General features: G+C 36.8%; 4 protein-coding genes across 11 annotated transcripts; 2 read left to right on the top strand and 2 right to left on the bottom strand.

Moving 5' to 3' along the window:
• The first annotated feature begins 27,545 nt into the window (after positions 1-27,545).
• LOC125238162 lies at positions 27,546-30,862 on the top strand. Its single transcript, XM_048145434.1, has 2 exons — positions 27,546-27,934; positions 29,431-30,862. The coding sequence occupies exons 1-2, from the start codon at positions 27,752-27,754 to the stop codon at positions 29,569-29,571; spliced, it is 324 nt and encodes a 107-aa protein (XP_048001391.1). The 5' UTR covers positions 27,546-27,751; the 3' UTR covers positions 29,572-30,862.
• Positions 30,863-32,171: 1,309 nt separating this feature from the next.
• On the top strand, positions 32,172-34,375 carry LOC125240194 (putative nuclease HARBI1). Its single transcript, XM_048148021.1, has 2 exons — positions 32,172-32,698; positions 33,504-34,375. Exons 1-2 carry the CDS (start codon positions 32,282-32,284, stop codon positions 34,314-34,316), a joined length of 1,230 nt encoding a protein of 409 aa, XP_048003978.1. The 5' UTR covers positions 32,172-32,281; the 3' UTR covers positions 34,317-34,375.
• On the bottom strand, positions 32,715-34,712 carry LOC125240204. Its single transcript, XM_048148029.1, has 2 exons — positions 34,356-34,712; positions 32,715-33,480 (listed from the first exon to the last, which is right to left on the bottom strand). Exons 1-2 carry the CDS (start codon positions 34,710-34,712, stop codon positions 32,806-32,808), a joined length of 1,032 nt encoding a protein of 343 aa, XP_048003986.1. The 3' UTR covers positions 32,715-32,805.
• Positions 34,713-57,631: 22,919 nt separating this feature from the next.
• Positions 57,632-139,454, bottom strand: LOC125234382 (protein held out wings). 8 transcript variants are annotated; one of them, XR_007178000.1, is made up of 8 exons: positions 139,157-139,454; positions 80,938-81,071; positions 67,837-67,965; positions 67,202-67,342; positions 66,425-66,545; positions 65,145-65,480; positions 62,526-64,376; positions 57,632-60,396 (listed from the first exon to the last, which is right to left on the bottom strand). XR_007178000.1 is itself a non-coding variant. In XM_048140599.1 (8 exons), the coding sequence occupies exons 1-7, from the start codon at positions 139,281-139,283 to the stop codon at positions 62,567-62,569; spliced, it is 1,065 nt and encodes a 354-aa protein (XP_047996556.1). In that variant the 5' UTR covers positions 139,284-139,454; the 3' UTR covers positions 57,632-60,396; positions 62,526-62,566. The 8 variants fall into 8 exon arrangements, 7 of the variants coding, with proteins under 7 accessions (XP_047996556.1, XP_047996596.1, XP_047996547.1 ...); XM_048140599.1 differs by having other exon boundaries at positions 62,526-62,643; XM_048140639.1 differs by lacking the exon at positions 57,632-60,396 and having other exon boundaries at positions 61,378-64,376.
• Between the last annotated feature and the right edge of the window lie 4,725 nt (positions 139,455-144,179).

Here is a 144,179-nt window from a genome sequence, read left to right as displayed (position 1 = left end):
CTAATTCAATCAATTGGCCGACCATAAATAAAATGGCGGACATTTCGCGATACGAGACACGAGTCCACACGTAATTGAGAGGCAAGAAACAGACGGCTGCGAGCGACAAATCAATTAGACACGAAACAGATAAAAAGGATGCATTAATAATGTAAAAGAAGTCGAAAAAGAAGCTTCGCTTTCGACGCCAGATAAAAGCACGCACGGTAATGGTCATTACTGAGATATACGCGTTATTTTAAGATTATCACTCCTTTATCTTCTGACGATGTTTCTTACTTTATCTGCCGTAACAAGAGTATAACTCTAGACGCTGGATTATTTTCTTGTGCAAGGCGTGCTGTTTAACAATTATCTGTGTCGCTTTATTTAGCTTGGCTAGTCTACATGTTTAGCTCATTAAGCAACGTTGATACCGACATCTTTAGCTAATTGAGGGTGCGTTATCAGAGTCCTACTGATGGCATTTCATTATAAAAGCACTTCAGTTCATGTCGCTTTTTCTACTTGAGAAAACATAAACAAAGTCCCTCGACAAACAAACAGGAAATAAGACACCGATATCCGAGGGGGCTTAGGCTCTAATCCTTATTTTTGTTAAGGGTGTCTGCCAACAAATGGAAGTGACAGTGCTTACTATCGAAATTAATCGTGAAAAATCTCTTGATGCGAAGAGGCCGGGGCTAAATGGAGTACCCGCTAAACCCCGCCACGTACGCTGTCTGTTACCGGTTGACACTATTGGGATAAAGCCAAAGGGAGATTTAGTTAAGCACGACAAATTTTCATGATAAATAGTTGAGGAAGTGACATGTGTGAACGGCACATTTATCTTTGAAGTTATATTTCCGTAGTAATAAGGAAATTCTTTGAGCAATTACCTACTTGATAACTGAACACAAATTGTGGTTAATTTGCATTTCTAAGCAAATTTCTCGTTATGTGCGTCTTGTCGTATAGTTAGCAACTCTTCTCGTGCTTTTTATTTTCGATCTAATTCACATTCATGTTGCATACCTCCTTATTTTAAAATGAGGTGTGGATTCACGTCAGAGTTATGAGTAGGTAGGTATATAATGTGGAGTAAGGGTCTCTTTATCCTGAAATAACACGGCACTTTCTTATTTTTATGACGCTATGAAACGTATTTTTTGTTTGTTTATTTTGTATTAGCCATTTTGTCTAGGTATGACTGTGTTATTCTAATAAGTTTTCTTATGACGGGGAAATCCCCAAGCCGTAAAAAATCTACTGTTCCATAGGAAACATCGATTGGTTTTGGGAAAATGCTAACAAAGCTGAAAAAGGGATCAAGGCATGCCGTTTTTATTTCTCGTAAATCACATATATTTTAATATGAGGTTTGTATATTAGTATTACTTCGTTTAAATAACAATATTTCAATAGTAAGTTGCTAAGACATTTCTGGTCTCAAGTTTCAAAGTTTTATACACTAACTGCATTCACAGATATACATTTTAGTCGTGTTATTCGTATAAACAGTGTTATCAAAACGCTCCTCGTCTGCAGGTTACCTTACTGGCATGTCATAAATACAGCTCTTATCACGCATGTCGATAAATGTGCCACAAGTCAACAAAGCCAAGTCAATTTCGTCCCCTATCCATCGTGCGCTCACTAAGATTTGGCTGCCCGTTATCGCACGTGGCAGTGTGCACAATGAGTAACAAATTACTGCACAAATCGCGGTGCTTATCTTTACGGGCTTCGGCATCATGCGCAGTGTTCCTTTGTCATGTGAGTGCACTGGATGCTTTCATACATTTTAGGTGTTATATCTAAAATGTTCAAATTTGAAGTAGGTAATAATAAGTACAATACTTACATCTTTTCTTATGCAAACCTGCAAGCAGATACCTAAGTAAAACGTCATTTAGAACTTACACGACATCAAATCATTACACCATCAAATATCATTCAAATATCGTGCATTTCGCTTGCCTGTAGCTGTAGCGTCACATATGACATGGAATCTGAATTTTTAGGGTTCCGTACCTCAAAGAGGAGAAACGGAACCCTTATAGGATCACTCGTGTGTCTGTCTGTCCCTCTGTTACAGCCGATTTCTCCGAAACTACTGGACCGATTTACTTGAAATTTGGTACACATATGTAAACCTGTGGCCCAAAGACGGACATGTAATTTAATTAAATGAAATTTAATCATAGGGGTCACTTTTGGGGGGTAAACTTGAAAATTAAAAATCAAAGTTATTAAAACTATATTATGTTATATATCAAATGAAAGAGCATTTTATGAGCATTTGAAATATATTTTTTTTTAATTTTTAATTTTGGTACTTTAGAAGTAATTTAAGAAAATAGACAAAAAATGACCATTCCCCCCCCTTATCTCCGAAACTACTTAGCGTAAAATTTTCAAAAAAATACACGAGATAGCCCTCTACCTGTAGATTACAGGAAAACCTATTAGAAATCTACAGTCAAGCGTAAGTCGGACTTACGAGAAAAAACTCAAATTAAGATTTTCACTCACTGACGCTGCAAGCAGTTACTAAACGTCTTAAAATTTTGTAAGCGTGATGGACAGGTAGAAAGAAATTCATTTCTGTCTTTTTCTTTTTAGAAATTGTTCAATTTTTTTTTTCATTTGCCAAAATGACTTAAGTTCCTACTAAAAAGGAGGCGCTTAAGACCGTTTGTAAGTGGACTGAGCAAAATTTTGTTCAAATCGGTCCAAAAAAAGGTCTCTGTTGACGAAAACATAGAATTTGTGGCAACGACAGCCCAAATCTGAAGTCCATTTTGCTCTATCTCTTATCGTTTCCGAGATATATACGTAAAGTCTTGAAAGTGCGAAAAGTTAACTTTGCCATCACAGTCGTTCAGGCGCTCATGAGTTCTTTGTATGGAAAAGTCGAAAACCGACTCGCACTTGACCAATGTTCATAGAACGTGTTGTGGTTTTTTACGCGGGTCCGCGACTGACGACGTTCGAATGTTTTGTTCGGAAATGTTTGAGGGTGGTTTCTTTGAAACGTCCCCGGTGGCGGGTGGTTCGACGGGCGAAGGTCACACGCCGCACGCGACGGTCTGTATTCGTTTTGTACAATAGCAACGGACGGCGGGTGGCGTCTTGATATGGAAAATGACTGACTTCACTAAAGATAATGATGAACTCATTGAGGTAATACTAGAGAGGACACTGCGAGCAAAACGTTTGCGCTACAAACATAAGTCCATTGGACTTATGTTTCTGCCTGCACACAAATAAAATGTAAAAATGCCTTCCTGCGCAACAAGATGCTGTTTAAGCCATACGAGAAAATCGAATAAAACTGACGTGTCACATTTCATCGGTTAGTATACACGCTATGTTAATCGATCTTTATTTAAGTAATTATTTCAATGAAGGGACGCGCTCCTCAAACGCGAAGCTATCGCTGCCATTTTGTTGAACGAAATCATAGATTAATCGCATCATAATCGCACAGACTTGACATGTAGGTAATGAAGTATAGTAATTGTGATTATATTCTGTTTGTAATATATAAAAGAGAAATGTTAAATTTATTTCACGTTATACTTATGAATACTACACAGTTCTAACACGAGTTGTAATCGATATTTTCATACAATAATAACCTATGATTTTCTTCAAGGGCAATTAAAGTAGGTATATGAAAAAATCAATAATGTATTTTTGTTTCACTTAGTAGAACTTAAACATAGCACAATGTATGATAGTGCTAAAATTAAACTACTTACCCCCTTATTCATAAACGTTCACTAAAGTTATCAAGCCGATAAAGTTCGTTTGTCCCTTTCTATCACACCAATACGCCGAAAAGGGACAAACGAACTTTATCGGCTTGATAACTTTAGTGTGCGTTTATGAATAAGGGGTTAGTATTTTACAAAAAGTATAAAAAAGGTCTACACTAAGAGTGTCGCGTCTAGGTGGTCATTGGTCAAGTCTTAGGCCGTTTTCACATTATCCGATCCGATATCGGATGTCGGAAGGATTTCAATAGAAAAAATCCAAGATGGCGCCTGTAATGTATGGGATATCAGTCCGACATCCGATATCGGATCGGATAATGTGAAAACGCACTTACTCTATGACACGGTACCTCCCCACGCATGCGCCGCGCGCTGCCGGCCGGAGCACAGACTTTGTTTGGGGTGTAATTTCTAGTATGTTAGTAACTTAGTACATAGTAATTCAATGGATGAATTGTACTTCTGTGAACTGTTTTCGATATACTTAATCGAATATATGATGTAAATTTTTCTTTACTACAATGAAAGTGTTTGAGTACCAAGTTAAAAATTTCACTTTCTTTTTGCCGGTTTCATACAAAAATATCGTTTGACTGTCTCTTTTTTTGGGTAATATCAATATTTATATGGAAACGGATTAAGTCGCGTATAATCTTCTTCCTCTAAGAATTACAATGTAAGTATTTTTGCATTCATTTTGATCAGAGCACAACACAACAGTTCAAAAATCAGTCTACCAGAGCTTCTGAGTTCCGTCGCCGACGACGGGTGACCAAGGGTCAGAAAACCCACGCACCCGCGACCGACAGCGTGTGGCACAGCGGCACATGCGGCTCACATCCAAACATTCCAAACGCCGCCGGGCGCGTGTGACGGGCCAGAGAAACCAGGGCCTTAGGGCTAGGTGATTATCGCCGCGCCGCAGAGGACGCGCTGAGGGGGGGGGGCGGTGCCTACAGCAGTTGTAGTTGTATGCATACCTAGCTCACGCACACAGACGCGCCCGCTGGCGCCGCCAGGGGCGGCTCACTCCGCTATCCTATCGCCGCGCTACAAGTATATCCTGGCGGCCGCGAGCTGTGGCCGCGAGTTCGCGGCCTACTCAGGGGTGGCGCACATTCTCACGGAATGCACGTTCGCACTTTCTATTGTTACTTTACGTCGCGAGGTTTTTTAAGCGATGTCCGCGGGTGGAATGGCTAATAATACTTAATTAAATAGACATATTGAATAAAATAAATACCAAAAGATATTCTTATACAGATCTACTACTGATTAAGTCCCACGGAAAAGTTCAATAAGGCTTGTGATGTTGGAACCTTGAACAAAAATATATAAATACAGCGTATATACCTAGAAAGTACTCAAGACTTGAATATAATAATATAACATTTAATGTGAGTATTAATTCGTTTGGATCCATTGGTAACCCTATCACCGGACGCCGCGCACGTGCGGCTCGTTTCTTTGTAAGAATGTTGTAGGTATTTAAAAAGGCGACATTTCGGAAACATCAAAGCAGTGGGCCTTCTTTACTTGTGCTATTATATATTCTGTGGCGCCGCGCCGGTGTCCACGTGCGCTCTCTGCAGTGTGCGCTGCCGCTGCCACGAAACGTTTACCTACTCCGTGTAATACTGATAAAAGAAAGTATTGACATGAATTCACACGTTTCGGAAATGACTGTAGGTATTTTAAATATTTTAGCACAATATGTTTTTTGCCTCTTATTGCCTATTATACAATATAGGTATACATACCTACTATGGCAACTCTATCACAGCGCAGAATATGCAGAAGCCACATGGTGGTCTGCGACAGAAACTCAATAGACATTTTCAGAGTTTTTAAAATAAGTACCTAAGTAGGTACGTGAAGTAACATGGTAAATTAAAAAAATATCATTAGATACTTATTGCGAAGGTGTAAACAATTTCCTTCGTTTTGCCACATATCAATAATTACCTATCTATATTAAATTCATTAATCCGTATACAACTATACATTACATTTTTACAGTACGGTAATACTCACCCCGTTATTCATAAACGTACACTAAGTTATCAAGCCGATAAAGTTCGGTTGTCCCTTTCCGACGTATTGGTGTGATAGAAAGGGATAAACGAACTTTATCGGCTGGATAACTTTAGTCTACGTTTATGAATAAAGGTGTTAAAATTTATAGCTACGAAATTTTACATAAAACACCTACTTTAAAATAAAATAAAAAATGTTGAATTTGGTTAACATTATAAAAGACCTCACGCAAGCTGTGCTAATTAGTTCGCGAATTCGTCGAGAGATGGCGCTAAACACAATTATGCTCATTAAAGAACCTATACTTCTAGCCTAGCCCAGTCTTTAGACTTATGTGAGTAACGTAAAAGTACCTAATAGTTTTGTAGGTACGGAACCCTCGGTGGGCGAGTCCGACTCGCACTTGGCCGGTTTTTTGGAACATTTGGAATATTTACTTATTTCATATTATCATTATCATATTTAATTGATGACTATATTTAATTACCTACATATAACTAGTCCTGTAAATATTTCCAGTATTTAATATTGATAGGGCAGAAAATCAAATGCAACATAGACTGATTCACACGCTCGAAATCCTGTACATTAATGAAAATTTATTACGCGTCCAATAAATTCAAATACAACAATCAGTTACAGGTCGATTTGAACTACCGATATTCTAAATATTAAATGTTGCTATTAATTATATGTAAATTGTGCTAAATGATTTACATTAATTGTATGGTTTTGGAATTGCAAATTTTTACGTCTGCACTTCGTCATAGGTGATGATTGCTCATTAAACATATTATGTAATTGTTTGAGTAAGCTGGCATTCCGCTCGTATATTTTTGTACTGAAAATTCACCATGTAAACAAATTCAATTACACAGTTCAAATCTGTGTAATCCCAGTTCAGTCATAGTCAATAACAATTCCTCGTGTTCTTGCAATACAACTTACCTGTAAACGATGCATGAACTGATTCGAAATTGCATACCGTTTAGAATTCATAGTGAAAAGGTTATCAACGTGACACCTACATTTAATACAATATAATCAGAAATCATATTAAAATAAAGAAGTATGCATTATTTTTCAGCTAAAATATCAACTGTTTTAAAGTATCCGAATATTCAGTAAAACCTAAAACTTTCTTTCGAATAAATAAAAGGATCCCTATTTATCCCTTGATTAAAAATGTATTGGCAGTACTACTCTACCCTTTTAGTGAACTTATTTTATACAACAGAATTTTTAAGTTTTATCTTGCTTCAAAAGAACAGAGGATACTCTCATGCTATATAACATGTATTATTTAGTATATAGTCTTAACGACACTACTCAATGATCAATGATCTAGATAAATCTTAGCATTTAGGTACGCCCGACGTAGGTAACCATTTTGACCACTATGCTGAGAAAAGTACGTTCTTTGAAACATTAAAATAATATTCCTTACATTATTATTCATTTTATTATTTTCAATTAATAATGTAATTTTCGACGATCATGATGAGAAGATAAACATAACTTTGGCATGTAACAAATTTATAGTGTAATTTTTATCATGAAATAAAGAAATCTAAATCTAAATCTAATCCTATACCTATCAACGATTTTCTTTCAATCATTCGTGCTCATTCACTTCCTTCTCTTCTTTAGATTCATAGAAAACTACCTTAGCTCATAAATCAATATTCAGTACGGCAGTCATATAAATCCAAAAGCACCTAAACCACTTTACCCAGCACATGTTACTTAAATCTACACTCGCACGTCTTTCTAATATTTCATAGAAAGGGCAAATTGTATCACCTCGGTGACACTGGCACTGGAATTGAAGGTGACAATACGCTTTTAGCACGCTCGTAACTCGTCGGCTGCTGCAATGGGATCACAAAATGGAGGCTTGGTCCGAGAGTCGTAGGTTTTGTATTTTTAACTTATTGTAGATTCTTGCCTTCTTACAATTGAGACTTGACGGGATATGAATTAAGATGATCTTAAGTAAGTTTCAAAAGTGAACGTTCGTGTTTTTGTGTGGGTAAATATCTATCTGTAAGTGACAAATAGAATATTTTGCCTATGACGATTCTGTAGTTTTGTAGTGTGTGTGTAGTGATTTCGCGCGAGCTTAATGAAAATGTTCCTCGTTACGGAGCGAATCAAGGAATCGAGCAATCTTCGACAATTTTACGTGAGTTACCCGATTTTATATGTTTAACATGTTTAATGTAAATTATCTATTCGCGTTTATGCTCCACCATGAACAAAAACATTCTTATATCATTATTATAAACATGCCCAACAAATAAAACAAATATACCCGTCATAACATTTTGTAAAAAGCATAATCGCTTAGGGCCACTTTCACCAACGAAAATCGAGAATTAACCCGAGGGTTAACCCACCATTTTATACGGAATTTAACAGTTGACAGCCCACTAACCCTGAGTTAAGTAGTTGATGCAAGTGGGCCTAAAAATAATAATATCTACTCTCTACCTTTCCTAAGAGCCGAGTGGCTCTGACAGGCTCAAAACAAGAGGGGAAAAGTTGTACTGATGCGTTTACTTATAAAACAGGCATAATGTTCTACTGGTACGAATTTTATATGACTGAAAATATAATAAGGAAACCTGAATTCTATAGACGCAAATAAATAATAAACCCTCAAACTGTGGTCATTTGTTTTCAAGAGAAAACTTCATGAACTCGAATTTAGACTAAAAATATAAGGATGTAAGTATGTATGTAGGTATGTATGTGCGTATAAGTGTGTCAATAATTATATCAATGTGTTTAATTAAGTTATAGTGATCTTGCTAATATTTATAAGGACAGATTGCAGATTTTCTACTGAAATAATTTTGATATTAAAATAATGGATTCTATGAATAAATACCCGGTGTGGTCTTCATAATGAAAATCTTGAACAAATTTTTAATCAAAACACACTCTCCAAAGAGTCAGAAGTATAGATAAGTAGCTACGAGTATACCATTTAATATTAGAACCTGCAATAAATTATATCTGAACCGAGTCAGTTTCGGATTAACTGCTGTTTGGCTTGTAAAGCATAGAGGAGCCCAGTAAATCGCTATGCAAATAAGGCCGTACGGGTATATATTATCGCTTTAAGTTTGTAAACAACTTCTCTGCTTGCCTAATAGCTAATAGTGGGCCAAACTCGGCCGATAGGTTACGCAGATTCATTTCGCCTCGCATAATTTTGCGTAGTTGAAGGAAAGAAGGGATTTGGTTTATGTTTTATCATTTATTAGGCGCTTTACTTTGATCAAAGCTTAATTATCTATAGTTTTATTCGTTAAACAAAATTACAGTACAGGGTGGCTAGCCGAATGGCACAATCGCTCACGAAACGCTCACGAAACGAAGCGCTAGTAGATATCTATCTCTATCGCGCTTGCGTATTGGCGCGACAGAGCCAGCGGCGTATCGCTTTCGTTTGGCGTCGGAGAAATGCCATTCGGCTACGGGGCCAGATAAACTCACACATTTGATTAAATTAATTTTTTTATTTTTTCTACTCCCGAACTGTTATTCGTCATTTACAGGGTCGAGCATAGATCGTTAAAACCCTACATAAAAGATGCCCGCCCCCGCCCGGCGTCCCGCGCACCCGCGCATACGATATAGCTCTTAAAGTATTGTTAGGTAGCCTTTAAGGGATATAATAGCGGGGAAACCCATGGGTGCGCGGGGCGCTTCTACGAGCGGTGTGCGGCGGCGCGAAAGGTTAAGGGTGCGAGCGACAGCAGGGTGAGTCAGCAGTCGGTGAGCAGGATCATTACAGAGGACAAGTCAAAATACAGGGAACAGTGCGAATTTCACGAAAGTTATTCTAGAAAACTATTAAAAAGTAAGAGCATGGTCGTAGAAAAAGTATTCTATGCAACGGTGTTTAACTGAGTCAAAAAATACTCGTGGCGTCTTAATAACAATTTTCGGCTTCGCCTCAAATTGTTACCCACGCCACTCGTCTTTTTTGACCTCCTTTAAACGCCTGTTGCATAAAATACTATTTCACATGTGCCTTGTATGGTGTATTGTATTAGATGATTATATCAATTGTCAATATCTATTATTGTAAAATAATTGGTTTTGGTAACCTACATATAAATGAAATTGAAACGAATACTGGCTGTTTCATTGGTTTATTATTTATTTTAGTTTTGCTCGTTATGTTTCTTATGACGCGTCATGGATAGATCTTAAGTAATAATAATTATTAATTGATGGCGTAGGGATGTGACGACCCCATCGCCCATTGGTTTTACCAGTGCAATCAGTCAACGCAGGGCAGCTTGTGGCGAGCTGTTGGGGAACAGCGACCCCACGTACCCGAGTGCTCCTGGGGAGTTCTGTTACCCGTAAGGCGGGTGGGTGGGACAGTACTCTCTACCTCTGGCTTGCCTTGGCTGGCCGTCCAGAGTGGAGTCGTTAGGGCTACATGCCCCAGGGGTGGAAGTGAAAATTTGCATAAGACGCGAGTTGGTACAGTGGCTTAACAGCCACTGGGCAGAAAGCGGTGTACACCTCTCGACACCCTTGAGTTCTCACACCGGTGTTGCCCTTGACCCATCTTGGATGTCGCTTTTTGTGGGGGCCCATCTTGTGGAGACGAGTCACCGTCTGCCAGAAATAAAATTGGATACCGTTTTATTAGGCAGGCGTCCGGTTTTTTATCCATAGTCCAGTATTTAGTCCATCACTTTCATCAAAATAGACCAGTTCATTTTAGATTCCATTAACTCTCAAATAGTCCTTACACCCTGGCGGGTGTTGCCGCTGCGTGTGTCCCATGATACGGGCAAGGGCAACATCCGCTCGGTGTACCCCTTACATTTCATTAAAGTGTCGAAAGGGCCTCTACGTGTTGGCTTCGGCCCCGCGCACGCCTCCCAAAGGTCCGGAATACCATTGTTCCGTGATGGGAAAGACATACAAATTATTAATTGTATTTTTTGATGTGTTTTTTTAGTTTTAAATATTATCTGTGTAGGTAGGTAATTGCTGTAAATTTTTCAAACAAAGTACTAACCATAAATTGAGATTAGAAGCGGCCACTATTAACCATGACGAAAGTCCCATGCCAATTTTTTCGATTTTTTATTTGGAACTTTATTTTATTTCTATGAGTTCAAAACTCGAATTTAATTTTTACTTGTACAAGTACGTGGGGACTTAGGAGGTTAAATTGAACAGTATCAAACAGAGCATTTAAGATACTCGTACTTAGAATATACTCGCACCTATAAAGTTTGTAGAAACGCGAACAAAGTGTGGGTTGAACATGAACAAGCCACAATTTGTAAGAGCAGGTGGAAGTAAAGTGGTTTTGAGTCGATGGATTTACGTAAATAATAAATTAAACAGTGTCACTATCCCAATAGCCAACTTTAATCTTAATCCCATGCAAAATAAGTAACAAACGGGTTGCTTGTTTTTGAAATTAGTCCACCTTGCGAAAGCCAAAATACGCACGCGGTAGTTCAACGGCATTACAAGTGATACAGTGAAAAGTATATAGATGACGCTAAGCTTTATTTAAAATTTAGATTTTAATGAGGCCATTTCTAGATATCATGTTGACAATCTCCTGACCGTCTCGCTCACACTAATCCTATCCTATATTTAAACGAGTGCGACCGAAACAGTTGAGTATTATTGAAGATTTTTGAATGTCTGAAATCTTATTGGTAGTTGTCGAAAACCCGCTTTTTCCATAAAGTGTTGGCGCGACGTCAAGTGGGTGATAGGCGTACGAGCAAGTACGCGTTGGATGGTCGACTACTATGCACGGCGGTTTTTAAGCGTACTTAGACCGTTTTCACATTATCCGATCCGATATCGGATGTCGGAAGGATTTCAATAGAAACAATTCAAGATGGCGCCTGTAATGTATGGATTATCGGTCCGATATCCAATATCGGATCGGATAATGTGAAAACGCACTTACGGTGACACACAATCGAAAAAGGTCGTCGAGCCATAAGTACGCATACTTGCTCGTATCGTACGTCTATCGCCCACTTCAGACTGCGTTTCGTTTCGATCGGCGTTTAGCGTCAATGATTATAAGCTCGGCTTCATGGCTTTACGAACCTTAGCTCGGACCATCGAATATAAAACTTATAAATTTCTTTATACGCATGCAAGGGTATAAAAAAGTTTATAACCAGGTGCTCCATGACACCATTGCACCAATCTGTCGCCAGCACCGCTACACTTCAACGGCCAAGTCACACAACATCCATACTAATATTATAAATGGGAAAGTGTGTGTGTCTGTTTGTTTGTCCATCTTTCACGGCAAAACGGAGCGACGTATTGACGTGATTTTTTAAGTGGAGATAGTTGAAGGGATGGAAAGTGACATAGGCTACTTTTTGTCTCTTTTTATATCCCCCCACTTCCTTAGAATGGAGGATGGAAGTTTGTGGAGAGATTTTCGAATTTAACGCGAGCGAAGCCGCGGGCAAAGGCTAGTTAACTATAATAATAAAGAAATCGCAGTAAGGAACTTTATGTAGCTTCATTACTTTTTAGAGATAAACAAGCAGCTCCATCGAGACGGCTATTTTTTACAGAATGTTTTTGGCGGGATATACATAGGCATAGGTATATAACACTGACAAGGTATCTATTGTCTTAGTCCGTTTTCACATTATCCGATCCGATATCGGATGTCGGAAGGATTTAAATGGAAAAAATCCAAGATAGCGTCTGTAATGTATGGGGTATCAGTTCTACATCCGATATCGAATCGGATAATGTGAAAACGCATTTAGTCTCATTAATTATTACTTATGTCAGAGTTTCACTAATTATTTCTTTTTATTCATTTATTATCTCAGTTTAGGTTTATACGAGTACCAAACGAGTAGTATACGAGTAGAAAATATATTACCAGAACAATACAAACTATCATTAATTTATTATCTAGTCGGCCAGTGCATGGCCTACGCTGCCGATGGTTAAGGGTGCTCGGAGTGACATACAAGAAACGCTGAACTATCCGCGTTGTGTCCAAGACGAAGCCTGACCGATGAAGCTAGCAAGTCTCTCTACTTGTTAGCTGAAATACTGTCAAACCGTTCACTGTGATTACTCAGATTATTATAAGCAAAATGATCTTCGAATGAACTTTCTGGACAATTGAGATGCATGGGCGCAGTCGAAACCAGCTCGCCCCTTCAGCCGTGTCCCGTTGAAAATCGGAAAGATTATTTTCCTTAGCACATTTAATGTTTACAAATTGGATTCGCCTTCTGTCACCTAAACTGGTAAATTTATGTATGAGGTTATTGGTCATACAATTATTAATTTATACCGTTATTAATTCTGTATCTCTACTCGCATTGCTGCTGCGATTCTAAAATATTTAATATCCATATTATGAATATTCAATAAATCATACAATGACATTTGTGATGTGACATGGATGTCACATCTGTTGGCACAATGATTGCGTTTTGTTGAACGTATTTGAGTTCAACATATAGGTTTATTATCACTAAGTATATTATATTCCACCAACGTCATCTAGTCATTTTATTTGGCAATAATTAGACAACTTGCGAACAAACTTAGCCAGCGAAGCGATCACAACTACGTCGAGGACGACCAAAAAATATAATTTGTAAAAATTGTGTTTTGAACCAATATTTTGATATTAAAATAAAGTTTTTTGATAGTTATTCATAATATAATATAAAAACAAGTAAAAATATGGGTGAAAATATGTTTTTTTCCACTCCCGGGTTACGAAACAACGCCATCTAGTTTTAAAGCAAAAATTAAGCTTTTTTCAGGGGTACGCTTTTTTGTATGGGCTATATCAGTCTAGTATTAAATGGTCCTTGGCTTTACTAACGAATCTCCAGTACCTACTTATCAAATTATCCGTTCCCCTACTGTATCTCAAACTAAATTCTATTGAGTTTCATATTTGCAGCTTCAATTCAGTTGTATGCATTACCATAGTGTAGGTATTAATGTAGTGCGACAACACTACGCACGCATTATTGCCGCAAATCAAAACCTATGTTTTGTTAAATAAATCGCATCTTGTAAAATAAAATATTTACCGAACAAACTCCATTGTTTATTACCGGAAATCAAAATCGATGTTTTTGCACTATATTTATACTAACGTAACCTTTTGTTCCAGCCCATCTTGGAAAATAAAATATTTAGTCTATCCAACAAGCCCCATTGTTATTGTCAAAACCGTCTGCATCACAAAAAAAACATTCGCCAAATTCATCCGGACTAATTCAGTCGTACATTCACATCCACGGCGAGCCGGGCAATTAGCCGCTACCCGGATATCCGTCTATCGATTTGCACGCAGCAATTATCCCTGCGTTACCCGGCCGGTCGTGGAGCAAGGATCAATTACCACCACCGCCCTATATTATGCGGAAATGAATGAACAGAGAGATGCATTGTGACGTTACTGGATGTAAATTAGGCAATTGTGCCGAAATAATGATTGTATTAGCGCGATTGTACGGATATTTTGAATTTTGCATTGCACAAATGTACACAAGACATATATTTGGGGTAGACTGTATTTACCTAATATACACTTTATGTATATTGTATATATCCCGGTTAGTAGGAAAAATAAGTACCTATAAGGACCACGAATTTTAACAAACCAAAGTAACCTAAAATAATAGGCAGCTGAGAGCTCATGAGTTTTTGACATCTAGAATACATTACTTAATAGCGTTTAAATAACGGCAAATGACACTTATTTTAAGTTCACATTCGTGAATAGCGCCACCAAAAGGTTACTAGAACATACATTTTTAGTGGCGTAAGCCTCAATAATCGACTCAAGTATTCTAAAACATCAAAACTGCATGCAAATCACCTTTCAACACGTCAGCTCCCATGAAAAATGTTTTTGTTTACTCATATCAACTGGCATGAAAGAAATAATTGTTTTCCCGTCTTCTGAACAACACGCGTACATTTATTTGCCAAAAACGCTACATAAAGCACGTTAACGCAATCTATGACCCATAGTTTTGATAGTAATGGCCCTGTTTATACGGGCTCCCAGCGCCTCTCCACTCGGTATCGTATCTCTAAGAGATATACTTATTTTCGCCTCTGTCATATCCTCGGCTCCATCGGAATTTCCCTCAGTAGCGAACGGGCGTAATCCCATTTCGTTGAGATTAAAAAGGGTCTCTTCTGACAAACTGATTCAATTATGTGATGTAACTTTTTGAAAAGTCGCTTGCTTTCTATTCATTTTTATCCGACTTCGTATGGTTTAAACGGAATTGCGTTTTATGTTCACTTACGAGCTTTCAATGATATTATTTACTGAGTTTCAGTAATTATATGGACTTTTTTTTCACAACATAGTACGTATGCCATTTTGTACTTATACCGCCATGTTGAAATAAAATGAATCATTTATGTCAAGTGACTACTTCATCTTGAAACAAATAAAATAACTCATGAATCACAGCGACAATGACAGCGACTCTTTTCGCTTTTTCAGTAAATCGAGTTTATTTTGTCTCAAATTCTATGAAAGATTGATAGAGCTAACACGAAAGATATTTGCGTTCAGTCACTGGTAATACAATTTAAAGTTTTGGAGCCCACATGAGCCTCCGTCTCGTTGCCATGGCAACGCCCTCGCTCGGATTTCTCGCTAAATTTCGGCAAACGCACGACGTGTATGGATAAAGGAAACGGTTTTCCGAGGAGGTGAATATCATTAGCTGATCGAATGATAACGTTTGCTTACCATTTGTCGGTGCCATTAGCGAAGACGGAGATCCATGAGAATATATGAGTACCTATGCGACTATGCGGAAAATGGGCATTTGGTAGATTCACTTGCAGATGGTACCTAGCAATCGCTTGCTGAACTAAACATCAATGCTATGTGTTATATTATGTATGTGTCACCGTAAAATTGTAAAAACCGTTAGTTTATAATTTCACTAGCGAGATTATGAACTAACGAAATATTGTGAACCGTAACGTACAGTTCACAATTTGACGGATTATTTTTACGTTAGATTATAATCTAACGAAGCGAAACCGTCAAATTGTAAACTGTCATGGCGTCGGAACGAAGCTAGCGCTCTGATTGGTCGGTTTTATAGTAGATCGTTCTGTGGCCATAGAGTGACTGACACCAATAGACACTGCTATCACAGATGTCAATCAAAAACCTCATTAAACTTTTATCATCAAAATTCGATATATTGTTTATAGGAAATGGTTGAACTCGCCAAATAAACAAAGTTGTCAGTTACTTTGCTTGATATGTGGCGGCCTAATTGGTATATTTCTTGTGACTTAATATTTAGTTTTTGAAAAAAAAACCGTTAGTTTATAATCTTACTAGTGAGATTATAAACTGACGAGTTATGGTGAACCGTAACGTTCACAATTTAACGGATTATTTTTCGTTAGATTATAATCTAACGGAGAGACCGTCAAATTGTAAACTGTCATAATATGCGTCAGGAACTAGTGCCCTGAATGGTCTGTTTTTTGTTAAATCGTTCTGGGCCCATAGAGTACCTAACATAAATGGACACTACAATCACAGATGTCAATTATTAGTACATTACTCTTCTTTCAGTCGTGTTTTAGTTTATCGACACTCGTTTCAAACTACCTCTTTTTTGGACTTGTATCGTTCGATGTTTTTCAGTCCATACATATGGCCCTTTAAAGTTTCGATATGGGCACATAATTAACCACATTTCGCACTAGTGCCATAAAACTGCACCATGTGTACTGAAATATACTTTTTAATACAGTAGCTCAAAAAGTGCCCGATTTTTGTCTGTTTAGCTTGCGAGAAGTTGTATTTTACGCACTCATGCATAAAAAGTATGCGTTCCATTTTACGACTACATACCGAGCTGTTTTAATATTAGTCTATTTTACTAAGTCGGCAAAAAAACTATAAACTTACTATTAAGTGATTAATGTTTAAAACATTGATATTTCATAAATGTAATTGTTTACTTTTAGTCATACTAAACATAAGTTATAAAATGGATTATACTTTGAAAAAACCGGCCAAGTGCGAGTCGGACTCGCGCACCGAGGGTTCCGTACAAACGTATGAATTTCAACTTGATAGCTCTACGCGTTCATGAGGAAAAAAGTAATAAGTTTATATTTATTAAAAACCCTAAAAATATATATTTTGTAATGTAACTAAAAATTTAAGGTTTTCGGAATTTTTCCTTTATGTGTGCTATAAAACGTTGCTTCATGCCAAATTTCAAGATTCTAGGTCGACTGGAAGTACCCTTTAGGTTTTGATTCCCTTGCGAGTACTTGCGAGTTTCAAAATATGCAGCTTAAATTGCTGTTTCTTTTGATTGCGTTGACATAGAAGTTTGATTTTGTTACAGCTTAAAGGTATTATAGACCTGAGTATTTGGTATGAATTTCAATTTAATACCTCTACGCGTTTATGAGGAAATGGGTAGTAAGGTTAAAATTATTAAAAAAAAATATATTATGTGATGTAACTAAAAATTTATGGTTTTCGTAATTTTTCCTTTATCTATGCTATAAGACGTTGCTTCGTACCAAATTTCAAGATTCTGAGTTCACGGGAAGCACCCTGTAGGTTTTGATTCCCTTGCAAGTGTCGAAAATTTGCGGCATAAACGGCTGTATCTTTTGATTGCGTTGGCTTAGAAGTTTGATTTTTTCACAGCTTCAAGGGACAGTAGACCTGAGTAATTGATATAAATTTCAGCTTCATACCTCCACGCGTTCCTGAGAAAAAGGGTCTTGACAGACGGACGGACGGACAGACGGACAACAAAGTGATCCTATAAGGGTTCCGTTTTTTCCTTTTGAGGTACGGAACCCTAAAAGTGGCTCATAATGAGTCGTGTAAACAGAACGTGAAATGGAACGAAACGCGTCGTCTGTCATTTAAAGTAGTGGCGTCTTAGGGTGCGCGCACACGGGCGACAAAGTTGCTCGGCGACTTTCGTATTTGTATGAAAAGTTGCGTCGCCTCGTGTGCGCACTTTCACACTAGGCCATGGCCGCGACAAAAAAGTCGCCGGCAACAGTTGCCCGTGTGCGCGGGGCCTTACCAACTTAACGCAATAAGCACGTTCAAAAACCTTAATATGTTACGTGATTTGACATAATCATTTTATGTTATTTGCAATACTTCGAGGCATAAATGAGTCCATTGAATTAAAATGTAGGTATGTATTAAACAATCGTCCCAAATCGTAAATGTTTATGTTTTTATGGCACACAATGAAATAAATAAATTGTGTTGGATGGATAGCAAAATCGAAAATATGAACGCAAGTTTAAAAGCTTCAAAGATAGGTACGCCTGAATTAAAAAAAAATGCGTCAATGTCAAAGCGAAAATTGGGAGTTCGGATTGTTTATCGTTTTATTTCGTTGTAGTAGTGTTTTTTCGCAACTGTATTAAAAACGTCGTTCGTCGCACGTGCGGTATGTCATTCTTCACTCGTCTCGAGTTTGGCCAGAAATTGTCTCGGGACTCGTGAGGTAATGACATACTTCTCGCACTTATAACGAAATATACATTTCATTATAAGTGCATCATACATACAATTTCAGTACAGATGGTGCTTTTTTTACGCACTAGTGCGAGAAGTGGTTCATTATATGTCAGGACGACACTTCAGAGGGCCATCTGTACTTAAAAACGTCGTACGATACATGTGCGAAAAGGAAATTCGTAACTCGTATCGTGGTGTGTCGATTTAAAACATTAATTTATCGCCACTCGTTTCTAACTTCCTATTTTACGCACTTGTGTCGTAATGGACTATTTTAATACATTAATCGACATATGTGATTGTAGTGTCTGTTTATGTTAGGTACTCTATGAGCCCAGAACGATCTAACAAAAAACTAGTTTTGTGTTGTTTACATCTCCGGTGACACTTTGCTGGGACGTCAGTCTTCCGCGACCACGGCCAGTGCAACCTGGCCGAAACGTTGGGAAAAACCAGCCAAGAGCGTGTCGGGCCACGCTCAGTGTAGGGTTCCGTAGTTTTCCGTATTTTTCTCAAAAACTACTGAACTTATCAAGTTCAAAACAATTTTCCTAGAAAGTCTTTATAAAGTTCTACTTTTTTCATATTTTTTAAACATACGGTTCAAAAGTTAGAGGGGGGGACGCACTTTTTTTTCCTTTAGGAGCGATTATTTCCGAAAATACTAATATTATCAAAAAACCATCTTAGTAAACCCTTATTCATTTTTAAATACCTATCCAACAATATATCACACGTTGGGGTTGGAATGAAAAAAAATATCAGCCCCCACTTTACATGTAGGGGGGGTACCCTAATAAAACATTTTTTTCCAGTTTTTATTTTTGCACTTTGTTGGCGTGATTGAAATACATATTTGTACCAAATTTCAGCTTTCTAGTGCTAACGGTTACTGAGATTATCCGCGGACGGACGGACGGACGGACAGACAGACATGGCGAAACTATAAGGGTTCCTAGTTGACTACGGAACCCTGAAAAGGTAAAAATAATGTTAATTAATCGCGTTCGACCTGTGTGTGACTTTAAAAAACTGAGCATTCAGAGCGCTAGCTCCTGACGCATATGACAGTTTACAATTTGACGGTTTCTTTCCGTTAGATTATAATCTAACGAAAAATAATCTGTTAAATTGTGAACGTTACGGTTTACCATAACTCGTCAGTTTATAATCTCACTAGTAAGATTACAAACTAACGGTTTTATTTTTTCGAAAATTGAATATTAAATCACAAGAAATATACCAATTAAGCCGCCACATAACAAGCAAAGTAACTGAAAATTTTGTTTATTTGGAGAGTTCGACCATTTCCTTAAACAATATATCGAATTTTGATGATAAAAGTTTAACGAGGTTTTTGATTGACATCTGTGATTGCAGTGTCTATTTGTGTCAGTCACTCTATTGCCACAGAACGATCTACTATAAAACCGACCAATCAGAGCGCTAGTTTCGTTCCGACGCCATGACAGTTTACAATATGACGGTTTCGCTTCGTTAGATTATAATCTAACGTAAAAATAATCCGTCAAATTGTGAACTGTACGTTACGGTTCACAATATTTCGTTAGTTCATAATCTCGCTAGTGAAATTATAAACTAACGGTTTTTACAATTTTACGGTGACATATGCAAGTACCTATTTAACTACGAGTGTTTGAAGAAAATAATATGAGAAACAGAAAGTATTAGGAACCTAACTATGGCTTGATGTATCCTTGCCTTATTTAGATCCAAATATTCTTACACGTTATTTACTGAATATACTCTCCACACAGTATATTTAGTAAATAACAGATACAGTAGATAATTAAACTGTACACTGTACAGACAGTGTACAGTTTAATTACTTCCTGAGAACAATATACACAAAAGTCATAAAAGTGGGATCTGGGTAATACGCGTAGCGACTCTATAAAACTTTTTATAGTGTGTAAAAAGAGACAATAAAGAATGCACCCGGATTACAAAGGACGTCCAAGTATATTGTATTAACCAAAAAAAATTTTTTTTTTGTTCTTAGCCCCTACGAATCTAGGTTCTATTTCAATTATTTCTTTATTTTTTTTTTTTTTATACCACGTCGGTGGCAAACAGGTATACGGCCCGCCTGATGGAAAGCGGTCACCATAACCTATGGACGCCCGCAACTCAAGGGGTGTCACGTGCGCGTTGCCGACCCATTAGAAACTTGTACACTCCTTTTTTGAAGAACCCCATACTGTAGTTCATCGGGAATACCTCGACAGGGACAGGGTTTATAAGGTACAAACAATCATTTGCAAGCTTTTGCACTTATCCTAAGTATGTAAATTTAACAGTAGTAAATGTCGATATCACGGCTAAGAAAATAATTGGTCCGGGCGTCTGCGTCTGGTTCCTACAGTAGGGTCAGCCTGTCTCGTAGGTAGTCCTCACTCCAATGAATTGATATCTTGATATTTTTGGATTTTACAAGAAATAAATGCGAGGCATCCTATAATTATTACTTAATTAAATTAGAAACAAGACAAGTAACACAAAAATAAATAAATTAAATTATATAATTACATAATAGATGGTATGTACGACTGTACGTGTCTATTTCAACCAATTATTTAATTACCAAAAAGAAGTACTTAAGATTTTTAAACTAAACAAACTTGGCATCAAAATCAATTCATGTAGTTACGTAATATGCATGAAACTTTGTTTATCCTACAATAAACATGTTTAAAATATTCCCGTCCAAGTTATTTTATTTTTGTAAATTTTAGTGGATGTAACTTTATTTAAAAAATCAGTGCCTCAATCAAGTCGCACGCCTACTCAATTTAAAAAAGCAATAGTTGGAGCGGAGAATATATCACTCGACGTGGCAATGAAAAAGGAATCCGTCCCAGGCAAACGTCGCTGCGTTTATTCACCCCCTTTATTTACAGAGGGGATTTTCTGATTTTACTTCGGATTTTCCAACAGTAGTTGGATTGAGGGCGTCTTGCTACACTATCTTTTCTTATACGACAAAATAGTTTGGTTATACTCGTTTTTGAGTAACTTATTCTTCTTTCATGGTATTACTGTTTTGTTTTCTAATTTTGTCCCTGTATGAAGGTTTTTAATATTAATAACAATGTATAAAAATAAATTTCTAAAACCAGGGTTACACTAAAACCTAAATCTACGTCCATCCAGATCAGATGCAAAGGATATCATTACGCACGCCGAACAACATTTGCATAAGGAACAACCCGGAGCGAGTAGATCGTACTTCCTTTACAATTACATATATAAACGTCTTGTTCTCCACATTCAACAGTGGTTTTTAAGGTAGGCAAAAATATACTTCTTAAGTAGGTAATTCATCAGCACTGCATGCTTATCTCGTTTTCGAACCATCGCTAGCCAAGAAAACGTTGCGACGGTGCAGCGAAGCAAAAAAAGTTATGACGCACGTACCGTCCCAGGACAGACATTTGCCCCTATCCCATGGGATAAAGGTTAACCCGTTGAGCCTCTTTCCATCCAACTGACCCCGGTGCGGTTGCTCCGGGCTCCAGCACACAAGAAACATTCGTTGAAATCAACGAACTTCGTACCCGTAGGTAAGCAACTAAATTAAAACGTCACATACATAATTACGCCATATTGAAGATAATTTGGTCCATTTTCTATTTATCAATTAAATAAGTAGCATTTTTTTAGTTCATTTGCGTCAAATATAGGACAAAGTCCAGATCATACCAAATTACCAATAACATTAGTCGGGCAATAAAGTTAGCGATAATTTTACGACATTGACAACTACTTATTTTTACTTACCAAACAAACCTAATTTTCATCGGGTTTAAGAGCCCTTATTCCTTTGAGCGCTCATCAAATTCGTGAAATAGCCATCGATAGATGGCGTTGACGCTCGGTACGCGAGCACCGGCAACGCAATGCATGTTTCAACACAGGCAAGAATAATCTTGATAGTTTTGAATTTAATGGCTAGTAACAATTCTATTGGTTTTACATGGGGACTTTTTTAAAGTTTACAAGAGATAAGAATAGATTATGAAAACTTCCACCCATAAGGGCGTAAAAATGGGGTGCAAGTTTGTAGGGGGATGATTTTTTTTGTTATAAACTTGAAATTAGAGAATAAGAGAAAAGTGATTTCAGCAGCGTTTTTGGATACTCTTCTCCTAAGGGGGTAAAGATGGAAAAATCACCAACTATCATCATGATGGAGAAGGGGGAGGGGTGGGGTTGAAACATATTACTTTTTTTGTTTCTCTGTGCTACAGTCACCGTCACAAAGGAGTGATGAGATTTCTATACCTAGTCGCTATAGATCGTTTGACAATTTCGTATGACATTTCAAAGAGTATATGACAAGGTACAGAACAGAAATCATCACTTATTTATGCCGGTGACTGTACGCTGTATGGATAGTAGTGGTAAACGGTAGTAAACAAAAATCATATTTCGGCGCTATATTTTAGGGTTCCGTGCCTCAAAAAGGAAAAAGGAATTATTGGATCACTCGTGCCTCTGTCTCTCCGTCTGTCACAGCCAATTTTCTCTAAAACTACTGAACCGATTTACTGTAATTTTGCATACATATGTTGTTCCTTTGACCCAAAGACGAATATCATCATCTTCCTTGCGTTATCCTGGTATTTGCCACGGCTTATGGGATCCTGGGGTCCGCTTTGTCAACTAATCCCAAGGTTTGTACTAAATAGAGTAGAGATATTGTATTAAATAATTTTTAGTCAAGTAAGATAAGACTTTTAAGCCAGTAAGATTTCATTATTATTGTCAGCCAGTTTAAAATAGGCCAAAAATGTAATATGACGTGATTAATGAACGCCTCTTAACTATAGGGTAACCAGAATCACACTTCAGGACTTGAATTATCTCCTGACAGTCCTGACCTTGGACCTCATCTAGATCGATGCTGCTCGTTAGCCCAAATCTAATGTGCCCAAACATGTGGAGTTACGATGAGTAGAATAGCAGTTCTGTTGACCATCTCCTGACACCATCACGACACGTTGGAACTCATTTAGATCGATGCTGATCGTCAGACCAAATCTAATGAGCCCAAATATGGTGGAGTTATGATGAGTAGAATAGCAGTTCTGTTGACCATCTCCTGACTCCATCATGAGACCTGGAACCTCATCTAGATCGATTCTGCTCGTCAGCCCAAATCTAATGAGCCCAAACATGGTGGAGATATGATGATTAGAATAGCAGTTCTGTTGACCATCTCCTGACTCCATCATGAGACCTTGGACCTCATCTAGATCGATTCTGCTCGTCAGCCTAAATCTAATGAGCCCAAACATGGTGGAGTTATGATGAGTAGAATAGCAGTTCCGTTGACCATCTCCTGACTCCATCATGAGACCTTGGACCTCATCTAGGTCAATTCTGCTCGTCAGCCCAAATCTAATGAGCCCAAACATGGTGGAGATATGATGATTAGAATAGCAGTTCTGTTGACCATCTCCTGACTCCATCATGAGACCTTGGACCTCATCTAGATCGATTCTGCTCGTCAGCCCAAATCCAATGAGCCCAAACATGGTGGAGTTCCGATGAGTAGAATAGCAGTTCCGTTGACCATCTCCTGACTCCATCATGAGACCTTGGACCTCATCTAGATCAATTCTGCTCGTCAGCCCAAATCTAATGAGCCCAAACATGGTGGAGTTAGGATGAGTAGAATAGCAGTTCTGTTGACCATCTCCTGACTCCATCATGAGACCTTGGACCTCATCTAGATCGATTCTGCTCGTCAGCCCAAATCCAATGAGCCCAAACATGGTGGAGTTCCGATGAGTAGAATAGGAGTTCTGTTGACCATCTCCTGACTCCATCATGAGACCTTGGACCTCATCTAGATCGATTCTGCTCGTCAGCCCGAATCTAATGAGCCCAAACATGGTGGAGTTAGGATGAGTAGAATAGCAGTTCTGTTGACCATCTCCTGACTCCATCATGAGACCTTGGACCTCATCTAGATCGATTCTGCTCGTCAGCCCAAATCCAATGAGCCCAAACATGGTGGAGTTCCGATGAGTAGAATAGGAGTTCTGTTGACCATCTCCTGACTCCATCATGAGACCTTGGACCTCATCTAGATCGATTCTGCTCGTCAGCCCAAATCCAATGAGCCCAAACATGGTGGAGTTCCGATGAGTAGAATAGGAGTTCTGTTGACCATCTCCTGACTCCATCATGAGACCTTGGACCTCATCTAGATCGATTCTGCTCGTCAGCCCGAATCTAATGAGCCCAAACATGGTGGAGTTAGGATGAGTAGAATAGGAGTTCTGTTGACCATCTCCTGACTCCATCATGAGACCTTGGACCTCATCTAGATCGATTCTGCTCGTCAGCCCAAATCCAATGAGCTCAAACATGGTGGAGTTCCGATGAGTAGAATAGGAGTTCTGTTGACCATCTCCTGACTCCATCATGAGACCTTGGACCTTATCTAGATCGATTCTGCTCGTCAGCCCGAATCTAATGAGCCCAAACATGGTGGAGTTAGGATGAGTAGAATAGCAGTTCTGTTGACCATCTCCTGACTCCATCATGAGACCTTGGACCTCATCTAGATCGATTCTGCTCGTCAGCCCAAATCCAATGAGCCCAAACACGGCGGAGTTATGATGAGTAGAGTAGCAGTTCTGTTGACCATCTCCTGACTCCATCATGAGAACCAGAACCTCGTCCTGGTCCCGAAATATAGTAAAAATTCAAACTCTCATCAGATTTCAAGTAAAAATTGAAATCCATATCCATCAGAAATGCAAATCGATTTCTAAAATTGCATGTATAAAAATCAGGCGGACCGTATGCTTGTTTGCCAAATTGCCACCGACAGGATCAAGATTTGTTTAGTCGCAGTATACAGCATTTCTCGGGACTATCTAGCTGCTTACGAAAGCAAGGAGCGCCGGACGATCGAACGCAGGTCCGTTGTCTACGAGCGCTCGGCGCAGACTGAGCGGGCCCGTGTCAGCACAGTGTATTTTATTAGAATTTTAGGTGCTTTAAAAAAATGTCTATCGACAGAAAGGTATGTCCTATATGTATGATTTTTTTTTATTATGTCAACAAGAAGTTCTAGTTAAGGATATTTTTGTTTAAGAGTTACAATATATGCAGGAACTGCAGGAAAAATACATAATGTAAAGCTCTTTTTATCGAAAAAATGGGGAAGACACGGAAGGTTATTTATCCTCCATTTCAAATAAATCTTAAAATGTCAAACGTTGATTACCTCGTATAGGATATAATAAATAGGATTGTGATCATTTATTACCCCAAATGACATTTTTAACAGCACAATCACGATTCGAAACGAGTTATCCCACTATGAAATTTGAAAACGTCTTCCGAAAAAACTGAATTTTTTGAAGTATAAAAAGACATATTTTTAAATATTATCCAATTATTACCTAGCTTAAGTTATGTTCTTTTAGGAACATTATCAGTTTTTTAATAATCATTTATAGTTTCTTTATAATTTTGAATGAAAAAGGTTACATTTTGCCAAAAACGCTCGTCTTTAGGAATAAGGCCTCTTTTGGTATAAGAGTATTACGAGTATAATTATTAGGACCGCAGAAAACCGCGCGGAATGGAGTGCTTTGGCGCACGAACTATAACTATTACTATGTCATGAGGAACCGAGGAAGAAGAAGATATTTTAATTTTGAATTTAAGTACATCAAAAGAAACTGATGAAAGTAGGTACGCACTTTTAGCAGTTTTATGTACATTACGAGTATATACATAAATAATCACCATTACAATAAGAATAACGAAAATAATACCATGCCAATACATATTTTATGTTAAAAGTTTAAAGTAGTGTTCGCTCAGATTATCTAGGCACTGTTTTATTCAACATGTTCCTCATGTTAGAGTCAGTCAATAGCGCAGTATATATTGGCGAGCCATCCCATAAGATTCAGTTGTCGAGGAGCTCGCCGGATAAATCCCTGCTTAGGAGATGTTCTTCCGACAGACAGATAGCTTTAGATATTCTTTGTCGTTTGCCCCTTACATTCACTCTACTGATTCTTGTTTTGAACAATATACAGGCAGATTGTATCTTTTAGCTTACCTTAAATATGCTGTCACTGACCGCAGTGAAACACTGAATTCGTGTTACTTAGGCTACAAAGTATAGTTAACACATAACTAGTTCTATTTTAATAGGGATGCACTTCATAATCTCCAGGAAGTTAGCCATTTAGATAAGTAGTAAAAGAGTAAATGGGACCTGCCAATGCTTAATCATTATTTTTTATAGCCCTGCAAGTGATGTCATTGAGACTATTTAGAGTAGGAATAGTATTTTAAATGCGGAACCTATTTAAGTATTTCATTAAACTCAGATTATTAGCATATGCATGTATGTTACGAGTATAGTCCACAGTTTAAACTAAAGATATAAATAACCAGTAAGTCCAAACCTCAAATTCTTACCCTTAATATTTAAAGTTTTACAATGTCTGTACTACAACAGTGTCTGTCCTTTATCTACACCGTTGCAATAAGTGAAATAAAAAACCTTAATTTTCGTGCTACTGCTATACCAAGCACCTATAATTAAGTACCACAATACACTTTAAACAACTTTGCCACTTAGGCTTTGGAGTTTTAAAATTTCTCCAAAGTCGGATTGTTTTGTGGAGTTTCGGAAATTTTCCTGTCAGTGCCTGAGTGAAAGGAGATTAATCATTCTGTCAAACGAAAAAGAAACGATAAAAACTTTTGGAGGTATCCTTGTGCAGCTTTCATCGAGGACTTACTACTAATAGGTAAAGTTTTAAATTAGATTTCCAGTAAGAGAACTAATAGATCAATATCAATTACTCTCCAATAGACCTGAAAAATCTAAAAGTTGATATACCTAATTAAGTAATATAATGAAAAATAATCTACGAATTTATAGATATTTATTATGTTAACAATCAACAATACGATCGGTCTATATGTATTGCATAATATTATTTTTGTATATGATTAAGTAATTTAATGAAATAAGATCATATTAGCTAATTTAAAATACATTTATCTTAATGTAAAAGACGATGTACATTTAGACTATGAATATTCTGTCGTTTGGCGTCTTTCATTTTGCAATTAGCCAGAATCCGAACCAGTCGCTATTATCCTCAGAACAGACAGACTGATCACGTAAAATAAACATTACGCAAAAGTAGGTACCAGTGTTTATTTCTGTTTCCGCCGTTCGAACGGCAGCATTATCACAAGGAAAGGTTATCGGTTATTCATTAGTCATTCGTCGTCGGTTGATGGAGCGAGCAGCGCATCACCAGACTGTTTTTGTGCGAGTATGTGAAATGAGCTCGAAATGCGTTTATTGTTTGTGATATTGCTTGGACTGTTTGGTGTGTGCGTGACATACGACATGATCGTTGGGGACACTGTGCACCGCAAGATGGTGTTTCACCAGAGGGTGAAGGAGTTTGCGATACCGTTTAAGAAGAGGATTCGGACTTTATCCTATACGGATCCAGAGAAACGGATAATCAAAGTACGTATAATAAGTATGCTTAAAATATTATAGGACATTCTTACACAGATTCAACCCACATACCTGTTTAAGTTATTAAATTAATCAAATATTTTATTAGGTACAATTAAATACAGATTTCAACAAAAATAATACTAAAAAAATTTGTTGTTGACTAATATTTATTGACAATAATAATTTTGACCATGTGGTCAAATCATGAAGACTACCTAATGGATATCCATTAGTTGGCAAACAGCTTCACATTAATGTTGACTGACAACTTATGATAATTGATGGCATTTGATGGCAATGTTTTAATGTCACTAGTATAAACAAAATTCAGTTGGTACAGATACAGACCATGTTTGTAATAAAAGTTACGACATTCTGAACAAAAAAATAATAGCAAGCAAGCATAGGTAAACTTTTGTTTGCATTCGACGACGTACAAAACAACTGGCAATTTACATGATCAGCAAAATTTTTTAACTAAAAATTAAGGTACATTATTAACTAAATATGATTTCATTTAAAATACTCAGATAATAAATAGTAAAGACAGTACCTACAATTAATTTACTACGCTCTCAAGTTGTTTACTCCAAACGGAGGTTTTGCTAAAAAAGCAGTCCTAAGTAAATAAACGCGGGTTTTACCATTAGAGTCCCGTGATTGAGGACGGATAATAGCCTGTTAATAGCAAATTAACATTTCTCGACCTTTTATGGGAATCTGATAACATTAAAAGTTAGCTTGCAGTTGTACACGAGCGAGTATAGCAGAAGCTATTGAAATAACTTTGCAGAAATATAGTTAGCTGCAGTAAAATACTCATCTGCATAGAAATTTTTATGCGAAGCTGCTAAGCGAATTCCTATTGGTATCTCGCTGTACAGATAGATATACATACAAGATGTCAGTGAGCGTCCAAAAAACTACTCGTCGAAGTTTCGAATTCTGACACCCTGAAATATTTTATCGAAAAAGGGGTAAATAGTTTTACAATTCGCAATCAAAAGTCAGATACTTTCTGTCTTCTATACTCATTTTTCAAGTTATTGAAGAATATGTTCTCTTGGAGCATAATACATACATATTTAGATGTTCCACTTATGATTTTGACTGTAAACAAGTACATAAGTGGTAGGAAATAGCTGCAAGAAAGAACCGCTTGTCCACAACTTGTATTATAGGAAAATTTTACTACTTAAGAACTTAGGTTAGGAATTCGTAATCATATTTATCATGTTTTCTTTTGACGACCGGTCTGGCTCAGTCGGTAGTGACCCTGCCTGCTAAGCCGCGGTCCTGGGTTCGAATCCCGGTAAGGGCATTTATTTCTGTGATGAGCACGGATATTTGTTCCTGAGTCATGGATGTTTTCTATGTATATAAGTATGTATTTATCTATTTAAGTATGTATATCGTCGCTTAGCACCTATAGTACAAGCTTTGCTTAGTTTGATCTGTGTATGGTGTCCCCAATATATATATATTATTTTTTTTTATTACAGGGTATCGCAGCTGTAGACAATGACTTCTCACATGCCAGCGCCAATATTACGGAAGGAGGAGTAGGCAAGAACTTCGTCACAGTGAGAATGAAGAGTCAGAGACACCATCCACTGAACTTTGAAGTTGAAATATATGTGTAGTATATGAAGATATAACCTCTTCATTCAATTAATTAAACAAACACAATTGTGGATGCAGGTGCATTTTACTCTGGAAGAAACGGGTCTGGGCAATCGACACTTCAAGTTTTGTGTTTTATGAGTCTAGGCGGCTGTGATCGCAGATTATCAGGTGATCCGTCAGCTCGTTTGCATTCTATCTAATAAAAAACCAGTATCAGTCTTCATATGAAATGACATGTCGTGTACCTCGTCCAGGACCCAGGCAAGACGTGAATTATCCTTAAAATAAATGAATTCTGTATGTAAAGAAGATGAAAAATATATGTCGAAGATGGAGATGTGGGGAGATGTCAGACGAGAAAAAATATTATTAGAAGAATGTTTCAGTTAAAAAAGTATGAAGACCTATCATTCTAGTCTCTATATTACAACCTTTGATAGGGTACCAAAAAGGGCACAATAGTTAGTAAGCTGCCAAGGTATTGCGTTGACTTGACAATGAATTGTTATAAAAACTTTGACGCACTAACTCACGGTCGTGTGCGCTGAGGCCATCGAATAATAATTGCATAATATTACCTACTATTTAATTGTTTTTTGGTTCGTGTAGATAATTTTTAATACTTATTCTATGTTTATTTGTTTAAAATAAAGTCCCATTTATACATAATCAAAAATTCCATGATTATTTAATTAACCATATTTATTCTTAATGTGTATTTTAATAAAAACACCTAATGGCATGTACCTAACATAAAATACACAATAGTATTGATGTCACGAAGTTATCATCGTCATAAAAATAGTAGATACCTGCGGAATCCTATAACTCTTTGTCCTAAAGAATATGAAACATAAATAACTAAAATATCAAACATAAACTTATATAGGTATATCTAAAAATTATAAGCAATATTTATGTTAATAATTAAACTAATTTACGTAGGTATTTAGATTAACATCGGCCAACCATTTGGCCAATTTTTCTTATGTAGGTACTATATTATTCATAGGGATCATAATACAACTTATACACGATAGGAACAGAACCAAGAATTAAATTATAATTATTTAGTTTCAGAATCAGGTCCCAATTAACAAATACTAAAACTAATATGTTAATTGGAAATGTAAACAAATAAGGTTAATCTACATATGTATGGTATTCAGCATACAGTACTGATCTAATATTATATAATATTAAGGAGAAGAATCTCTTATTGTTAAGTTTATGTAAGGTTGTTCATGTTCAATATTACAATAAGGCATTGTACTGGGAAGTGAATAAACATATCTCTGATACATTCACTTTACATTTTTTTATAATTACGTGTTTAGACCTAAAATATTCCATGCTGATTGTTTAATAATAGCATGAAGGAACATGTGTCATTTTCAACATTGACAACCGATAATGTGGTACCTTTGCATTGAAATGTGACGTATTCACGTTGTAATGATACCTACGGGCACTTACATATACAGAAACTGTGTGATCTTATTGTGTCCAATGGTTACTTAATTTCAAGTTCACACTATAAGTATACACTTTCTATACAAAAAATATAGTATACGTTAGCGAACAAGCATACGACCAGGCGTATCGCGCAACCATGCTTGCCTGTCAGATCTATTTTATATATTTATTGCAGTTGCAAAGGTACGCTCCTTGCATTCGAAGAACTTTCGGGGTCAATAATCATTCGATATTTTATTTTCAATTCTCTATCTAGAATAGGTAAAAAGTTCCCAAACTGATTTTTAATTTGTGGGTAATTCGGTATGTATATGTATTAATTATTTACTTAAGTCAAGCAGATCCACTAGAATATAATAGAAATTGATTGTATAACTGTGTACATGCATAGGTGTTTTTTTTATACAAGAAGTATCAACAGTTGCCTGCTAGGGCGTACAATTATGGTATGGTATCACTCTAGATACTCCACTAGTTAAAGTTTATATAATACCTACAGGAATATCCATTTTCATGTCAGTGTTCCTGAGAGTCTATTTCACGGTCGTCAATCCCATACAGCGGCGTAGGCTGGAAAACGTGGAGGCATAGACTTATAAATAGAACGAGGTAAGCAACTAACTACTGACATATCTTTCAATGTCTTCGACTTTTGTTGAGTCCGATCAAGTATTTACTGATATATGGGTGACATTGTTCAGTTATTCATCTCCTTATGCCCGTAGGTATAAATATTTACCTAAGTAAGGAGAAATTACGAGCAAATAACGATAGCTAAATGACATCATGTAAATTTCATTCTGATGTCAGTGGCAAGGAAGTTGATTTTATATTCATAGTCAATTAGTCATTTCATATAATATTCTAAATGTTAAAAATATCATCGATTTTTGGAGAATAGGAAGATGAGTTTTGAATTCGAATTTAAACAATGTATGATGTGGTTGACATGCTTAACTTAACCCTTAAATGCATCAATTTTTCTTGTAACGAGATATTAATATATTAATTAACATAATATATGTGATAGACAATGGTTTTCTGACTCTGGGAAAAATAATAAAAAAAATATTTAAGATCGATTTTATACTAAATCAGTGTTAAGCGGGCCACAGACCATCAGTTTTATCTGCACAGTTTTAACTGTACAGTCGAACTGTTCAGTTAAAACTGATATCCCTTGTGACTACACACTGAAAGTTTTTTTATTATTTATCCTTTTCGCTTGAAGTAAAGACGTTCGACGGAATCATGGATGACGCTGTGGCAATTATTGGATTATTGTGTATTTTACAAAAAAAAAGACAAAGAAGGAAAAGAATGTGGTGTAAACATTGGTTATTACAGAGAAAGCAATATACGCATAACAATTTACTAAAGGAGATCAGAATTACTCCAAAAGATTATCGTAACTATTTAAGAATGGATGAAGAAACTTATTTGCTTTTGCTCGATTTAGTTACACCAAGAATAATGAAACAAGATACAGTGATGAGAAGTGCTATTTCACCACATGAAAGATTAACAGCAACGCTTCGATTTTTAGCAACAGGTAGAAGCTACGAAGACCTTAAATTTTCAACAATAATATCCCCCCAGTCACTTTCCAGTATTATACCAGAAACGTGTGAAGCGATATATAGTGTTTTACGCAAGGATTACTTAAAGGTACGTAAGAAATAAAATGCATTTTATTTTTAGAGTATTTTAATAATTATATGTAACTTATAAGTATTTAAAAAAATCAGACTGAACATAACTAGAAATAAAAGAAGTTAATAAGCATCATAGTTAGATAAAAAGTCGGCAACTGTTGAAGTAGAACTTGGTTGCGACTGAATCATTTGTTGTTGAGTTGCATGCTGTTGAGTTGGTGCAACATTATTATTACCCGATGATCCCGGACTCTCAGGTATAGACAAATAAACAACTTGAGGTTGAGCCTGTGTTTGTTCATAAATTGAGCGCTGACTTTGAGGACTTGGTTGATTTGAGTAAGGTGAAGTACTGTGATTGAATTGGCTGGATGAAGATCTTTGATGAAAGGGAGAATTAGGAAAAGGGGCCATTACTGTATGTGATGTTGTTAACTGACCCAATTCAGCTTCTGTGAGAGTCTCATTAATAATTTTTTCTGCGAGGATTCGTTGAGTTTTATTTAGATCTCTTAGTTTAAATGCAACAGATTTGCCAAAAATATCATAACGGTCGTCGGGTTGCTTCGGTGGTGGTGGAGATGGAGCCGGAAGTTTGAAATGATCTCTGACAGATATCAAAACGTCTTTTGTGAGGTCCGCTTCAGATTTTCGTTTCCTTGAGGTTGAGGAGGAGGACGTTGTAGACTCTGTTGTAGGTGTTTGCTGAACACCTACAACACTTGAGTCTTCAAAGTCTTGTGCTTCCTTTACTGATTCTTCAACTGACAATGGAGCTGACTCTGGTGAATTAACCTGTAATATTGTATTTGTTTCAGTTTCCTCGATCACAAGAAGAATGGAAAAGAATAGCTGCACTATTTGAACAAAGATGGAATTTTCCGCATCTGCTTGGGGCGATGGACGGGAAGCATGTAACAATAAATCCACCACGAGGAAGTGGGTCGACATATTTCAATTATAAGAAAAAACACAGTATGGTCTTAATGGCTATAGTTGACGCTCAATATCAGTTCATTTTATGTGATTTTGGAACCAACGGACGAATATCAGACGGTGGAGTTTTACAAAATACAACATTCTTTCAAAAACTTCAAGAGAATGACTTGAATATTCCGGCCGAAGAAATCGTGACGAATAGCTCAAAATCGTTACCGTATGTCTTTGTTGCTGATGACGCTTTTCCACTAAGGACTGATATGATGAAACCTTTTAGACAGGCTGAGTTGGATACAAGAGAAAAAAAAATTTATAACTACCGTGTTTCGCGAGCAAGACGAATTGTTGAAAATTGTTTTGGTATTTTAGCTACACGATTTCGAATATTTCATACAGATATTAATGTACATCCAAGTAGAATTGAATCAATTGTAATGGCATGTTGTGCCTTACACAATTTTTTAATTAAAATGTTACCAAATTCTTATATCAGTCCAGAGTGTTTTGATCGCGAACAGACTGATATTGGACATGTCACACCAGGTTACGATACAAATCATTCTACCATGGAACCTTTACAACAAAGGAATATAGGAAACACGGCCCGAACACCCAAAATGATTAGACAAGAATTTATGAATTATTTTAATAATGAAGGTCAAGTTCCCTGGCAAAATAATTTTATTAAGTAAATAAAATAATGTTTATATAAGTAATATTAGTTTTATTACCTCATCATCCAAATTCGAGCGTGAAGGTCGTGGTACATGTTGATCATCCAAGAATTTCAAAAGAGGGTAATACCATAGTTTTGGCTCATATATTTCTTCTGTGCCTACACCTGATTTATTTGAAGCATTCACCTTTTTGTGTTCTTTATTATAAGTACAACGTAAATTATTGATTTTTTTAACTACCGCTGCTTTGTCACTAGTAGGTTCAACCTCTCGAAGTTTAACCAATAACCTCCTGTAGGCTGCCTCTTTTTTGTCACGGTCGTGGTACTCTTTAGCTTTAACTTTCCACAAGGAAGGTTCAGAACGATATATTTCTATAAATTCTTCTAACCATTCACGTTGATTAGGCATGTTGATGTTGCAAAGACTTAAGACCGTAGAAAACGTGCTCACTGCAATGATGATCCGTCAAAACTGACAACAAAACAGTTTTTTGCCACAGACCATCAGTTTTAACTGAACAGTTTTAACTGTACAGTTTTATCTAATGAAATTTCGGTTAGATCGTCAGTTCAACTGCACAGTTCAAAGATTTGCCTACACACGTACGTTTTAACTGAACAGTTCGACTGTACAGTTAAAACTGTGCAGATAAAACTGATGGTCTGTGGCCCGCTTAAGTGTCGTGTCGTTCCGGAGGTCGCGGGTTCGAACCCCGGCTCGCACCAATGAGTTTTTCGAAATTTATGTGCGAAATGTCATTTGATATTTGCCAGTAGCTTTCCGGTGAAGGAAAACATCGTGAGGAAACCGGACTAATTCCAATAAGGTCTAGTTTACCCTTCGGGTTGGAAGGTCAGATGGCAGTCGCTTTCGTAAAAACTAGTGCCTACGCCAAATCTTGGGATTAGTTGTCAAAGCGGACCCCAGGCTCCCATGAGCCGTGGCAAAAGCCGGGATAACGCAAGGAGGATGATGATGATAGTAATGGGTAAGTTTTATTAAAAAAAAATGACTACTATTAAAAAGGTACACTATTTGTGAAACCTCTATGATAAAATGTTGAAACATAAACTAATTACTAACTCCGAAAAATTCAGCCTAGATCACATACTAAAAATCGCCATCGTCCTGTTTTTTCACACTTTTCCGCCATTTCATCTTAATCTTTAAATAATAAATAGTAAATCATTATTTTATTTTATTTATTTAATTGTTTATTAAATAATAATGAATAGTAATTAAGCGATAAATGTGATTTTGGATAGCTACATATCGAGCCACGGCAATGCACGGACGAGAAGTTTCCAAAGTTGCAGAACTTTCCTCGTGAGAATTTTCGGTAACTTCTGAGAATTTTCTCGAGAACGAGAATTTATCAGAATACTTATTAGTAACTTCGTAGTTTATACCATGATTTCGTCCGACTCAGCAAGTCAAGACCTAGTCCCGTGGTAGTGCGCTGGCTTCGTATGCCGATGTTCTCAGGTTCGATCCTTACAGCGATCTTTTTTTTATATTTTGATATGACCAAATCAAGATCAATCAATCAATCAAGAAATAATAGTTCGGTACCAAATTTAAAAAAGTCAGGACGAAAACTAAGTCTGAAAGTCGAAATGTTCCCTGAAGTATAGTGAGAATTTAAGCAACTTATTGGTAACTTATCAACAAAATGGCTAACTGTAATAGACAATATTATATGTATAATAACATATAGTTTTATATTATGCCCATTTAAATTTTATTACAAGTATATTCTCTCGTTTAAACAATAAATTTCATGTTGCAGGAATGTTCTGCGAACATTCTCAAGAATGTTTCCGCTTTTTGGGAATGTTCTGCAATTTCTATATTACTAGCCACGGGCCATCAAATATATGATGCATATATACATCACCATGCATTTAAGGGTTAAGAGGAATAGATAATCAAAACCTTAAGAACCGAATTCATTTGAGTGTAAAATTCAACGACCAATTTGACCCCACAAATCAAAGGAGTTGACGGTACTTTTTTATTTTATCTGTTTTCTTGTAACATTATACATACCCACACTTCAAAACAAACACAAGTTTCCAATAAAACAAAAACTTTAATCCCAACCCGTGGCAAGGATCGCGTGTTCCATAAATCAATACAACAAAAAACCTTTGTTAGATTAAAGAAGAGCAGAAAATGTTTGGACATGGGGCACGGAAACAGCTTACGGGCTGGTTTTTGTGGACAGGCCAGCAATAAATCAGGGAAAGCGAGACCCTGTACACTTACCGTACTAAGCACAAGAGATTCTTCGATAACGAGAAACCAGTGTAAAATTATCTTTTAATATGTAACAACTATGTGTAATTCCAGGAGAAAATGTATTTATTCACATCACATGTGCTCTTGCCGCTGTGGAAATACAACTGTCCAGGGGTCGATGATATGTACGGGGATGCGCTAACCCTTTTTACTTTGACAGGCATTGCTAAAGTAATTCGGATTTCCGCTTTGAACAAATTACTTACCCTACAGATGATTGTATCCCAACTTTTCAAAATTTGCCTTAGAAACGTCAATAAGCTAACGTTAAAAGTTTCCAACACAATTCAAGCACGTTTTAGAAATGAACATTCGTATGTTTCCTAAAACGGAATATATAACAATATTTGGATAGGTATAAAACGTTCCATTGTGAAGGAACGGCAAACTGCACTCGTGTCAGCTGCACGCATTGTTCTAATTCACTGACTCGAAGCACGCTTCTGATTTCTCTAAACATTCTACAAAATAAATAAAAGCTACATGGCCTGCTTTTCCTCCATCAATAAAAAACAGCAAAGCGTAACACTTTCACACAGCCAGCTACATTTATAACCATAGCGAAGCACATTCTCTATTCATAAATTTCCTGGAAAAGTACATCTACGCTTCCATCATAGAGGCGGAAGTTGCAGGCCCGAGGGATAAACAAAAAGGGTAGGGTTTTTGCGGGCCCTCCGTTATTAATGTAATAACTGACACTTTGTTTTATGAGAGTTCCTACTTTGCTAGTTGGTTCGTGCTGGGCAGCGATAACGTGAACCCGAAAATATGTTATTTGGAATTTGAATCAAGAATCGAGGAGTGCATCAAGGAAATACAGCCAGAATACTTGATACAGTCTCAAGAGCCTGTTTTGCATTTTAGTTAACTATTCAGTTAAATCCCCCCCTTAAAAGCAGTGTATTCAGTTAAAGCCTTTTCTGTCTTAGTTTCAATATGTTTTATTATACATACCTACCTAAATACCAGTGGCGGCTGGTGAAAATTTCTGCTGGGCAACACTCAGCAAAAAGAAACCTACCTTAACATTAGGTACTTTACTAGTAATCAATTTTAGGCAAGCCGGTGGGAATCGGCTTGTATGGACCAGCCGCTGCTGCTACCTACTTACTTAAAAAATCCGTTAAATAATGTATTTTAATTAAGTATATTCATACATTTTTGGTATCTATTGCAAAAACATTAAAAGTTATACTATAGGGCAGGTAAGATATTCGTAAACCTGATAATTTATATGTATAGCTGTCAGTGAATAAAACAATCAAATACATAATATATATAAATACGTCACAAATTAAAATCGTAAAAGAAAAGATTGTGAGTCCTAACTCACAAGAAGTTTACTATACTTCTGTCGTTCTTTCTAAATGATATACTTTAGACGCGAAGAAATTCCTTACCTAGCCAATGGAAACTCTTGCACGTCCGAGGCAGGACTTTGCTCCAATCGCAGCTCAAACTATCGTTGGACTCCGTAGCTCCGTGCTCAGTCCGTTCGATATCCGTACGTTTCTGACGTTCAGGAATTTCCAATAATGCACTAACGCCGACTTAGCTAAAAAGACAAAACGAAGTATTCTCTTACTGTATTCCAAAGGCAACGAGTTCCAAATTGGAACGATATTTTCTTTTCCATTCCGCAAAGTTAACATTGTATAGACACTTTTACGCTACTTAAAGGTAAATTTGAAAGAGTTTTCAGCTTCCGAGAAACGGGCAGCTATCAGATAACATCTCGATGTTTAGTTTAAACCAAACATTTATGTAATAGAAACGAGAATCGTCTAAAACTTTTACACTTCAGAATGAAATGTTACTCTAGTTCAGTAGAATATGTTGCGGTCCAAAGCCTTTTATAACATTTTTCAAAAACAACTGAGTTAAGGCCACTTGTGCTTGGGGTTAACCCTCCATTTTCGTTGGTGCAAGTGGCCTTTAGTGTGATACTTACCTACAAAGCTCAAATACGAGAAATTTCGTAACCTTCGAATGTCCTACATTTCCTAAATGTCACATTTTCCGCTGTCTGAAAAAGGGTTGCACGTATAACTAGAAAATTTTAACGAGTTGATATTTGAATACAAACAACTACATAGGCAGTATCAAATCGCAAACTTTTGAATAAAGATACTTTAGCAGAGCTGTTGATTGTGTTGAAATGACTCCCATTAATCCATTTCACTATCCTTTTTAGCCGACTCATAGCTTTGTCAGCTTGCTATCGGGAGTCAATGAACTTTGATGTGGGTAGGCATGCACAAAAGAATGCCGTAACGGGAACAACAAAGGCTTTGATGTTAATTGAACGACATATATGCGATTTGGCACATATAGGCGGTAAAGGGTAGCCTACTGCTATGTAGAGAAACATTAAAACGTTAGATTAGATAGTAATCAGTAATCAGTAATTTATTGCAAATTCATAGGTACATAAATAGATAGTCAATTTCTTTATTTATAATACTGACTATAAATAAAGTAATTGACATTATAATTTATATTATAGTCAGTAGACTATAAATAAAGAATTATCCCGGCATTTGCCACGGCCCATAGGAAGAACAGACTACAGAATGTTAAATGTTTGAGTACCTATGACATATAGCAGAGGTCGTCATTCGTCAATTAGTTTCTTCACGGGTCCCGATTGTAAGAATAAGACGACCATATCCGTCCATTCCGGAAGGCAGTACAACGAAACGGTCTCCCACTATCTACGGCCAATCCCCAAATAAACCCATGCAACGAATTCTACCTATCACCGTTTTCCCACTAATAGGAAAAAGTATCCAGCCAGACCTTTCACAAAGCCCGTTCCCAAATGAAGATTCGATTTTCCTATACATTTTAATTTAGCGGGCGTCGTATATCTAAGGGATTTCGTTGAGAAGCTAATTGCGTAAGTCTTGGTACCGCTGCGGGTTTGGCCCATCCATCAATCAGGATCTGTCGGGGAGCGCAGAGGCTAATTTGCCCGTTTGTTTCGCTATTAAGGCTTGCCACGTTGACGGGTATCATACATTGTATGGCTCTTTGTGTTGCTTTGGAATAGCTTAGAGGTGATTTGTAGCTCTAAGTCTTTGCTTTAGAAGGTATTTTGCAAATAGCGCACGTTGACGGCATTTTATCTTTTTCAAAGATGTGAGAGTGGATGAGCAATGACAGTTTTATTTGGATAAAGTTAGTCAGATCGCTTACGGAGTTTTGTCAATCAAAAAAACAATATATTACTAGACCATCCCACCACAACAGATAATCATATTTTTTTCCATTGAGCTTCCAACAAAACCCATCGCCGATCAGCTCATTTATTAAGTTTTGGGATCTTCCTCGCTTCGACCTGAACTTATCACTTAAATACTTAGAGACTTAAGGAAATCGAAAGGCACTTTTATTTATCCAACATCAAACTAAGTAAAATTTTGTACAAACATTAAAATAAACAATGAGCCCGGGACCACAAACTTTAATAAGTAAAAGGTCTCAAAGAGCTGAACACGGGATTTGAGGTCGTAAAGTAGTTCCACCGGGATCAGGGCATGGGAATATAAAACGCAGGATCACTCCCTTTGGCACAACGTAAAGAAATCCAGAAGGTCTGCTACAATCCTACAAGAAATTAAAGTGATACACAGATGAAAGAGACAATTCTGACTTCGAAATAGCAACTTAAGCAACTATTTAAATTTATTTCACGTTAAAAGTACATATTAAACTAATACAGATAAAACTACACTATGAACTAATAAATTAAACTATAACTAAACTAAATCTACCTATAAAATAAAACCCTATAAATAAAAAATAGAACCTAAGTCAGAGCCGGCCGGTAGAGTGCCCAGAAGGCTGGCGGCATTGCCGCGCTGAACAGCAATGCCGATGCGCTGGGCAAGATATGCTCCAGCCTTCTGGTCACCCGACGCGTCTATTAGGCGTTTGGCCAGCTCTGTGAAAATGCCGTGCGCTCCCTGACCCCACGGCCCAAGCGTCTCTACCCCAAACGGCTCAAACATGCAGCCGGTGTCGATAGCTGCATATTTGCGCCGCTTGAGTTGCTCGGCCGCCTCGGCAGCAGCGCCAGCCCTTGCTGAGGTCCCTGGAAGATGGGACGGCGCGAGAGTGTCCACGCACGTGGCATCCCAGACGAGGGGCCGACCTAGCTTCCAGGGAACCAGTGTCATTCCGTCCGGTCTTTTCCCATCATCACGCGCTAGACCCGTAGGTTCTAGAACGGACGGCGTTCCGGCAGAGACGAGGGCTCGGCGCAGTATGTCATTTAGACTTGCGTGGCGCGCCGAGCGACCGGCACTCTTGGTGCAAGAGAGGCCATGGGTACCAAACTTCGTCACTTGAGCGCCGCAGTGACAACGGTGTGGGGTCACGCATGCCGCCCCCAAGCGCAGCGATACCGCGAGCCTAAAAGTACTGCTGGTGAGCAGGGTACCAAGATTGCTCGAAGGGAGTGCCTGCAGCCATGCGCCGGATTCCCATTTCGCACCAGCAAGGAGACGAGCTCGCTCTGCAGGGCTAGTGGCCGTTTCATATAGATTATCACGTACTAGCAAGCAGAGCGGCTCGTCCCATTGATGCTGCGAATGGCGCAATTCGGGCGGGTCTTTGTTTGGACAGGCAACCTTCCAGCAATCCACGGCTTCTGTCAAAAAAGGTAGAGCGAAATGGTCAGGGCTAGTTTTTAGAATTTGACAACATAAATTTTGAATACTGAAACCGGAAGAAAGGAAGGCGGGTAGTGAAATACTGGAAATTTTTCGGATCCCAATACCACCGTGTCTGATGGGCAAGGTAGCTTGGGTCCATTGGCGGCTGTCAAAATGAATATTTATAACCGAAGAAACAGTATTTTGTATGAGTTCATCCAGCTTTGCCAAAAGGTGGGGGTATTTCCAAAATTGACAACATCGCAGCGCATACAAAAATTTAGGGACAAATAAACAAAATTTAATAATAGTATAAGCCATGTGGGGGTTAATTTGAAGTAAACGGTCCGAAAAAAAACTAAAATTTTGATGTTTATCGTTGATGTACCCTGGGATGGCGTCGTCGAGAATGGGTGAGCCTAACAAGAAAAGAGAACTTGAATCTAAAATTTTAATTTCAGGAGCGAAATTTTGGAATTTTCGAATCGCTGTGTCTTTTTGGGAATTGTCTAAACAGAAAAGCTCACATTTTGAAAAATTTAGCGTTAAACCTATCTGTGCGAATTCCGTTATAAGAGTTTCGAGGTCTTTTACAACCTCGTCGACTTTGCCACCCAGGGTACCATCGTCGAGATACCAAACATTAAGTTTTGAATTTAAACGCTTAATGATTGGTTGGATGACCAAACCAAAAAGCGCTGGACCGAGGGGGTCGCCTTGCTGACATCCTACAGAAGAGAATATTAGGTTATTTTTGAATAGTAGCTTGGAGGGGTATCGGTAACATTGCCAGATAAAGTTATATAATTCAGGAATTTCTTCTTTAACCTGTGTCAGCAAGGCGCCTCGATCGACTGAGTTGAAGGCATTTCGAACATCTACCTTCAGTACGACCTCGCCTTCCCCACTTAAGGTAAAAGCACGTAGGGAATGTACCGCTGCTTCACACCCGCCTTTTGAGCCGAACCCTAACTGAAGAGGTTGGAAGTAAGTCCTTAGTGTATCTGTTACAGCCCTGCAGCAAGTTTTGGCCGCCAGGCGGCGGTAGGTGGTACCTACCGCAATGGGCCTAATACCACCGTCTTTTTTTGTGAGTGCACACAGATTCGCTCCATATAAAATGTTAATGATATCTGAGTTAACTTTTCCCTGTAACATGAGATTGATCAACGCTGTAAGTTCTTTTAAAAGGGTCTCACCGGCTTCGCCACAACAGTGACTAAGTAGGTCCTTAAGGTGTTGGGGTGACAGACCGTCAAGACCACCTGAGCCATTGGGGAATGAACAAACTGCTACCTGGATCTCCTCGGGCGTTACTTGGAGGCAAGGATCGGAGGGGCCGGGAGGAACAGGTAGGTCCGCATTGATATCGGGGGTCGGGTGTTTACTAAGTAGGGCTGCGAAAGTGTCTGGTGTGTCGGGGGCGATGGCGTCATTAGAAAATAGGAGGCGTGCAGCACCTTTTATGTTACCTTCTCCAATTTTCGTTTCAACGTGATGACGGAATGACTGAGTTTGTTTGAAAGCGGGTCGAGATAAATCTGAAACATCATGGGGAAGGGTACAATTTTGTTTTAGTTTCGATGTCAATGAGATCCCCCTTTGCACATCCGCCTTTACATATAAGCAACTACTCCACTTATTTAATAGTAAATGTAAGTATTTTTCATAGGGTAAGTACTTACCTACAAATGCGCTGCAGACAGGTATTCAAGCGGTTGAGTTGACCTGCTGTAAAGCCTGTTACTCACTGAAGCACTACACGGTGACGGAGACATCGTAAAAGGAAGCTAAGGATTGATTAGAATTTCAGATACCAGCAACTTACATTAAATTTGAGGAAATGAAAAGTTATCTTCAATGTTGTTACTGGAAATATTCTTACAGATGCCTCTTGAATTTATTTACATTCGTTTAGAATAATAGGTTCTGTATAAAACCGAAATGAATCGGAATTTATATGTGATATAAACATTCTTGAGAATGTTCGCAGAACATTCCCGCAACATGCAATTTATTATTTAAACAAGAGAATATACTTGAAATAATGTTTAAATGGGCATAATATGAAACTATATGTTATTATAGGTATAATATTGTCTAATACAGTTAGCAATTTTGTTGATAAGTGATAAGTTACCTAAATTCTCACTATAAGTTGCTTAAATTCTCACTATACTTCAGGGAACATTTCGACTTTCAGACTTCACAGTTTTAGTCCTGACTTTTTTAAATTAGGTACCGAACTATTATTTCTTGATGCCTGTTTTTGGTCATGCCAATATATGTATATACAAAAAAAAAAGATCGCTGTCAGGATCGAACCTGAGAACATCAGCATACGAAGCCAGCGCACTACCACGGGACTACGTCTTGACTTGCTGTGTTCGACGAAATTATGGTATAAACTACGAAGTTACTAAGTATTCTGATAAATTCTCGTTCTCGAGAACATTCTCAGAAGTTACCGAAAATTCTCATGAGGAATGTTCTGCAACTTTGGAAACTTCTCGACCGTGCATTGCTAGTTCCCACTAGTAGTAAAATTATATTAAATAAATAAATCAAATGTACAGCTAACAGTGTTGTCGATGGTACACCTTGTACGAAATAAATTTTATGTCACTTTCACGACCTTAAGTTTCTGATTTTCAATAATAGATCGACTCTTCGCATATAGGTTTCGCTTAAGTCAAACTATAGTATTGTGTTGTGTGCAAAAAAAACTTAGCAAAAGGTACTAGCAATATCGGAAATGTTAAATGTTCTTTTTATTAACCAAAACAGGCCGGCTTAAAACTTGAAATTGATTAATTTTATCATAATCCCACAGCTGATCCAGATCAACACTTCCTCGAATTATTCAGCTCCTTCCTCATCTTGTAAAACAATCACGAAACAATCTTCAGAACTGCCGAGGGCTGGCTAGGGGAAAGTTTCCTAGCAACGCAATATGTCCGCCACATACAAACGACTGCAAATGATACCGAGAATTATTTCGCCGCTGAACTGAAAAGTATCCCCGAGGCGAGAACGTTTTAGGATGTAATGTAGTCCCGGGTAAAATACGAATGAGAAAAAAGTGTCAGAAAAAAACGTACAGTCAGCATTAGTATTATCGGATGATACCACGCACCTAAAGTATTTCACACCATGAATAACTTTTTTAAGTACAGTTCGCGGTGAAACGGAGACAAATCGGAGTTTCATGGAATCAGGCGTTACTTTGCGGAAATACATGTTAATCAAAATTTAAAAGATTCGCGTATTAGCAAAGTAATGTTTTAAATTGCTTGTTTAATTGTCACACATCTTGAATGATTGAATGAATGATTTGAATGATGAATGAATGAATGATTTATTGCGTATATGTTAATTCAGGTTACAATAGCAGGTGCATATTATAAAACAGTTCCACTGAACAATTTACAGGTGTATACGCTAACATAACTTACACTAATAAAAATAAAAGAATACAAGAATTACAAAATGTCAAAATATATGGTAATGTAAATAATAACGTATTAAAATAATTAAAATTAAATTATAAATAATTATGTGTTTTCTTTTTTTAGAGGTTACATAATGGTACTTATTCGATCCGCTAATTTTGATGCTGACTGTACGTCTGTCACAAGAGAGTTGCATGCAGATAAAATGTTTTGTTTTTGTGGGAAGTGGTTGTCGCTTGTGGCATCACAAAATATAAGCCGCTACTACTTACACTGCTTGTTTCACTTAGGGAAATTATCTTGTCTGGTTAATTACTATATTATGCAGTCAGCAAGCCATATCGTAAAATATGCCAACTTTGCTCTCCACTAATCTTATTGATGCTACCACACTGGGTTGTTATAAATGTTATGTCCTGCACCGGAAGCATGGTCGCGCGATAGACGATAAAATAGCAGGCCGTCCCTATCGCACTATTTGTAAGTGCGATAGGGACGGCCTGATATTTTATCGTCTATCGCGCGACCATGCTTCCCGTGCTGCTTACAAACCGAACGGTAGTTACCTGGATGGTAATGGGCAATTACTTGAGTATTCATCACAATGATTTATAGGTATAACCTATCGCGTGAAAAAATTATGGGTCAGTAATGGAAAGTCACAAAGGCTCTAAGTTAAATTTCGGAACAAATATTGGCGCATTGCAATCTGTATTGCAACGTATCTGATTTCTGGAAAAACCCAACTCGTAGAACATGTTTGTGATTGTTGTTACTGATGTGTTATTTAGTTTGCCTGCCTGGTAAAAAAATAACCTTATCCAACGACAACCTATACTGTTCCTTTTTATTTTCACAAACGTACATCATCGTAACGAGCAAAGACTTTCAGGAAGCTTTTTCGCATTCTTTCCTCTCGCTGCCTACAGATGTGTCACACATTAAGAATGAGTTAGGTTTATGAACATCATTTTGTCGACAACCATTAGACAGGGCTCGTAAGGGCTCTTCAAAGGAATATTCTTAATATTCTATTTATAAAATCAAAAAAACTACTTAGCTGTCTGTCGCCGACCGCAAACTACAACAATTTTAATTATATTTGACATTTCGTAATTACATGGAGGAAAGGAATACTATTCTGAGAGCCATTCGAGGTGAGAACATTAGAAGCTATTAAATATATTTTAATGTTTGTAGACGTCGGCCGTAATCCAGGAAAAATAATAAAGGCGAACGTGAGCTCGGAGCCAAGGGCCACAAATGTCAGAATGTTTTAATTTACGTTTACGATTCGGAATAGGTGTGCGCGATGTCTTTGTTGAATTTTGATTAGACTCAAATAAAGATAAATTTAAAGTCATAATGTTCTGTATGTTGTATTATTCGTAAGTAATAATTAAACGGTGGTGGCCGACTGGCTAAAGGGACATGAAAGAGTTTAGAGTTGGGCCTGTCTAGTGACGATGTTCATCAGCGAAATTCATGGCGCCTCAAGATTGGGAAAGCCGACCCCGCGTAACGGGAAAAGGCGAGGACAAAGAAGAAGAAGAAGGTGGTCGACTGGCTAAAAATCACGCCAGACTTTCAATTGTGGAAAGAAATTCAAAGATTCTACTTAGTCTCCAACTAGCATTAAGGTAGCCTGGAGTAGTGATGTAAATAGTCATCACAAGCATTCAGGCGCAAAGAGGAGGCATGCAGCAGTAGGCCTAGCACATGATTGCCGCGAGAATATGTCGCCGCGAGATAGATGACACGTCTTTTTCTAACTGTATTAATGACATAAGGACGGGTAGTCTATCTCGCAGCGACATACACTCGCAGCAATCATGTGCTAACCCTGCTGTGTAATGTAAACATGATTTTTTCTTCTTGTAAACTACAATAAAATTATAAGATTTCGTTTGATCTACATCATTAAATAATTTATTTCTTTTATTTTAAAATGCCGAATCCTATAACTTCAGGTTAGTGTTCTTTTCCTACTCGCACTGATCGAAAGCGTCAGCGAGATGGCTGCATATATTATTATTTATAATATACGCACATTAGACAACTTTTCAAAAACTCCGCTCTGTGAAACTACTGCATCTGCACCAGCTTCTACTTCATTAACATACATAATTCTAGGTAATAATGATGATATAAGCGATAAATCAAACTATAATTATCTTGCTTGAAGAGTACTAGTTATCATATAAAAGCCGAAAAGGTTATTCGATAGATAATGCTTATTTAATAGAAAGTGTTTTCATCATAGGAAAGCAATTTTTCTGAACGGGACTTAATTGCATATAAAATATATTTCAATTTACAATTTTACACCAAAGTGTGCCGCAACGCCGATCAGTGTCGTAACACTCGTCACGTCTGTTGATTGTCGTCGGCAGGTAAGTACTTACATAATTTATTTCGTGAGGTTATTTTTATTTATTATTACCATAATTAGGCAAAAATTTTACTTTTGTTCGACAATGTTTGAAACAGTTGCAGTGCAGTCTATGATAGAGCATGGTTACCTAAAAGTAGTAGGTATTATTGATTTAAGAAGATACAAAGATCACATTTAAATAAAATAAATTATAATGGACTGGGAAGAGATTTTGAGCTAGTGAGTTCTACTCCTTAGCTGTTTGAATGAATAAATTGACCTATCTCTCTGTTGTGTTAGAACAGCATTAAAATGAAATTGCGGAATATAGTAAAATTATGTCTTCATATTTAATACTTACAATGTAAAGACTTATGAATTTGTGGGTTGATATTTAATTGGTAATAAATCAAGTAAAATAGATAATTAAAGGACTTTCCAGTTACTTTATTCTTTATTATACTTATAAAATGAATATAAACTGCAAATTTGCTTCAAAAAGCGTAAAAATAATTAAACTTTGCTTGTACTAAATCACAACTACGGTCTCCAGGGAAATTTTTCATTTAAATTGGAGCGAAAAACTCGACTAGGTGTATTAATCAAGCAGACAAGGCAAAAAGTATAATGAGAGGAGTTTCTTACTCTTGTTTCGTTTCGGAGACGAACATTTTCGTAATAAGCCTGCGTCGGTAGGGGTAAGTAAGTTAAGTAGATGGCAAGCAGGCAACATTAAAAGCAATCTGTAACATGATAAAAATAATTATAAGTCATCATTGGCGTCCTCTAGCTGCTCGTCAAAAATAAATAATTATTTACTAAGCTATTTACATTATTTATACAAATGAAATGGCAGTTACATTTTAACGTAAACTATAGGTACCTGCATAAAATCATATCAAAATTATAAAGTTTAAAAATGCTACATTTGGTACATCGTCCTTCAAACACTTTATCGATAATAAAAATAATAAAAATATTATATAGATTAAAACTTTGCATAGATAGGCAGTAACACAATTACATACAGCATTTAGAAAATACAGAAATATCTCTTTCAGTTTTGGTATATAACATAACTGAAAAATGTTCCTGTATTTTCTGTATTTCTCAAATTTCTACATTTTTTCCTCAACTAAACAAAAATAAAAGTTTCTTCCAATCTACAGGTACAGTATCACCTATCGATTGTATTCCTTTATTCAGTGGCAATGGCAAAACTGTAAACGCGTAAGAGAGCGGGTAGGTGTCGCGCTCCTCGCGAAGGGGAAGTAGTTTTATGACCCCGCCCTGGGCCCCTGACTGTTAGTCTGGACTGATTCCTTGATGACACAGTATTACTAGGAAATACCACAAGCGGTGTATTAACCTTTTTAACAAGAATACGTCAGTTGCGTACTCAAATGAAAATAAAAATTGTGACAGTTTTGTTAATGGCGCTGTCATATATCAAAGTGTAGCAAGCAAAGTGTAGTTCATTTAATTAAGTATATTAAATTAATTATGATACATTGTGGTAGTTTTGTTTCTAAAAATCACATTCAATTGACGAGCTAAATTGTTTCTGAATAGGTAAAAGTGAAAGAAAGTTGAGTTTCTTGGTTATTTCTACATTGCAGGAAAACAGATTGGCATATCCGTGGTGAGTGGACTTCCTTTGTATAGTTCTGCAAGATCAGTATTTTTAGATACCTACGAGTTTTTGTATCGTCATCTTCATAACTCTTCAAACATACATACGGCCTCATAGGCGAAAGTAAGTCGATGATGTACGAGGCTGCTAGATGCTGCTGGTCACTCCGCTCAAGGTCAGCCTGGACTAAGCTTTTAATACGAAAGTAATCAGTACCTAGATGTAATAATTACATCTAGGTACTGATTACTTTCGTATTAAAAGCACTTATAATTATTATAAGTAACGTCGTGTGAGCGTACTTAAAAATGATTCATGAATGAATGAATGAATGAATGAATGAGACTTTATTCGAAACACATTTACAACAACATCAAAGTAGGCTTAAATCTAGGAAAATGAATGAAGTTACAGTGCTGAGGGTGGTTTCGGAAAAGGATAACACTCAGCATTTGTCGCGGCACATTGATAGTGTTACGACGCTGATTTTCAGTGTACCCAGTGACACTTAGAACAAACACATAACAACACAAAACGTAAAAAGCAGAGCAAAACAGAAACAGTATACATTATAATGAACAGCTGATAGTTGTATGAAAACTGATATATATACATTTATATATATTATTACTAATAAATACATATATAGTTAAATAATATAATATATACATACACTCTAAAACTAAGGAGTTACAAAAACTGGTGGCGAAGATATATTATGTAGATTACAGGTCGGTCGGCTAGGCCGAGTCAGCTTGTTCCTTGAGTAAGTGCAGTTTTAGCTTACATTTGAAAACGTATAAGGAACTGGCATTTCTGATTGGTGGAGGGAGATTGTTCCAGCAGCGCGTGGCTGCGTAACGGAAGCTGCCACGGAAACTAGCCAACCAGCATTCATAACAGTAATCCATTACTTACTTGGTAGATATTCCGCGAATTCGCACGAAGCGCTTTGCTTCTTCTTTTCTTTGCGCACTGCCAAGGAGTGGAATTCCTTGCCGGCGGCTATATTTCCGAGCTCATATAACCCGGCAACCTTCAAATCAAGAGTGAACAGGCATCTTCTGGGCGAGCTCACTCCATCGTAGGCCACGTCTTTGCCTTTGGCTAGTCTGTGGCCGAGAGTAAGCCCATTTATAATTTAAAAAAAAAGATTACTTCGCTATTTTAGTAACTGAGAGTTCAAGTGTGACTTTTATTATCATCCAAAAGTTAGCACTTCAATTTCATATCTAATATTTCTTGCTCGTATCGTAATTATTTAGTCGAGCAGCATCTGTAAGCTGAGGGTTGTCTACACGCATAAGAATGCACGGCCGTCTTGAGACGTCTCCCCCAAGGTTGGCTGCAATTTTACGAGCGGCCGCCCTAGCCTGCCCCTGCTTGCCGTGCAGCCCGGGCATGAACAATGCTACAAATACATGAAAATTGCATTTCGTGTAAATCTCTTACTTTTGGCTTGTAAGTCTGTACGCGTATAACAAAAACATTAAGGCGAATGTGTTACTTAAAATAGTTTATGTAAGTAGTGAAACTTTTTCCAGAGGCCTAAAATAAGTGAGTAAATGTGTGAGAATTGGTTTGAAAATGGTTTTGACTTATTCTCTATTCGATGTTGGCTACGCCAAAATAATAGTTAGAAAATGAAAAATAATCAGAGAAGTCAAGCATTTAAAAGCATATTGAATACCATAACATCACAGAAGACACGCGCCAACGTGTTAAAGGACATTTGTGGCAGGCTTCACATACTGTGTCAGGCCCCGTAGCCAAATGGCATTTTTGCGACGCGAAACCACCGAACGCCGCAGAAATGTCTGGCTCTCTCGCGCTAATACGCAAGACCGATAGAGATAGATAGCTACGAAAGAGATACTATCGTGAGCGTTTGTGCATTCGGCTACGCACTGGGCTGTTCATAAAAAAATGCACAACAACATCGTGGCCAACGTGCCAATCACTTACGGTCCGAAGCAAACGATCAACGCAAATATCCTATGATTATAGAGGTAATATGGAAAAATTATATAATTACACAAAGCGCTTTGTCATCGTATCGCAATGAAAGCAATTGTCATCTTGAGTGTTGCAAGTTAGAATAAGCCCTATTATGTTTAAGAATAGGATAATAGTTATTTTCCCCTCACTAGCTCGGAAACACGTGTTTTGTCCTTTAATACCAGCGGGTAAAAACGCATTTTATCCACTAGTGGGTAAAGTAATTTGACCTTGAATAAAGTCAAATTAACTGCTTTAAAATTGATAAAAGTAGGTGAATCTAGTAATAAAGATGATTTACCACCTGTGGAACTACTGGAAGCAGTGATAAATGCATTTTTTGCGTTGTAGTTTCCTCGCTATAGTGAGAGGAAAAGTTTTGTGTTACACTCGGGTGCAAATGTATTTTACTTCTCGTGTGTTAAAAAAACTCGCAAGTTCAGGATTCTATTGTTTTACAAGGGGGCAAAGTTGTTGTTTAACCGCACGTGCCAATATTGAAGCCCGAGCAAGCGAAAGATTCCAGTACTGAACCGCAAGCGTAGCGAGTGGTTCAAAAAGTGGAATCTTGAGCGTTGCGAGGGTTTCAAGGCACGAAGGTTAAACAAAGTTTGCCGCCGAGTGAAACACAAAATTTTTCCCCACACCAACACGAACAAAATACTGACTATAAAACATCAAACTAAATCAAATCTATCAATTTCTTCAATATTTATAATTCAAAATCATCATTTACCTATAGGTAATTTCTACCAGCCAGCTCAAGATATCAACTTAAAATTTGTATGAAATTACTTTGCACTCTAGTGGATAAAATGCAATTTTGCTATCTGTTTTCGAATAGCAAAGTAAGCCTTTATCAGTTGGTGTGGTGAAAATGCCTTTCCAATACACACTATATACGCGCCATACCCCTAATCCTAAATTCATAATTGTCTACGAAATAATCTCTATACACGTTCCCATTTATCATGGAGGAACGGTTTTATCGCTCACGTGACGATGATTTATTGCCGCCAACTTAAACGGTAAAACAAAAAGGGGCCCAATTATGCATCATTTATAAGAGCCCATGCATATAAATCAATATAATAATGCATGTCCTAATAACAGGCCGCGGCACCGACGCCTATAACTGGCGTCTGCATATACTGCCTAGACTTGTTCGGAGTGGTTGAGTGAGGATGACATTCAATTATGCCTACGTACTGTAGTGGAATCTCTAACTTAATAGACGCGAGTGGTTGCAACAATCGACAGAAATGCTGCTATATTTACTTGATAGAAGTATACCTCAGGTTGTTTGGCACATGAACCGACATTTTTTTTGGGGTGTTTGTGGTGTCATTTCCTTCTATTTCGTCCTCGGAACATTGGTCCTAGGAGCCACGGTTCTAGAGATACGATTTTTTTTATTTTTCTTCCAAAATCTGCCAAAATATAATAGTCGAAGCCCCATAACTTTTTTTGTTGTCATAGATTGTTTGATAATCTTACAAATTACAGCATAAAAGTAAAACGAGCACTTGGGCTATTTATTACAAATAAGCTGAATTTAAATTTCGCCTAATTTTATTTGAGACATTTTGTATGAATAGGGAAAAAAATCGTATCTCCAGAACCGTCGCTCTCAGGACCAAGGTTCCGAAGACGAAATGGAAGGAAATGACATCACAGACCCCTCAAAAAGAATTTTTCGGTTCATGTGCCAAATATCCTGTATAGTTAGAACCTACCGTTACCATCTCAAACATTTACTTCCAATTTCCAGTTTTTTTTTTATTGTAGGTACCTACTTAATAAATAATTGTCCTATTGGACAACTCACAATATTTGATCACGTTGATTGAAATACATCAGAGGCCGGGAAAATGAGGATTTCCGGCCAAGTGGGTATATACCGGATAGGGATACGAGGCCGGGAATCCGTTTTCACGCCGAGGCATGTATAGTGCTTTTCTCAAACATACAATGAAATAAATAAAAAATGCTCTAAAGGACAATATTTTATTTATTAAGTGACAAAATACAAATACACTCAAACGTCAAGTGTGACAAGTATCCAGGTCACACAAAAATTAAAAAAAAAGTGACATGACAGTACTGACAGCTTACTTAAAAAGTTACTTTGCAGGCCTAGGCCTAAAAAATAATATGAAATCCCTTTACAGTCCTCTCGAGTTGTTGCGCCCAAAGAGCGATAGGTACAGTCAGCAGCAGATATACCTGAGCGGGCAGGGTGTCCAAGAAAACCTATACTCTTCAATCGTCACAAAAATAGTGACTTCTAAGTTGTCATTTTCACGTAGGCTTTCAGTTCGTCACATATATCTTAACACCTGAGTTTTTCTTTAATACATACACTCTTATTTAATCACAATGACAACAACGGTTAGAATGTCAGTGGTAACTAAGCAGTCGAATACAAGCCGCTGTCATTAATACCTACACGCCCTGTCAATCACGCACGTCAGCAGCCAGGGTGCCACCAGTTGCTAAGCAGTTGTTATTTCAGTGGTAACTAAGCATCAACATTTCATGTGATTAACCAAAAAAATACTGCAGCCGTTTATTAGTTGCTGCGGTTTGCTAACGAGTTGATGTAATAATTTTAATTGAGCGTAGTGCGTTTATATTGCGTATAATTATTTATTTATTTTCGAGCTCGTGGACGATAGCCTAGTTGCTTATGCTCCAACTTAACTAAAAAAAAAATCCCAAAAATGTCAAAATTGACAAATATGATAAATATTCATACGTATTATTTTATCATTTTCATCAATCGCCGTATTCTTTAATAAAAACGGTTCACGATAGTTATTGTGCTGTAAAAAGCAATATTTCAAATATTTATTTATTTATTGCTTTCCAGAAGTTAGTTGACAATTGCAGGAAATAAAGAAATAGATAGTTGCAGTCAAAAGAAAGTAAGAACAAAGCCTTATTTAAATAATGTATTTTATAGTAATCTAAATCAAAATGCAATTTGAATTATCTCTTTTCGTTTCTGTTTCAGTATTGATAGCGCGCCAAGGCACCGAAAACTAAATGCAGTGATAATTTTATTGGTGACAAGAAGTGAAAGGAATAGTTCTCGTCATAGTTATCAACAAACAATATTTCCTATAATCTTCACAAAACATTAAACTATTTTGCTATAACGCATACTTTGCAATTGGCAGGAGGTACCAACGCTTAGCATGATAATCAAGAAACTTTTCAAAGAATTTGATGAATAAAATTGGCTTATAAATTTATTGTTTTATTCCCCGTTAAGAATATACGATATTTTAAAAAATCCAAGCTGAGTGTGAGGTTAAGTAATGCTCGATAAATTAGCCGTAAATCGTTTGACAACTTTTGTCTCATTCTGATTATAGTGCCGTCTGAATCTGTCGTGCTGATATATATGTAAGGTGCAGCGGGGCAAATTTCGACTGGGGGGCAATTGTAACTAATCCATTTTTTTATTATTACACTATGATGTTGAGCTCTACATGTATCCACTTGTTAAGAATCTCACAACTTCACAAATTATTGATATGATTATTCTAAGGCAGTGTTAAATATCTCGTAATTTTACCCAAAGATTGATATATTTTTGTAATTTGGCTACCCGAACGGCGAGCTGTCAGTTAGTTCTTTCGCGTGAAGAAGTGAACTTTATTTCTGTGACGCTTCGTAAAATTATAATAAATAGCACGAAGAACCCGCTTTGGAGTCTTAATTACTATGTCGGTAAAACACTGAACACGCCTACCATAATATAACCGATGGACACTTTAATTTAATAATGCAAACATTGTCAAACATGGACCAGTTACAAGTCAAGATTTGTCCCGCTGTACCTTAGCTGTTTGTGGTAAAACATTTTTTAAACTAATAAAAATAAAATAATATGAAAGTAATACTTCCGTCTTAGTGCGTTTTCACATTATCCGATCCGATATCCGATGTAGGACCGATACCGATATATTTCAGCCGTATATTTAAGCCATACATCTGATATCGGTAATATTTTACGCAGCATATTTTGCCTATTCTGGTTCTGGAATGTACGTTCAAGATAATTAAAACTTATGCAAAACTTATGCAAAAAAAACTCAAAACAAATAAAAAAACAAGATAAAAATAAAACCCAAAAAAACTATCATCTTTACGCGTGTCTCCGCCGAGACTTGAACCAGTAACCTCAGGTTTGAAAAGCAAACGAACTTTAAATGAGACCATAACGTGCCTTGACAACTGTCCCGAAATTCGGCATCATTTAGTTTTCGCTATGTGTCAGGCGTTTCGATGTTCATGCTGAAAAGTAAATTAAATACTTACGTTAGTAAATTGCACCTGTCAAATTATTGAAGAGAAAAACGTGAGATGGATGTATGGGATGACAAGACTGTACTGCTTCCGATGGCTGTCAAAACGCTTGCCCGGAACTATTATTCATTCAATATTTGAACATATTTGTATGCGCTAAACGTCTATTTTGCCAAATTGTTCAGGTATATTTGACGCGTTAACCGCTTAGATACCAATGGTTTTTTGACAGCTCAGGTAAGAATGACTTGTTGTAAGTATAGCAATTAATGAATAGCGACTGTTAAGATATTTGTGCCATGCTGAGCGCTCACAAATAAATGCTACCATGACAGTCAACAACTTTTTGACAATTTAAACGCTAACCGCTCTTTGAGCACCCTGGGTGTATAGCAACTTCTGCTGCTGACTGTACTTCCCAGCCCATTTTAAGGAACGTAAAGACAATATTTCATTGCATGTTTGAGAAAAGTATATATTTTATAGGTACAAAGTATGTTGATTGCTTGAACTAAATTTTGTCACAATACTCAATTTTCCAATTTGAAATAGCTTGACATGATTTAAGGAAGCAGTCAATAAAATATCTTACGGTGACTATTCTTGTTGACAGCATCGCCAAGCCCGTGAGTAATGCAAAATGGTCTAGTGGGCTGGAAATATTTGTCACAAAGCAATGCAACACACAAATGTGGCTGTTTATTCCCACGCGACTCGCAGGCTACGATTGCGAATTTAAAATTCCATTTTGGAGCATTGCGAAAAGTTCAAATTGCTGGACAGTTGGTACGTAGCTATATCTAAGTAAAGTCGTGCTTGAGAGCGTTGAAATACGAGTATACAAAGTTTATTGTGTGCAACTAAATTTGGACGAATGTTTTGTCGAGTTGATGTTGGGAATTTGCAGACGTGTGTAAGATTTAGAGGTACCTACTTTCTATGGGAACTAAGTACCTACCTATTGGTGAGAAGTGAATATAATTACAAAACCAAAAAAAAATACTCTTTTCGTGGCTTGTCACGGTTCTCAACCGATTTCTAAATCTGTTTTTCGATAACTGCTTTCCGTTTCAAAATAATTTACCTACTATACCTACTTGGCTACTTTCCCAATAATATTTAATACCGTACCATGCCCTGTTGTATATTATGACTCCGGTTTCAGTACAATTCATATAGGTACTTACACTATATTTACCTGTATCCCCACCTATCAGCCAGGGACCTCCACTAGGCCTCTGCCATGTGCCGCCACCGGGATTCCTAGTACACTGCAGCCACCGGCGTTTAAATTTGACAGCTGTTGTAAATGGCGCATTCTGTACATTATGCGTTAGCTTGGTTTATCAAGCATAGATATTTTGATATTTATATCTATGCATTTGACCTTCCATTCGATCCATGGATTAAAAATAGAAAAGAAACAAGGTTCCTGAATGATCGAGCTTGAATACAACGCCATCTAACGAAAGTTATGGATACAATCTGAGGAGGCGTTGACGTTGCCTCCCTCTCAGACGTTAGTGTTACGTTTTCAACCAGAAAACCAGTGTGTCTGGCGCTTTAATTCGTTTACGGTGGTTTCGTGAGATGGCGTTATATTTATTATTTGGAAAAGAAAATATTATAATAAACAGATAGTTATTCTCACTAATTTATCATCATAGTCATCAATCATCATTCGATGAGAGCAACAAAACTAGCCAGTTTTACTATATAAGTAGGTAGGTAGGTTATGTCGGTAGGTAGTAGGTATAGCTACCTACCGACATAACTGATTACTGATTGTATATCTCTATCAACTGTTAATTGGTTGTCAAAAAGTGCTACCTGCATTGCAGGGTATTTACCACAGATGTCATATATACCATAGATCAAGCAAACGTATCTACTTAGCGTGTCAAATGAACTCGGTGAAATCCACTGAGTTCTCCGTCTCTTTACTCGCAGCTTGCAGCTTTCGGGCGTTAATTTTTGTAAGTTGAAGTCAACCAAAACATAAAAAATGCCTCGTTACGTGATATTCAATTGCAACAACACAAAAATTATGAACAATCAAGAGCCTGAGACATATTTTAAATTACAGGCAAGAATCAACTTCAGTACAAAATTTGACACGCTCGGCCCCTATACAAATATATGAATTTGTTTCTTCTATCTAAATTAAGTTCTGTGGTATTTACAATTAATTGGTATCTGGTCACATACGTAAAGTTATTAAATCATCATGGCGTTTTCGTACTTGTAGGTATATTCTTCTCCTATTACTGAATTTCTATGAAAACCACACAAACGCTATTAACTATCTTGGAACAGCATTATTAGACGTTTCCGTTGTCGTTTTTTTCGTCAGCTTCAATACAATTTGGTACAGGACTTAAGTCTAGGTATTTAAAGGCGAATTTTTCCCGCGTTTGAAACTTGATAAAGTAAAGGTTAATCTTTTGCGACTGCCCTCCAGTATGACTACCATGAGTTGACACTTGTACGTCTCGCTCATGATAACTGTAAAGGTAGTCATTTGTAAAGGTAACAAGTAGGTATCTACAACGTATGTCGTCAGGGAAAGGAACCACAGAAAACTCAAAGAGCATTATCCAAATATTTACTAATGCCAAATCAATATTACACACATCAAAACAGACATATGCACAATCTCACTTAACTAAAAGTAATAAAAGTATTCTTTATTTTGTTTTTGGAAAACAATTACATAAGTGTATAAGTATATAAGATATTTATTATTTTTCGTTATAATACTTTATTGAAAAATAATTATTATATAAATATGTACAAAGTTCATTTAAGGCACTTGATTTGTGAATTGCCGTTAATGTAGGTAAAATAAGTACAAATTTAAACAAAAAATAATAACATGTAGAAGCCCTTCGCCGACGTCTGATGATGGCACTAGACATGTTTCAAGAAACAAATTATATTGTTATCGCAATGAAACACAATAAATAACCTATAACTAACTATAAGCAGAACGATTATTTATACTTTGTACGATATTACCTACTTTACTTGATCAACAATCTTACTTGATGTAGCTACGTTTCCTATTCCATTCCATGTTTCACCGGTATATGGCATTGGTTTTTATAATTCCACGGTAAATGCGTCATTTGTATAAGCTGTGCTATTTTGTACACATTATAAGGCACTCACATACAATAAATTCTATGTAAAAGGTTACGAACAAGAACATGTAGAATGTTTAATTACATTGTTTCAATGGTACACTTTAATGGTATACTTTTATATTTTTAGAGACTGTTTTTTTTTTACTTTTGATCCTAATAACATCTTGAATAATATTACCGTGTTTGATATTTTTCTAATTAATTTCAGGAGTTTATGAAAGGAAAATACCTATTCTATAAAATACGTATGACTATTATTAAGAATAAGTGTTAACACAATTGTATGATCTCGATGCCCAAACGGATCCGTTCTTAACTATTCACGAGACCAACGAATTAAGTACTTAAAATAATGTATCCATGGACGGAGTGTTAACAACTTCAAAAGGTAGGTATATTAATTGAGGTTATGTCTATTTTTATAGCATATTTTAGCAGTTATAATTCATTGAAGCCAATTTGCTGTTTGAAGTAAATCATCAAGTTTTTCTTTTTAGCGACGAATCCATTATTCGTAGTAATCTCATTATCAGATCTCTATGAAATATTTTTATAATTATATCTACTCAACATTTTCATATTTGAGATTTTAATAATAAAATATTAAGAAGAAATAACATTTCTATTGCACTACCTATTTTTGAAAAATATTGCTACAGCAACTGATAAGTTTTCTATATATGTAAGAATAAACGTATTAACTTTATGAGTAAGCTACACATATAAAAAGATAAAATGGAGATTAATCCTTCAACGGGTAAATAAGAGATTCTTACCGGAGATAATTAGGAGGCACTTACTATAAGGTCGATAAGTTATATGCTTCCAACACTAGAGTATGACGCTCGACTATATTTATATAAAATCTAGATCCAAAACTGCAGATTAACGATAAACATAGCAAAGTTAACAATAATTTAATCTCCTCTAACTTAACTAAGTTATATAATAACATTTTATATATAACCCCAAAGAACATTATACATTTAACTAAGGCACTTGGGATGCGCAGATATAACGGGTTATCTTTAAATATTTAAGCACTACTATTATATAAAATACAATCCTATGCATATCTCTAAAGATAAATGTCAAACCATCGATTCATATACTTATTGACCAATATATTCAAATGTAACAAGGAAGACTTTTTATATAGCTTTCTCAATTAGAAAATATTTATCAAAATCAATACCAGTATAATATTAGTCTTTGGTTTTAAAGATAGATATAGTTTGATTGCCAAAAATGTTAGGTCAATAAGTATGTGAAAATCACCTATATTATTAGACTATAAATTGAATATCAGTCCAACATTTTAAATAATTATAATATTTATAATGCAAAGCAATAAAACGTATTAAAAGAAACGCTAGCAAGAGCATCATTTACCTTTAGAGTTTTGACGTAAATCTGTCTTCGTTCCGCCATGAAGTCACACCAATAGTTATAATATAATTATTTTGATTCACTTTAAGCGGATATACCTACTTATAGCTTTTGCGTTAGCCAATTAGAAACATCTGAGTATCTGTTCTGATTGGCGCACGCCAACCGGACTGCAGAAAAAGGCAATCTCAATTTACTTATTTATTTCACTCCGTTAGTGGCTATCCATTTTTATTCCCAAGTAGAATAATAATGGCATTGTACCTAAGTAATTAGGTTCATTCTGAATACTTAATTTCAAGATACAAGTACCTTGTGATTCTGAGTCATATTTTTACTTCAATAGTGAAAAATAAACGGTGCTAAATTAGTTTCAAAATACAAAATACGCGACAGTCTTCAAAAAGTAAGTGTATAGTAAAATGCATAGAAATAAGTCAATTAGTGACACAATACCTGAGGCGTCTCCGGTTTGCCAGTCAACAAATTTAGCACCGCAAGTACTGGGCAGCCTAAAACACATCGTGCTTAAACAACAATACATTCAAGCGACAACAAAAATACAATTAAGTTACAGAAATAGTAAATATAGTCGACGGCGTGTGCCATTTTAAAAATGTTAATAAAGTTCATCATGTTATAAACATAACAGGCAGATAAATGTTAATAGTTAGACTATTATAATACATAGTATATGTTAACGTGAAAGGCCCAACAGCTATAGCTACATGGTGGACGATGTTCCGATGATAATGTTACGCGGCGAGGGCGGCAGCACCGGCCGCGGCTCCGGTTAGTCCCTCTGCGCCGTTAGCACTCTCCTAGCCGGGTTAACGAGAAGAGAGAAAAACAGAATGTTAGTATCGATCGAAATGTCATGGTCCGACTACAAGAGTAGTCCCAATGCCGAGACGAACGGACGCTGGCGTTGCACTGCGCAAACCGAATGGGGCGATGTTAGGTGAACTCGATTCATTATCTGTATATTTTCATGGTATTACAAGCTTGAAGGGATCGCCTCGACATGCAGATATGCAACAAAAGCGGTAAACCGTTAACTCGGATTGATAATGACTTGTGTAGGTACGGATATTTTTTTAAATAAACAAAGGTAATCTGATAAAAATGTCAAGGGGGTCTATCAGGCATTCGCGCCGCGACATTCAATTCCGATTATTGCCCAGTTAATAAAATTATATTACATCGGATAGGTACTATTAGTTTACGCAGTTAATGGTTGAAATGTTAAATTAATTTAGTATGATAATGATACGAGTAAATTCTACAATATAGGATTAAAATGCCCAATAGTTCCCAACAGAGCAGTGTTTGAAGCAGGAGTATGAAATTAATCCAATCGCTGCATCGAACATTACTCCAACAAACAAGCATAATAAATTTGACCACTTAGGTATTATATAACCATAGCACCCAACTGCAAGTATGTAGTTATTTAAAACATCACTGTAACATCTCAATATATCGTATATAGCATTCTCATAATGTTAATAATTTGCGATAACATATCAATCTCGTTACATATTTGCATGTTAGTTACTGATATAATATAAATACATAGTTACAAATAATCTGCAAGTAGTGGCAGTAGCAGTTATGAAAGTGCACTTTATTATTATTTCACAAAAGGGAACTTGGCCTTGTGGAGTTGCATGTTAGTCGTGTGAGGCTACAACTGACCAAAATGATTGCACGTCATCAACTTTATTAACTTATCATCAAAAAACAATTTAAAATTAATTTTATCGCGGGCCTATTATATTCTAATATAAAGAAAACGCTTATTTAAAATTTCAGACAATTTATTGCATGTATTTGTTCTGAAAATGCATTTATTTACAATCAACAACTGGAACAAATATTTTACAAAGAAACATTACATTTCAATACAGAATAATATGCTGATCCCATAATGAAGCTTGAAAATACGTATTAACGGCATTTGTATGCCTCATAGATCCACAAGGACACAAGTGCAATAATAACCACTTTCAAATAAGAAAGTAAATAAAATATATCCTAAAATACCTAGGCAAAATAGAAACAACTAGCTTAAAAATTTCATATAAAAATCTTAAATTGACTAAGAAAGTTGTGATGATAAAGAATCTGTCAAGTCAAAGGAGGAGTATTTTGTTAATACTGGACTGATGGCACGATTCTGAAAATACTCTCCTTTGACTAATACTGGGCGAGATTCAGGAAAGAAGGATTTCACAACCAGGAGTAGCACCTCGTCAATTACGTTTAGCAATCTACCCAGATTATAAAAAGGCTACTGAACTATTCATTAGAATGAGTGAACAAATAATCCTCCTCTCCTTTATTTATCTATGAAATGTATAGACACATGACTGTTTAGAAGCACATGTTGTGGTGGTCTGTTGCAACAACAGCATTCATAAACAACAACAAGAGTATAATAAATTTGGTAATACTGCTGTTTACAACATACATTAAAATAAAAGAAAATACATTAATATAATGCCATGTGCATAATCATAATAATGTCGTACAACACAACATGTAACAGATCTAAAAATCTATAAAAAGAAATATAAAAATCACAGTTTCCAAATTATGCAGGGACTCTTCAATCCGGTGTGAAGCCGGTATGACGGATAAGACCTAAACGAACTAATAATAAGAACGTACCTAGTAAGTACACAACAAATATAAGAGACACAGAGAGACAACAAAGCAAAATACACTCACGCATTCATTACTGAGAATATGATTGCTTGTTAAAGTTCACTTATCACTGACAAAAATTGAAAAAAATCGCCCAATGTAGAGCTCATGCCTAGTTGTAATAAAAATATACTATAGCAATGTAGGTAAGACCAACAGTGAAGCTATAGTCTATTTTGAAGACATTTTGTAACAAGCAATCATACTCGTCGTACACGGCATGCGTGGGTGCGCTTCTCACCTTGTGAACAAAATGGCGGCGTGAGAGCGTTTTGGCGGGAATTAAGGCGCCGGTAAGGCAGTGCGTTGGTAAGGGTGCTCCCTCACTTGCGCGAGCCGACCCGCCCGCCGCACGACACCTAGCGGCATATGCATATAAATCATCTGTGTCACCATTATTACATCAGAGCTTGAAATATGATTTTTATTATTACGAAACATATATAAGGTTTTACTTGTATCAGGAAGGCATATATAGGATTTCCAAGACTAATATTTTTATAACACACATTATTAAAGACATTTAAGGTCATTAGCGATGATTTAATAATTGTCGAATTAAATCAGTGGTTCAAGCTCTGCGTATTTTAAATGCTGAAAAGAAAATCTCATTATTCTATATTCAAATAAACCTATGCTAAACTTTTCCGATAGCTATCTATCACTGCCAAATACTCGTCATTGTCAACTAGATACATAATACTATTTTTATCGAAGCTTTTGTTTGGCAGTAATCCTATTTTATTTATATCATAATATTATGCCTACGCCTACAGATTACCTATTATTTTAGTGCTTTGGAAATAAAATAATAAAATCACGGGTAAAAGTATCCCGGTCAAGGTACAGGTAATGGCTGGCTTCGTAATTTCATTTTAAATAAAATAAATTGACTCTACAATCAACTGTATTACATATAAACCTACACAAAATACGGATATAATATTTTCATAAAGCTCACTCTTTTTATCCTATCTAAATCTTTAAAAGATAATAATACTTAACCTATGGTATGTTTATAAATATAAGTATGGCTAATAAATTAATAAATTACGACATCATTTTATAACATTTAGAACCGCCTAGAATGTTGTTCATTTTTGATCGAAATGTAAAATGTTCGTATTATTAAATTGTAAGTGTGTTATAAAGTTAAAATTAAGATATTGTTCTGTAAATAAAATCAAATAACATATTTTGGTCCCTTTTGCTTGTAATTAGCGGATGCTTATTTGTAACTTATTCTGAGTTTCAGAAATAAGTAGTGAGTATGGGTCGAGCAGAGTATAGACACGACAAAAACAGCATGCATGACCGTGGCACTAGAGTGAGACTAAAGTCGTGGCAGAAAAACATGTATTAGTAGTAGTCTAAAACTCAAAGAAATTGGATACGTATCAACATTACAGTAGGTATGTTAATATAATTAGTGGTGTTACAAGCAAGGGTTATCACAAGATGATAAAATGACCGGCTTTATTATGACTATCATATTTAAAAAAAAAACAACATAAAAAACAAATAAATATAAAAACTCTACTTCTTTGTTAAGATACATCGGTAACTAAAAGATTTTTGTTGGCAGTTCAACTTATTCGTAAAATTAAGTATTGTCTATTTTTAAAACAGTTACTTCAACTGCCATACATCTATCCTAACAAGTCGAGTATGTAAAAACGTAAATATTAAATAATAAATAATTGAAATATATTAATCTGTAAATAGGTATTTCAAAAAATCTTCATAATGTATATAAATAAATAAATCTCTGTTTTTTTCAAATACGTAAAATACCTTTTGTAAAACTGGTACAAACAGCCGTGAAAGAAACGAAGCTTTCTTAACTTGACATAGTTATAACATCATCATAGGTACAAAATGATTGTGTTGTAGTGTTTTGCTTAACAGATAGCTTAACCTAGATTGATCATGGCTTTAAATGACTGTAAAGTGCGTCCTGGGACAAGTGGTGTTTACAAAGGACGTCAATAATGATGCGGAGGTCGATACGTCGCGTGGCGGTCGTATCTTATGGCGGACTGATGATGCGTTTGCGGCCAATGTCAAAAGCCAGCAAGTAGGTATCTCGACGCTGTAAACCCCATTAAAATATATCACACACAGTTCACTGTAAGCTCAATACTGTGTTATAGTTCATATTAGTCGATTAGTGTTATGTATTCACGAGCCCTCAATTTGTTAACTAACGTTGCCAGTTCGCTGCCTTGAGTAGGTATTACCTGGTTGTCGATATTTTAGCCGCGGTGGTTCATACCTAAGTCATTAGTTTGTTTAAGGAGGTTAGAATTCGATAAAGTAAGGTACCTAATAAAGTAGATTTAGATATTACGAAAATCATGCGCGTTTCACTCGAAAAACAAGTCTGATTTTCGTAGGGTGCCAACGTGTTACCATGTATAAAGTACCAATTTATTAGAAATATTCTGAAACGTGTCCGTATATATGCACATTGATTTGGCTCTGGCACTGATTGTAATGAGATTGATCAACCTAGGTACCTACATACTAACACGACAGCACCACTACGAGTGGAAGGCATGCGGTTATTTTAAACACGATGATAAAATGCATTATAATCGACATACTTTAACGTCTCTTTGCATTATTTCTTCTAAATTGTTCTAAATTCTAGCTTCTTACGTTATGACAGTAATATGAGTACTAATACGACTGTTATCTGTATCGAATTCACTGGATGATACGAACCCAGTACCGTGTGTTCCGCGTCTAGTTAGTATATACCAGTGTCATTCCATGATATTTAAATCGGCTAACCTATTTAAATGTCATGAAACGAGACTAGATATCGAGTAAAGAGATCAACGGGCGAATAACCCACCCGTATGGTCAGTAGTGGCGTACTCCGCAGTGAGTAGCGGGTTGGCGGCGGCGGCGGTGAGGGCCGCGTAGTTAGCGTAGTCGGCGTAGGGGGACGCGTAGATCAGCTGGTGCGCCGGTTCGCCCGGGGACAGCAGGCCGGCCGCGGCGCCCGCGCCGGTGCCGTTCAGGAGCCCAGCCTGGGCGCCGGGGCCTGCCGACATCCTCGGGGACAGAATCAGAGGCGCCCCGAGCGGGGCCTGCGTGCGCAGAGCGACGCCGCCCACCCCACCTCCTGGCGCCAGCAGTCGCTGCGTCTCGGCCGCGGCGGCGGCGACGCGACGCCATTCCTCGTCCGCTGTGGAGTCACCTTCATTGTATCAATGCAAAGATACATCGAATCCCGTGTGTTAGTAACTTTACACCGGTTAGTCAAATTGGCCAAATGTGAGGTAACAATTCCAGTGACTTTCCCTGTTACATTCGATTAACCCCACGGCGTGTAGAAAAAGAAAACAGATTCAGATAATTAGAACTGTAAAGCAGACAAATTATGTGCATACCTACAAGACGTAAGGTATATTCATGAAAAACTTCGAATTATCTTGACATTGACCTTAGAATTGAAACAGCCCAGTTAATGGAACAATCAAAACATGCTACAAATCACTTAACTTCAAGTCGTCTTGGCGAGATAGTTAACGATTCATAAATTAAGACAATTTATGGTCATTTGTTAAACCAATAATAAACACGAAGCCATTGAAGGGTGATAAAAATCGTGAAATAATATTACAGTCATGACAAACAGATAATCCCCAAGCACATATATAACAGTGAATTCAATGATCATCGTAAAAAGAATGCAGTTATATCCCTTTGTCAATCACACTAAATCAAACTTGGGAAATCAGTGGGCCTAGTTAAAAATCAGAATACTAAAAAGTCGGTATGGATCGTATCATTCACGATTAAGCCCGGGTTTGACAATACTAAGACAATGAAATCAAAATCATTTATTCAGCAAATAGGCCATAGGGGCATTTTTAAACGTCACATATCATAATCAAATACGAACCAGAGCACGCGTCTTCATGAACAAAACGATCTTAACCTAAAATATTGTTTGAAACCCGAGATTTTGTTAGTAGGTTTTTTTTTATGAGGGATCCTGTTATTAAGAAGATGCATTAAAAGAAAATCGACAGTCAATATTTCTGATTCAACTAAGGAAACATTTCCATACCGCTTAGTAACAGAATCCTTGTTTAGTTTAGTGACAAAACATGAATGCGACCATACTTATGAGGCACTGACCGTTGACAGGCACGACGGCTTTCGCGCTAGAGTCGCGGTAGGTGCCGTTGATGATGGCCAATTCCATTAATTGGCGTTTCTTCAATTCATCTTCGCCGTCCGCTTGCTGTAAACGAAGATGTTCAATTTTAGTTCGAATCTTCTGCTTTTTACAGATGATTTAGGCACCATCTGTGTTTCCCGTTCCTGGTTATACTATAGTCAAGTTCTTTAACGGCATAATCGCCCACATCTTTGACAAGAAAAATTAGAGCCCGCACCAAGATGACCCTCATTGTGCATGTACCTTATTGACGTTACGTTAGGTACTTATAAAGTAGTGCTTCTGCAAATCTGGTATAGTTTACGTCTTAATTAAACTTTAGCTCACCCGCAATAAGTATTTGTAGGTACCGTTAAGAATTAGAGATCCAAATAAATGCGAATTCAAGAGGTACCAAAAGCAACCCAGAAAGTATATGTTTTCACATTATCCGATCCGATATCGGATGTAGGACCGATATCCCATACATTACAGACGCCATTTTGGACTTTTTCCATTGAAATCCTTCCGACATCCGATATCGGATCGGATAATGTTAAAAGAAATGATAGAAAGTGATTTCTGATTATTGTTTTCTGTAACGATGCCTGCACGTATCAAATGTTTCTTTTTGACCCAGTGGTTGACTGGTAGAGAATGCCTTAAGGTATTATGTCCACCATTTGTAGTTATTTTTACAAAATACAGCACAAAAATAGTTGAATAAATAAGGTACTCACGGGAATAAGTAGGCGCTTGACCTCCTCTACGGCCCTGGCGAGCTTCAGCTTGGCCCTGTTCTCGGTGTCTTCCACCGTCAGCAGCACGTGCAGGTCGTCCGCCAGGTGCTCCCAGTTGGGCTTGCCCCTGTTCGCGTCTTCCTGGAATTGTCAACAAGTGCAATGAAGAACTGAACCGAAAACTCGAAACTACAAAACCACCACTCCAAGCCAAAGAAACCATGAAAATTTGAAATCAGAATTGAATTTTGAGGCTATGTTATGAATAATCGAAGTCGAAAGTAATCAAGAAGATAAAAACTGAACTATAATGACGTTAAAGATATATTATAGTTATTAGGTCCGATTTAGCTAAGGTTTTAGTTATCAGTGGAGGGGGAAATACCATTTTCAGGGCATGTTTTCAGGGCATGTATTTAGGCAACTACCTAACTACCTACTTCGTTACATCGTTTGCACTGAAAGTATTACAACAATTTACATTTTAGCTAGCTGTATTTCTCTCAAATAATTAAGGAATTTAAGTCAGTCGTAACCTGATCCTCCATTAGGGCTGCATGAAAAACAAAAGTTATCTATATAGATGAATACGTACATATAAGTAGAAAAGAATGAATGCTGAATGATTAGCTTACAGTAATGCTCACCTTCTTCTTGTCTCTCATGGACCCCTTGCCTCTGACCATGATTTTGCAGCCCGTCTCCTGCTCTAGCTGCTTAGCTGTCATACCTCTGGGCCCCAGAATCCTTCCCACGAAGTTGAACTGTAACAAAATAAAATTATTCATGAATACTTTATTGAAGTCATAGGATGTGACTATGACTAGTCTGATAGCAAAGTGTACCCTAGGTAAAAATCATGATTGAAAGGCTGCTACCAAATAAAATATTCTTAAACAGAATTTCAACACACTTCAGTTTGATCAATTAAATATAGATAATTTTACATCTTAGCTCTGAGACGCCCCAGTACAAGTACTGCTATTAGCCGTAGGACTAATTACGCGCTTCGCTACGCACACATCGTTTCCTGCGTGCCTACACACGTTCACATGTACACTAATTTAACCTCAATTCCTTAGCTTCAAAGCGTCGGCCAGTAAGGTATATGAACTGTGAACCAGTATCACTCTGCCGTACGTTTGCACTAAGAAAATGGACCAAACCGCTTGGCAGCTCGCCAGAACGCATGGATATTTCACAATTTTTCTTAAAGATTCAACTACGTTAATTACTGAATGCAAAATTAAATGTGAAGCGTAAAATTTAATACTTGTCAAACTAACCAATTGCCGGTGACAGCACGAAAATATTAACGATGTTTTGAAGTGACATGTATTTTGAATCATTGTATCCCGAAAAGGGTCGGCAGCCTTTTGTGATCAAAGATCTCATTACTTTTGAAGTAAATCTTGACGGTATTAGGTTGATTAGCTATTGTGTCAATGCAACTGATGAAATATGAGACACGGAAACAGTCTTGGGACATTCGGTATCCGTCGCGGTCGGGCGACCGTGACGATAGATGGCGGCCCTCTGATCGTAAATCAATGGGAAAACAAACCAATCGAAGTTTGGCATATTGATTTGCATCTAATGAATCTGATCAGACCTTAGTTTATCATAAATTAGCATCTACATGCGATAGATCATGGCTGTGACAGATTAGAAATCACGTCACATACAAACTGTAACTAACTTGCTTAGGTATGTATTTTAACGACATGCCGCCAGCATTGCCATTCTTTAACGTCTTGTTTCCTCATTAGATAGAGTCATTAACAGGTAGACCATGAGGTAAAAATCAACACACAAATTACAAGTAATATAGTCAAATACTCGCACACATAAATAGCAATCTATTTTGTAAAACTCCAGTTTATATTATCGCGGTTTCCAGCGCATAAAATCCTAGCTGTAATCGTAATAGTTATGTTAAAGCGGAGGGCTTGACTGCTTAGCGGTACACCGCAAAACGGCCTGCGGGAGAAGACTTCCTCTTTGCATGTCAACTATTATTATACGCCTTGTAAATAATGATGAGCACTAAAAGCTGCATTTAATAGCACAATAACAGAACCCACGCCACAGTGTATCTTTAGGTATGAGTATTCAGATCAAAGTTTTATTTACCCTTAAGTATCTCAATTTTTTTTTTTGGATTTCGGCGAAAACGTCTAGGTAATTTCTAGTTTCTCTCCATGTCATTAAGTTTAATAGGTACCCATTAGCGTACAATGCGTTTCACAATCCTGTGCGAACCGTCGCCACTCGCCGGACATGTCACGCCGTTTTGAAACGCGCGCGCCAGTTGGCTTTGCGCCCGAGCTTGCATATCCCGTCATTTCAGGAAAAGCATCTTACTAGCGTCGCGGATACGCGGGATTTTTTCAACGATTTTGAAGAATTTTATTGAATTAGTTTTAGTTAATTCTACACAGATATCGATGTGACAAAATGAAGCGCCATAAGGCAATCATTTCATAGGAATGTTAGTGTTAGTGGTGGCTCTGCCACACTTATCAGTATCAACTGAAAATTCTGTGCAGTAACAGTAATGTTAACTTTGAGCGACTCTAAATTCTCACTTAATATCTATATGGAAGTCGGTCTAGGAGACTTGTAGGTACCTAAAGAACCTAAATAGATAGGCTCTAAAATACGCGTGGTATACCTACATATTAGTAATTTCTATTCAACGAACTAAATGTTTCCTAAAGGCATTTAAGTCAGACTATATTTGCGTCACGATTGATATTCCAGTAAAACTTTGAGACGTTTAAGAATGTCCCACATTTGATCGAAGCCCGCTCGTCTGGGGCAATATTTTATCTGGAATTAGAAGGAAACTGTGGTCGCGACGGAATTAGGAAGCCCGAAAACGAGCGAGCGACGACAGCTCTACGGCGTCGATTAGTCGCAGTCGCGCAAGAAAAATAACGGACCCATCTGCTTTCTTCTAAAACGAATACAATGCTGTTGATTTTAGACTAGATAATATTCGAAAAACTTCACATTTTAAGATTATAATTGGTTCTTCAACTAAGAAAGTGAGGATGTTTAGTTTTCCCTTTAGTTCTTAGGTTTATGTGTAAATTATTAGCATTGGTAAACACCTAATTTTATGTTGAAAATAGCCATGTATTTAAACAGTCCCGAATTTGTTTGCCTTGTGTATTTGTCGTATTGACGTGTACCTGTATGTTACCAATAAACTTTATCTTATCTTTTGTGGAAGGGTCCTTACCACATGGCAATTATTTTAAGATGAAAAGGGGGTCCGGCAAATTTAAGAAGGCCTCTGGAATTCTATATGCCATACAAGTGCCTATTAGTTAAATAGGGGCCATAGGTTTGCAAATCCGGTTCTGGGCAATAATAAGTCCAAAACAGAGTCTGTATCATTACCTATCAAAAATAATATTTTCATGCCTAACTACCATTTGCAGTTTAAAATTATAAATCTGTACTTGCATCTTTGAACATATGAATCTTAATATAGAAAAAGTAATTATGGAATGCATGCTTCTATCTCGAGCCCTAAGGCATCTGGTATAATTTATCGCATTAAACAACGTCCACTACATAGGCATTACTAAATATAATTTCAGTTGATTGGTTTTAGTAGAATTAATTAATATTTCAGCATGAAAATATTACTAGGTAGGAAGAAGTCATAACCTGTTTTACTCATCAGTTACGACATGTTTTCCGATGAAATTCGAGCGAAGCTCAAAGTAAATCAGACGATGATTCAGTACGATTTTCTTTCTTAATATTTTTATTCCGTTAGTAAAATGTTTACTTCAAATCTCTGGAAACAAATTAGTAGAACGGATAACAATATAACAAGCTATTTTTATCCGACAAAATGTATTATTGCATCAATTTGATACTGTCACTACATCTGGGTTAACGATACAATACAGTAACGAGTTACGATGATTGTCATTGGCGTGAATAGAAATTGCATTGCGCCGCGAAGTGCAGTCGCCTATCAAGAATACTAGAAACCTGTATATCGTAGATCTAATTTATAAATACTAGTATCAAATATTTTTTATTTATTTTTTATTCATTTAAACTTTAAAGTTTGCACATAAATCAAAAAAATGTACAAATGACGGACTTAATGTTGAAAGCACTCTGTTTTAATGTCCATATGTTGTGAGTTTCATTCACTTATTGAAATCCGTAACCTTTATTTAGAAACATGCAGCGAATAAAATTAATATATTGGCAAAGATTTTTGCTCTAATTAATATGTTTAAAGCCAAATCATCGACTTATATCATAAACAAAATAACCATATGACTTTTAACATCTATTATCTGAAGTGTGACACCATATACTATACATATAACAAAGCACTGATCATTACTGAACAATACAAACGCTGCAAATTTTATCGTCACTGTCAGCCACGGCGCGTGGCGAGAACCCATCTAGTGTTGTGCCCATTATCATTACGACCACCCACTACCAATCAAGGTCCAAACTGCACAATCCCCAACCGTATAGGTCGAACCCATTCGGTGGATGTTCTGTTATACACGAATACCGCATCCTACCTTTACGTATTAAAGCACAGAATTGTGTTTACATTAGCGGATAACCCCAGTGTGTGTAGCTAAAAGTAAGTACTATTGTTGACGCTCCGTGGCTAACGACACACAACTGGCTCTGTCGCACCAATATGGAAAAGCGATAGAGATAACTACAATACGCTACGGAACATCATGACTGTACTTTTGGCTACAGGCTCTACACAGCCTATAGGCAGTCTAGTATTACACTAATGTGACTATTTTAACTGTTGCATTGTATGATGAAATAAAAATTATATATCACAGGCCCCACACTTGTTATACCCATATCGACAAACACGTTGATTAGTAGGTACAGTGTACATCCAATTTTGCACGCTTGCTGACGCTTCATATTAAGGGTGCATGAATGACATAATAAAGAAACTGGGCAGCTTGTTATTTTGATTTGATTGATAATTATAGGTCGCCGTTTATTGCTTTATTATTAATAACTATTAACTTAATCTAGTATGAAATTATTATGAATCATTCTGCGTGAGCCTATCAATAATGCAAGCTTGAGTTATTTCATTAGCGTTTCCAACATCTAGATTAAATTCGCACCTCATATGTAGGTTCTATACGCGATCTTGCAGTTTACAATGATTTTCAACAAATCTGTAGGCAGGTAAATAGATCTCAATACCATCGCCTTACACGTCTTGGCCATTACTTAATAAATACAATGAACAGGTGAACTATTGACCGAGGCTGGCAATCACAAGTCATTAATACCAGATAGTTGCCAATCCCACTTTGTGACTGATGGGTTAATACCTATATAATTGTCGTACCGCGATTGGTCACGACGAGATATCGTTGCTGCCTCCGGCGGTATGACGGTTTCTGAATGCACGAAGCTTCCTTGATCAAGGGTTTCGATTGCCGGTTAGGTTAATACTCGTTATACACTGTGAGTAATATAAGTAATTACCGGTTGGCTTTAAAATATCATTTTAAGATCTTGATGACACGATTTTCATGAAGAATTTTGGTGGAGGATATTGCAGATGATGTAACAAATATGTTTATTTTGGATACTTAGAACTTTTCGTTGAATGACTGCCAATGTCAAAAGAACACAAAACAAAATCTTATTTTTTTTAAGAAACTGTCTTTATATGATTAATGTTCGTGACATACCCCATGTAATTCCTGATGCATATATAAAATGGCGGCTCGTTTTAAACAGTTTTCTCCCGCCAGCAAAACGATAACGGCGGAGAGACAAAAGACAATTTATAGCAAAAACAAGCAAGCAATAAGATCCAATCGGGCACCATAATAGGCGCCAAGTTAACAATGTAAACGGTAACTTACGGTTTATTATGCATTATTTTGTAGCAGTAAATCATTTTTACTAATGACTTAACAAGCTGCGCCTGCGAATTAGTCACGACCGATCTTATGTTATTTTGAGCTATTAATAAATATGATGTTGGTACGGGAGAAATGTTTTGTACCACGCAAAGTTCTCGAGGCCATTGAAATCGGACGCCGCCCTAATTTCAATCGGGACGGAGGCTGGATGTTGCCACCAGCATGGAAACCGGTAATACCTAATGTGAAGCGGAAAATGTGTTTTGACAATCGTGTGGACACAGTGAGTGCAGTGTGCTTACCTCCATCGGTCGACACAGCCGCGCTACCAGAACTCTACACAACAACTACAGCAGCAGACTGCTCTGCGCCCCCCTCCCCCGTCCTATCAGCGCGCGCGCAGCGGGCGGAGCGGCGAGCGGCGCGTTCAGTTTGCGGAGTCTAGCCGTCGCGTGAACTCCTATACGCCTGAAGAGGGGCCTCCGAATTGGCCCGAAACATGTCGCAGCAATAGCGATATAATAACGTGAGTACAACCGTATTTCAATTAATTATTTAAATAAATATGATATTTATAATAATTTTCATTCCCTTGTTTGTAAATGTCATACATCAAAGAGTAGGTACCTAAGTAAAGTATGTTCCTATACACAAATAAAAAAAACGGAGAGTTTGCAGTGAATCAGTGATGCACCTTTTTCAAACAACTTTTTCGCACTGTACACAGAATTGGCCAAAATCGTGATTGCGACTATGCAGCCCACCATATTATTTCAACATATATGTATTCAATAAATTTCCAAGAGATCAACGCAATGGTAATTAATAATTTAACTGTTAATTGGTTATAAGTCATTATAGGTGTGTCATCAGTCATCACAAAGCCTTTAAAATATGCAGTTAATTAGTAATAACTAATAAGAAATACACTCAACGTTAAATGCGGACGTAACAGGTAGTTTTAACTTTGAAATGAAAGCAGTAGAGGTATGTGCCAACCTATAATATCAAAACAATCCAGAAAGGGTATATCATAAACTAATTAAATATTAAGAATATGTGTTTTACGCTCAGAAATTTTGTGTCTTAAACTATCTACACTTAATTTTTAGGGTTAAAACTCATGGGGTCTTTTAGTCACTCGCCCAAAGTTTTGGAAAGCCTATACTATTTTTCAAGCACTAACAGTGTTGAGTAGTATTCACGACGAGCGAAATGTACGTTTCTAAAACATGGAGCGCGAGTCAATAAAAACAAGCGAGATTTAACCATAAAAATGAGCTTATTGAAAATATGTCTCACCATTGTTTAAGTTCTACTATTGTCTTGTCAACAAGTAGGTACCTATCCAAAAGGCCGCACCCAAGAAGCGAGTAAAAGACGCAAGATACAATTGTGGAAACAGGGAGCCAACGAGAGCAGCGGTGCCCGTGACCCGTGACCACGCTGCGGAGCATGACCAATTCGATCGACCTCATTGCCGCCGGGCCAATTGCACTTATCACCGTTAATGTAGGTGATACTTCTATATCCCTGTGTCTAGACCAGCGGGCCTAGCACACTAGAATGATATAGCTTATCGCGTCCTTTTGTAACTTTCTGTAAGTGCGAAAAGGACGCACTGACGCAAAAGGTCATATCACGCGAACGTGCTTGCCCGTCAGGTTCTGTTTTTGTTTAGTGGGCACGAAGCTGGTAAGGTTTGGTAAGTGTAAATGGAAAAGTAAAAGATAAATATTGTACCTATTGTTATTACTTAACATTTCATTTTGTGTAGGTTTAAATAATTTCGAAACTGACAGTTTTAAGATGTGGTCAGTGTAGTCAATGTCAAAGACATCAACGGTAGTACACCTTTATAATATAATATAATTCCTTTATTTACAAATCAACTCTAAAACTGCATCAATCAAATTACTTTCAACTATTGATCTCATTTTGGACCCTCAGACAGTTATCCTATTATTGGTCAACAGTAGCTACTTGGTTGAGTTACTGGTGGATTGATACGATAGTACTCTTATCTCATTACCATACCTCATTGTCCTTAAATGCACTAAATGAGGTCGTCATTCAATGTGTCGTTTTGTTAAATCAAAATTAAGACTGTCTCGGAAAGTTATATTTAATTTGATTGTGAGGTCATATTTTGTTATAAGATTATTGGGTTTCGTCACGGTCTAAAACAAATTAAAAGTTAAAAATTCTTGAACATATTTGAACTACAAAACAAAAACATTATAGTTTTATTTAGTTATTGTCGGTAGCTAAATCTACATTGCAGATTTTTTCCGTTTTTCAACACCTAATGCTGAATCACTAAAATTTACGTTTCGTCAATCTTTCAACCGATTTGTGTCGTAACTTAGTTACTAACATTGTATCAAACTTGCAAGAGAAATATAATATAATACAAATAAGAAATAAGCTGAAGAATAAAATCGATGCGTGCCAGAAAACAACAATCATGTCTATACTGCAACAGTGTATTAAATGGGACATGCTAACAACCTACGCAAGCATTTCCTGCGCAGCGCTTAATACAAAAGAAATGGGCCATAAAAAACGTTAAATACACACAATATTACTAAAATAACAAAATAAACATCAGTCGCCCACACTCGAAAAAGTTCGAAACTACTGCAACATTTTGTATTCGCGAAAAATAACAGAACTTGAGTATTGTTTTCATTCATGGTATTTTTCCAATTGTAGGAAAGTCAAAGTAGACGTGTCTTGTGTCTACTATTTACTATAATAAAATCCCAATGACAACACAGACGAGTTTGGATAAGTAATCATTATAATCATAATCAACAAACACTTAAACTAAAAACTAAACGAAACGCTTTATGTGGCAGTCGTAAACGTAACTGTGAGATTCCTTAATGCACTGTGCAATGAATCTACTAGTACCGAGTACTAGACAGTACTATGTGTTAGCTAGGTAGCTGAAAGTGTTTAATGTTTGAAACACATTCGCGAGCTTTTACCGATGTTTGCACTCGCGAATGATAAACCGCATACCGTCTGCTGATATGTTTTATGAAAACAAGAATATCGTATAAACATTCTAGGTATTTGATCGAAAATCATTACAGGCATTACATTAAGGCACTGGTCCCACCGCGAGCTAGTAAACTATGAGCTATCGGTTATAAAAACGAACAAAAGATAAGCACTCCCGTGCAAATAAAAGAGACATGGCGATATTGATAGTTCAATAAATAAATCAGCGGTCTGAGCGAGTGCCTTATTTATTTATTTTTATTTATTTAAAAATAAATGTAGAAACGACACCAGTTAATTACACATTACAGATCTCAAAAAAAATTTACGCTGCAATATAAACATACAGGTACTTACAACATGCCAAACAAAATACTGACAATGAATATCATCTTTTTCTCATCAAAACATTTAAGTCAACATTCATTTAAACAAAATAATGGGACATAATTAGACGAAGCTGTTATTTGTTCATTGCTTGCGATTGACGAACAATTTTTATTATTCTTCGGCATTACAAGGAATCGGCTAGCGCCGTAGGTGCGCATGCTGGCAGGTTTCTCATGATGGCCAGCAAAAAGTCGATGTAACGGGCCCACCGATATGGTCGGATTTAATAACGCGCCTTTCCCTATAAGGGTGAACGCAGTTTCCGCGGGGACACGCGCTACATCGATATCGACAATCATATTAAATGTGTTGTTAATGTGCGTATTGTAGGCGGCGTATATGATGACGTGAACATACGGCAATAAATTCGAGATTTAATGAGAAGGTTGCTTAATAGCTGATGATAATTAAATGGTATTTAAAATGCCAATTTCACGGACCAAAGTCTGAAACTATTACGATGGTACTATCTGTAGGCTGAAGCCTCAATAAATGTTTGTTGAAATAAAGTTTGTGTAAATATGTTGTATGTCTTCTAGCCCTTCCAGATCATGGTGAATAATCGTCATTTACGAACGAAACTTAGTGAATTTCAAAGGATATTAATATTTTCCATATTAGCTCAAAAAACTGTATTTCGTCAAGATAGAAATGAATAAAGAACATAAAGAAATTAACATTAATTTTACGGTAGTCTTTCTAAGCATAGCTGAAGGCAATATTCCAGACCGTACTCCAAACAAAAATTGAGTGATTAAAAGCGATTTAAATTGAACATCGCATCGATATTATTCCAGTATATCTCGTCTTGACTAGTCACCAGTGAAGCCAGTCCTGGAAACCAGGTCCCATCAAGGAGATACAACTATGATTGAGCGTGCTACGTTCCGTCGTGTGTGCCCTGCATAACTAGTGCGTCGGCAGTACGAAATGTAAGTTCCGCATTAAACCTTTTTAAGAACTAAACAGGCAATGGCATTAAGCATTGAGATAAGAGCTTTTGATGTTTTAGAATATGTTAGGTACTCAATAGCGTAAAACACATACAAAATGTATGTATTTTTAGGCATAGATAATTAATTGTATGGTGCTGTTCACTTTTTTCATTCAATGAATGTAATTTTCCATGATAACGTTTGCACTATCGAGTAACACACGCATTTATAGAATAACTTTAAAAACTCACGTAGAGCCTCTGATGTTTTTAGTCATACGAGTACTCTTCAAATGTTACCTAGTGCACAAACTCATGAACATTAAACTGATGTTGCGGTTTGGAATTTGTTTCCGAAAACTGAACAGTAACGTGTGCGCGGCCGAGTATAAAAGCGTTAACTACCTATAAAGAGGAACGTTAAAGTCACAAAACTAAAAACATTTTCGAGATATTACTCATTGGCAGCAACGTTTCGAAACTATTGTTTCTACAATATGTTCGACATACGAAACAAATTTTCTTCGGTCTATTTCCAGTTCTGTAAATGTTTACAGTTCAGTTTTTGCGACTAGGAAAAGCTGAGACGTTTTGAGGCCATTTTAGCATGATTATACAATTAAAATTAAAAAAAAAAACCCCGACCGCGACATAGTGGTCCGATTTTCATGAAACATGGCTAAGAACACACCCGACTAACTCAGCTTTCAAACAAAAAAAAATCTAAATCCCTTCATCCGTTCGGGAGCTACAATGCCACAGACAGACACATACACACGATTACATACAGACAGATAGAACAAACTTATAACACCCGGCGGGGTGGTTTTTGCGTCAGGGGTTAAAAATGTCTATTAGTTTATTTAGAAAATAACTTATATATTACTTAAGCTATTTATAAGACGTAGAATGTTGAAGGTATGTCATTGCTTATTTTGTAAGGCATTGAGAAGCCTGCCGACTCGCAACATCCACATCGTTAGGACCGATTCCATCATGATTTCAGTACGTGACCGATGTCTCGTACGGCCCTTTTGATCGACAATCAATATCATTCAACGATCAATTTATCTTAAGATTTACGTTCACATTGTTGAATTCCTGACAATTATCTAGATGATCTACGAGAATATGGAATCTATATTGACAGGTATAAATACACATAGCGCATTTGGTATGATTTTATAAAGAACCGCGCGGTGCTAATGGCTTACTCGGCCATACCATCGTTTGATTCATTGTTTAGAATATAATTACATTACAGGTCTGAGAACAGTCCTGAAGGTCTGAGAACACTAGCATATTTACTGTAATATGATTACCTAATTAAATATGCTTTTAGGTAATTCAAGTCAACGAGAATCATAAGTATCTATGTTCTATGTTATTTGTAGTTCAGTATCTAAATGCATGCACAAAGCCAAAATTATGAAGATAGAAAAAAGTTTCTAAAAATGCGCAAAGCTTATTATAAAGGAAAGTAACTATTTTTACACTTTGTAACTATTTTTAAAACATACAAAACAATATAATGACATCTCCGGTTCTAGTCAAGCATCTCACGCTTAGTTATGACAAAGAGGATCGAGTATTATAGAGTTTCTCTCGAAGTAAAATGTTTAATCACAGTGTATAGACTGCCATCTCTTGACACAGGCTTAAAACTTTTGAACCTCAGTTTTGACAATTTGGCCCATATTCTTAGCTTGATATGTGTTAAAATGTCAAATATTAATATTAGCGCCATCTAGCTGAGCGTCCCCCAAAGGTGTAACGCCATATAGGCCACCGTACCTTTTACTGTATGGTACTGAGGTATGTTTTTTCTTAGACTTTATCTGTCTAGATGGAGTTATATATGTCTTTGGTTATGATATCTGCTTAGGTATATGTATTTATTAAACGCACTCAAGACCAAGTATTTCAAAATTATTACAGACCATTGGTATTTAGGTGTAATGTGTGTCTACATATACTGTCTATTTAATTTCTATAAATCATCGCCATTGCTGGCAATACCAAGAACCGCCGAAGGATGTAATTGTCCCTGGTTCTCACCGCCATTAGACGTTCTCAGCCATGGTAGCAAGAAACTATTACTTCGATCACGATTACCTCATGTGTGTATGTCTAGAAAATACTAGTGCTATTTGAAATTTTGTGAAATCTTTACTGACTCTGCAAAGTGCTATTATTGTTTTCACTTCATTTGCTTATTTGATTTTTGACATAGGTAGATAATATCTTTATTATGAATATGAAAGCCTCGGGCTCCACAAAATCATCGATATAATCCTAGAACAACAAGTTATTCAATTAAATAGTAACATGTGTCATCCGGTTCAACGAACTCCGAACACCGAATAAAGGATCGTAGAAACGTGCTTTGCAAATGAGCCAGGAACGGTATGATGCGAATGAATGGACAACACACAATCATGGATGTCGGCCGAGTGGTCTGTGTGGCAGGGGACAACATATTCACTCTAAATAAAGAGAGTTGACCTGCTTGACCAAACTACCGTTTAACGGAAAATATCAAGCTTTCAATATGATTTATTTATTTAAACTTTATTGCACAAATTATCAATAAAAAGTACAAATGGCGGACTTAACGCATTCTCTACCAGTCAACCATTGGGCAAAACAGAAATAGTTAGTTTGGTGCACAAGATTATAAAGCCAGTATGAGACAGTATTTAGACACAGGACATAGGAGTCTATAACACTATTCTCCCTAGTGTGTCGAAGCAACAGCAGGGTAGCCCTGACATAAGTACCAAATGTAGTAAGCTGACTACCTTGTGTCGACATGCAGGTAAGTCTATCGCACTTAATTCTAATAAGTAATCCGACGAAAAAGTATTTTCGAAATACAAAACTAAAAATGTTGAGACAGAGTTTAACGATAACATTTTAGTGTTATTTATAATATATGATTAATATGACACTCGAAGCTACTCTTGTTAAAGACAGAATGAATAACAATCTCTCATTTAATCTGTCCAAGACAGATTTATAGTTCGAGAGGAATTTGTTAGCAACAATATTAAGACCGAACCGTATCCAGTTCTGGTTGATTTACGTCTAACTAACTAGTACTAAAGTTATTAATTTGTTCCGACTAAAACATGGCTTCATCATACACAGGCATTTGCTATAATCGCAGCTACAAGCCTAGTGCTTACTTTGATAATTTATATAACTTCTGGTGTTTCTAATTTTCTAAAATGGAACTAAGATCTTCAAGTTACATCATTAGGTATCACTAAAGTGTTGATCCGTGTAAAAGTAGATGCTAAGCAAACGCTATATATGGTAAACTAGCGGCACGTTTAACCTACCCGCACCTCCATTAACTTTCCAGATACAGTTTTAATTGGACTTTCTCGGAAGATCAAGTGATATTATTTATTGTTATTGATATTTAGCACGTCAAGTCTTATAGTGTTATTTGAAAGAACATTTGGGCAATAAGTAAGTAAGACACTTACATCTGGATGTTCTTTGACTGGCACGTATACTTTTTCTGTGAGTGTTGTGACCATGCCTTCTGCTTCTGGTAGAATAAGTGGTTCCTTCTTAACGCCATTTATTTGAAATAGACTCGCTCGTACTTTTGCTATTTCTGAAACAAACAAAATTACATCTATATTAGTATCGCAAATTCTCCCGCTGTGCCTTCCTAAATTTCGTAAACGAATATCATTTAGGTCTGATAATTATAGAATGCCGCCCTAACGTTTACTAGTCTCGTGATGTTTATGTGGCGCAGAGAATTTAGTTTTACGAGGCCTGATTCCAAATCTAGGAATGCTCATACAAAGTTTCCAACTATCATATTTATAGCAATCTCTACTTAAATAAATCTATTGAAATAATTTAACATATATGGTTATCTATCTCTTCATTTTGGTATTCGATAATTTTAAAGTTAAACTGTTTGAATGCTGAACTGTAGGAATTGGCACAAGAACCTACAGAGGTACATCCTCTTGAATGTCAGAACCAATGGTCTGTTTTTAAATTTGGTCATTTCATAAAAGTTGAAGTACAAAACATAGTAGGTATATTCTCGAGAACGGTACAACTATGCTTATGGTATAGCTAATCGTACCTAAAGTATGAGTAGTATGACGACATTGTTATCATCATAAGGACCGCCTCTTTAACTTGATCAAGCCTTTGATCAGTCATTATGACATCATGTAATCAATGGACCAATGGGTGAATCTCATAATTACATGACACACTGCGATTCGCTGGTACAAACAACCTACGGCAATGTAATTGCTTTAAAGCACATAATATTTAAGTAGGTAGGAACTTCTGCATTTCGGAAAAAAAATACTTTAAATGGTTTACCGGAGCATTCAACACGAGATAGAGTATATCGTCGGATATGTGTGTGATAGAAGTAGTCATTTCAGACCGAACTATTGACAATTAGTTACATCAAATTAGTTAAATATATACAATTATTATGTTATGACATACTAGGACAACAGACCCGGGACCTGAACTGGTGAAAATTGCGTCGAAACGTCGGAGATGAAGGTACCTAACTAATTTGGTGATGGACCCTGCTTAAACAACTTAGCTCTGAATAGTGACCTCAATCAGAATAATCTTATCATTAACAAATCTGTGTAACAAGCTTCCTTACTTTGTAACCTTAAAGTATTCAACGTTATCGCCCTTATGCGATAAGAATCTTGTGAGTCATCAGATGATTTCCGGCGTCCGAATAAGGAACACCATATGCTTATGCGATGTGCATAAAAAGTGTGTCAAATCCTGACACTCGCACAATGAGTGCGAGTAAATTGTATGTTGCTTGTGGTTTTATTTTGGTACGGCAAGATTCTTAACGGTATCATCTGAATGTAGCTAAGCGGTATTGCGAAATATTTAAGAGATTGATGTGCATCTTTCATCATTTATCCAGAATGAACCGAATAGTTTACTTATTTATTAGATCAGTAAACATTAATAGAAGTAATACACTTGTATCCCGATCTCGTAATAACTATCATCATTTCATGTATTTATTTTGTATTCATATGTACAACAAAATGACATATGTTATATTTACATGAACCCGAAGAGGGTGAATTCTTATGTAATATGGGTTGTAAACCTAAGATCAAAGAAATAAAATAATATTTCAAATAATTGCTGAAACATATTTAATATACTATCGGTATTTGTTGGGTCTTTTAGATATATGCAACACAATACTGCGGTTCTAGGAAAAATTATTCTGGAAAAGGAAAAGCATAGAACATATTGCAAAATTTGCAAACCAAACTATCTTCGATCAAAGTTGACTCCAAATAGTAAAATCTAAGCTAGTCTAAACCGTTAAGTGTTGTTAGTAATTTTCTGATTTACATTCTGATATAAGGCAAATTGGTACATAAGCTTCAAGTAACTTTCTTCATACAGTCCATCCAGTCCGACGCAAAAAGATGATTCCCCTGGAAACAAATCTCTATGCAGAAGGGTTACATCGCTCTCCATCTGACTGTACATGCACATAGTAGCGTATATTTCCACTCGAAAACAAAATAGCTTTTGGTAATTACGCAAAACCGGTTAGCATGCCACCTATGTTACTTTGTACATCCGATTCTCGGATAAGAGGCATGTGTCCAGCGCAGCGTGCGACAATGCGCCGCTTTCACACCATATAAGGGTCACGGCGGGTAGACAAGCCTTAACCCGTACGGCGACGTGTGATCACCAATGGATTATGTATTTAATTGCCACCCTTTCACGCATATAAATGTATGCTTTTAGGATCAAGAACTTTTCCTATCTAACTGGTTTTAATGTGAAGCGTGCAATGGCGCGTGGCGTCTATCTTATGGATAATTATAATTTCTCAATACAAAAATGCCTACTCTGGCTAGCCTAAGCCACGCAAATCCCGCAACTAATATTTATATAGTGACGTAAGTAAATTACTGCGCGATACCTTAAAAATTAATCATAAAACTCATCAAGCTGGTTTCGGCACTTATCAAGTTGGATACAATAGATCAAACAATAATCGACAACAAAATCAATTTGGCTGACTGACTCACCTGATGGTCTACATAGCAAGGTCAGAGCATGTCAAAAACTTTTCAAACTTGTCACAGAGTTGACGGGTGTCGAAACACTTGTAATGGACGTTCGAACAATACTGCTTTGTGTGGTAAATGAGGCTTCTAAACAAAAACAAAGGCTGGATAGGTTGCGTTCTGACACAGGTGATATTGGGGGCTGTCCGTCTGTCACTTCTCGTGTACGTTTTTGGTTTGATTAATGTAGTCTTACTTGACGGGACCAGTTCAAGTCGGAAAGGTTGTCACCTCTGAGGCTCGGAGCTTGCGCAAGCGTTTGAAGTGCTGACGCTTGATGGGATAATGATTTATTTACTTTAGCTAACCACGGAGTGCCTTGTTTATTATAAACAACATATAAGGAGTACGAGTGGGGCTGTCCCGTTTGTGTTGAAATTACCACAAATATGTGGTCTTGCTGTAGGTATACCTAGAGATGGGTAGTGAGTAAATACTCAAGAGTAAATATCGAGTAAATACTCAGTATTTACTCAAAATACCCGTATTTACTCGTTTTTACTCAAATTGGTGGGTATAAACTATTTCGCGTGCTGAAATGGAAATACAAATTAGAAATATTGGTGTATTTTGTTATCGACTACTAAGTTAAGTAATCAAATTTATATTAATTTTATTTTAAAGACGTGCTCTTCATACATGTAACTATTTTTCACAAAAATAAAATTCAGAAATTACCAGTGTGTTATACATCATCTGATAGGTCTTTAAAAATTAATTGAATGTTTCTAAAAAAGTGTTTTAATAATATGAACAGTTTTGGAATAAAACGATAATTAAGGCCGAAATAATGTTTATACCTTTATAACTTTCGAATTCGTTGTTGGAAAAATATATAGAAACCGTCAAATTATTGGCCATATAATACAAAACACAAAACTAGTACTTTAAACGTCACCAGCTGAGCCATTTTTGAGTTTTCTTTAGAAAACCCTTAATAAAAGGTCGTAAGTGCCACATTAACAATCACTTCCGAACGTCATGCCGTTATCTAGAACATCAATTTCATTGAAGTCTCATACTTTTACTGTAAATGCCTGCTTTCTTAAAACAAAACTGCTAACTAAACATTATCACTATTTTTTTCTCACAATGATTACCTTTTTTTCGACAAACTAAGACTCCCATAAGCTTCTAATAATATAAATCTCATTTAAACATGTCCACACAGTTAAAATAAACACGACTAAGTACTTAAATCTCATTTTTTAAATTATTTTTAGGTAACAGTTTATACTCACCCAAATGAGTAAATACGAGTATTTACTCGGTGCTTTGAGTAAATTACGGGTAAATACTCAGTATTTACTCACCCCTACCCATCTCTAGGTATACCTAAGATCCAACGAGTCTCGGAACATATAATATCTTCGTAGATATTAGAAATAACATACCTAATTAATTATGATAAATGACATCTATATTTAATTAAATGTTTAAATTGGACATACATAACATCGTTGGTAATAAAATACATTGTCCCAATATAAGGACTGGTTCATAATTATTATAGCTTAATATTCGTAGACACACACATAGGTAATAATGTTGTTACTGCCTCAGATTACTATAACCGCAGCCTCATTTACCTACCTATTGGTAATTTGAATCTATTAAAATACAATTATAAATCAGTACCTGCTTTGCTTGTTACTGCAGAATTAATCTTGAAAATAGTGTTTCCTAGATAGATATTTATAAACGAGAGCGGAGCGTGGTATATTTTATCATATCATCTAAATTTAAATCACATTAACAACGTACAATTCCTCCCCAGAGTGCACGCATGCTTTCTGGTTACAGATAATGCAATCTCCATTGTCACCATCCACAATGGCAGCCAGCGAGTCGCGTCTTTGCATCCGTAATCCCGACTCCCTTCTTCTATTCTGTACGGTCGAGTTCACAAATATCTTCACAAACCAACATGCCAAATATATATATACACATCTCTATGACATTGTCATTAAGGTCGTGAATACAAACCTTTGGAATCTTGGTTTGTATATGTAGTTGTGGACTCGACTGTACGCTAATAAATGTAACCGCTTTTAAGGCATATAGATACCATCGGCACGCGGAATTGAAACCTTTGACTTACGTGATTGGATTTTTACGTCCAACTTAACGCCTACGTTTGCTTCATGGACCCCATTAAAATACTTTTATGGCTCCCCGGCAAGTGAAGTGAAACAACAGACTTATCCTTCCCCCTTCAACAACCCAACGCTGATCTTTGATATTTTAACCCGCTTGTTAACTCGAAGTGCGTTTTCACATTATCCGATCCGATATGATGTAGGCCCTCACATATATTTAAGCCTCCATCTTTGATATTTTCCTTTGAAATCCTTCCTACACCCGATATCGGATCGTATAACGTGAAAACGCACTAAGGGAGCCTAGCCTACCTTTCCACTAGAGATGTGCTAAGTGGATATGTTTGATATGCACCATTCATATATAATATGCATAGCACTGGTGCTTCGGGTTCAACTAAGCTGATTAGTGGATAACAATCACATCCACGATTCCACGTAGCATATCTCCGGTCAAAACGCATCCCAAAAGGGATAGAGAGAATCATTGTTACAATTTTTATTGCTTCTGCAAATCAACAAATAAAATGGCTCACTCCGAATGGTTATGGCTACATAAACAGATGATTAGATTTCTTACTAATGAACCTGCAAATGACGTTGATTGTTTTACTGCATTTTTAGTTCCAATGGCTACACCTGCACATTGTTGATTGCATGTACATAGACTCGGTGTCAAAATCACTTTCGTTCTTAGTTCTACTCTATGGAAACTGCTATTTTTCTACGACCATAACTGATGTTTGCGGATGTAAGTGCTCGGTGCATCGTAATAACAAAGTGAAGTTGTTTGCGGTTAGTGTCTAGACGGAGAAATTACAGTGGGACGTTTTAATTAGCGTCGACGGCAATCGTGCTGTTCGTGTGTCACACTGCTGAATAAAGTCCTCCCCTTTCCCTTTCCAATTCATCATATGCTAAGCAAGATAGCGCCAATTTATAAAATAAAAATATTATGTAGGTACGTATGATTGACGACTACTTTTCTTGCGCCTACACCGACTACTCGGCCATTCATCATTATCATCAGAAGAGCTTAATATTAAGTGTTTGTCATCAAACTTACATACCATTATGAATTTTAACGAAGACATAATATGTGATACAGAAATAGAAGGAAGGAAGAATGTTTCATTCGATAAATACAAAACATAGAAATACAGACTACGCAATTTCGCATTTATGCAATAGTTCAAAGTTTCAAGTTAAAATGTGATAATAGCAAAATTAGGATAGTTGATGTACCTAGTTTTCTCACGCGAAGCAGCCATGCGCGTACGCCGCTACGGTTAGTTTGCGCCTCCTCGGCCGCCCGGCGAAACACAGATCGCGCACGCTATCACGGTCGTTAATTACTAATTTTACGTCAGTTACATTAGTTATACATTCAATTGAATGTGTAGTAGGTACCTACTTCATTAAAATACTACAAAACTATTACAGTACACAAATTCGGGAACAAACCAGACTAGTTATTCGATTACGGCCTTCTCCGCACTGGGATAAGAATTTCACGACTGTTTCAACCCCTAATTGCAACAAGCAATAAGTGACACGATAACACATACATAATTATGTATTTATGTGTGTGTCCTCTATGTATTCTAGTCCACTCCTTACAGTAGGTAGCCATCTAGCTAGCAGTTCATCTCGGCTTCCCAAAACGAATACGTATAATAAATGAACAATTGAACATTATAGCAGCCCACATAACGTAAAGCATCTACAACCTAATAAACACACAAACAAATACAACACACAAGTAGCAAACAAAAGGTAAGTACCTAAGAATAATTGAATTATAGAACAAAAAAGTTAACAAATTACCAAATCACTTAGGGCATAAATCAAAACACATTGTTAGATTGATGTCGGATGAATAACAATAAGGTACAAATTGAATGCATCACACTTGAAATGATGAATGGAAGCGAGATAATCAAGCCGGCGTACATCAAGGTGCCAGAACGGAAGTAAAAGACTAATATGTATGTAATGCCATCGATGTAGTCGCTGTTCTATAAAGCAGCGAATTTTCGCTAAGAGATAATTATTACATTACTTCAACTTTAGACATTCTCAAACAAGATGGATTGCAAGCAATCCCATAAAATGAATATGAACGCATGACTTTCAAGTGGCAGCAGGGAAACGGGTATTTTCAAATCATCAATAGGCATAATTTTCTACTAATGTAGATACTTGTGCAGCTTGTGCTTATATCTCATCCCAAACCCAAAGCAGCCTTATGGACACCACAGTCGAGCACACATGCAAGATCTTGAAGATGGCTGCAATGATTAATTTTAAAAATCTTAGTGCCACTTACATGCAAATTGCAAAATCAAAAGATTAAAGTCCCAGTGTGCCTGTTGAGCATATCAATGATATGTCCACTTATCTTTACCAGATCAATTTCAGTTGTCAGTACCTTGAAAGACGTGACGTTACAGTTTTGACTCATGAATAGGCACAACAGCATAAGGCTACCAGAAGCAGCACATGCAGCAGTGACACGAGATTGATTGAAGTTCTAAGACATTCGCGTGGGCTTATTGTTATTCTCCTGCATTCATAGAATGGTGACGAAATTAGCATTAACGATGACTCAAATATGAATGAATAAGTATATTATTATCCTCGAGTAAGTCTCGACAAAATGCAAATAGACGCAGGCCGACATGTCAAGTTGTATTTGCGGCTGATATGGGTTATGGCTGAAGTTTCTCAAAAGGAAACCAGTTTCAAAATGTCAGCGCAGGTTGGCCTAACCGTTGTGATTGAAATGCTTTTATCGTGATATCTTAATATATGCAAAGTCAAAGGGCGGGCCGATAATGTGTACAAAATGCCGATGATATGTTGATAAGTTTTATAAAATAATTTGACAAAAATACCATTTTTGCTCTAGCAATTCATCAGATGGTGTAATTTTATTATTAAAACTTAAGCGCCATATTCATGGTTAGTGTTTTTGAACGACAGTCTTCTGTCGATGCTAACATGCAGTGTAAAAGAAAACATGGGAGATGTTTATTCATAGTAGTTTGATTAAGAAATTGTCCGGTTTCGTTTCGCAGATGCTACGCACTTAAACAGTTTACCTGTCTGTGTATTGATCTAGGGTAAATAAGTACACGGAAGTAAAAAGAGTCTACGGTATATTAGAATTTTCAATAGTGGTCGTCTCTGAACTTAATGCTGCGTCAGAAATAATTGAATTATGTACAAAAAAAACACAAGTCTTGATTAATTCTACATATTTACTTCCACATAAGTTTTTCTGAAAGGACCTTTTGAACCTTCGATCCCAAACAAGCAATTATTAATTTTTATAGGTACTTAATCTGTTTTCGAAATAAGAACTTTAATCAATCAGCACGATGACGTTATTCCTTTCCTCACAGTCACCACACTGCATTAAGATACACATTTTTTTTGTAAATAACTTTCTTGCGACGATCATAAGATTCATAAAACTTACAATGACTTTATTGTCATTGTAGTTTCAAAAGAGAAAACGCCGCTGAAGTGCTATTTCAAGTTAGCAAGTAGAAGACGGTAGACTAGGTACACGAGCATGAGATGGCGTAATGACTGCAAACTTAGCGCATTTAATATGTATGTTTATAACCACAAAATTAAAATTTTGAAAAAACCCCCGACCGCGACATAGTTGACCGACTTTCATGAAACATGGCTAAGAACACTCCCGACTAACTCAGCTTTCAGACAAAAAAAACTAAATTAAAATCGGTTCATCCGTTCGGGAGCTACGATGCCACAGACAGACACACACACAGACAGACAAACAGACAGACAGACAGACAGACAGACAGACAGACGGACAGACAGACAGACAGACAGACACGTCAAACTTATAACACCCCTTCGTTTTTGCGTCGGGGGTTAAAAATCAAGTTTAAGATCATTCCATTAAATACTTGTAGAAGCAAACTTAACATTTGTGTTCATAGAAATTTTGCCTTCAGATTTACAATCTATTTGCAAGAATTTACGCCTCGCCGCGAGTAAATAGCACGTTGGTCGGGAGCAGCTAAATGTGTCGAATTTAAAGCTGAACCAATGAACGCAGTTCCGCGCCTGCGCTTTAGAATGCAGGCCACGTTGTGTTATTATTTATTCTCCGAACACTGTCTGTAGTTGACGGTTCTTTTATTATAGCTATAAAGCTCGGCGCAAACTAACGATTTTGCGGATATATTGTTCAATATTTATTTTTCACGGTTTACTCCGCTGGCCCAAACGCAAACAGGACGGGTTTACGGTTTGGAAACTAGATTTCTCTTTTAATGTGTTGTTTTAGAGTAAACGCCCGTAACGCAAGAAGCCAGTTACTTCTTATATGGTTCATATAAATACGATCAAGACTTTTACACAATAGATAGTAATAGGTATTATGTTTTTTTTTTCAAATGTCGTGTTCCTTGTGAAATCCAATCCACATGTTGAAATTTGAAATTCAGCGACTCATTCTTAGGTAACAAACTGAGAGTTATACCTAGGTAATGAACTAAGCCCTAAATAATGCCGTTTATAGCATTAGAGTGTATCTTTGCGTAGCTGAATATTGCGTAGCTGAATAATGTATAATTAAAGATAAACAAAACTGAACAAAAGACAACCCCGTGGAAAAAATTGGGGACAGCGGAAGCTATATACTTAACCACGATGTTTTAGTTTGCAAGTTTTATACGTCCAATAGATAATAGAAAGTTTATTACCTCCGGTGAGTTCGACGTTAATAGGATCATGACAGTAGCGACCGTATAAATTAGTCAATAAACAGACCAGATGGTAATAAACAGAATTCACGACAAAGCTTCAAAAAAGATTGTAATGAAAAATTTTGTTCGGCACCAGGAAAAACAAAATTTAGGCCACGGAACAAGTAAAACCGACGAACAATACCTACGTTGTCAATAGGGCGGTACCAATATGCAATGAGGTCTAGTGGGCGTATCTAATATAGCATTCAACAGGTAGTTTCATATCGATGACAAATATTGACAACTTGACTTTAACTAGCAAAAAGCGTCAATCTTGTGTTTGTGGCTGACCCGAAAGTAGCATAAATTATTTTGAAATGCGACAATCAAATTGTTGAAAATTGTAGCTGCGCTCATTTACGATTTTTGGCTCATCTTCACATATAATTAGAGTCATAAGTCAAAAAGAAGTTCACCTTACTTGGCCGTAATATATAATATTTCAATTTCACAAGGCACCTTTCCAGATCTTATGAAATGTAGCAAAGTCATACCGCTTTTTAAATACGCCGTTAGGAGAATCAGGCAACTGACTAATTTGAGAAGCAACGCAATATGACACGTGGGACTTATACGTAGGAAATAACTGAATTTAATTTTAATAAGTAGGTTTTCCTGGGTCTTGAAATATCAGTTTCACGTGAATCATCGATCACACAAGTTACCATCTTGCAAGTCTGTTCATGTTAGATGAAACGGTGTCGTCAACTTGTATGATTAATCGTGACACAATTTATCTATTTTTATCACAGTTCAGTTAGATACAGTTTAAACTAGAATTGCTAATTAAGGTTATACTATATAATAATTTGCACATAGTTCTTAGGAACTAGACAATTCAATGTTTTAAGTTTAGTTTTTATCAATGTCTGCAGATGTTGTTCAACCACATGTCCAAATATTTGACAATAGAGACACGTGCCAGGCACGACAGCATTTGGCACCTTCGGGCAATCCAATTGCTGTCAATCGTCTCATTCATAACATGGTAGGTCTAAGGACCGCCCATTACAACCAGTAGATTTCGCCTTGCATCAAAACAAGTCGTTTTAATTTATATTTATATACCACCCAGACGGTAAATACAGGGATAATTGTGACATTAATGCTTGCATTGTCAGTCGTACTAACGGCTAAGCCAACTAGTTTATCGTTGCGTTTCATAGGAAACACTAAACATTATATTAAAGGCACGACTGTCAACCTTGTAGTAGGACTCGTTTTCGTGTTTATCTAAACGAATTGTCATGTCCACATATCATGTTTAAGAAAATGGGGAGATGGGCCATGCCGGGCGGCGATTTGTATTGAATACGCCTGTCGCAAGGTCTTAAACCGCCTTTACGTAGGTACTTATTAGGTACGCTACTCGTAATGTTTTTACTCTAGTTACAAATCTACTAATTACAGTAAAACCACAATCAAGGTTGCAATACTAATTTGATTCCGGAAATGTGCTTTAATTTCCATCTTTACAAGGAAGCCATTACGATTATATTCCTAAAGTTATTTAAAAAATGTAAAAATTTCAAAAATGTCAATACGTATCACATGAATAAAAATAATATTGACATTTCCTACCTTCTATTGTTGACACAGTGATGATTCTAATGCATCCAATGTCCCTAACTCAACACGATGCGGTATGCCGCCGCAATAATAAACGTGTAACACTTACATGCCATTCCTGACCACGGCGAGGCGTCGCGAAAGATGTACGAGCTCCTTTGTGATGCCGCCTGTACCTAGCCAACAGCGCAATCGCTTGAGCTCATATCTAGTTATCGTACCTAGCTGTAGCTGGCTCTGTCGCGCCAATACGGATGACGATGGACAAGGCTAGCTTCAGCTACGATAACAATATCAGTGTAAGCGATTCTGATGTTGGCTAGATACAGTCAGTCGATCTGCTGAGCCATTTAAAAGGTCGTACATATACACGCAGCCAAAGCAATTTACGTCCATCTAATCTAGTAAATCTTCTAATGCAGATGCAGCCAACCACGAACGATATAAAACTGATAAGCATTATGCGGAGCAGAATGACTTCAAAACAATGAACATTACCGAAAAACGCTAGATGCTGGCGATATGCCTTTGATTTATGCATGCATGTATCGACCCGGAACTTAATTAATATTCTGATTTTTTAAATCGAAAATGAACTGAAATCATCAAACTGTTGGAAAGTACCTAGTTAAATCTGGCAGCATTATTATTGAATACAGTGTGTTAGGAAAGCTAGCTATTATAAAGAAAGTCACACATTTACCAATTAAGGTTCATGTTATGAGAACACGATTTTAAATTGAATCTACTGACATTGCTTCGTAGAATTTCTCACCCATTGTGAAAGGGACGTCTATGAATGTCTGAACGCAGTGAATGGCATACCTGAAATAAGAAAACCAATATTAATAAACAGAACTTACATAACCTACTATTGGATACTGGTTAGAAAAAAATATTATTTTATTTTATCTTCTCAACTTGCAAAATAAATAAATGTAGACTACAACCGTAGGAAATCAGTGATAGTTGGCAGCGGTCACAACGAGTGTCCAATAAATTGAATGATAAATTCCACGTCCCGCTGCGATGGGCACAGGCAGAAGCCCAAGGCGTTAATTAGTACGCGGTGAAGAACATACCTCGCTACACTATACGAGGGGATTTGGTCAAAGTTTAATATCAAATTTACAAGAACTTAATTTTAGTATCGCTCGTAGACGTTTCGGCTACTTTGTGTATGGTTTCCTACAAAAAACCCCACTTGTTGCTTGTCATCCTCTTATCTCCCCTGAGTCTCCCGGCCTATTTTGGCCACTGCGAGCACTCTGGACTCTGAAGTAAGCATTATTCGCTCACGATATTTAAATGCAATTGTTACAGGTTATGCTTGTATTAATATACAAGTAAATCACGTTTTTACAAGCAAGAAAGTAGGACCTATGAATCTGTTCTTCGACATAATCATATACTTTCTGCGCTCACAAACTTATTTGGCAGAATTACTGTTTGATTTATAAAAAGCCATATAGATCGGTGTCACACGAAATAAGAACTTTTAAGGCTACTTACAACAAAGTTATTTACCTGATGTGTTTTGCATAAAATGTATCTTGTCCGTCCACAGTGACTCCCTGTCTCATATGTAACTAGTGGGTAATGTAATGTATTTTGTTTCTTTAGCGCAGTGACGCAATCACACTTTGAGGAAATATTTAGCATTTGTGTGGCTACTGGGCGCACCTCAGATTTCACTGGACCGGTGAATGATTTTGTTACAATGACTATTGAATCAGCCGTTTTTAATATGAAATATAATGCAATAAATTAATTAATCATACATGGGACCATGTGGAGTACGGATCATATTAAATGTTAGTTAACAGTTAAAACTGAAGATGACATAGACATGGATGACTCAGAAGTTCCTGAAATGTAAAATAATATATTGCTGGGATATCAGTCTTCCATTACCAATTTACCACACGTCAAAAAAAGGTAAAATGTGACATTGTCTGGGTAAAGGAACCTTATTTATTGTCGATGGCGCTTGCGGCATTATGACCGATGTTCGTGTACAAATACGTCGCCGCGGGAAGTAAGCGCCCTCGACGGGAAATAAGGTTCCTTTACCCAAATAACGTCACAAATAATGTTATTTCATCGCGTACGACTCTTATTAAGTGACATTGATTACGTATGGACTAGTTAAAAGCCTGATGGTAAACATAAAACAAGTAATTTAGACAACAATGATTCGTTTATATGGCTGAAAATGTGTCCCTATATCTTAGTAGAGCGTGCTAATGCGTCTGAGTCTTTGGCACGGTATCGAACTCACACGCACATACATGAACCGTCGGATAATAAAGCGAAGCTAAAGATACGTTCCGGTTAATCGCTCTGTTTGTGACGAACATTCCGGACGGCGATGAGTTGGACATTTCGACACCTGGAGCTGACGTGACGTGTGAACAGGTTAAACCTATTCATATTTAGAAAGGTATGAAATGTCATAAATTTTATGTTTTCAACAAAGGTTTCCTTTGCTTTATAAAATAGGTTAATTTTCAACTTAGGATATAAATACATATAGTAGGCACCAAGTCTTGGCACTTCGTAATCATCAAGAATCATATTAAATATTTAACATATATTTAGTACATAGTATGTTTATTTATTTATTTCTTTATGTTAAACGCAATGGGTTATTTTTAGGGCTCCGTGCCGTAGATATTTTTTTGGAAAGAATGATGTTTCAATATGTTTTGCCAAATATAACTATAAATAAAAATTCCAGCTGTTTTTGCCGGACTATAGAACAACATCTTTAAATCAAAATAAGTAAAGTAACGTTGACATGTTTACAGTTTTATATTTTGCGATATAATTTAAATAATATTCAATTGCATATTGTACGATCGTGTGAGATTACTTTTATTTTAAAAATTTATATTGTGACTTGTGGCAGATACAAAATATTCTCACAAGTCGCTACTTGGCTAAGTGCCCAATCTTTATCAAAACTCAACTAGACTGCAGTTGGATTAGTTTGCATTGCTCTTATTTCAATAGGCATCTGTCGATTTTAATTTTCGGATGTCAATCTTCATTAGTACCTAATCATAAAAAAATGTCGGCTGTCTTTTGAAAATAAGATAAGTTTTACCAAGTTGTATCTTGAGTTGTGGTTACTGAAAACTTAGGAATATTACAATTATTACATCGAGTTCTCAGTGTTCTTACAGTAAAATTTTACTAAGAATTATATTTGCGTTTTGCTGTCTTAAAACAGGACACAGGCATAACATGATGTTAGTTAAATCTTCCTAAATATATTTCTAAGAAGAATATTTAACATACAGCACTACAATATGCTTTTAACAACAAAGACAAAATTATAGAACTTAATACTCATAACGTGGCAGTTTTATTACAGCATTGTCTGAGACCATCCCAACTCGTTTACTTAATTACAAATGGGCTCCGGTAAATGTCAATAATTTTGCGTTTTGAAATATAACCACTAGTTGCAGCACAACATAAAAGGCTAACAGAAAATTCTTAAGGACGCTAATACCTAAACACACAACTAGCATAGAGAAATCTAAAGCTAGTCACGGTATTAAAATTAGTTCAGAATTTTTATATTAAAGGAAAAAATGGAAAAATTTACGCTTCCGGCGGGACTTGAACCCGCACCATTTTTGCAATCCGTGCAATGCTCTTACCAATTGAGCTACGGAAGCCACGCCGGACCTCGCAAATCTTTCCATGCCTTTCCTTTTTGTACACACGTCTTGGGGTGACGTCTGCGTGATGGTGCGGGTTCAAGTCCCGCCGGAAGCGTAAATTTTTCCATTTTTTCCTTTAATATAAAAATGTTTAGAATCGTTAGCAGACGTTTCTGCTTAATAAAAATTAATTTAGTTCAGAATTAGTTCAGTTCAGCTCTGTTTCAGTTAATTTCTATTTATTTTCCTCATATGGAGGAAAGGGAGGAGGCGATTAAAAGTGACCATGATACCGCTACTGGGCGACAATGTGTTATTGTATTAAGGCATTTCTAGTTTTATTTGTATTTTATTCTAAATGTACACCGCATATTGCGTTATAATTTTATATTAACTCAGACCACCCACAGTGTCTCTACCTCTAATTGATCATGCCTATTGTGAACGAATTTAACAGTTCAGAGGTCTACCGATTGCATGCCAATCAATTCTTTTTGTACCATATATCAAACAAAAATATAGAAAAGTATCAGCCAACCTTTTCATGCATCTTTTAGTTAGATACACAAGATAACATCCTCTCTAAGAGTCAGTTACTAACGTAATTGCATGTTTCCTATTTGTCCCGTTACTTAATGCGTCTAAAATTAAACCACTTATTTAGTGGACTGAACTTACATATTGTCATACTTAAAGTGCTTATTAAGTAAGTTAGTAAGTTACCCCAAATGATTAACCAACTTTTTCGAAGTATACCTACTGCTATTTTTAAAGAAACGTTTAAGACACCAAGCCATAGCTTGCGTTAGCAAAGAAAATACATACTAATAAAAGTAAAGTAAAAACGAACACTGAACACAGATATTTACGGTAGTATTAGCCTACATCACGCAAGGTATGTAATATGTATTTTATTAATGATCTAGCATAGATCAATCTACTGCCGACTTCTGTTACAAGTATATTACGTTACAGTACTTTGCACTTCCGTTATGCAAATAGTTTTTGCATTTTTGGGCATACATATAGTGCAAAGAAAATGATCTCGAGCGAAGCGAGCGCGAATTTTTTTCCATAATTAACTTATGGTCCAGGTCCATTTCATTTTATATTCCTTACTCTTTCTTATTTCCTTTCATAATCGTTAAGCATACTCCAATAGGGCCATTTAAAAAGCTGAATACACATCAAAATACATTGCCATATAAGTATTTTAAGTAGCCACGCGTGAAATATCCAAGCGGCCACTAAAGAAACGATAAATTAAAATAGCTCTGTAGGCTTCGGGTACTTGAATTCGTTCACATGGGTATCCATTACTGGTATCTGCCGCGGTAGCCAGATGAAACAATTCGCCGCAGTTATGAGAAAATTACAGGTTGGGATCGCCGTCAAGTTAATTCCATGTATTTACAAAAGGTTAATGTTAAGCGGTGCAGACAAATGTTTATAAAATTAGGGTTATTGCTTCATTGTAGGTAGCATCGGCTTTATTTATTTTAGGTAATTTAGGACTAATTGAGAGATCCGTGTACAAACGAGTTAGACATTTAAATAATGAGGGGTCTAGTATACTGTATAGTTAATAAAGTCATTCGATGGGTGGTAACTATGTTTGGAATATTTTCATATCCTATTAACCTAATGGAACGTAGGTATATTACAGTGGTAACACTTAACATAAGTTTTAAATATATTCGACATATTCGTAGATTAACAATATATTTAAACGTAATTGCACAATCTAATTTTATTGCACTCATGCATCCCACGTAGCGTACAGACTGTAATTACAAAATCGAAGCATAACATGTTATGACACTTCCTTAACACAAGAATAAGTGGTGGTTACCACCTACGTGAAGATCTTAGTATCGAAGGTGAATTGGCCGCCCACACCAAGAGCAAAAACAGTCATCATCGTCTTCTAACAAAGATAGCTGATTCGTCGGCGGCGTTACTCAGAACGCCCATAATGACGAATATGGACATTAGTTTAGAATACTGTGTAGGAAGAACCAAACTGCCGCGGCCCTTATAAGGTGGTTCTAAAGCTTCATCTTTGATCAACTCGACTTATTTGTTTTTTATTGAGTCACATTCACATACAGTTTCTATAGTTTCGCATTTTGATTTTAATATCAGTCTAAATCATCTAGTAGCGTTATGGTCATAGCATTTTACTTAAACTATAACGGGTTCACTAAAGAAATCGTTGATTGAGCATGATGAGCATTTATTTTAAATTTAACTACGAAGACATGATTGGATTTAGATGTAAATTAATAACATTCCGTTATCTTATACGAAACGATAACGAAATTTGCTTACAAGCATCTGTAGTAAAATATGACAGACCTATTGGGAGTCAAACATCTCAGTTAACCAGAAAATAAATATTCATAAATAATGATGTCATTGTGTTTCAACACATTTTAACGCGCATCTGTAGATGCTAGTGTAGTATGTATACTACACTAGTCTTTTTGTATGCGGTCAGCAAAACCATAAGAGCAGAACGCGACAATGCTCGTGCAAATGGCTACATCAAGAGAGAACAGTATTTCATATCGCACAATGAATTGTAAACCCTATGACAAATTGTTATGGCACTTGTGGCACTAGACTAGACGAACATGAACCGTAAGGCATGAAGCCCTTTCTAAATCATTATTCAGACACTGGACAACCATAAAACAAGTTGTGCCTATTATTCTGTTGTGCCTATTATTGAAGCTATACAATATTGTATCAAATTGCCGAATGCTAAATTAATTTTTAATTGTTTTAATTAAGTACCTACTGTACGTTTGTTTCTTTGTTTCCAGGTTTATGAATACTGATCGATCATCCTGCATTACTGGCATGGCATTATGTAGTTTGTCATTTCAGCTGCGTGGCTAACTTTAAGCCTTTGTAACAAATAAGCTTATGTTCAAAACGAAATAGCTAGCCTATGAAGTCAGAGCTGGTATCATGATGAAGATAAAACGATCAGTTGTGTACTCGAGGCCGAGCATTGTCACCAATGTTGATATTCACGAGTCACGAACGCAGCGACCACAGCTGATGTTTTAATTTGTATAGTGCATTAATTCTTATTTGTAAACATTTGTGTTAACAGGGGCTCCTATGAAATTAAGTCACAATGAAAATAATCTGCACCCAGTCACGCGTATAATCTGTCACGTCACGAAAAAAATTATAGATCTTTATCGTCAGTTCGCGTAAGAGCTTTGCATATTATTTAAAGTTTTACAATTTGACCTCAAGGTCGATTGTACATTTGGAAGAATGCCATTGAAAGTGTAAACACTTTAACATTGGCCAGTAAAAATATGAATCCTGCAGATATTAAATAATATTGTGTCGCTCTGATAAAATCATAGTAAGTAGAATTACATGCAGGTCAAGATCAATAACACAGGAATGACAGCTGTTTACAGTTACAAATTTAAGTAAAGCCCAGTAAATAATAGTCAGTCAAAGTGTGGAAGTGGAACACAAAGGGTGCTTGATCTCTTGACGCTGTAGTAAGCTACACGCAATGCGCTTGCTTGAAACATGATCTCTGTAACTACTCCAACTGACGCGGCCCACACACTGTATAATAAACAATTCGCCTGAAATAGGTTTTATTCCAATTTAATTCAATGTCAGTGAAACAATGGTATTTGTAAGAAACATCGAAAATGTATTCTAAAATGAATGGTACTAAGTTATAAATATATCGTGAGAACTGATACCTTTCGCAGTAGGTGATATTCTTACTCGGTAATGCTTGCGGTTTCGAGATCGCTATTCTATTATTACGGATTTGTGCCCTGATTGTTATATTGCAGTTGACCACAACGTACTTTGTCACGTTAAAAAGAACTTCAAACAACTCTTATTTAGTTGATATTTTCAACGAACATTTGAGAGCAAATTGAGGACTTAGTCGGTAAAAATTTACAAATTTTCATCAGAAGCGAAGTGTTCCACAACAAAAGACAACATTAGTACAGTATGTGGAACGGCAGGAAACAAGGCAAACGTTGTAACAACTGCAGAACAAAAAAGGGAAAAAGCAACTTAACGGTCATCCCTTTGTCTTACGGAGTAGGTACAAGAAACGTCTAGCCATTGTGCAATCTGACAATTGTTTGCAAGAAGCCTACGATAATTTGCTATGACGTGGTAGGTAGGTTACATGGCATACAAAATGTTACTGGTCCGGAACAATGGAAACGTAACAGACTAATAAAACTTTAATCATTAATGTAATTATCAAACAATATATTGAATTACATAAGCAGATTAATAATTGGAATATATTTCAATAACTGTCTACATTAATTATAATTAGCCAAACAATTCTTGGTAAAGTTTCTTGCAGCTGTTGATTTTGCGTCAGTCAATAGATCAGATGTTTTCCAAGAAATTATTTTGCAAGTGATAGACAGACCAACGGACGATTTATTGGCGAACAATAGTACATTACATCAGAGGCCGGGAAAATGAGGATTTCCGGCCAAGTGGGTATATACGGCCGAGCGAGCGTGCGAGCGAGGCCGGATAGGGATACGAGGCCGGGAATCCGTTTTCACGCCGAGGCATGTATAGTGCTTTTCTCAAACATACAATGAAATAAAAAAAAAATGCTCTAAAGGGCAATATTTTATAAAAAAAAGTTACTTTGCAGGCCTAGGCCTAAAAAATAATATGAAATCCCTTTACAGTCCTCTCGAGTTGTTGCGCCCAAAAAGCGATACTTCGCAGCCCATTTTAAGGAACGTAAAGACAATATTTCATTGCGTGTTTGAGAAATAGTTATTTGTTTTACAAGGGGGCAAAGTAGTTGCTTAACCGCACGTGCCAATATTGATACCCGAGCAAGCGAAAGATTCCAATATTAAACCGCGAGCGTAGCGAGTGGTTCAAAAAGTGGAATCTTGAGCGTTGCGAGGGTTTCAAGGCACGAAGGTTAAACAAACTTTGCCACCGAGTGGAACACAAAATTTTTCATCACACCAACACGAACAAAATACTAACTATAAAACATCAAATTAAATCAAATCCATCAATTTTTCAATATTTATGATTCAAAATCATCATTTTATAGGTAAATTCTACCAGCCAGCTTAAGGCACCAAGTTAAAATTTGTATGAAATTACTTTGCACTCTTGTGGATAAAATGCAATTTTGCTATCTGTTTTCGAAACAGTTGGTGTGGTGAAAAAATATTTATAAGTAGGTACATGTGATAAATATTCTTTCTTTACGAGTATTAGAACTATGTCATTATTTTTTATCTTCTGTTATGCTTTTCTCATGCCACTGACAAGTATGTAAGAAATGTACCTCTAGAACTAGAGAATGTTTACCTACAGTATATACATATAAATAATCTCGAGTTTCTATTCAAGAAACTATTGCAATGAGGCTGAAAAAACATTATTATAAACATGCCAGAATGAAATTCTAAATCAGCTAATTGTATTTAAAAGCCATCAATAACATATCAAAATGAGTCACATTTTTGCTAAATACGACGGGTTTCTATTATTCAAAATCAATGAGTAATCTATAAGGACTAGACAAAAAAGGCCTAACACTTTTTTCTACCGTTTTAAGATTACCTCATTCTTATGGCGCTCCCCACATGACGTCACGCAGTTATCCGAGACAGATGATGGGGATCCTTTGGCACACAAATGGGAACCTGCACCGCAGCAGGTAGAAACGGTACAATATTACACCTGTGCTTTATGGTGTAAACGATATGGGGGAAGGTTCTTGTGTACAAAAGTTTGAAATTGTTATGGAATAACAGGTAAAGAAATCGAAATCAGTTTGTGATTAGGTCTGTCAAAAATAAATTAAATAAATCATTTAATATAAATAAATGGGATTTTATCACGTAGGTATCGGTCGTTTCGTCAATTTGATTTAAAAAAATATCTTAAACTTCTTGACTTTCATGACGTTCACAATTTCACATGACGATGTTAAGTTGAAAAAGATCAGAAATTCCAAATTATACCTCAACAAGTTATTTTAGTAAGTACTTAGGTACTAGTGCTAAGAAATTAAAAATACGTCATCTATTATTTAAGAAAAAATATTTTCTACTTAAGTAGGCAGTAGGTATATAAAATCTTGTATTACATACTTTATGTCAATGAGCATTTTTTTGGTAATGTCATGTGTTCATGTCCACTTCAGAATATAATGTCAATTCATTACGCTTTAGCTTCACAGAATAAATAAGACGTGACGCCACTTACAAAACGTATAAAATGTACACAAGAGTGTTTACACTATTACTAATCTTTTTAACGTCTTTAAGTGATGTCATACTACTTAGTTTAGAATTAGATACGATTTCCTAATTCCTGATCGAAGATTTTATATTGTAAATAAAATACACGAAAATCAATATTTTTTACTTAAATGTGGTTTTTAATTTGTAAGTTTTTTTGTGAAATTATGCTCGGAAGGCTAGGAAATGTCTCAGCATATTTTGTTTTCACTAATAAGTAAAGCCGTCCACTTCACGGGGACCACCCACATTGTCAGCTTATCTGATTATTGATAAATCCTAATTTCATAGTTGTTTTACTCGTATATGTAGATGCCTAACAGCTATTGTTCTTTTGGAGCTCAGGGATGACTAAGAATTACTTGAAATAACAACAATTTAAAATCAGAACCGCAAAACAACTTACTCTTCGCCTACTATACTCTGTCAAACAAGTCTGTCAGTAAATAAGAACAAAGAAAACTATATGCATCCTTTTCTTTAGGGTGCTAGAGAAAAGGATACCTATAGTTTTCTTTGTTCTTATTTACTGACAAACTTGTTTGACAGAGTATAGTATCACCGCGTTATAAAGTTTAAATTCAGGGACGACAATTGAATCGAATTGTTACAGTAAACGTTTCCAAACTACAATCATAGTGTTACGTGGCGTTGGACGGCAACAACCTGATTGTACCGTTACAAGAGTCGCGAACTGACCTAGTGCGGGGACGATATCAGGGACGGACGTGTTCCGTCTTTACGACCACGATACATCAGGTTTTTAAGAGAATTCACGAATGCGTAAATAATTACTGTGAAAATTAAGAATCTTCCAAAGCACGCAACCTCGGTATGGAATCACGATGATGTCATACGGCAAAATAGAGAACTTAATGGAACAGGACATCCTAATGATCGTTTTACAAGATCAACATTGCACAGATCTGAAATGCTAGTGTAACTAGGTGGTCAGCCGTGTCACGTTGTGCTCGTTTAATGAACATTAATTTGATGCAAGTGGAACTGATTCAATTGCTATCACCAATCTACAGACGGCATTGACCCGCGCTGCACTTTTTATATCGAGACAAGAAGATTTGATGCATAGATAGATATGATATGTACTAAGAGCAACTATGTAGGTACTTTGTGAAACACATTTTTTCTTAATCTTGTTCCGCAGTGAGGAAATAATTGCATTGCTACAACTGCTACAAGGCCTGGCTCTGTACCTAAGTAAGGAAAGATTATCAAATGGATTACGGCAATTATAAATATCAAATCAAATGCCTATAAAGGATTAATTTGAATTAACATATCGTTAATTGCCGTATCTTGATGATGACATGACGTTAAAGTGCTAAGTAGTAAATACATATTGAACTGTAGCCAGCAACTGCGTTAGTAAGATTGATTACTTTAGCAACGTATATAATTGAATTAACTTAGGCACCTACCTTACCTTAGGTATTTACGAGTAATAAAACTATTTACAATTATTTGGAAATTGAGCCTTCAGCCTCAAGATCTACTTTTCAAATCTATCTGCGATAATGCCGGTCTGTCTTACGGGATCGCAGATATAAATAATTATGAGGACACATTTCTCGGTGGTAACCTCAGGTAAAAAAGGATATCAATTCATAATAAAATGAGCAAGCGCGTGTCTACATTATAAAGCTTACCCGTTATAAATATATTGACTTTCAAAAATACGTAACTAGCCGCAAGGGAGGTTCCGACAATCTCAACGGGTGAATAGCGAACTGTCTTATGAGAACATGAGGCCACATCTCCCGATAATGGCCTAAGTAAGGTCCGACCGAGATCTCGGTCTCGGTCTCGGTCTCGGCATTCTCGGCCGAAGATCGGGCCGAGATCTCGGTCTCGGCTCTCGGCCAAAATGGGCCGAGATTCTCGGTGAAACCGAGACTCAGATTTTGAATTTATTGCGCACTCGCATCCAATCGGTTTTTAGCTACCCTTTGTTTACATCGCCCGTTTGGTATCCCGATTTTAGTGATTTTGGTAGGTTCTTTATCGACATTTCTCTATAAGCTATGGCGCCTGCTTACCATCAGGCGAGCCGTATACTTGTTTATCACTGATGTCTGATGTAGTCTATTTTGCTACGGTAGATAGGTAAGGGGTGCGGTAGGTTTGGGTAGTTACGGAACCAAACACTAAACACGGCCCGACATGCTGCTGGATTCCTGATTAATAGGCGAATTTCGGTTATGAAAACATTTTTTGCAAAAATTGCATGTTTTTCGCTGTTTTATAAATTCTCGGTCTCGGTCTCGGCCGAGAATCAAATTGAATCTAGTTCTCGGTCTCGTTCTCGGCCGAGACAAAAATATCGTTCTCGGTCGGACCTTAGGCCTAAGTACAGAAGACTAAAGGGTAAGATAATTGATAGTAAAATCAGCAAGCACGTGTCTACATTATAAAGCTTTCTCGTTCTATATTTACTTTCAAAAATACGGAGCTAGCCGCAAGGGAGTTTCCGACAATCTCGACGGGTGGATAAGCGACGCGAGTATTTATAGTCGCCGCGGGGTCGACGCGCCTCGTCTCTGACGTCTCCCACGCCGCGTGCACGGGACGCGAGGGGATCTAGAAAACAGTTACACGAATGTTTTATGAATTAAGATACAAACTGCAACTGCTGAGATAATTAGTACTGACCCGCTTTAGGCACGAAACCAGTTATTTAAGTAGCATTTGTATCTGACTTCTACGATATCACGCTATTACATTTTAAAAGTGCATGGAAATTTCTCGGAATCTCTGTCAAGATGCAGTCTTTAGGCTAGTAATACATATAGAGAGACATACTTATCTACCGACGATATCCGCTGGATGTCTTTAGGCTAGTAATACATATAGAGAGACATACTTATCTACCAACGATATCCGCTGGATTAATATCTTTCTAAACCGATGTTCCCTGGCAAGTTTTTAGAACGATTGAATTAAAATGAATTGTGTTTTCATCTGTATTCGTAAATATAATTACACCACATGCAGACAATTTTAGTAATCGCTGACATACTTAGTATGCGCTAGTGTTTACCATGTTAGTGGCGCGAAACTGGCAAACCGTAAGCAAGTAAGTAGGCTTGTTAATGCAACGACAATTCGTGCGTTGCCTATTACGGACACTGGGCGCTTTACGACCCCTACATTCAATGGACAAAAACGTAGATTACATCACACGCTATGAAACCTGGCCCTGTAGCCAAGATTACAATCGTTGACACTTCGTAGATTATCGAAGTTATTTCTCTCTCTCTTTCGGTCCTCCGGGCTGGTGCGTCTGAGCAAGCTGCGTAATGTTTCGTCATGGAGCGTCGATTGTACTCTTGGCACCAGGCGCTGTGTATGTTGTCTTATTAGTTGAGCTAGCGCAGGCGCGGCGAGTAACTTGGTGCTTAAATCAGTGTAATGTGACCTCGAGTACTAATACTTAACTGCGAACTGTTCGTAATCGAAAATTGTCCTTATACTAGTTCATCAGCACTCTTAATTCACCCGTGCTGAGTAATTACTGGACTGACACCCTCTGGTCTATAATTTCTTTCGCGTAGTGACGCCTGCTCGGATTTATCTCTAGCAAACTAGTACAAAGCTTGACCTCAAGTATCCTTACCTGTAATATCTTTAATGGCTTTAGATACACTGTTAAATATGACGATAACGCTGGCCAAATCTCGGAAAACGATTGTAATAAAGGTCCTATGCCGCGTCAAGCTGACTCATGTGAGCAATAACAGATGGTGTATGGCACTGCAAATATGTATGACAGACTTAGCAAAAATGGTAATCAAATGCAAAATTCGCCTTTTTTAAATTACATAGGCTGCATTGTTATCTGCAACATTTGGATTCTTGTAAGTACCTACCTATAAAAGCTGGTCCAAAACCTCTAACACGTTTCAACTTTAAAAAATTTCGTGCAAAATGCTAATCTGATTTATTGAGTTAGATGGCAGATGCAAGTTGTTGTAGTTGCAGGACATGACCAGTGACCAGTCAATATTTCTGAATGAGAACGAAGCTGATTACAAATTATTTCTACGAGTTAACGAGGGCGTGCCGAGTCCGCGGTGTCACCCGTGTCCGCTGACCGCTCATTCATAACAGCATTAGTCTCGGAAATAAAATAAAAATATAGATTGTCTACGACTACGACGATAGTGAAAAATGAAGCAGGTGATGCGGACGAGATGTGGGTGACAAATAGATCGGTCGTTCAACTCCATTAAAAAATACATATTTGCCTTTTAGTGTACTACTCGTATTTAATGTAAGAACATCAGATTTATTACAATCAGGCTAAGGGACTTTTCACACAAATTAATGGAGGCATATTCGTTACTGGCTCGAGTGTTTCCATATGTCAGTCTAGTAGAGTCAGTAGGTCAAATCGCCGGTGATTTTCACGCGAAGTAAACAGAAAACGAAAACAAGTTGAACATACCTACTAATTACTGTTTGGACAGAGTCCCAAGAGATAAACACCTAAACCTCGTCCAAAAATACACAAGATGGCGTCGGTTCATAATAAAACAATTTAATGGGCCAGCGCGCTTTCCGCGGTGACGAAATCTGCGCCGACTCATTACGTAACCTGAAATGCGATCTTTGCAAGAGAAAACCGTTTAAGGTCGAAATAATTACGAATGGTTGCAATCTGAATTACTTAAACAGAGAACCTACAGTTCGCGCCCGCTCTAATAAGTTAGAGTAGACCGTTACTAAAAACCTGTGACTCATTGCGTTTTTCCAAGACGTAGTCTGCGAAGTTTTTTCGGGTACAAGATATTACATACATACATAGATACATACATACATACAATCACGCCTGTATCCCATAAAGGGGTAGGCAGAACACATGAAACTACTAAAGCTTCAGTGCCACTCTTGGCAAATAAGGGGTTGAAAGAAAACGAAACTGTGACATAACCTACGATTTTGTAATACTTTTGGATACATAATTAGTAAGAGGGTTAGAATACACGTGGATATGATAAAGATCGTCAAAAACTGTCGCAGTATTCTAAAATACGGCAGACATTAATAAACTGGATGCTTTCTTTTAGAGGACAGCTCATTTGTTGTGTTGTACAAATTTGCGTGTGGCTGCCAAGTTGCCAACTGCAAACTTCTGTGTGATTTCAAAACTTTTGTTACTTCAAAGCATCTTGAAAGTTTGACACGAATTACTACTTACGAAAAAAAGTCAACCGTGTAATTCACTAATACGCGTTTAGGATATATTTTTAATTACTTACAAGTATTTCATGCAACCATCATCAGACGTACCTACATGCTCCAAAATTGCATGGAAACATAATAAATAAGATTTATTAACTAAATGGCCATTCAATTTTGCAACTGGTTCTAATATAATTGGCATAATCTGATAATCACGTTAGAATCAGAGCTAATAACGCAGGTAAGTCAAACGCCCGAATCAATATCCTCAGAACTAAATCCTGTACAATAGGACATTATTGTCCCTATTGTCTATTCACTGGAACCTTTCCCTTTTCCCCTAGATTGAATCCGTGCGATTGTTTACGCGTAACTGCGCGGGCGCGGCGCCGGAAGCAGGATCCCCGCGCCATTGGCCCGCGACCGCCCGAAACTTGGCCGGGCAGACCCAGGATTCCCATGGCTTCGCCTGACTTTTGGCTCTAAACCATTTTCACTGTGACCTCTAGTTTCATAATATCTAAAAGTAACCAGAGATCACGATAAAATTGATCCTCCCGTGACTGCCAAACGGGAATGCCATCCCTAAGCTCCATTCATGCTTATAGCCATAGACCATTGCATCACTCAGTCATCGTCAACTCTCTCAGATTAAAATAGCCAGATTCGTCATTTAAATTCATGTATTATTTAAGGATGTAGGTAACCCTTTAGGCAAGCATGGAATCATAAAAAATAACAAAACGTGGAGTAAAACTAAATTAAAGGCTTGATTTTTATCTTGGATTCTTGTAAACTTTATACTTTCAAACTTGCCCTTGTCACCAATTTAGAGAATTGCTGGATTACAATCTCGAGAATATCCACAAACGTTCTTTTTATAATAAGAGTTTTATCGGTTTTACTGCCTATACAATTTCCATGCCAATTAAGCATAGTTTTTATTCTACACTAAAAGTAGGTGGTATCACGAGAATTAGGAACAGGGTGTTAAATAATGGGCCGCTAATTTATAACAGTGAAGTCTTCTCACAAAGGAATACAAAGACTACGCATAGTTGTATTCAAAAAGTTACAAAATGGCACGTTCTTATCGTGATCCATCGAGCGACAAGTACGGAACCATTAGGCGCTCCCATCCCGGTCGTCTTGTAATTTTTATTGCTTTGACAACCCCGCCTTGCATTGTTTTAGGACTTAATGAGCGTGCACTGTCCGTGCCTTCGTGCGTCTCGCGCAAGAATAAAACTGGATAGATACGGCAAAAATTTAAATTCAAAGTCTAGGTACACAATTTAAGGAGGACCCCAGATAGAAGAAAAACTTTTCTCATAAGAATAAGAAGATGATTACGACTGTCATGATTCTATAAATAATGTTTAAATAAATTAACTAAAATATAGTAATTAACGACAAGTTTTTGGGTAAATGATATTTATTGTATGGCAACATTATAAAAAACGAGTGGAACTGGAAGTGGTTGTCGTGGAAGGGGAAAACGGAATCTGAATGGGGTGGTTGGTCGGGAGCTCACTTTTGATCGAGACGAGCTGATGGTCAGACATGGAAGGCACCTGCACCTGTGGATCAACCTGCCATAAGCAATTTTAATATCTCAGAAGTGTCCAGATCTTCACGCTCATGACCGTCGGTCTACAAAAATCAAGACATGTCGAACAATGATGAAGCTGGGCCCAGTGGTCTGCAATTAGCAGTAGGAAGAAGGAGGATTTTGAATATGCCATCTTCGTCAGATGAAGATGAACCACCCGTTCGACGTAGAAGAATCCAAAATGATATGATAGAATCAGGTGGCAGTAGTGTTACTACTACTAATCACACCCTGATTGATGCTACAGATTTTATCAATGCGCTTACAGGACGTAGCAAGCCAGTCTTCAGTATGCAACAGATGTTGAATGCTATACCAGAGTTTGATCCCGATAGTCGTGCGCAAAATATTGATATATGGTTGCGTAAAGTAAACGAGTGCGCTTTGATTTATGAATGGAATGATCGTCAGACATCACACTGTGCTACCCAAAGATTAAGGGGCACTGCCAAAAGTTGGTATAACTCCCAACCTAGTTTAGACTTTACATGGATAGAGTGGCAACAGAAATTGAGACGTGCATTTCCCGTTGACGATAATTTCGCTTTGCTGCTCGAAGAGATGTTTAGTAGGAAGACGGACCCAGAAGAAAGTTTACGGACGTATTTTTATGACAAGCTTGTGCTTTTGAACCGCTGTGGAATAACCGGAAAAAAAGCTGTCGACTGTATTATCCATGGAATAACGAATACATCTCTGAGGAACAGTGCCACAGCGTTGAAGTGTCAAGAGCCCGAGGATCTGTTACACTACTTTGTGTTACAGCAGCCTCAAGGCGTTTTGATATCACAAACACAAAAGAAGAGAGGTTATACTACCAGATTTGATACCGTTGTCTCACTGAAGAAAACTAAGTGCTACTTTTGTGGTAATGAAGGACACATGGCAAATAAGTGTTTCAAGAGGAATAAAAAGTCTTCAATGGATACTAAAACTAGAGCGTGTTTCAACTGTAACGAAGAAGGACATCTAGTTGCCGACTGTCCGAAAACCGTCAATAAATGTAAAGTTTGCTTCAAATTGGGACACACCGAAGAAAACTGCTATCGAAATCGTTCTACAACCAAAAATGATAACCCAAGAACAGAAAGAGTTCTTCATGTCTCCAGTGATCGTGAAAGAAATAATGATAAATTTGTAAAACAATGCGATATTGATAATAAATCATTTAAAGCTTACATTGACTTTGGTAGTGATTGCTCTCTAATACAGTGTAAAATTGCTGAATCATTACAATTAAATAAATCTTATATTGATTTACCTATTATAAAGGGTTTTGGAAACGGTCGCGTCATACCGCTTTTCAAATGTGAAGTAAATGTTTCCATTGACGATGTTGATGCGCTTATCGAAGTATACGCTGTGTACGACGACCTTTTACAACACCCTTTACTCATTGGTCAGAATTTTACAGAACTTCCCAATGTTACAGTATTGAAAACCTGCAAAAAACTCATGTTTTATAGCTCACCTCTACCCGATTTAAATATATTACAAGTCAGTTTGGCCCTTTCGGAGGAAGTCATGTTGACAGGTTCTCACTTGGTACCCGTAGTTAGTGATAAAGATTATAATGGTGATCTATATATTGAAGGGCAAAATAGAAACGAACCCGGAAAAGAATATTATGTCCATCAAGGTGCATATAGAATTGTGAATGGTAAGGGTAATATATTGGTGACGAGTAGATCAAAAACACCGGTTAGTCTGAGGCAAAACACTATATTATCTAGGGCGACTTGCTTTAGGGAAACCAATGAAATCAATGTTAGACGTATAAATGAGAAAAAAACGTTGCATCCTATCAAAATTGAGGACATTAAAGTAGGAACAGAGCTAAGTTCTGACAATTTACAGAAGCTGCACACCTTGCTTCAAAAATATCGGGATTGTTTCGCAATGTCTTTGGAAGAGATAGGTTGTGTTTCACAAGAATTCCAAATGAACCTCAAATTGACTGATGATAAACCTGTCGTATACAGACCATATCGTTTGTCACATTCGGAAAGAGCAAAAGTTAGAGAAATGATCAATGAACTTAAGGATAACGATATAATACGCGATTCTAACTCTGATTATGCTAGTCCTATTTTAATGGTTAAAAAGAAGACTGGCGAACAGAGGCTGTGCGTAGATTTTCGAGCACTGAACAGTAAAACGGTTAAAGATAGGTATCCGTTACCCTTGATCGAAGATCAAATTGCAAATTTGAGCGGTAATACATATTTCACTACGCTCGATATGGCATCAGGTTATTACCAAGTGCCTCTTTCCGAAGAAACTAAACACCTGACAGGATTTGTCACCCCAGACGGTCATTATGAGTTTAACAGAATGCCGTTTGGCTTGGCCAATGCACCCGCCGTCTTTCAAAGGGTAATGAATAAAATCTTAGGCCCCAAGCGGTTTGATTCAATTATGGCTTACATGGATGATTTGCTAATACCTACCACGTCTGTAGATGAGGGATTCATTAAGTTAGAAGAAGTTTTAAAATTAATACGTGAGCATGGTTTAACCTTGAAATTATCAAAATGCTGTTTTTTTGCAACATCAATAGATTATTTGGGATATGAAGTATCTGCAGATGGCATAAAGCCCAGCGAAAGAAAGACTATTGCTATTAAAGATTTTCCTGTGCCCAAAAATGTACACGAAACCAGGCAATTTTTGGGTCTGGCAAGTTATTTTAGGAAGTTTGTTAAAGGATTTGGCGAAATAGCTAGACCATTAACAAACTTATTAAAGAAGAATACCGAGTGGCGATGGACATCTGCTGAAGATAAAGCATTTTGTAGTCTAAAAGAGGCGTTATGTGTACGACCAGTGCTAGCACTATACAATCCGAATCTAGAATCAGAGCTTCACACAGATGCCAGTTCCTTAGGCATAGGCGGCATTCTTATGCAATGGCAAAATAGTCCCAGAGAACTTAAGCCAGTTGCTTACTTCAGCAGACAAACATCGCCGGAAGAAAGGTTTTATCACTCTTATGAATTAGAGACGTTGGCCGTAGTGGGTTCTTTAAATAAATTTAGACCTTATTTATTGGGAACAAAATTCAAAATTTTCACTGATTGCAAAGCGTTACGGCTTACTTTTGCGAAAAAAGACCTTATGCCAAAAATTGCCCGATGGCTTTTACAGATTGAAGAATATGACTGCGAAATAGAGTATCGGCCTGGGCAACGAATGGCCCATGTTGATGCTCTAAGTCGCAACCCAGTACTGGAGCCTAATGATGACTGTACTGCTGAAAATGTTATCTCAGTTTTACATATTCAGCAAGATGACTGGCTTTTAACTCTTCAACTTGGAGACCCAGAAATAAATAGAATATCGAAACTTTTAAAGCCTAACTTAGATCACGACTTCGACGATATTAAAAAGAACTACGTCTTTAAAAACAACAAGTTGTATAGGAAAATCAATGATACCGAATTGCGTCTAGTCATACCAAAAGGGGCAAGATGGCAAGTATGCCGATTTAATCATGATGATATAGGACATTTCGGAGTTAATAAAACTATAGAACGAATCCAAAGTCAGTACTGGTTCCCAAAAATGACTAAATTTATAAAAAAATATGTAAATTCTTGCCTGGAATGCGCATACAACAAAGATAACATACCGACAAAACAGGGACATATCTATCCAATAGAGAAAAGTAATCAGCCCTTTGAAACCGTTCACATTGATCACTTAGGACCATTCGTCAAAAGCAAACGCGGCAACGCTTATATTCTAACAATTGTTGATGGATTTTCGAAATATGTTTTTGTCAAACCGGTTAAAGACACCAAGACTGCCACAGTTATCAAGGTACTTCAAAATTTATTTCAAGATTTCGCGACACCGCAACGGATTATAAGTGATAGAGGAACTGCATTTACATCAAAAAAATTTAAACAATTTTGTACTGACTTAAAGATAAAGCACGTTCTGAACTCAGTTGCATGTCCACGGGCCAACGGACAAGTAGAGCGGTTTAATCAAACTGTTCTTAGAGCTTTAGCCACACAAAATTCGAAACATGATGAAAAAGATTGGGACCTATCAGTTTCTAAAGTACAGTTTGGAATTAATACAACAGTCAATGCTACGACAAAAAAGACGCCTTCCGAACTAGTTTTTGGTACTCGACTTTTAGGGGAATCGGATGTAGTTGTTAAAGAAGCATTGAAAGACACCGCTAATAACAAAGTTAATATTGATGACCTACGGGATAAAGCGTTAGATAACATAAAATCAAATCAAAGAAAAATGCAAACTCGTCATAATTCAAAAACAAAACCAGCAAGAGTATACACACTAGACGACCTCGTTAAGATCACAAAGGTATCATTCAATGAAAATCTAGGCAAAAGCAAAAAGTTACTTCCGAAATTTATAGGCCCCTATAGAGTGACAAAAATAATGGGAAATGATAGATATCAGATATCTAATATCTCCGGACTTAGTAAACCTAACAAGTACTGCACAGTAGTGGCTGCAGATAGGATGCGGCCATGGATAAATGTTAAAGCCCTTAATGTTGAGAGTGATGACTCTGATGACAATATCAGTACGGGTACCGATACCGAGTCAGATACTTCAACAGAAACTTAGCCTCCCGAATGTCATGATTGTTTAATATGAATAAATCTGTAATATACCTGATTTATGCCTCATAATTATGTGTGTTATTATTAATTATATTATATGAATCATATATATTTTAGTAGGAGTTGGATAATGAAACTGGACGATATACATGTACATAACACTAATAAAAGAAATTCCCATTAGTCATGTAATTATTATTTACTAAAAAAGAAACCTTTTACTAATCAATATTTTTATCTTCCATTTTATCCTAGAACTGATGGTAGATTTTGGTTATGTTATGACTGAGTAGGGCGTGCGCCAGGCGACTGCACGCTGTCGGATGGCCGAATGTCATGATTCTATAAATAATGTTTAAATAAATTAACTAAAATATAGTAATTAACGACAAGTTTTTGGGTAAATGGTAATTATTGTATGGCAACATTATAAAAAACGAGTGGAACTGGAAGTGGTTGTCGTGGAAGGGGAAAACGGAATCTGAATGGGGTGGTTGGTCGGGAGCTCACTTTTGATCGAGACGAGCTGATGGTCAGACATGGAAGGCACCTGCACCTGTGGATCAACCTGCCATAAGCAATTTTAATACGACGTAGGGTACCTTCTTTATTACTGCCAAAACAAATAATAGCTTTTGGGATGGCATCCTGTCTCGGACCGAACTAGCTTTTACTCAAAAGTAAAAAACATTGCAAGCCCTACAACGTACCTATCGATAACTGGATTAATTTATTTTTTAATTATCTTATTTTGCATCGAGAATTTCTAAGTAGTACGTTGCAGTTATTGAAGATTTAATTTTTTGAGGCCCAAAAAAGGTGTTTGAGGCAACCTGGAATTATTAAAAAGTGAAAATAGAGTTCCTCAGAAGTCGCATAGTATTTATGCCAGATCATTTGGCCGGGTCCTTCACCGTGCCAGAACGGTACAAAGTGGTAAAAAAAAAAATTCCAAAAAAGGTTCTTGAGGCAGTCTGTCATTTTTACCAGTGAAAGATGAGGGTCTAAATAGCCATGGAAAAATAATGCCATGACATGAGGTGGGGTCCGTACCCTGCCATTCGATCTTGAAAGTATATTTTTTAGTTTTTCGTAAATAACTCGTAAACGGTGGCCCGCAGCAAAAAAATATGTTAAACAGAAAATATCTACATAAAATTTCCTACAAGAAAGGTTATGTACGATTTTTCGATAGGATCAATATATAAATGGATAATTTAGTAAGAAAGTTTTTTTTAATCGATTACATGCTCCGCTTTTCGTCAATACCTCGTAAACGGTGGCCCACAGCAAAAAATTATGTTAAACAGAAAATATCTACATAAAATTTTCTATAAGAAAGGTTATATAAGTTTTTTCGCTAGGGTCAATTTTTTAGTTGGAAAGTATTTTTAAATAGATATTTGGGCCGTTTTTTGTTGATAACTCAAAAACGGTGACTCACAGCCAAAAATAATGTTAGACAGAATTAATCTACAAAAGATTTCCTACAAGAAAGGTTCTATAACATTTTTCGCTAGAATCAATATTTTAGTTAGAAAGTATTTTTAAATAGATTACATGGGCCGTTCTTTGTTAATAACTCGAAATCGGTGGCTCACAGACAAAACTAATGTTACACAGAATTTATCTACATAATATTTCCTACAAGAAAGGTTCTATAACATTTTTCGCTAGAATCAATATTTTAGTTGGAAATTATTTTTAAATAGATTTCATGGGCCGTTTTTTGTTAATAACTCGAAATCGGTGGCTCACAGCCAAAACTAATGTTACACAGAATTAATCTTCATAATATTTCCTACAAGAAAGGTTATGTACGTTTTTTCGATAGGATCAATATATAAATGGATAATTTAGTAAGAAAGTTTTTTTTAATCGATTACATGCTCCGTTTTTCGTCAATACCTCGTAAACGGTAGCCCACAGCAAAAAATTATGTTAAACAGAAAATATCTACATAAAATTTCCTATAAGAAAGGTTATATAAGTTTTTTCGCTAGGATCAATTTTTTAGTTGGAAAGTATTTTTAAATAGATATTTGGGCCGTTTTTTGTTGATAACTCAAAAACGGTGGCTCACAGCCGAAAATAATGTTAGACAGAATTAATCTACATAATATTTTCGACAAGAAAGGTACTATAATATTTTTCGCTAGGATCAATATTTTAGTTCGAAAGTATTTTTAAATAGATTTCATGGGCCGTTTTTTGTAAATACCTCGTAAACGGTGGCCCACAGCTAAATAAAATGTTCACGAGAAAAAATCTACATAAGATTTCCTACAAGAAAGGTTTTATACGTTTTTTCGCTAGAATCAATATTTTAGTTGGAAAGTATTTTTAAATAAATTACATGGGCCGCTTTTTGCTGATAACTCAAAAACGGTGGCTCACAGCCAAAAATAATGTTATACAGAATTAATCTACATAATATTTCCTACAAGAAAGGTTCTATAAGATTTTTCGCTAGGAGCAATATTATAGGTGGAAATTATTTTTAAATAGATTTCATGGGCCGTGTTTGTAAATACCTCGTAAACGGTGGCCCACAGCTAAATAAAATCTCCACGAGAAAAAATCTACACAAAATTTCCTATAAGAAAAGGTTACTGCAGTTATAGGTTACTACAGTTTAAATCCACATCCACATCACTTTTGTCTGAACTCATTTTGAAATTTGAAAAGCATAGATATTTGATTAATCCGAGCAAATATAGGTATAATTTTTTAAATTTCCGCGCTTTAACTTTTTTTGAAATCTTCTTCATCTTTTCCGTACATGTTGTATAGGGTAAGGGTAACAAAAGAGGAAAGTAACAAAAATGTATGGAAATTCTGGGACACTTTTTGTCTCCCATTGAGATTGAAAGTACTCGTGATTCTGAGTACAATTGACCTAAAATTTCCTAAAACAATCAAAATTTTTTTGTTGTCAAAAAAAAGAAATGCTCGCGTAAGGTCTGCAATGTACAGTCAACTACAAAGAGATGTGTCCATGTTAGTCTTACAAAAGTAAATTTTCATTTGCATTAATGAATTACCCTTGGTTCGTGACATTTCTAGTAGCCATCAAACCTTACATTATCATCGACTCGTTTAATATGCAGCAATGATGTATCCCACTACGTTTCCTCTTAATTTACACATACAAACCTTTTTTATTACCTATCTCTGTGTATTGACAAATAAAGGTAAACTCCTAATGTTAAAAAGAAATGTATCCAATATATTTAAATTCAGAACAGAATCCAAACAAATGATCTTCAAATTTGAATACAAAAATTTCATCTTTACGTAGTTTGTTAAGAGACAACAGGAGCGAAAATCCTAAAATGGAAATGTCCCCCTTTCGAATAGGGAATATTTGTTAAATATACTCTTGTTATTTATTAACTAGGTTTATAGAAAACAATCGAGGTGCCACTCTCGACTATTTCGTCCTCTAAAACTTAATCAATCTAAAATTTAATAATATAGTAGTATAGTTTCTTTATAGTTTTGAATGAAAAATGTTACATTTTGCAAAAAACGCTCTTCTTTAGGAATAAGGCCTCTTAACTTAACCTTGGTTGATTCCGTTTCGCGCTACTTAGATAGAGGGATGCAGGTGGACGTGCTGTACTTTGATTTCAAAAAAGCCTTTGATCGCGTAGATAACGACGTACTCTTAAGCAAATTATGCAGCATTGGTTTCTCGCCAAAACTGCTTTGCCTTTTTGCTAGTTATCTACGTGACGTGATAGACGGAAATATGTGCAGCACGGATGCTTTGTGTCGAGTGCCTCACCCCACCCGTTCCGGGGTCAGTCAGGGCTCTATTCTGGGTCCTCTGCTCTTTGGTGTTATGGTCAATGATCTGGCCTTGGTGCCTAAGCATGCGCAATGCCTACTCTATGCTGACGACCTGAAACTAATTTACAGGGTCTAGGAAGATTCTGACTTACAATCTTTACAAAGTGATATTGATCGGGTTTATGCGACTCGGCGACTCGGTATACATGGCGATCTGTTTCGCTGGATAAAATCCTATGTAGAAAATAGGACTCAGGCTGTTGTTTTGTCTGGATATACATCACAATACAAATCTATAACTTCTGGGGTACCATAGGGCTCTCACTTGGGCCCCTTACTATTTATGTTATATATAAACGATATCACAGGGTATATACAATATTCAAACATATTACTGTATGCTGATGATACTAAAATTTTTAGAGTAATCAACAATGTTTCTGACTGTGACCTATTGCAACAGGATTTACTAAATTTTGAAAGGTATTGCTTAGACAATATTTTATTTTTAAATAATGATAAATGTAATATAATTAATTTCTCAAGAAAAAAGAACAATATTGAGTATCGTAATACACTTTGTGATAAAATGTTAAGTAGAGTATCTGAAATTAGAGACCTTGGTGTAACACTAGATGCAAAATTGACATTCATTCCTCATATAGAAAATACTTTAAAAAAATCTTTTAAACAATTAGGTTTTATATTACGTGTCGGAAAACCCTTCAAAAATTCATCAACTTATAAAATATTATACAACAGCTATGTCCGTAGCCGACTTGATTGCTTGCACCGTTTGGAAGCCTTTTCATTCTATTCATATTAATAGAATTGAAAAGCTCCAAAATAAATTTATAAAATCACTTGATTTCAGAACTGGTAATCACTATGTTAATTACACTAACTCTCTACAGCGTCATAAAATGCAGCCTCTCAGTAATCGGTGTGACTGTGCAGACTCTGTATTTCTTTATAAAATTTTAAATTCAAAATTAGAAATCCCTTGCTTACTTGAAAAGGTTTCTCTCAAGGTCCCTCGTGCCCGTATACGTAAATGTCGCAGAAAGGAATTATTCTCAATCCCTATTAGCAAAACATGTTATGCCCGTAATATATTTATTAGACGCGCTTGCAACTTTTTTAATAAATGTGATACACTAACAGACTTTGATATTTTTAACGGGAGTATAACATCTTTGAAGAGATTGTTCCAATGATTAGTATTACGATTTGCCATTGTTACTTAAAACCACTAGATTCCATATACTTACTTACAATTAAGTATTACATTTTATAAAACCATGTGTAACTGTCATAGTTTTCTCCGTTGTTGATTTGTAATTTTTTTAATATTAATATACATATAGGTAATATCTAAATTAGCACATCTATAATTAATTAAGGAAACTGTAGGTCTTTAGCGTAGACAGTATCATTGTAGACATTTTTGTATATGACCGTTTGTTTCTTAAAGATTAAATAAATAAATTTATGAATTGAGTCTTGTAAACAAACTTCTGAAACTTCAGTTCAATGTTGACAACTGTGCGGTTATTACTTTTTGTAAAGCGCGTAGTTCCCTGTGTAGGCAGTATCTCCTGGGGTGGAAACCCATCGCCCGTGTCACATCGATACGGGACTTGGGGGTTGTTTTAGGTTCCCACCTTAACTTTCATGAGCACATGACAATGCTTGCTGCAGACTGTTACCGCAGGCTTGGGTTTGTTGTCCGCAACGCCAAAGAATTTGACGATCCCAGGGACATAAAGCTTCTTTATACTGCCCTCGTGAGAAGTAAGCTTGAGACAGCCTCAGCCGTTTGGAATCCCCATGAAGCGCCCTACATCCTGCTGCTCGAAAAGGTCCAAAAAACATTTTTGCGTTTCTTTTATAAAAAAATATACGGGTATTACTGATTCTTGTACCCAACAAAATTCCTTTTGGGGACGTTGGGTTTCTTCTCGTTAGAAGTTAGGCGTAATGTCGTGCTGATGTCTGATGCATGTGGTATTTTGAAGGGGGAGTCAGATTGCCTGGTTTTAGTATCCCAGCTGGTACGTCTATTTGTTCCCCCTGTGACGAAATATGCTTTTCGTGAATGTAGGCACCCCCTACTGGTGGTGCCGGCCGCTCGAACCGTGTTTTGCCGCAAGTCACCGCTAGTTCGTGCACTGCAAATAGTGAATGAGTTTTTAGACGTGGCACCTAATGTTGATATTCTTGCGAGCAGATGGGCGTTTATACGTGACGAATGCATGAGCTTTTGTGTGGGATTGGATGCTAGGCCTTCATCTGTTATTTATTAGTTATGTTTTGGTATGTAATGTTTTGATTTTGCTGTTTATTTAATATTTAATTTTGTGTTACGTGTTGTAATGTTTATTTAAAATTCACGGTGCTTTAGTTTTGTATACTGTCATACTGTGTAATTTTCTTTGTGTAAATAAATAAATAAATCTATTTAAATATTATTGATCCTAGCGAAAAAACGTACAAAACTTTTACTGTAGCAAATTTTATGTTTGTTATTCCCGTTGAAGATTGATTTAGCTGTGGACCACCGTTTTCGAGTTATTTGCAAAAAACGGCTCGTGTAATCTATTTAAAATACTGTCCTACTAAAATATTGATCCTAACGAAAAATCTTACATAACGTTTCTTGTAGCAAATATTATATATATTATTTCTGTTTAATATTATTTCTGGTAATAATTTCTGATCCTAGCGAAAAAACGTATACAACCTTTCTTATAGGAAATTTTATGTAGATTTTATTCTCGTGAACATTTTATTTAGCTGTGGGCCACCGCTTACGAGGCATTTACAAAAAACGGCCCATGAAATCTATTTAAAAATATTTTCCAACTAAAATATTGATCCTAGCGAAAAATCTTATAGAACCTTTCTTGTAGGAAATATTATGACGATTAATTCTGTATAACATTACTTTTTGCTGTGAGCCACCGTTTTTGAGTTATCAACAAAAAGCGGCCCATTTAAAAATACTTTCCAACTAAAATATTGATTCTAGCGAAAAATCGTATAGAACTTTTCTTGTAGGGAATCTTATGTAGATTTTTTCTCGTCAACATTTTATTTAGCTGTAGGCCACCGTTTACGAGGTATTTACAAAAAACGGCCCATGAAATCTATTTAAATATACTTTCCAACTAAAATATTGATCCTAGCGAAAAATATTATAGAACCTTTCTTGTAGGAAATATTATGAAGATTAATTCTGTGTAACATTAGTTTTGGCTGTGAGCCACCGATTTCGAGTTATTAACAAAAAACGGCCCATGAAATCTATTTAAAAATAATTTCCAACTAAAATATTGATTCTAGCGAAAAATGTTATAGAACCTTTCTTGTAGGAAATATTATGTAGATAAATTCTGTGTAACATTAGTTTTGGCTGTGAGCCACCGATTTCGAGTTATTAACAAAGAACGGCCCATGTAATCTATTTAAAAATACTAACTAAAATATTGATTCTAGCGAAAAATATAATAGAACCTTTCTTGTGGGAAATATTATGTAGATTAATTCTGTATAACATTATTTTTGGCTGTGAGCCACCGATTTCGAGTTATCAACAAAAAACTGCCCATGAAATCTATTTAAAAATACTTTCCAACTAAAATATTGATCCTAGCGAAAAATCTTATAGAACCTTTCTTGTAGGAAATATTATGTAGATTAATTCTGTCTAACATTATTTTTTGCTGTGAGCCACCGTTTTTGAGTTATCAACAAAAAACGGCCCAAATATCTATTTAAAAATACTTTCCAACTAAAAAATTGACCCTAGCGAAAAAACTTATATAACCTTTCTTATAGGAAATTTTATGTAGATATTTTCTGTTTTACATATTTTTTTGCTGTGGGCCACCGTTTACGAGGTATTGACGAAAAACGGAGCATGTAATCGATTAAAAAAAACTTTCTTACTTAATTATCCATTTATATATTGATCCTATCGAAAAAACGTACATAACCTTTCTTGTAGGAAATTTTATGTAGATATTTTCTGTTTAACATATTTTTTTGCTGCGGGCCACTGTTTACGAGTTATTTACGAAAAACTAAAAAATTGACTTTCAAGATCGAATGGCAGGGTACGGACCCCACCTCATGTCATGGCATTATTTTTCCATGGCTATTTAGACCCTCATCTTTCACTGGTAAAAATGACAGACTGCCTCAAGAACCTTTTTTGGAATATTTTTTTTTACCACTTTGTACCGTTCTGGCACGGTGAAGGACCCGGCCAAATGATCTGGCATAAATACTATGCGACTTCTGAGGAACTCTATTTTCACTTTTTAATAATTCCAGGTTGCCTCAAACACCTTTTTTGGGCCTCAAAAAATTAAATCTTCAAAAATTCATAGCTCGATAAAGCCCCGCTCCCCAGCTGCCAGACTTGCAGACCTGATGTTGGCTATGATCAGAGAAGCATCTGAGCACCTTTCCAGGTTGCCTCAAGGACCTACTCCAAAATCCTGCCAGCTCTCCGTCTATTACTTATAATTGCTAATGTACTCGTTATTAGTTGAATATAAATAATTCATGTCTATGAAGTCAAACTGGTTGTTTCTATAGCCTAAACAATTATGAATGACAATAACATCTAGACAGCTCTGTTTAAATTAGGACTACAATCTCCTTTCTAATGACTAGTATACCTATTACCCAGGTTTTGAGTTCCAGCAACATTATAGAGTATAGAGACTAGTATACCTAGGTACCACTTTGTTTGTGGGACTTCCAAGTCTATATATAACCCCTTGATCGACCTTAATCATAATTTAAAGACTAATCTACTGCCCTCATTTACACGTTTTCTTAATTTCATTCAAAATTAGAAGAAAATGTACTCATGTTATTGCATAAAAAAATAAACAAGTATAAATAGTTTAAGTTAAAATCATTGAAATGCTGGGACGCGCCTCCTCCAGCTATTAAAATCGAGTGTAAGGGCCCATTTAGACGGTACGAGAACTCGCATAAGAGTTTTATTATATTGCGGTATTTGATGGCTGTGCAAAATTGTATGTAACCTCAACAGCCGCAATGTACCTAACTAAAATCTAGTCTAAATCAGGCCTAAGAACTTCGCTTTGGTTTGCTTGCCGATCAATTTTTAAAGACACATTGTCAGTTCGCGATTTGGTAATTTACCACGATTGCAATCATTATGGCAGAGCGGAAACGAAACGTTTAGATAAACGTCGATTTTATTGTATCTTATGCGTTTAAACATCTAGACAGGAAACGGCTCTGAGTAGTTGCTAAGCGGTTCTGGTTAGCGCAAGATTCTCTATTCAATACTGCCTGTTTTTGTTCAATCTGGATAGCAAATATCCAACTGAGTTTTCTACAGTTAGAAACTGTACTTTGAGAAAATACACTAACAATAGAGAATCAATATTATACTCTAGAGACACAATTAAAGATAACCAATTAACCATAAAGATTACATCAGATCAGCAGTAGACATACCAACTGCATATGACGGCAGCAGCATTTTGACCTAACAACCCTTAAAACTGTGTCACTTAAATGAATGCTTGAGATACTTGTACATAATACAGTATTCTGATGAATAACTTACCAACAATCTTTGGTTATTTTAATATTGCTTTAAAGATCAATCGTACAACTGCTACATACCTGCAACAAAAAAACATATACAAAATAAATAAAATGCTACTGTTACCCATTTTAGTTATCGTATCAACATTCTTTTTAGATCTATTTCGCCTTTCGAATGGCTTAAAATGCGTTGCCTATTTCTGAATATCACATCCGTGCGGCCTCCGCTCCAGATGCTTTATAAATAACCAACGGCATGTCATTAAAAATATCCAATTAATTCGTATTAAGACCTATTTGCGGATCATTACCATAGGAAATTAAATCTTAACCGAACGCAGGAAGATTCATTTCAGGGGGAGGAAGAGTAAACTGTAGACGACGGCCCTTGTGCCTTTCAGACAAATTAAGAAGACGTCTGTATAAGTCGTTGTTGGGTTCCGGCAAATGTTTAATAATTTTTAATAAAAAAGAACACGTTACGTAAACATTTCGTCACCTCCACTAACTCAAAAGACGGTTTATTCCTTGTTTTCTCGAAAGAAATAATATTAAATGCGTGTTTCGGATCCTTTAATCTTTAGAAATGAGAGTTACGACTCCCGTTTTAGACTGCGACAATGCTGCTATTGTTAGCCGCTTAACCCGATAGCTCGCTGTGATTAAACATAATGTCAAATACGAAAATATGAGCAGCTATTGGACCGGTAGTTTATCGGAGGGGACACTATCGCGTACTTTATCTGGGCATAATAGTGTTACCGTTAAATATTAAATGAAATGCAGGAGAGGTCGATGACGGCGTATGCGGGCCTGACGCCAATTCTATATCAATTATTTTAATTTACAGTATGATGCGCGTTACCCTTGAACGGTATTTGGCAGAGTATTTTGAAGACAGGAACGTACAAAATGTACAGTCATTTCTAACTTATTTAGAAACTTTGTAACTGCTCATATGGTATGTAATGTACCTACACCTGAAGAATGAAGGAATAAATGTTTGTTGGTTCTTTAAATGTATCAAACTGAGCTCAACATTTAATACTTGACGTGGTAAAAAGGGAACATGTTCTGTAAGTGTTCGAATTAATGAAAATTGGCACAGATCCAGATAGCTAAAATCTAGATATTCTGAATCACATGAAATTGTTCTACTTAAATTATTAATGCGTGGGAGTTTTAATGTCTTTTCCAGTCACACATACATATTTCAGTACAATATAAACATAAATAAAAAAAATTGACAGCTGGATTTGATAATTACGAGTAAATTCTTCACAAAGGTAGGTATATGGGCGCACCCAAACGGTCTTTTTTTTTATACTACGTCGGTGGCAAACAAGTATACGGCCCGCCTGATGTAAAGCGGTCACCGTAACCTATGGACGCCTGCAACTCAAACAGTGTCACATGCGCGTTGCCACCCCATTAGAAGCTTGTACATTCCCTTTTGCTGTGTTTTAACGGCTAAGCTTAGTTGTAAATCAGTATTGTTACTATCTAAATACAAATGACATTGCATGCAAATACTAAGTATCTTATCTTGTATTATGTAAGAAGCATAACGATAAAATATCAAACACATATGAGGAGCCTACTGACCTCAGCACAGCTATTTATAATACGGTCATCGCCAGGACAGGTTTGGAGTAGATAAACATAATTAGTAGGTAATTACATTATTTTGTAGCTTGGAATTCAATGAGCCTTCAGTGTCTCTCCCATACAACCATTTCGGTCGCAAAATCTTCAAATTAGTTACTAAATGTCAAATGTGACATAACGCGTGGTAATGTCGTGTACACAAGGCGCGATCGTGATACAATAACAAAATGTAGTCGACGCATTACGGTAATAAAATGTGTACAAATTTTGACTGTTAATGTCACTGTCAGAACGGTTTCATACTTCACTTTGTTAGTCGCCGTACGCACTCATTACAGTAACAAAATGTCAATGTCACTGTCAGAAGAAGCCATTTTGTAAATCCAACAACGTATTCACTGCTTTCGGTCACGCGTGTACTCTAGGACAATTTGGCAACCAATTTTCGACTAGTTTTTTACATGAAATAATTCCCAGCCTTAATCCATATTTTAACAACTTTATTGGTTTTCTAAGTATTATTTTTAGTATAATATGTGCACCGGAGCACTAAAAATTCAACAATCAATATAGTTACGTACACAAACACTGAGCAGCAAATAATATTATTGCTGGTTAAACCCGTTGTAAAAAACTAAGGTAAATTGATGGCGCGTTGATAAATTTAGACTTATTTTATGAAATCACTCGAGCAGTTCAATTGCCCATGGTAATTAACCCACATTATAATACAAAATGCAAATAATTGATATTTTGCCTTTTGCAAATTCTTACGCCATTACGTTTCAATGTCATATAGTTTTAATAATTTTTCATTTTGATGTCTGTGACAGTTCGCCATTTGAAAAGAATGAAATGAACGAATGATTTTGGGAAAACAGTCGCCAAACGGTAACAATTTGTGAACGGGTAGTACACAGTTCTGTGACCAATTGTGCCTGTTACAATTCGTCCCCATTTGGGTAGCCTCGACTAAACGACGACCATAGTGCGACTAAGAATTGAGACTAGAACGTCTGTGTGCACGCAAAATATCCCGATTTGCGTAGGAACGACGACCGACTGTGGTTATATGGGCTGATTACCTATACTTGATTACTAACTACTAAAGCGCTGTCGTAGTCTATGTATAGTAGTTTACATTACATACGACCCACCCGGATGCATAAAAATGGGTTAGTGCTTAGTATAGTCGGTTTTCCTTAAAATATAGAAACACATACAGCATCTTGTCCTCATTTTAAAACTACCTGTTAGATTCTAATGAAATAACAAGATGTATAGTATTGTATACCGAAAACATAAATTCGCAACATTTTTAACTATGGTATCTGAAGTTACATAAATTAATTACAGACTTATTACAGAATTATTAATTACAGAATTACAAACATAGATATACCTTATCTCATTGTGAGTACATAGTTTATTTAAAGTACAGAACAACCTAGCAAGACGTTTTAAAGTGAGAGCATCATCACTACGTTTGTATGGAGAACCGAGCCTGCCGCGGTCTTTTAAGCTTAAGTCATAAATGGAAATATTACCACATACTAAAGTGCATAATTAAATATAGATCAAAGCGTTATTAAAAACACCTAATGACTTTACCAATAGTGTGTTTGCTAACATCTTTAGCATCGTATTGATAATCAAGCAGTATGCCCTAACCATAAATGAGGTCAAGAATATTTGATTCCAATCCTGTAAGTGACGTAATACACAATGTTTGCTTAAGAGTAGATAATATACAATACATCGTTTCTATGTTTTATGAGTTTCATGACATCAACGCTGTCAGTCAGAATTACTGGTAAATTTGACTTGTTTAAGTGATATTGTGACCATATGGTTTCTATTTCATCATGGCATAGGCGAATCATGATATAATTTAATTAATAATATAATAGACAATGAAGCATTCAAAACAATTTTTCCCCTCCCTAGCTCGGAAACACGTGTTTTGTCCTTTAATAGCAGCGGGTAAAAACGCATTTTATCCACTAGTGGGTAAAGTAATTTGACCTTGAATATAGTCAAATTAACTGTTTTAAAATTGATAAAAGTAGGTAAATCTAGTAATAAAGATGATTTACCACCTGTGGAACTACTGGAATCAGTGATAAACGCATTTTTTGCGTTGTAGTTTCCTCGCTATAGTGAGGGGAAAAGTTTTGTGTTACACTCGGGTGCAAATGTATTTTACTTCTCGTGTGTTAAAAAACTCGCAAGTTCAGGATTCTATTCTCGAACCACTCGCTTCGCTCGTGGTATAACAAATAACTATTGTTTAAAGTTTAATATAACCACATGCATATGTATTATGCACCCTATAGGTTTAATTAATATCATCTGCAGAAGTAAATAAGACATTAGCAGAAACACTAGCGACAGTCTTTATTTTAACAAATATGACGCAGGGGCGGCTCGGCAAGTCGCAATAAATGATGACAGACTTTTATGTACTATAGATGCCTTAGAGTGAAACAAAAACATATTTGCCAAACTCTTGGATGAGTCACTGTATTTACGTTTCAATCTACTAAAGTCTTTATATCTTTTCACCTCACTAGCTCGGAAAGGACTTTTTTATTCTTTAAAAACAGATAGCAAAATCGCATTTTATCCACAAGAGTGCAAAGAATATTTGAAATCCGAACGTGTCATTAGTTATATAAATTCTTGTAAAGGCATGTCCCAGACGGGACAATTTTCTCCCTGTGCTTAAATTGTCTTAACAAAATATCATGTGATGTGAACGTAAAAATAATTTCATATCGAATTGTATCTGACTAAAAACACTAAATTCAAACAATTTTATAACATCAATTTACCATAAAACACTTGAAATCGTACAAAAAATTGTATTTTTGACTTTTCCACTGTACTTATTCAGAACGCACCTTAAGTCGCTTAAGTAACATTGCAATCTCAAAACGCGTGAAACGGAACGCACCCAAACAGATTTTTCTTTTGTGATGTCGGTGGGTGCATACTTGCATAGTGGAAATATATTACAAACGCAAATTGACTTATTTCTTTGCAATTATGTTCCAGTTGTTTTTTAACCCCCGACGCAAAAACGAATGTTGTTATAAGTTTGACGTGTCTGTCCGTGTGTATGTCTGTCTGTCTGTCTGTCTGTGTGTGTCTATGTGTGTGTGTGTGTCTGTCTGTGGCATTGTAGCTTTCGAACGAATGAACCGATTTTGATTTAGTTTTTTTGTCTGAAAGCTGAGTTAGTCGGAAGTGTTCTTAGCCATGTTTCATTAAAATCGGTCCACTATATCGCGGTCGGGGGTTTTTTCAAAATTTTAATTTTGTGGTTATATTGCGTGTTTCGTCGCTTTAGTGAGGTGAAAAGTTATGTGTTACACACGGGATGCAAAGTTATTTTACCTCGTGTGTATTGCAACACTCTCTACGCTCAGGATTCTATTTTTGAACTACTCGCTTCGCTCAGGATTCTATTTTCGAACCATAGAATCAACATAGAATCCATACGCTCGTAGTTCAACCCTAGAATCCATTCGCTAGTTCGTGTTGCAATTCCACACTCTGTTAAAATACAACTTTGCTCCCTTGTATAACAAATAACTATTTCAGTGTTATTTTGACAGTTTGTGCTGTCGGAAAAAACTGTAGAAACGGATAGATAAACGGATGTCGTACATGATACGTGTGTCTTTAGGATTTGGTCTCGATTTCATAGCAACACTTGATGCCAAGAAAAAGATATCACTTCTCTTACAATTAATAGAAATGACAGCTAGAAGATTAGCATTATAATTGAATTAAGAACCACTGACTTCAAGATGACATTAACATCGTAATAAGTGAAGTTAAACCGGACGTGAACAGTTGCACAATCGCATGAATGAATCGGTAAACGTTCGGCCTTTAACAAATTGCTTGACGCGAAATGAATGGGGACCCTTAAGCCGTGTACGCACCGCGGAGGACGGCAGGGTAGTTCCAATGACTTACTAGAAAAAAGGCTCAGTCAAATTTAATGAATAACTTATTATAACTTTGAGGCGGTATCCTCATATCTTATTAAAGAACAAAATCTGATGACAATTTCGGCAATGTGTCATTCTAATCGCACAATCGTATACTGAGTTACAACTTAGGCTTAGTTGAATTAAAGTTTGGCTAGCCACTAGTCAGTTAGGAATTTGTCCGACATTGCCTCCCATTGAGTATTACCTGATTAGATGATAACACTCATTGGTTGCGCCCCACTCCCGTATTAGCCAATAACTTTGATAGTGATTAGTCTGTCAGTCAATCAAAGCTAGATTAGGTTACATCTGTTTTCATGGTTCCTCTGAGCGTGCAACTCGCTGTCAATGAGAACTACACAGTCAAGTCGGCGCCGGCGCATCCCACACGTGGTGGCGTAAGAGAGGCACTTTCGACATTGTTTATGCAGCTTGTTAGTGTAGCGTTGCCTATCGATTATGCTCGGAGAGCGAATCTGAGATATCCGTGTGAAAAACAGGATTTTAGACCTTAAAGCTGTCATTACCACTATCGAAATGCCACCAATTAGCACCCGAAGTTGCACATAGATTGTTAAAAATGTAGGCAGAAAGGGTCAATCACACTACGCAATAGAAAACTTGCTAAACACTGGCGCTGATTAGCAGTCTTCTCGGGAAGAAAAGAAACCATTTACCCGTGGCCTTTTCTTGCACATTATTTAAAAGAAAACTTGTGTTATAACCAAAGATTGGACAAACTGGGCGTCATTTGTTTAATGAGTAGGTACAGTAGGTTCTCCGAAAACTAAAAATGTGTGTACCTACTGGAAAATTCTTAACAACAAAGAACCTAATCTAAAAAGCATACGTGACGATTCGTGACATTATAATAACCAATAACTCACGTATCGGTAAAGGCACATTGTGGCTACAAGAAAGAAACTGTCACTGTGTGTCCCACGACGGCGCCAAGCCGCTCGCCACCTACATGCCTCGTAGAAAGTTGAAGAACTAGACCGACCCTGTTTGGACGAATTACGAAATGACTCACACGGACTGTTTTGATTTTCACTCAACAGAAGCAAATACGAACCAGTGTAGGCGAATATCGCCAAATTTAGAAGTTCCCAACAATTGAATATTGGTTGGATGAGAAAATTTTTCAATTGCGAATTTGCGATATTTGTGATTGACCATACAAATTGGACATAAATTTTACTGACAATCTACGTAAAAGAGGTAACTAACTGCTTCAATAGAAATAAAAGCTGGTATCCGACTGTAGAAGATGTTTGATTGATTTAAGTGTGTCCCATGCGAGCGGAGAGAGAATCGAGTACCTACTTACAATTATTTTCTGAATACACGCGACCCCTAGGACAATGACTGACGTAATGATAATTGAGTTAGAAACAAAATAGTTTTTAAACCTACGACAACGTTACAATAATTTACATTAAGTAAATAAAAAAAAATCATTTTGAATTAAATAATGACCAGGACGCGATTAATGTCCCGTGCTGCGTTATCGTAATCTGCATAAAGTTGAAAACAATGTTCAGTTTTAATTTTTACTTTCGGTGTATAGTTGCGTAAAGTTACATCTGGACACGTGAATTAATATTATCAAACACAGTCTTTACTGCAAGAACATAAAGGCACCTTCAGATAGTTTTACTCGCGCAAGTACCGACGTAGGACTTTTAGGTAGGTAGCCCACCACTGGTAGGCATAGTTAACTGGTAATAATATTTTACATAATATTTGATGTATACAAATCAAACATTACGCATTGAAAGTGCGTATTTACTTCATTCGGAATTCATTGATTTGCCTAATTAATCTACATACATACCTAAAAGTATAGGAAGTATCACTCGCCCTAAATGTCATGCATTTGGGTAAACTTATATTCATATATGGTAATCTACTAACTTGAACATAACAGCAATTTCTAATACTTTCTCACTATCAATAAACTAGTTTTCCCCTCACTAGCTCGGAAATACGTGTTTTGTCCTTTAGTACCAGCGGGTAAAAACGCATTTTATCCACTAGTGGGTAAAGTAATTTGACCTCGAATAAAGTCAAATTAACTGCTTTAAAATTGATAAAAGTAGGTGAATATAGTAATAAAGATGACTTACCACCTGTGGAACTACTGGAAGCAGTGATAAAGGCATTTTTTGCGTTATAGTTTTCTCGCTATAGTTAGGGGAAAAGTTTTGTGTTACACTCGGGTGCAAATGTATTTTACTTCTCGTGTGTTAAAAAACTCGCAAGTTCAGGATTCTATTCTCGAACCACTCGCTTCGCTCGTGGTTCAACTATAGAATCCGTTCACTTGCTCGTTTTTCAATTCCACACTCGGCGTTAAAATACATCTTTGCCCCCTTGTATAACAAATAACTATTTATCGTAATATTACCATTTACTCTCAAGTGCTAAAATAATGTAACGTTGCAGAAACTAAAACTATATTAGGATTCTGATTTCGTAACAGCTCTTCACTTTGTTGTACCTTTTATTGGCGAAGGAAAAAAATACCTATGTAGGTACAACCTAAATCAAAAAGACATGATATACTTATTATGATTGATTACGATAAGTTTATTGCCTTGTTTAAAGAGATTACTATCATTATTGGGGATTATCGCTACACTACGTAGATAAAGGCGCCACAGATTTCAAAAACAACTTAATCCTGTTATAGTATTAGATATCACGGCACGTGAAATATCAATCTTGTTAAGATAAACATTCGTTTTGTAATCACTAAGGGCCAGTTGTACCAACGAAAATGGAGGGTTAACCCTCCATTTTATATAGAATTTGACAGATGATAGAGCCCACTAACCTTTTTTTTTTAGGAGGGGAAAAATGCATTACGCATACCACTCGGGTGCGGGGAAGGACCCGAGTGGTTATGTGGGACTCCTTGTTAAAGGGCTAATGAGACCCCAAGTCTACCCACTAAACAACCCCCCCATCTGCCGCCATTGTTCTATAACGGTGGGCTGCAGGTACGCTCCCGCTTTACATCTACGCACCACCAGAACCAGTCCGCTTTGCAGAGCACCACCTCCGGAGGTGGTGCTCTGCAATGCTCTCCCTTGATAGCCTCGGACACAAGTGGACCGTATCCAGTACGGTCGACCTCTCAGGGACCGCGTGAGCAATGGATGGCAGGCGTCCCCGTGCCTGTCATCCTGCGATCAACCTACGGAGGCAGGCGGCGATCGTGTGCGACCCGTCTGCGTCGAGCACGCTTGCGGCACCGTTGATCGGCCATTGGGGCGATCTCCCTAGCGCGTTCCGCCCGTTCCTTCTGCTGCATGACCTCTTCGCAGAAGATTTGCATCGCTTGCCAAGATCTTTCACTGTCAACCATGGACTTAACCACCGCTGGCAGCGACAGGTCTGGCCCCACTATAGCAATTAGGTCAGCACGCTCTGGGCTCCACACTGGACAGTCTTCTAGTGTGTGTTTGGCAGTAAGCCCACTAACCCTGACTTAAGTGGTTGGGCCTAAGGTAATGATATAGTTTCTTGGATGTCTGTCTGTCTGTCTGTTTGTGTTACGACTTAACTAGACTTAAAATTAAGAAATGTATGCCATACTCATACCTACCTATGAAAAGAGGTCAAATGTAACAGTGAACCTTGACAAACTACCTACCTATGTTTTCGACATAATTCAAGTATCGACTCAAGTGGGTGCAGCATAAAATATCAATAGTTACATCCACAGTAGTGACGACCCACACCGTCATCAATAAAATAACGTAAACCTTTTTTGTCTAAACATGCGAGATTTATTCGCCCATTGTACTATGTGGGTCAACAGTTTTCCGAACTGTGTTTACTTTGACCGCTAACAAACGTTCATTGTGACCACTGGTGTATTAAACCAGTGCATGCTTGTAAATACATAGCCGCACATTAGTAATGTAAATTCATCAAGAACAGTACCTACAGACTGCAGACTCGATCGTCGTTTGGCAAAACATAGCAAAGCGGACAAATAAAATGTACATAAATAGTATAACTACCTTCCTGTTTACAAGATACAGATAGATTGATGAAGCGAATCCGCTACTTAAGTTATCTTGCCAAAATGCCCTGACTGAAGTTTGTGCTAGAGTTAGTAAGAAATCATAACTGTGCCTAATGCAATGAAAACTGGCGGAGCAGAGATCATAAAACTGTCTATGTCTAAATTCCCTTTTTTGATCATTTTCTTAGTTGTTATCATGACCGTTACTTCGTTTGCCTTCTCGTCTCGTATCCTTTCATTCTGCAGCTCGCGCGTCCATAGCGTCCGTTTCACACAGCACTCCCCGGAACACCTTATTTAGATGAGATAACGCATAGACTTCCGCCGGATTTTCTTAAGTCTCATCACTTGAAAATTGCTTATCAGGACGGCGCCAAAAATGTTACAACAATGCATCATAGGTATAGGTATCTGAGCTCAGGTCGGTTACCATTACCAACTAGCCTACATTAAAGTGTAAGTATCTGGTTACAAGGGCGGTATTTTTTGTTATATTTAATTGAAACTGATAACAAGTATCTCAAATGGGCTAGTAGTTGTAGGCGTCGTAAGGCCTACAATTAATCTAACCCGGTTCACCCATCAAGTCACCTTCGTCGACTGTAGGCTGCCAGCTCCCACGCTTTGAATCAACCTTTTTGTTTGCTTCCCCACAAAGGCTGACGAGTACTTGGCTGATCTCAGCTGGTTTGCTTAGTTGCTGAATATTCACATATGCTAAGCAATGTTTGCCTGGGAGGTGATAAAATTCAATCTTGTTGTTTCTTGAGGCAATTATGATAAATTTGTTGATAATTATGCATTGCAATAAAATTATCCCGTTTCAGCATAAGTTTGTAATGGAATTCACACAAGCGCTTCACGAACGCTATTGTTATAAGTAGGTACTTGTAATAGAAAAAAGTCTTAACCGGACAACAGCGAATTTCTTCGTAAAGAACAAATAACCATTTTTCAAACTATCCAATTCAATAAATCATGTTACCGCGTAGGAGGCTAAACTGTAAAATATTACGGAACCGAAAAGCCAAAAGCGTTTTAGGTTTGTTTGTCAGTACGCGTAGGCCTCGAGTCCCACCCACAGGACAGGTTCGCTCTGCATTCTGAAGCGATTGATTTTCATTTCAAATTACAGTGCTCACGCGCCCGCTGCCTACGCACCCTTCCCGAACGCATTCTTGTTGCGTTCAAGTACACTAAGCACGATGGTCACCCGCTTTCATTAACATTCCAAGTATTTGTCGCTTGATTGTGGGTTGGCGGAACAAAAGGCAATGTTCCTGCCGTTCTTGAATTATAGACGCCATTATTCTGAGCTGAAGACACACGGGAACGGAATGATTGCTGGTATTGTTCTAAGCTTGCTTTGTAAGCGTATCATTACATTTTCTCTTGCTTTGTATGTGTGCACCCGCAACATAATTTTTCTCGACCTAAGAAAAATATTTATCATTAGTAAAGTGATCACGTCGCTTGAACGAGGCGGAGATACGTGTAGCGGCAATGTCGTGGGAACGATGAAGAATAGGCCTCGGAGTGATCCAGTTTTCTAGAGATGCAATACGTAGCCTTATCGAGGTCGCACCGACGAGGTAATGAGTCGCGTGTCAATATTAAGTTTCTAGGGCATTTCTCAGATCGAAACTTGTCTAGGGTAGAGAGTGTCTATGTAAGCTGGGAGACTGCTTGGCTTTCCCCATTTTCAATCAGTCACCGCCTGATCAGCCTGATTCACTTGAAATAGGAAGTGAAAGAGAGAGAATTTTACGAATATTGATCTAAAGATACTAATACAATGTTCGTCAAACATTTCAAGCAGCAATGTTCTCTATAAAGGCGGCAAGAAGTTGTTCATAAAAACCGAGATCAGAGCCACCAGAAGGTACCCTTATAAGGTATGGACGGCGACAGCGACGGCGCTGTTGACCCATAAATAATTTAGTCCATAATAACAAAGTAATAATTCGAAGACCGTCAGACGTTTTAGACATTTTAATTAAGCAGCCTACAGCCTGTTACAACCTGTTGGAGAGGGACTGGCACAACCTTGGCTTCTACACCTCCGCGCTACCCACGACTACCCTCATTTGGTCATCAGCGTGGGTACAATCGCCTAATCACAAGCTAAGCGACTACATAATGAATGACCCAACTCACTTTTGCTGCAGGGTTGCGGAATCGTCAACATCAAAGTGCGTTGCGCCTACGCGCTGAACGTAGTACCTAATTACAATATGATTTACTGGGCTTAGCTTAATAAATGTAGATTAATTTATATGCAATAAGTATCAAGGACTCAGCCTTAATGAGTAAGGTGCGTTATATATATTTAGGTGATTTAGTAAGTATAAGTATATCCTACCAAGAGATCGCGTCTTTAGTGGCGACTCGTTACGATACGATTATTTGATAAATAGGGAACTATTTAGTAAATTAAAATAAAAATAATGTCAAAAAGTCTCTATCTAAGGAGTAGTACTAAGTAGTAAGGCTAAGGCTATTAAACTCCTTTTATCTCTTCTCTTATCTTAGTTTAATCTGCAAATGGAGCATGTGAAACATGACTGATAAACCTTATCAGTAAATCTGGCACGCATTTAAACTACATTCTTTTCTCTCTTATCCATATTAGTTCAATTGCTAACTGATTATTCATTGATGGCCCTTATCTTGTAGTGGATAATGGATATATCAAATATTATCGGTATACAGGCATTGTTGTGACTGACAAATTGGTATATTTACTTTCGTGAACACATTGTTATCTAGCGGTGTTCACATTGGATGTAGTCGGAATGTAAACAGCCCAATTGCTCAGTTCAATATGTAAACATGAACAAATGAAATTGCTTGTGATGAGTCTGTATTGTTAAATGTCAAGGAACAACAATGTGGCAAATGTTACATTGAATTTATTGTTGAAAGTCGAATGACATTTTAGAAACAATTAGTAACTTAAGTTTCCTGCTTGGTTCCCAGTCTTTGATATGCCGCAAGTCGTTATAGTAATGGTGTTTTCTTTTCCAGTATAGGTAGTTCCTCAAATCGGTGTAACTCGATACCCACGCCTGTCGTCTGTCAGCTTGCCGTCGATATTTTCGTCAACTCTTCGCGACTGGACCGGCGACGCGTCAAACAAACCATAAAACGATCTACGCTCGTATTTATATTTGGACACAGCACATAATTTAAAACAATTTTATACTGCTTACTATTTCTCAATTTACTTCAAGTGACTCAACTTCAAATGTGTCTACACACTGCAAACGTATAAGTTTTATGCTCAATTTAATAAAAAAGAGTCGCTTTACTTTTCGAAACACTGCTCTTTATGGTAAATGTTAAACCAACAAGTTTTTTAAAGAGTTGAGTAATCAGAATATGGCTCATCGCGTGGTAGTTTTCCATATATCTCTAGTTTGCATCCTACTTATTTCTCGTAAATTCATCTGATTCATCATATAACTACCTACATATAAATTAAGTTTTCCAGGTTTTCTTTTCTGTTAATTTAATTAATATGTAGGTATTAACTACTAAACTGTGTGCTAGCCTTCCCTCAAAATCTTGTCTAATATGGTATCGTACCTAATTTCCAGTGCCATGCCACTAGACCTCTGAGCGAGACCAATCAATTTGGCACATTTCGTAAACTGCTCATTTAAATGTATGTAGACATTAGTAGGTATATCTACTTAAATATGCCACCAATCCCGCCAAATGCTTTAACTTCTACATATTTAGTCGTCTCTTCTCTCATATTATTATGTAGATATTTGGTACCTCCTCTGCTGTAAATGGTAGATCGACATCGACACTATATTTATTTTCACTTAGGTATCTAATTGTGTGTAATTCAATTACTAAGTATTCAAATGGCCCTCAATTTCCTTGCCCCCTACATTTCACAAGCTCAATGGCTACAGATTCATCAGTTTATGAAAACATCTAAAATGGTACCTATTTAGCAAATCAACTGACTGACAAATGTTAAAAATACTTATTTTAAGATAATTCAAAATTTCTGCGAAACTCGCTCGGACCAATAAACGTACGTACGTACTTACTGTTTGTATGAAAAATAAAAGCGACCATACTCGCAGTCTTTGTAATTTAGTAAAAACAGTACATTATGGTGGCGACAAATATGACAGTCGGCAATGTCGCCCCAATAGACCTCGCTTTGCCACTGGACGTGACTTGGATTATAATGATTTTTTAGTCATAAGTAGGTCGTATGTCGTACCGTATTGGGAATTATATACATAGTTTTTTCTCATTGTAATTTACTTCAAGATGGCAACCAATAGGTCTCTATGTTAGGCTAGTCAGCCAAGAAAGTGGTTTACCACTTTTCGACTCTATTTCAAACACATAAAGTCCTGACTGTACATGAGGTACATTATCCTATTGTTATAATCTAAATCATAATTAAGTATTAAATTAGGCTAAGGTATACGTTGTTTAATGAAGAAAAATGCTGGAATCATTTGTTATTTATAATATAATTTTTCTCCCCTCCGACTGGTAAATGTGAACTTTCGACCCCCCGAGCAAATCTACGTTGCTGCTTTCCTATTCCGTCGGACAGAAAAAATGTAGGTATACTTGTACACAACTAAGCCAGTATTGATTACTTACCTGATAAGTAGTCCGACCAGACCTAATGTGCTGTTTCCTTACACTCTGGAGCCAATTCTGTCACTTTTGACATAATATTGACCAAAATAGAGATGGAGTTGATCTCCGTAACAAGTTCGGCTCTATGTGCCTAGTTTGGCACTTATTTCAATTGGAAAATTGTTTTTTTTTTTAAACAGTTCACCATGCGCCGGTGAAAGACTGCCAGAGCCAAAATATATATATATATATATATATATATATATATATATATAATTATATAGGTAGAAGCTTACTGGATAGTAGACAGTTTACTGTCGAAATCATTATCTTGTTTTATTAAGGCTAGCTCTTTTTCCAAGTTTGTGGCATGATTCATCATGGTACAGTAGGTACTAGGTGCATACTTTCACTAACACAATAAGACTACCTATATCAAATAAAAACTTTTACAAATACCTATTAATATTTTTGTACCTAAAAAAATCTTACTTCTATAACACGTAACAGAAAATTAGGATTAGGCACAAGCTTACGTTAGTAGTAATTAGAAGTTAGACGGGGAGCATTCTCATTCTTTTTATTTTCTTAAATAATAGATACACTTTTCCCGGAAACTAGGTATGCGACAAAAGGCAGGAAAATGCTGTAATTCATCGTTGAGACAGAAGTAGTAGGCACTTAAGGTTTTTTTTTTTTAATTATAAATGGGCTTACTCTTGACCACAGACTAAGAAAGACGAGAGCTCGCCCACCTTAGATGAGGTAAGACAAGCACTGGCTGGGGGCAAGACTAACACTTGCAGGGAATCATCATACTGTAGCTCTCGCTCTTTTCCCGACTAAAACAATGTAGATACATTAGTTTTTCCTCACAAGGGGGCCGATTTTTGCACGGTGAATTGCCTACTATTTTCGGTGACAATTTTCTGAATTCGAACGACGTGAGATTCAAAAATCGGCCCCCTGACCTTAATTCGTATAGGTACAGGAAAAATAGCTTGATAAAGGATGGGAAGTTTTACTATTCCCTTATCAGTATGTCGTATAATAACAATCATAACCAATTCATCCAATCCAGATCTTATTCATAAAATTTTATTAGGTAACATCAGAATACTTAATTATTAATAATTAAGTATACTTGAGAATTTTCGGCGTATTCTGATCATAATAAAAGTTTATGAATAAGATCTGGATTGGATGAATTGGTTAGGATTGCTATGGATCTTATTTGTCAGTCAAAAGTGAGGTTATAGAACATCATTCCTATTATTCAGAGATATTAGAATACGCCTGTTACTTTTTATTACGTATTCAATTATACAACTAATTAATTAACCGTACCTAAAATATTATTCGAAACAGATACTTGAAGAATTTTCTTTAGGTACACAGATGGCAGTTTGTTTAATTGAAATCTAAACAGTGACACGCCTGTAAGGCGGTGTAAGTAGCCGAGATAAGGGCTACTACCGCGGGCTGGTTGCAATAAAACAAGGCTACGGCGTGCGCCGGCGCCGCGGCCGGCCGTACACATCTCGTGGAGACCGACCGTACGGTACCTACGCGCGGCGACATTCCGCCAGTCCCGCGGAATGCGCGGCCCTACAACAGGTTACAGGGCGACCAATATCCTTCGTTCTACTTGCCCCCAATATTATATAACATAACCTCACACCATTCTATCCACTGCGACAATTAACACAGATTTATTTACAACAGCTGTCCTGTCAAATGAAGAATGTTTCGCTAAACCCGTTTACTACCTAGATAGATGTGTCTCTTCACCGCGACAATCTAACTGACCGCAAATCGCCGACGTATAAAGTGTACGGATTTATATCGCTTTTCGTATTAAAGGATCGCATTACAAACACCACTGGACCATAACTCGGCGGGCGAAGACAAAAATAAACTTAATATCGTGTGCGTTGTATATTACATTTGTCGGCTAGTTGTCGACGCATCCAATTTATGTTGACCTCGGTGACAAAATGCGACAATAATGTCGGCACTTTCGCTAAATCACCTCTTTCAGACAGCAGATTATCATCTCCACCTACCTTCATCCAGAAGTCGTTCCATGTGCATGAAAACATTCGGGAACGCGGCCAGTTGCTTCCTGTCTTTGAGCAACTGAGCTAAGTAGTCCGCTATACTTTGCGTCGAAGGATTGTTATTATCACACATTTTTCGTTTTTTCAACAACTAATGTCACGTAAAATGTCTATTCAAGCACGTTGAAAAAAGAGATTGTACTTTTGTTACTAGGTTATTGTTATTTTATTGAGATAAGTATGTTAGAAAAGTTAAACTTCACTTCCACACACATCAACGTTTCGAACACCACTAAATGACGAAGTTGACCGAAGTGAAGTTGTGGGCGAGTATAGCGCCGCGCATGCGCTCTCGTCGAACGATTTTTTATGCGCGTGCGGCGCCGTTCACAGTGTAGGCGTAGCAATGATATATAGTGGTCTCGCTCACTCTCGCATATCATGCCTATAGACTTGTTCTACTTTAGCGCTGAAGACCGATCAAGAGTCGCCATCTAGTCAACCTACTTTTAACTACTCAGGAGTTATAATTCAATTCATAGGAAATTAATCATACATCAGTTTCATTGAGGATTACGCGAACGTAATTCGATTTAGATAGAGGGTAGACAAGCCACTAGGTCAGCAAGGAAATAATTGACTTACATATACTAGCAATTTTTAGTTCCGAATTTAAGTTAATAGATAACATTTTCAATGAGTAGGTAAATAGGTACTCATCTGGACAATATTTCATGATTTGGCATTAACTTGGGTCAACATCAATGTCTGGTCAACTTTGTTCTTAGCTCATCCATACTAATATTATAAATGGGAAAGTGTGTTGTGTCTGTTTGTTTGTCCGTCTTTCACGGCAAAACGGAGCGACAAATTGACGTGATTTTTTAAGTCGAGATAGTTGATGGACATGTGACATAGGGTACTTTTCTTCTCTTTCTGACTCCCTAAAATGAGTGGTGGAAAATGGAGCATTCCACAATTTTCGAATTTAACACGAGCGAAGCCGCGGGCAACAACTAGTATAAGTAATAGGGATAGAAGTTATTTAATACCCCTTTTAGGGTCAGTTGTTCTTTTTTTACTTGACCTTTTTGAAATGCCATCAAATTTTTTTATGCCATCAAAAACTTGTGTTGAAGAGTTCCATTCTGGTCATCTTGAGCAGTTACATTTGATATCAATAATTGTATGCAAATGCTTGTTTTTTTAAGACAAGTCCAGCGCCAGTCCATATTTAGTTCCAGGTTCAGGGGACCGATTTTTGAATCTCGAACGCATGAATTCGCCGTTCGAAAGTCTGTGGAAAACGACATAATGCTACGACTTTCGAACGGCGAATTCATGCGTTCGAGATTCAAAAATCGGTCCCCAGGTTCGTGTTGAGACCGAGGTCTAAATTCAGGTCTGAATCTGGGTCCAAGCTTAGGTCCGAGTACGGGTCCAGGTCCGATTCAGGTCCAGGTTCCGGGTCAGAGGCGCCAGAGCCTGAATCCATGTCCAGTTCAGGTAATTCAGTAAACTTGCTTGACAGACGTAACGAAAAGGTAAATCCGGCAAAGATTACGTGGAAGCAGAGTCCCATCCTGAGTGATTATCACCAATTCCTCTACATCAAAGTTCTGTTTTGTAATCTAAACGTATTTGGTGGACAGGTTATTTAGCAGCTTTAGCACATAGTTACAAAAACATGATTCATGTTTAGTTCACACATTAGGGTTTCGTGTTTTAAAATCTGACTAGAATGAAAAACTCTTCAAACCTAGCTTAGCCTAGACACTTTAGCTCTACCTCAGGTATCCATACTAGAAAATAACGCAGTCAAACGCCAGAATACATAAAAAATACATCAGAAAAAAATCTGTTTCGAATGAAGTAGATTGTCTGACTCGGTTCTTATCAGTCCTCGTTAAGCTCGCCCTTCAGCTCCGCAACAGCTACCTCGCCAAGCCATCTCCACTATCCGGTAATCGGCAATTCAAGCCTGTTTTCGCTCCCGAGCAAAGGTGCAACACCAACCTACGTTACGCCAACGCTCACACGTATTTGGAGGTTGCCAGAGTTGTCACGATTAGAGAGTGAATAGAGCCTACATTTTTTCTCATTCGCTTAAAAGGAAGTAGTGGGCGAGCGTCGAATTGTTTTTAATATTATACCTAGTCCTATAAGGTTACGCAAAACATCATGGTTCTGATTGCGCAGTCAAACACCTGGTTTATTATAACTTCCTGTGCATATTGAAACAATTATGATAATATGCAAGAAATTTGTTCCTTAATTGTCTCGCTCGTAATTATGAATATAATAGGTAGTATAGGTTCTCCTATATGTAGCAATCAGCCAATATATATATATTAAATCTGTTAGTTTTACCGTCGTTGCTTTGTGTTCTCAGTTCCGTTTTTCAGATGCAACAGCAATGCAATTCAAAGCTACCAAACAACGATTCTTGCCTAAATTGTGTTGCTAGACTTGCTAGTCGGTTACTAACTCCGTTAAAAGATACTGCGAAAAAATCTTTAAATCGAGGTTCCACTCTCGACTGTTTCCTCCTTCAAAACTTAATCAATCGTAACGAAATTTGAGAATCTGAATAACAATGAAATTTTCTGTGTCAATTTTGTCTGTGTCTGTGTCAATGCCAATTTTGAATACCTACCACACCTTTTTTGGAAATTTTTGATGGGCTCTAGCGTCTTTAAAGATAAGCATATCAAAAAAATCAAAACGGTCCGACACAGATAAAAAAAAATAATTTGTGTTGATAAAATCAGTGCTCTATCTTGAAAAACCAGGGAGGAAACAGACGAGAGCGTTTGTATGGAGAATTGAATCCTCCTGTATCGCCTTAATAAAATGAAGCTTAGCTGAATGAATAAATTTTATCTTACAGTTTTAATATATCAGTTACAGTTCGTTTATTCCCAATAAAAAATCAGCTTAACAACGCAGTGGCCAAACTTCCTTTAAATAGAGCAGTGCGTTCGATCAATTAAAATCACCCAGTTGGTACGTTTTATCAATTTAGTTAAAAGGATAAATGGATAATTGACCCCTATCCGATGAACGGTGGTTCTAACAAATTAAGCGGATTAAACAGTTCCACGGTCTACCACGTTCTAAATTTTGGACGATAATAGTTGGTGTCTCATATACACAGTGAAATAAAAAGGACCGTCCAAACTTTGTACAGTGAATTTTGAGTTCATAAACCTTTATTATATAGGTCAATGCTGAAATCGCAAAAAAAATTGGCTTTTTCATACATTTCGACTGTCATGATGCCACATTTCTATGGAACAGCCAAATTTTTTTTCCGATTTCAGCAATGGCCCCATAATAAAAGTGGTTCATTATGACCTCAAAAGTCACTATGAAAAGTTTGAACGGTCCTTTTTATTTCACCCTGTATCTTCTTCCCTCCTACCCTTATCCCACGTTATGTGGGGTCGGTACAACACGTCTTCCTCTTCCATTCTCCTCTATCTTTCGTCATCTCAACACTCACATCTTTCTTCCTCATATCCTCTTTCACACAATCCATCCAGCGTTGTTTGGGTTTACCCCTCCCTCTCCATCCATCAACCTTCATCTCCAACATTCTTTTGCCTATATGACATTCATCCCTCCTCATTACATGGCCGTACCACGCCAACCTGCCACTCTTTTCACCCTGTATGTAGTAAATCTTTTTTCACCACACCAACTGGTAAAGGCTTTCTTTGCTATTCGAAAACAGATAGCAAAATTGCATTTTATCCACAAGGGGGGAAAGTAATTTCATACAAATTTTAACTCGATGTCTTAATCTGGCTGCTAGATTTTACCTATAAATGATGATTTTGAATCATAAATATTGAATAAATTGATGGATTTGATTTAGTTTGATGTTTTATAGTCAATATTTTGTTCGTGTTGGTGTGGTGAAAAATTTTGTGTTTCACTCGGTGGCAAAGTTTGTTTAACCTTCGTGCCTTGATACCCTCGCAACGCTCAAGATTCCACTTTTTGAACCACTCGCTACGCTCGCGGTTCAATATTGGAATAATGAAATTTCTTGTACCGTACTTAACTTTTCTACATCTATTTACATATTTTTTACATTGCGAGTGTGTTGAAAAACATTGTGTGTAACTCGGGGAATACGAATATTACAAACTCGAGTCTTTAAATCGCTCCGGCAAGCCGTCGCGATTTAACTTACTCTCGTTAGTAACATTCAACTTCATCCCCTTGTTGCACAATGTATACCTTGTTATACAATCGTGATATAATACTAAGCTTTTCAGTCGAGTACCATGTTTAGGCCACGAAGCTTGCTGAGTGGCCTAATAGTAAGGTACGAGAATGAAAAGCTTAATTATACCACTATAATATTATATACAATACTTTTTCTATGAGTCATCATCTTCGTCATCAATTGACGAAAAATATCATCATTCAAGGTAAAAATTAATGTTAATAGCGTCGTTCACCGTTGTATCAACATCGAATTATCTGTCAACCAATTGTTTGTAATAACCGTCTCTGATTGGTCGATAACGCGATGGATAAAAAAAAATGTGTTTCAGACGCTGAAAAATTTGCCAGGTATCGCAAATGAGTATAGAGTTTGTATAAAGTTCTATTTTTGTTTTTTTTTTCAGTTGACTAAAGTGAAGTATAATGAAATATTATAGTTGACTAAGTGTGAAAGACTATCCAACACTGAAAAGTCAGCACGTATAGTTTAGTCTGTGGTGTCTTAATTGACAGATTAAAGTCGACGAGTAGAAAAACATTGTTGTTGTTGTTGGGGAAAAACGGTACTGGTTGAACATCGAGTGAAGTAATTTATGTCTTTCTATGTAGTGTGCTTCATAAGAATGTACAGGATGACAACGCTTTCAAGCGAGGTATGTCAATTAAAGTGAAGTTAACGCTTATGTGGCGACTGGCGACATGTCTATAGACGTTGCTCGCTTGAAAGGGATAAGGTTATTTAGATCCTGCTTAAAACCTTCTGTCCAGTTTTTTTCTATACAATGACAAA

The sequence above is a fragment of the Leguminivora glycinivorella genome, chromosome 2 (assembly GCF_023078275.1).
Source record: "Leguminivora glycinivorella isolate SPB_JAAS2020 chromosome 2, LegGlyc_1.1, whole genome shotgun sequence".
Classification (NCBI taxonomy): Eukaryota; Metazoa; Arthropoda; class Insecta; order Lepidoptera; family Tortricidae; genus Leguminivora; species Leguminivora glycinivorella.
The sequence above is the reverse complement of the archived record's forward strand: the minus strand, read 5'-3'. Positions and strand labels throughout refer to the sequence as shown.

Excerpts from the sequence above, each read along its gene's own strand:
- LOC125234382 (XM_048140599.1), bottom strand. The coding sequence starts at position 139,283 with ATGTGTGATAATAACAATCCTTCGACGCAAAGTATAGCGGACTACTTA. Across the intron at positions 66,546-67,201 it reads TCAAGCGCCTACTTATTCCC|CAAGCGGACGGCGAAGATGA; the intron begins GTGAGTACCTTA and ends CTTCGTTTACAG. Across the intron at positions 65,481-66,424 it reads CAACGGTCAGTGCCTCATAA|CGGACGAGGAATGGCGTCGC; the intron begins GTATGGTCGCAT and ends GTGACTCCACAG.
- LOC125240204 (XM_048148029.1), bottom strand. The coding sequence starts at position 34,712 with ATGCCTAATCAACGTGAATGGTTAGAAGAATTTATAGAAATATATCGT. Across the intron at positions 33,481-34,355 it reads GCTCGAATTTGGATGATGAG|GTTAATTCACCAGAGTCAGC; the intron begins GTAATAAAACTA and ends ACAATATTACAG.
- LOC125240194 (XM_048148021.1), top strand. The coding sequence starts at position 32,282 with ATGGATGACGCTGTGGCAATTATTGGATTATTGTGTATTTTACAAAAA. Across the intron at positions 32,699-33,503 it reads TACGCAAGGATTACTTAAAG|TTTCCTCGATCACAAGAAGA; the intron begins GTACGTAAGAAA and ends TATTTGTTTCAG.
- LOC125238162 (XM_048145434.1), top strand. The coding sequence starts at position 27,752 with ATGCGTTTATTGTTTGTGATATTGCTTGGACTGTTTGGTGTGTGCGTG. Across the intron at positions 27,935-29,430 it reads CAGAGAAACGGATAATCAAA|GGTATCGCAGCTGTAGACAA; the intron begins GTACGTATAATA and ends TTTTTATTACAG.